Source organism: Paramormyrops kingsleyae, chromosome 1, assembly GCF_048594095.1.
Source record: "Paramormyrops kingsleyae isolate MSU_618 chromosome 1, PKINGS_0.4, whole genome shotgun sequence".
Classification (NCBI taxonomy): Eukaryota; Metazoa; Chordata; class Actinopteri; order Osteoglossiformes; family Mormyridae; genus Paramormyrops; species Paramormyrops kingsleyae.
The window spans coordinates 63,977,351-64,121,529 of record NC_132797.1 but is presented as its reverse complement, the minus strand read 5'-3'; the positions used below and the strand labels follow the sequence as shown (position 1 = coordinate 64,121,529).

Below are 144,179 nucleotides of genomic sequence, written 5' to 3'. Positions count from 1 at the left end.
GGTATGGGGGGCTGTGACCTCACCAAAAATCAAAACCTGCCAATACAACCCCCTGGACCCCCTTAGATGGGTACAGACCTCAACCCCTCTAACCCTAAATCACGTCCACTGCGATTAATATTTTCTTTCCATATCTCACAGTGTTTTTTTTTTATAGGCACTCACCCCATCCAACCAAAGTGAAGCCCCACAGATACTTGGTGTCAGATAGGAAGGCCATGAAGATCAGGCTGTGCAGGTAGAGACCCTCTACCAGGATCCAGTAGTAGTTGGTCGCCAGGAAGTAGATAAACAACAGGACTGTGATCTTGCAGCCAATCTGTAGGCCAGGAGAACATTTTTTTAATAAGTTCATGAGACCCTGCCAAGACCAGAGGTTCCCAAAGTGAGGGTGCTTATAAAAAGCTAAATGACCAAACAATTGTGATTAATGTACCATACTTAGGGGCTGTGTTTGAATAGCTTGGGAACAGAAGGTCTAGGCCAGTGTTGCCCAGTCCGGTCCTCTGGAACCCAGTTAGGGAGCTTAAGGGGAGCAAAAACATGGACCAGCTGTGGTCCATGTTTTGCTCCCCTTAAGCTCCCTAACTGACAGTCCACATTTTTGCTCTATTGGGAGCTGAGAGGGAGCAAAAACGTGGACTGTCTGTGCGTCTCCTACAACCAGATTGGGAAACACTAACCTAAATGTTCCCCGGGGAATTTTTGCAAACCAGCCATGTTATTCATTCCTCCTTTCCAGAAGAGGCGCTATTGCAGTGAAGCGTTTGACAATGGAGACTTGGTTGCTTTTGTTTAATGGTTGGCTCAATGAATCAGATTTTGGTCTGAATTACATGACGAGGACTTTTACCTCATGATGCACTCAGACTGATCTGAAGTGTCACTGTTCTAGGCTGTCATTGCCCTGGCCCTTGAGATGGAAAAACCCATTATTATCTGAAAGAACACCTCACGGTGTCAAGGGATGAGAAGACAGCTTCTCTCCAGAGGAGTCTGTCCGAGGCAATTATGGAGCACGTTACCAAGATTTGGTGCTTTCACAGGAGACTCTGAAGTCTGAGTTGTGGGAGGACAGCTCTGATTTGAGCTACCATGCCCTCCCAGGAAGGGCCCAGCTTCACTGAAAAAAGCAGACCAGCTCCTCAGAAAGATATTTCACAAAGAGCCCTGCCAAGCAAAGTGATATCTCTTACACAGTGCACTCAGGTCATGGGGTTAGTGTGCAAACATTGAAATGGAGACATAGAGAACAATACTGAAATGCAGTTGAATAAGGAGATCCTGTTTTGGTTCACGTTAAGATCTCAATGTGATCATATAGTAAACAAGATGTGCTCTTTTTTGGATTCATTCGAAGCACTTATATAATGACCAGAATAACAGGGAACCTCTGAAAGCTAACTGATAATTATATGGTTCTTGTGCCGACCCACCTACCTCGTTTTTATGTAAAAGGGCTGCCTACTAATGCTCTTGTAACCGTGGCGACGTGGTACACGGTCGTATCTCTGCAGAGCTAATTGGCAGCTGAATATTTTAATCATACAGTCAGCATGGTACTTTCGTGGTCAGATTTTCCCTCGGCCAACACCAGGCTGAAACTCTCTTCCCTGTCCTGGGCTTTGCCATGCAAATGGAGTCAACCCCTTTCAGTGGTGGAATGTAACAAAGTATTTGTACTTAGTTACTGTACTTAAGTACATCTTTACGTATCTGTACCTAAGTAAAAATAATAATGCATACTTTTTATTTTACTCCATTACATTTTGCGGCAATTATCTGTACTTTCTACTCCACTACATTTCTACAATTTATGCCGTTAGTCGTTACATTTTATGAACACAATTTCCTCAAAATCTTGCATGAAAAAATAGTTACCCTATTGCGTTCTGGCGTTGTTTGCCATTTCCTACCAATCAGGTGGCTTTATTACCTTTAATGATGGCAGATGTGTTGAATAGTTTTGCAAGTACATAAATGATTTAAAGATATATCATGTCTTGACTGGTTTATCTTAATGGTATATTAGTGGGTAATACCTAGTAGATAACTTGTCATCCACATAATTCTGAGTTAGGGTACACACAGTATTGCAGAATGCACGCACAATAAGCACACCAAACCTTCCAATACACATATACTGTATAGTTGTTTGTAATTATTACAAGCAATGACATCGGTAGAGGCGTAAGTCAGTATATCTACTATTCTTTTACAAAATGGCACACCCCAGACGTTGAGACAAACCGTTGTGTGAGTACTTTTACTTAAAAAATACTTTAAAGTAAATTTAAAAGTAAGTACTTAGTACTTTCACTTAAGTAAGATTGTTGATGTAGCACTTCTACTTTTACTTGAGTAAAAGTACAAATATCCTGCAAAATATGTACTCAAGTACTAAGCTTCAGTACTTCCTCCCCCACTGACCCCTTTGGGGAATCGGGCCTGGAGATGTGGTACAAAACTCGCTGGCTGAAACATTTATGCAGCAGACCCAGGGGCTGCCTCAAAGAAGGGGCACAGATTACCGCGTGAGCCTCCAGCAGGGGCCCTGTCCTCAAACTCGTCCGTCTCACAGTGCTGGACCCGAAACCTAGTGCTGTGTCTCCATGCCAACTTAGAGGAGATGCCTTTGATGTGTGTGAGACAGACTCAGGCTGATCAAGCACCACATAACCAGATTACTCTCTTAGTCCAGGACCAAAAAATTGCAACATTATGCTCCATGTGGATGAAAGGATTATAGGGAGAGCAAAAGAACAGCATATACATGCTGTGTTGGTGCGTTACCTTCCTGGGAACAAATTCTTTATAACACCCCAAACTGTGTGGCAAATTCTGCAAAGTAAATACATTTTGAAGATGTTACCATGGCTACAGGGAATCTGACTTTTCTTGCCTCTGTCTGCAAGACCGAACATTTCATTACTGATAAGATTACTGATTTCATACTCAACATCTGTAAAATGGGGCATGAAACATCTTACACAAGTTACCTCAGTGAGTGAGATCAAACACTAACTCTATAATGGACAGTATTTTGTGTAAAAATATTGTTTAAAGTGTCAATACTGCCAACTTTAATAGCAAGCCTTTGAAATAATGAAGGGAAACTTAATTACACCACAGCATAATAATTAAAAGCATGGATAATGGTATAAATGGAAGCAAATGGAAATCAAACAAACAAAAAACTTACAAAAATGAAATGACTTATGTGATTGAAGTAATTGTTTATTTTTATGTTTTTATCTTTTCTTAGTTGTTAAGATGTGATTACGACAGGAAATGGGTGGGTGTCATCTTATTTTTTTCTCACAAGTACAAACACAAATGACATCACAAAAGGTCACTGAAAATTGTCAATTAAATTAAACATGGAAGGTATACCTGAATTACACATTACAGAACATTCATCACCACTGGTAATATGGGCCTTGGGTTTGGCCACAAATCTATACCTACATCATGTTACCTTTGAACTTGACGTGTTTCTGGCCAAGCAAAGCTGTGCATGGGGGACACCTGCTTTATAGAACAACATGCACCAGCGGCTCCACATGCAAATTCAGGAGACTTTCTTGAACTCAGTTCTTGGTTAAGTCAACAATAGTTTGGGTGCCTGAAAACAGTTAAGGACATGAGCACAGACTCCCATTTGGTGGGGGAGCTAATAAACATGAGGACACACTCCCATTGGGTGGGAGAGTTGATAGACATGAGCACAGACTCCCATTGGGTGGGAAAACTGATCGACATGAAGATACACTCCCATTGGGTGTGGGAGCTGATAGGTATGAGGATACACTCCCATTGGGTGAAGGAGCTGATAGAGTCAGTCTTCTGAAGGAAATGAATTAATATCGCTTGAAATAATGTCTTCTTGGACGTTGTGAAATTTGCATTTAATTTATATATTTAAATTTCCCTGTGTTTTTACAGGATGGTGTCAAATTATTCTAAAAATATGATATTGTTGTCAGGTGAGTAAATGAAGCATAAGGCTTTCCCAAAATATATAATCCTTCAAGGTATTTAAATTTTCATTAGCAACATAAAGGGTATTAAACCTGAGAGTATTTGTTGTTCATTTTCCATAGCAAAATCACAGATAAAGGTTAAGCACCTTTCATGACACTTGACAGGCATTGCGGGCTCATCATGACAACAACATGCGGTCGTTAACTCCCACACAGAGACAGTAAGAGCCAATCACACATCTTGGCTAGAGAGCTTTTTGTGATGCATTCTGGGATACAGTCTGTTCCTCTCATTCTCCTGGGGGGTTTTCACTATCTCAATGTTAATTTCCCCCGTTTCCCCCAAGCATCTAGGTGCTTTAAATAATTAATTATCTTCTAATTATCGTGGTGTAGCACCATAACACAGTAACACACAGCAGCTTGTGGCAGCAAAATAAACACAAAATAAAACACCAGTTAGTTCTACATATCAAAATGGCAGCATTTTGATTAGAGTTAGACCTAGTCTCTATCCCACACTGTCAGAGATGGCAGCCTTCCCCAATTTATCTCCCACTGCAGGCCTGGAGTTCATCTGAGTTAAAATATAAGGGGGAATATGAAATTAGGCTGCGGGAATTTCAGCTTCTGGTTTCCACATCAAGGCCCATCATGTGAACATCCTGGTGAGTAAGTTCCTAGTGACTAGTTTATACTCAATCCCTCCACCATGTGCCAGCTCTACATATGGATAATTCTACGAGATAAATGCACTGAATGAACACAATAGGAGAGAAGTAGCACTTACATATTGAGACTTGTCCACGGGGGCCACCGAGATGGTCTTGAGGTCATCCATGAGCGCTGCATCCAGCTCCTGGGGGCCTGCATTGGCGTGGACCACCCTGTCCTTCACGAAGATGCTCACAGCCCTCAGCATGAATGACACAAATAGGTGCATGTGGATGTAGTTCCTGGTGCAGTGCAGACGCCTGGAGGGACAGGTGGGAAAGAAGTAGGGGGACAGGTGAGGGACAGGTGGGGGGACAGACAGGAGAGCAGGTGAGGACAGGTAGAGGAGCCAGAAAACAGGCGGGAGACAGGAGGGAGACAGGTAGGGGGGCTGGCATGGGACAGGTGGAGGAGATAGGCAGAGGGATAGGTGAAAGACACATGGAGGACAAGTAGAAGACAGGTGAAAGAGACAGGTGGAAAACAGGCAAGGGACAGGTGGGAGACAGGTGGAGGACAGGCAGGGGGGACAGGTGGGAGACAGGTGGAGGACAGGCAGGGGGGACAGGTGGGAGACAGGTGGAGGACAGGCAGGAGGGACAGGTGGGAGACAGGTGGGAGACAGGTGGAGGACAGGCAGGGGGGACAGGTGGGAGACAGGTGGAGGACAGGCAGGAGGGACAGGTGGGAGACAGGTGGGAGACAGGTGGAGGACAGGCAGGGGGGACAGGTGGGAGACAGGTGGAGGACAGGCAGGGGGGACAGGTGGGAGACAGGTGGGAGACAGGTGGAAAACAGGCAAGGGACAGGTGGGAGACAGGTGGAGGACAGGCAGGGGGGACAGGTGGGAGACAGGTGGAGGACAGGCAGGGGGGACAGGTGGGAGACAGGTGGAGGACAGGCAGGGGGGACAGGTGGGAGACAGGTGGAGGACAGGCAGGAGGGACAGGTGGGAGACAGGTGGGAGACAGGTGGAGGACAGGCAGGGGGGACAGGTGGGAGACAGGTGGAGGACAGGCAGGAGGGACAGGTGGGAGACAGGTGGGAGACAGGTGGAGGACAGGCAGGGGGGACAGGTGGGAGACAGGTGGAGGACAGGCAGGGGGGACAGGTGGGAGACAGGTGGGAGACAGGTGGAAAACAGGCAAGGGACAGGTGGGAGACAGGTGGAGGACAGGCAGGGGGGACAGGTGGGAGACAGGTGGAGGACAGGCAGGGGGGACAGGTGGGAGACAGGTGGAGGACAGGCAGGAGGGACAGGTGGGAGACAGGTGGGAGACAGGTGGAGGACAGGCAGGGGGGACAGGTGAGCTCAGAGAGCCAGAGAAGCTGGGACATGTGATATAGATACATCCTGGAGTCCAGCCCCTTCTGCTGCAGGATGGCTCTTAAAATCAAAGTGCTGAGAGTGAAGCCTGACTGCCCAAATACATTTCTCTGTTGGACAAAAGCACCTACATAAGTGAACAGAGAATGCCAAATCTAAGATGGGTTCATAATTAAGCCCTGAGAAACAGGCACTGCACACCCCCTACGAGAGGGGAACAAGCTGGTGCTGCTGCAGCTGGCCCGGAATCAGCCATTGGGTTTTACTGCATATGAGCATGTGCCAGTGCTCAAAGCTCCAGCAGTTTCACTTCCTGAAGACGGCTACATGCTCTACTCAAGGGGGACAAAAAAACCCCACTCAATCCATATCTGTGCTGGCAGAAAGCGTTCCAAAATGCCTCCTCACTTTCCAAGGTGTTTGCAAGGCCTATTTTGCACCCCCCCCCCCCCCCCCGTCTCTCTTTCCCTCCCTCCCTCCCGCTCTCTCACTTGCGCTCTCTTTCTTGAGTGCCAATTGGCACATTTGTTCCCAGAGACACAGAGGGGAGCCAGGCTTTCGGAATCCTGGATGGTTCTTATCTGACTCTTTGTGAAAAGTGCCAGACACCGGTGTGCTGCTTCTATATGCTGAGGGACATGTTTCCATCTCTGTTTGTTTGTCTGTCGGTTTTTTTTTTCTTTCATATTACAAGGAAATATGTCTGCCGCAGACCAAAAAACAGCCCAGAAAATATGATTATAATCTCAGCAAACAGACAGAAGAAAGACATACAAAAAAAATCAAACTGAAAACCGTTAACTACAAAATAACTCAGCAACCCTTTTATCGCCTAACTCAATATAAACTATTCTAACGTAAACTAATCCACTTTAAGAGTTCTGCCAAAATGCAGTTGTCTCACTGACAGATGTTGGTGTGCACTTCCAAACTAAAGGGATTAAAAGGTAGATTTGAAATTGCGCACACTTTCAAACCGCTGAAGGGATAAAGAGCAGTAGCTTTAGAATGACCTGGGTTTTATTTATTTTCTATCTGTTGCTACTCAGTAACACTTTACTTGACAGGGCACAAATAATACAGTATTTTGCTATTACTTATGTATTAATTAAGCACAAACCAAGTCTTGCTTACATACTGATTTCATGTTAAAACCTGTACAACATTATTGAATCCTCAAGCAATTGTTATATGTTACAATATCTAATTCAATAAACCCTTGCAATCTACTGAAGGAATAATTAATGACGACATAGTAACTGCATGGTTATTCATCATTAATGAATCATGATGCTTGTTTTATTTCAAGTTGTGTCGATGATTCGTACTTCAGTTATTAGTATGTTTTTGTGCCCCGTCAAGTAAAGTGTTACTATCACAACAAGAGAGCACCAGGGCAGGGTACTGATGGGAATATATTTAAAATGAACAATATAAACAAAAACTGGAAAATCCCTCTTGATGAAAGTGCTGGTTGAGACAGGAATTGTGGTAGAACAGTTCGGGTAGTTATGTAAATGGGGCCTTTGGTTCTACGAGAGGTTAACAGGTCAGTGGAGTAATAAAGAGCTTTAAAAAGTTGCTAATTTGCAATAGATTATGTTGATGCAGTAAGGGGGAATCGTCAAAAGAGCGTTCTAGAAGAATCTTTAATCTTGTGATTGTGTTTTTTTTCGTGCCTGGGTCACACCAGCTCCAAACCCCTTCTGGTTTCCATAGCAACGTGTCTATTGCCTCGCCTGGAACAATTAGTCACCTGGGCTAATGAAAATGATGGGACCTCTCCACATTAAACACCTACGGTGCTGGGATCGGCAGCCAAGCTCACGACAGAATTGTAAGCAGGGGCTTTGTAGAGGGAGCCCGGAATGGGTGAGGGGGGGCGGGGCATCTTTTACCTGAAGTACCCAATGATGAATATGGCGACCAGGAGAGAGCTGAAGGACAGGGCGTATCCGACGGTGTACATGGTGTAGAGCCGCTCAAAGAAGTCCTGCTGAGGGAGCGTGTGAGAAGAAAAATACTAGGACATCTGCAGAGCCCATTTTGGACAAAAGACCCCATCAGAATAGCCCAGGAGTTCTTACCTTACTTCTCTCATGTCCAGGATGCAGGAACCGCACGCAATCGGAATAATTCGCCCATGGCCTATTGAGGCTCTCCACAGTCACCCAGGAACCATTGGCATCACACTTCCTGTAGGCATGGCCTACATACAAACATACACATACCACAAAACAGGGGCTGCCACTTAAGATCACTGTGAAAACACTATGGGATCAAAGGCAAGATCAAAAGACTTTGGCATCAGCGTACCTTTGTGATCAAAGTCATAGATGTATGTGGGGCAGGGCACCTTGGTCACTGCCCCAGGAGAGCCCCGCGGCCAACAGATCAGGCCGTCCCAGCCTGGAGGGCAAAGCTCACCTGCACAAATAAGGTCCCAGAGGTAATGACTCCTGAAAGCACTGTCACCTTTGATTTTGTCACAGTTTCTCTCAAACAGGAGTCAAACAGCTCTAAGCAGCTCATGGTCTAACGTTGGAACCACTTCCTGGTAACACCAATTAGACAAAATTAAAATCACTAAGCTCTTACTTGCTTGCCACCCTTCCTTGTCTCCATATAAACCTTTTATAATCTGCTTCTTCAGGACAGTGGGGATCGTGTGCTGGACTGAACTTCCCCATAGAAACAAGTCATACCTCACAGAGTTAAGTAACGTAACTGTATCGATTAAAGATCAATATTTCACCCGCCCAATTGAAAATGCTCTGCTGCTGGACGGAAATGTCTCTGCTCGTTAGGATTCAGGATTGATTTTTTTTAGCAGCTTGACCTGTTCTCTAGGTTCTGAGTCATTTAGCTTCGTTAATGCCAGCAACCAGAAATGTGGCCTCTAGCAAAGGGACGTCTGGAGTGTTTATCTAATGAGATACAGTCGCATTAATGAGGGGAGCCTGTAGAGGGCGACCCTCTCAAGGCAAGAGGCACCAACTCATGGGGCGACTCACCGGTAGGGTTATCCAAGGACACATTCTGATGACACTGCATCTTGACATCATACAGGAGGTACATCTGCTCCTGGGCCGTGATGCCCCCGTCGGACGCCACCTGTGATGGACGGTGATTGGATGATGACAGTGCAAGACCCACCTAAACAGTCATGTCCTGGTCACATGCACCGGAACATCCAGGTCATTTGATTACCTGCGTATATAATAATTGGCTGAATGGTTGCTTACCTCATCACCAAAAAAGCCGATGTGTACTGAACTGGAGGCACGTGACCAGGGTGAGCTGAACCTCACAGCAAGTTTAATGCTTTAGCAACAACAGCAGTTCTAGACCATCTCAACTGGGGGGGTTTCTCTATACAGATGTCAAGTTCCCCCCATTTGCTTAATGTGTCTCACAAGGTGGCTTTCTGAAATGCCTCTGTATTATCTTGGGGGGGGGGGTCTCTTCTCCACACCTCAGTATTGAACTGTCTGAGGCCTTTCAACTAACAGACATCATCACATCCATTTTTCTTCCTGATAAAATTTCACCATGTCATGTCATTGGAATTCTTTCATTTTCACACCTCCCATCAAGCTGCCCTTTTAGGCCCCCACACAGATGAGAGTGAAGCCTGGGGTCTGAGCACAGGGTCAGCCATTTACGTATCTAGCAGCCCTGGGTTAAGGGCCTTGCTCAAGGGCCCAACAAAGACTCCCGAGCATGGGATTTGAACCAATAACCTTCTGATCACAGGCCTAATTCACTAAGACAAGGTGCATCTTCCTTTTTAAAACTGGCAAAATTGTACCAATAAAATAAGAAGCATCTTTGAAGTGTTTTCACCAAGCGAGGGTTCACTTTCAGTTGCAAAAGCATTTAATAAGCTAGTGCTTGTTAATCTGTCATCGGATATCATTTCTTACTACAGAGCCCAGCCGTGGTACTTCATGTGTGGATATGAATATGTGAATATGCGCCATTTACCTGTCAGAAGAGAATTTTTTTATCCCCAGCAATGCCTGTGATCTGAACTCGAGACAAACCCACATCAGAGATTTCAGCTCTACCCTTGGAGCGACGCACACCACGAATTCACAAGCCTGCAGGCTCTCAATACTCACACCAACCACCCAGAGGGCATCTTGACCCATACAGGGACGCAACCCTGCAGGTGTGGAGGAGAGGGGGAAATTGGCTGGGGGGGGGGGGGGGGTATAGATGACTGGGAGGTGGTAGAGATGGCTTAGAGGGGTGGAGATGGTCGGGGAGGGTGGGGGGTGGCCAAGAGGGGGTGGAGATGGCTGAAATGGGGAGGAGATGGCCAGGTGGAGATGGAGATGACTGAAATGGGGAAGAGATGGCCAGGTGGAGGTGGAGATGGCTGCAATGGGGAGAAGATGGCCAGGAGGGAGTGGAGATGTCCCAGGGGTGGGGTCTCTGGGGACCCATGGATCTGCTTCTTCAGATGCTCACTCTCAGTTTCTGCACAGCAGGATGGAGACCCAGCTAACCCCTACCTCAGACATCCCCAGGCTGCCAAACCCCGTCATTATCTTCTGGCCCTCCATTGCATTGATATTTGTTGGGCGCCTAAGCGATCCTCACCTGGGAGAGAATTTTCTCTGGCATAATTGGGGACAGAGGCAGCTTGGAACTTGCTGGTCGATATCTGGCCACCATTTGTTCAAACTCTCAGCTTGATCTGCAGAGTCTGAGTGCTTCCTAAGTCCCCAGGCTATGAAATCTCAAACTGCTATTCTGGGTGCTCAGTATGTGAAGCACCCCAACCTCACCCCTTCCCTCTCTTAGCCGCTCAATCTAAGCAGCTCCCAGCGGCTGTTAATTGCATGGTCTGAGTCATTCCCTGGCATGATTTTTGGTGCCTTGAGCCTGATCTGTTAATGTGCATGTTCACGTGAAAACAACAGTGATTCAGTGTTCTGGATTAACCTTTGTGTATTTTCCGTTAGCTCCTGGACATATGGAAGTTACGACAGCAGTTTAAATTCCCATAGGCTGCTGTTTGCTGTCCTACAGGCATGGATTTAGGAATGAATTGGGAAAAGGGCTAATTGTGAAAGGAAGTAGTGCATTCCTTAAGAACATTGGCTTGTTATCTCTTAGTGAGGGCTTGGTGCTATGCTGCATTCCATTTGACCTGGAGGTCGGAAGTCGGAGCTGGGAATGACGTCACACCTGAGTTAACCACATTCCAATATAATAAGCCAGAAGGCCATTTAGCAATGCCAGTTCTAGCCAGGTTCAATGTTAGCCACTGTTAGCAATACCAATTGATATTACCGCAATACGTGGTATTTTGCGCAAACAAACACTATAGCAACATGTCCACAGATAACAGTTGGACAGTACTGTGTGTAACTGATTTAATGAGACATAAATAAGTGTTAATAAACAGTATATAACTACAGCTTTCACTTCTGTTAATGAAAGGTGCAGCCATCTTGAATTCTGAGGTTGGGGTTGTAGAGGTTTCACTGACTTCAGAAGGCGTTCCAGTTGAAATTTCTGACTAAGAACTCAGAAATTCTGACTTCCGAGTTCAAACAGAGCGCACCATCAGACCCTGGAGTCATATGACTTAAAAATCATTAGCCCCTTTGGAGTACTAATTCACTGTAATGTACAAAGATTCACATTGTACTGTTATAAGAGAAGTAAATTACAGCACTGGTAATGGGACAAATTACTACATGAATAACCAGACATAATATAGATTCATAGTGATTGGACAGAAAGAATATATAATCATCTTTATATCTGCTGATAAGGTTGTGAGTCATACGTGCTGCACAAAAGCCTTGCGATTTTATAAACATGCTGCTTGTTCGAGGTGGACAGATTAACCGTTACCACAAAATGGCAAAGCATAAACTTCGTATATTACTAAAGCCATGTTTGCATGTGTTTAGCGGTGCTAATTATTCCAATCTGGATAATGATGGAGGAAAAGATATCTGTAAGGAGAAGAGGTCATGAAGAGGGAGTGAAGGTTAGTGTCGGAGAGGATACGCCCGCACACACACACACACACACACACACACTGATTGCCCATTTTCACGTGTCATTATGTGCAACCCACATTTCTCAGCCCTGACTCACCATTGCAGACTCGCATGGGGTAAACAGACATTATTATGCAAAGTAACAGGCCGATAAGCGGCTCCAAGCCTGCCGATGCTTGCAAACAATGTTGAGGTGTAACATTTGTTACATAGAAACAGTTCGGAGGCTTGTTCAGTCGCACCCGAACGATCTGCATGTTCGCATTCTTCACAATTCCCCCATAAGCATCAGAACCCCTTTCTGTAAGTTACGATTGGCAAACTTTTCAAATACCAAAGGTAACGTAATTTTGTTTACCAGAGAAGTAGAACAATGACAATAGCGATAAATGAAGCACAAAAAATAATAACTGATCGCCTCTTTCTTACCTGCGCTTCAGCTAAAGTCCAACACATGATGACTTTAGTAAAGTTACACAGCAAAGTCCTTTTCATAATTGTCGCTTTTGAATTCCCCCGCCCGCTGAAAGGTATTTACTATTAGAAATTGTGTGGGGATGATCAGAAACTACTCGTTATCGCGGCTGAATAATTTTTCACGGAGACATTTCGCAATTTCCAAAGCCCCATTTCCTTCTGTGTTGCTGACAACAGTTCCAAGTGAGATAATTTGGAATAATAATCCAAGAAAATGAAGCGTTTCTTCTTCAGGTATTTCGGGGACACACAAGAACGGGTTCAGTAGAATCGTAGTAACAAAGTTATCGATGCGACAGAAAGACACACCCAAAAAGAAAGACTACGTGTAAAAAATGTCACTCAGATTTGTGCAAACAGATCGATTGTTGAAATGAAGTTTAAAAAGCGAGCGATATGTCAGAAGTGTCGCCGCACACTGGGATCGGGAGCTTACAGTGGATACTTAAAATTGGATCGCTCAGAAGACGCGGCTGCGCTATGGCAGGACTGAGCTGTTCACCTTTCCACTTTCTCCCAAATAAAGCTTTAAGAGCAGCATCATGTGCAGCAAACGTCTACATTTGCGCAATGACCGCAAAGAATTACCGCATATAAAGGCTTGAAAATATTAGTGAAGAAGACACAAGTTGCACACAGTAATTCGGTTATAAACTGCTGACAGTTTTCCTTACTCCTGAGCGCTGTATTTGAGATGCAGCAAACAAAGGTGCGTTTTGCAAGTTGTTTCTCCTGAACTGTCCAAGGTGCTGAAATAGTCTCAAGCGGAGGAGCGTATGAAATGCGTCTAGCCCCTGACTACGCCAGCTGGACCATTACAGCTTCTTAAAAAGGAACTTAGCTGGAAAGGAGAACTTGAAGCATACCTTATAGTTACTGCAACTTTTGCGCATTTCAGAAAGACTTCGAATAATCTTCTGCAGAGATTCAAACCGTGGAGCTGTGTTAATTGCTCTGAACGAATGGGTATAATGGAAATTAAAGCCTAGTGATTTACCGCTCCATTTACTGTTTGCGTAGGAGTCCAATTCAACTACAAATTATGCTGCATGAGGCTATTGCAGTTATAATGCGTACCACATGCTTTCAAAAGGCATAATTTAAGTGCAGCCACTGGATTTTGTAAGCCTTAGTACCTATACTGTTTCTGAAACAAAGAGGACAAACAATAACTTTCATATGCCCACCAGGCACTCTTAGAAAAAGGGGTAAAAACCTGTACCTTTGCTTGTCACTGGGGCTGTACCATCAAGGGTCTGCCAGTTGTACCCTTAGCTATAGGTAATTGTACCTACATTTCTGTACCACTGATGGTACATTAACGCTGTTTGTACCTTTGTGATGTTTTTCAGAGTTCATTTCTGTACTTTAAAAAGTACAATTACAAGGGTACATCCCTAGCAACACGCAAAGGTATACAATTTTTTTTTACCTTGATTGGGGCTGTGTTTGTGATGACTGCGTGCGGGCGAGCGGGGAAGCAGGCGAGAGAGCCGTGAATACGACGAAAACTGGGTTTTATTTAGGTCTGACAGGTAGACAGGGGACCACACAGCAAAACCACGTCAATGACAGACCTGCGGAAAACGGACTCAGACGCGTACTAAATACACAGGACAAGCCGAAAATAACAGGCAACAGGTGATCACAATCAGGAAGTAACATGAGGTAATGAGGGGGGCGTAGCACACAGGAGGATCGGACGAGCATTTCATGACAGTGTTTTTGTGTGGGAACCCAATAATGAAAATGTAAAAATATACAGCAATTTTAAGTATTTCAAAAACCTTTCACAAATTTCCTTTGGGCCAAACACAGTAACCATACTACAATAACCATTCCCAACATGCAGGCAGATTCCCCATTATAAAGATTCACTATATGGTAGACTTGTAGTCAAGACCGCCTAAACCAAGACCAAGACACTACCAATACCAGAGGGTATCGAGACCAAGACAAGACCAAGACTAAGGCAGGCCGAGTCAAGACCAAGACAAAGTCGAGACGAGTCCAAGACTAAGACTGAGACCTAAAAAAAAGACTCCCTTAACTTTTGTGTGCTGTTGAGGACTGACATGACGGGTACTGACTGGTCCCAAAGTCATCTGACAAAACAGCTAACACCTCCAACAACTGTCTAAAGGATGGGAAATATGTAACTGATTTCAATTATACTTAATTTGTAGATGAAATTGTAACATCAAATTGAACATACACAATTATAAACTTGAAATTGCATCATGTCCCATTGTAGTAGTACTAGCCAAATGACACTGTATGATATCAACTTCCCTGAAATGGATTAGGCCTGTAAAGTCAACACAACGAGATATGCAGATGTTATTTAAAAGTCAATGGTCACATTTATTTAGTCAAACAACACCATTTTAAGTAAAATACTAATTAAACAATATAAAGACATGCGCAGACGTCACATGAATCAAATGCAAACTACAAATACTAGCCTATATACCAATACAAACTGCACATCAAATCGTGCATTAATAAGAATAAGTACAAGTGCTTAAAAGATTCTGACATCTTGATGTCTGCAGTGACATGTGATTACACATTTAACTAGGGCTGGACGATTTATCGATTTCAAACCCAAATCGCGATTTGAAACAACGCGATTAGCAAGTCGCAAAAATTGCGATTTAGGATATACATTATACAGCACGTCGGACCCAGGGTTTAAAACTGGTATGAGAATAGTTTCACAAATTCATGCCGTGCTCCCTGTGTGACAGTCATTCTCACTAATCACAAGCGCCGTGCTTCTCGCGTGCCAGTCATGCTCACCAATCAGAAGTGGCCCAAGAAGGCGTATAGGCCCACAAACAGCAAACACGTGAAACCTAAGGTAAATGTGACATTCGCGGTGCGGAAAAATACGGATTCTGCTACTGAGCTATAAGTGAATTGCCTTCCTATTTCATGGTCCGAGATTGTTTCAGAAAGGTCCTATCATCAATAGAACCGGCGAGCTCCTTTTAAATACCAGTTGCAATATTTTTCAGCGTATCATACCTTTGGTTTTTGTTAATAGGCAATAGCATTAGTATACCGCTAACCCATCAAAACAAGGAAACAGTCAGTAATTCTCACAGCAGCGGAGTCGGTGACCTCCAAAAAAGCCGTAAAACCCACAATACAGTCGTGTTTATGTCATATGTTTTTGTGCTTATTAAATTTAAGTGTTTCCAACACAACAGTAATAAAATAAAAGTCTTGCTTTAACATAAATACTAAAAGAATAGATCGCTTTAATCGCTATTTCAGTTTGGTATGGGCACGCGGTCTTATTTAGAAAACATACAAAAAAGAGACGCGTTTTGTATTTGTCCGAGTAACAAAGCAAAGGAATGATAAGCTGCTTCAGTCGAAAACTGCATTTTACTTCTCATTTCAAATAAAATGCAGGATTGGCAACTTTGGTCAGCTGCATGGAGTGAGATTTTCTGTTCTCTGTTCTGCACACACATTTACATGTATGTAAGTTTTATTACCTTGTAAATAGTCTGTATGGTTTGCAAACTGCCGTAACGTTTTTGATGCAGCTAATTTTAAGTTCAGAATGGAATATAGATTTGCCGTAAGATTTCTTGCGTGAGAGTCTGAAAGAGTTTCCAACCATGAACACGTACATTTTTTGTTTCACCTGAATTGACTTGTATATAAAATAACCGTATACAGTTGTCAAAAAGCGGAAACATCGACTAACATGAAATCACCAATAAACGACTTCTATTTATTCAACATTTTATAAAATGAATACTACTGTGAAGCCGTTTGTTAAAGTTCCTTGTATTGTATGTTGCATGTTTCCGTGAGGGACTGTCATATTGGTTGCACCCTCTGAAAAGGAGGGGCTGATGACGTAGACGCGGGAGTGGGTCGGAGAGTTGGTATCGGACAGTGAGGACGGTGGTTGTTCTCTTCCCCAGCTCTAGGCTCCCGCTCAATAAAAACTATTAGCCGTCGATATATTTCCAAGTCCATCATCTTTATTAACATCCACCCACGGGCAGCTACAACTCCCCGCCTTACATTTATTGGTGGCAGCGGTGGGATAACCGTCATCGTTTTTGGAAAAGTTGCTGGTAAGGTGACGAAGAGTGCACTATATGATTATCACTACCCTTTTTCATCGTATATGCTGGATCAGTTGTACTGGTGGATTAATTTAGATTGAAACGTACTTTGCTTTACGTACCATTTCGAATATATGGACTGTATTTCGACAGGCTATCTATAATTTTAGAGCAGGGTTTTTCTTTGTTTTCACCATCGTGTGAGTTTTGATTTCACGTTCGGTTATTTGGTTCTTTCATTTTATTTCGGAGAGGAAGATAAAAAGCACAGTAAAAGACGACGGTTGCAGCGCGGTTTTCTTTTTGAAGTTGGCTTTTTGCCGGGAGTAAACGGCGCTCATTTTTCTGATACGTGTGCGCGTTACCCCCTTTTTGTGGCGGGCTCCGACCACCATTTTGCAATAAAAAGATTCCGCTGGATTGAGCTGATACAGCACTTCAGTGACTTAATTCTTTTTAAACATGGCGGAAGACAACGGAACTAACCCGCACGTGCACTTCAGAGCTGTTTTACCCCCAGATTTCGCTGGAGACGGCAACGAAAGTTTTTCTCAATGGGCTCGTCGTTTTCAAGTATGCTGTGAGACCTCTGGTATGGACAAACCTCGGCTCGCCAAAGTTCTTCCTTCAAGATTGGCGGGTGCTGCATTTAGTTACTGGGACAGATTAGCAGATGACGTAAAAGTTAATTATGACACCACATGTAGCAAACTGGCTGCAGTTTTTGATCAACAACAGTTGCTAAGGACGTTTCAAACTTACTTGAATGCCAGACCACGTCAGAGTAATGAGCCATTGGAAGTATATGCTGCTGAATTGACCCGTCTAGTTCATCAAGCTTTCCCAGATTATGGAGAATCAGCCATAAAAGGAGAAATTCTGCGAAGATTTACAGCTGGACTTGAACCGGCATTGCAATCTAAGTTGTACGAGTTTGGTGTTACCACACTTGAAGAAGCCATTAAAGTAGCTGGTAGGTGCGAGAGAGCACGTTCCGCGGCCACTGAGACTTTTCCCCTGCCGGCACCTGCTGCTCCTCAGCCTGCGGCAGTGCACAGCCTAGCATCAGAGTCTACCAACATGCTTGCAGTGCAGCTCAGCGACCTTCATCTCAAAGTAGACAAGCTTCAGTCTGTTGTCACTATGCTGATGCAGTCCAAGTCTCACCACCCCAGTTCAGTCTCATCTCCTGAACGTCGCTTCGCCTATCGTCAGAGATCCCCTGTTCCTGACAGACCTAAGGATGGCTGTTGGTTATCACCTTCTCGCTATTATTCCACTGCATCTCGTGAGTCCTATTTCAGAGGAAGATCTCCTGTACGTTCCACTAGCCCCTATCACAGATCACAAGGGAGCCCTAGGCCGAGTTACCATCAGCAGGAAGACTATGACAAACCTCTGCACTATAATAGTCGAGATGTTCGCTTTAGCCCTCAAAGAAGATTTGCGGCGTACGATGACACAGCGACTCCTCAATCCAACTACAGCCGTTATTCAAAGGATGACAGCAGCCCAGGTGGAAGCCGAGATCGACGGAGGGATGCGCAGTATTACAGACATCGCTCTCCAAGTCCACAACGACCACAATCACGTCATGTACACTTCTCCGAACGTCAGCAGTCGGGAAACGGAAGGTAACTGGAGATGAGGGCCAATCTGCAGTTCCACGGTCAGCGGCCCACAATGACATCTTTGGACTCTACGAACTGGACACCATACGTCAAAGGCCTCATTGAGGATCAAGAAGTCAGTGTCTTCCTTGACACTGGTGCTGGTTTGTCACTCATTAGTGAATCTTTACGCCAACGCATCCCTGCATTACAACGTCGACCCTTACTGAAAAATTTCCAGGTGGTACACACCCTGACAGGACAACAATTGGACATTTTAGGCTCATTACCTGTCGCATTACGTCTTGGGTCACACACATTCAGTATGAATATGTACGTTGTAAGAGGCTCTAGACAGGATGTCCTCCTTGGATGGGACTTTTTCAAAGCACATGGTGCCTCAATAGACACGGCCTGTGGTACTTTTGTGGTTAATAATGAGAAAGTGTTCCTTCTCAGTTCCTCGAATGTATTGCCTTTCTGCTGTAATGTATTCTTGCTCTCACCAGTTTCAGTTCCTCCCTTCACAGAGATTGTTGTTCCTGCCTCAGTGGCATGTTCGTCGGACACAGGAAGTCAACTTCATGGTTTTCAAGGTATTCTCGAACCAAATGTGACAATTGACAAGGACTTAGCTGTTGCTCGTAGTTTTTCTAATGTGGAAAATGGACTCACTGTAGTTCATCTACTTAATCCTACACATCGGGATATTGAGCTGCCCAAACAGACTCAATTAGGTCAATTCTACACGGTGCGTAATGTGCCTTCGGATTTTTATAGGCCTGTGGATAGTCTGGTGGCTCAGGTAAGCCTGCCAAGTCCTTCATGCCCCGTACCTAATGTTTACATGGGTACTGACACTCTTGCTCCCAGTGAGGTAGAAGTGGTTAACTCCCTCCTACGAGAGAACTGTGATGTCTTTAGCACTACCTCTGCCGATCTAGGTAGAACTGATTTGATTAACTCTATGGAGGGCACCAGGGGCCCCTTGCATGGGGGGGCATTTCTTCCCTCTTTGGAATAATTACCTTATAACTTCAGATATAAAAGTCACAGACACATGCCTGATACCTAAAATCAAAGTTGACCCCTTTACAATTGATTGTAGGAAGTTCAATAACGAAATGAATAACCTGTGTATAATTTATGGACATGCGAATATAACAAAAACAGCTGGAAAAATACAAAAACCTGTCTTTGTGTCTTGGATTTTTGTAAATATTTCAAAAACTACATGATGGAATAGGTCCAATTTTAAAAATCTGGTTCCCAAACTTGTTTTCTACATGTGTGCCCAATTTCATATCATTTGATGCAGCCCAACAGGTTTTACGGAGGAAAGAGCAAATGGTGCAACTGGGAGCTTTTCCTATCCAAAACCTAACCTAAACTAATCTGAAACTTATCCAAAATGGCAATAGTGTAACTAGCAGTGTTTTTTGGGGTAGCAACTTTCTTTCTAAATGCATTACCACTTATAGGTCATAAGTAACAATTTGTCACACATCATCACCACACATTTGTAGGAAAATCTATATTTTATTCACACGACTTGTGCCAAACTTATCCAAAACCTATCCAAAATGGCCGCAGTGTAACTAGCAGTGTTTTGGGATAGCGTCTTTCTTTCTAAATGCATTACCACTTATGGGTCATAAGAAACATTTTGTTTCTAACCCTAACCCTGCATAACTGTGCCCAAACAAAGCCCGACAAGTGCCCCGCATAACTGTGCCCAAACAAAGCCCGACAAGTGCCCCGCATAACTTTGCCCAAACAAAGCCCGACAAGTGCCCCGCATAACTTTGCCCAAACAAAGCCGACAAGTGCCCCGCATAACTTTGCCCAAACAAAGCCGACAAGTACCGTACATAATGTTGCCCAAACAAAGCCGACAAGTACTGTACATAACTTTGCTCAAACAAGGCCGACAAGTGCCCCGCATAACTTTGCCCAAACAAAGCCCCGCGTAACTTTGCCCAAGTGAAAGCCAAAAGCGCTGCATTACTTTGCACACTTCAAAGCTTGACAAAGGCGATGCGGAACTTTTCCCAATGTACCACAATACAAGTGTTACCAAAGCAAATGTTAATTGTAATTTACTGAATCACGGAATTATAAAAATCTATAGAATAAAAGAGTAAACTGTAAATAAATGTACTTATGTCGAGCGTTGCATCCTCTCCGCGCAAAAAAGCGTCCTACTCCATCGAATCAATGGATAAAAGCGACACTTTCTTCCCCCGAACCACTCTTCAAAATCATCTTCTGTGCTTTCTCAACAGTGAAAGTCATCCGAGCCATTTTTCTTCAGTCAAAAAAGTTGTTGTCCGAAAATAACTGGGTAAACTCACGGAGACTACGTGCGCAATGCGTAATCGAGACACTCCCACAAATACTGCACCTGCAGATAATAAGTTGCGCATTCATGTCCCCAGCGCGAAAAACAATGCCCAATCAGCACATCCCATACCATTTTGCAAACCTTAGACACACCTCTATTGGATGAAGCAAATGACACTGTAATTTGATGTTCATGTAAAAAGTTTATTATGGTGAAACATAACCATGGGCAAAGGTTCAGTGCGTAAAAAATAATGTGCTAGCAGGGAAGCAGAGCATATATCTGAAAAAATACTTGACAATGAAGGATTACAGTGATTGATTTATGTACATAAGAGATCAAGCTTTCAAACGAGGGTAACTTTGTCATTTTATTCATTGGTTTTCTTCTAAAACTCCGAAGATAAAAAACATTGCACGAATGTACAGAATGCCGACTGACATTTTTCCGCGATGAGTGAGCAAGCTATTTGAGAGCATTACAGTCATATTTATGGAAAAATGCGTGTTTTGTCTTAATACTGTGACGGTTTATGAAGTATTGGCCGTGAAAGAAATAGTTTGAAGTGCTTAGTTTTCATTTTATTAACACTTATATTTTACTTCCCGACACTCGACCCGTTTAAAGATGGCTACCATGGTCATTTTATTTTTACTTGTTACAAAAAAACCATGGCACAAAAATTGCGCAACTTTCTACAGATATTATCTGAAAGGTTTTTTGTAGTGTAACAAGCCGTTTTTGGTTGATTTGATACATTTGTTTCTTTTATTGAACGTCATTTTTTTTTGTTATTGAAAATTTGGACGTATGCGTCCGAACCACTAGGCGGCGACAATGAAAGAGTTAAGCATAGCATACAGACATCTTCTACGTCCCCTGTGCGTCAGAGAGCATACCGTACATCCCCTGTTCTTTGCCAGGAAATTGATAACCAAGTACAGAAACTTCTTGATGCTGAGTTGATTGAGCCTAGTCATAGCCCATGGGCCTCCCCAGTGATACTTGTTCGTAAGAAGGATGGCTCTTACAGATTTTGTATCGATTACAGACATTTGAACTCAGTTACTATTAAGGATGCACACCCACTTCCACGAGTGGATGACAGTTTAGATGCCCTTTCTGGAGCCACCTTGTTTAGCACTCTAGATTTGTCCAGTGGTTACTGGCAGATTCAGATGGACGATGCTAGCAAGGAGAAAACTGCCTTTACTACAGGTGATTCTCTCTATCATTTTAAAGTTATGCCAATGGGCCTTACTAATGCCCCTCCGACATTTCAGAGATTGATGGAGCTTGTTCTCCGTGGTCTCCATTGGACCAAGACTTTAGTGTATCTGGATGACATAATAGTCTTTAGTAAGACCTTTAAGGACCACATTCAGGATCTGTCTGAAGTGTTTGGTAGATTACGGCAAGCTGGCCTCAAACTTCATCCTCAAAAGTGTCAGTTTTTCAAGCAGTCTGTACTTTTTCTAGGCCATGTTGTTTCAAGGGATGGTATCCAACCAGACCCCAAAGTGACTGAGAAAGTCCTGAACTGGCCTCGTCCAGCTACGTCTACAGAGGTTAGATCTTTCATAGGCCTTTGTTCGTACTATCGGCGTTTTATCAAGAACTTTGCAGAAAAGGCAGCCCCTTTACATGATTTGACAAAGAAACATGCCACATTCGCATGGAGTGAACAATGCGAGGACACTTTTCAGCATTTCCGGCATGTTTTATCTTCTCCACCTATCCTCACCTATCCTGATTTTAGTAAGTCTTTTGTTTTGTATACAGATGCGTCTCATCATGCCATTGGCTCCGTTCTTGCTCAACAACAACAGGGTGTTGACAAGGTAATAGCCTATGCCAGTCATGTGCTCAGTGCAACAGAGCGCAACTGGTCCACTTTTGATAGAGAATGGTGGGCTATTGTTTGGTCCGTTAGACATTTCTCACACTACTTGCAAGGGCGCCCCTTTGTAATTGTTACCGATCATCGTCCACTGTTAGGGTTAAAGAAAATGCCTATCAATCGGGATCCAACAGGACGTAGGACACGTTGGGCATTGGAGCTTGATGTGTATGATTGGGTCATACAATACAGGAAGGGTGCTAAGCACACAAATGCAGACTCCCTATCCCGACGCCCGGCTCAAAGTGACGCCACTCCTCAGCTTACTCCTGATCCCTCATTGGCAGGAGGGCCGAAAGTTTCTTTGCGCACAACCCCTCTTCCCGTTCATGCTGTGGTAGACCTTTCTCAGACTTTGTCGGTCGATATTGCACAGTGTCAGAAAGATGATGTCACGCTGAGGACGGTGAGTGAGTGGTTGAAGGATGGAAAGAGACCTTTAGCTTGGGCGCTAAAGAAAGGTTCGGCAGAGCTTAAGGTATACTGGCGACAGTTTGATAGACTGCATTTACAGGATAGCAAAATCTACCGTTTTGCCTGTAATACACCAAAAGAGCCGCCTACTCTGCATGTAGTCATTCCCAGCAAAGTTGTCCCCCAGTTGTTACAGTTTTTACATGGCCATTCCACTGTAGGTCACCTTGGCCACAAGAAAACACTTGCAAGAGCTAGGGCACATTTCTACTGGCCTTACATGGCTAGAGACATAGAGAACTACTGCCAGCAGTGTGTTCCATGTCAGTCAAGATCTATGCCAGTCCCCCATCGAGTAGCTCCTCTGCAGACTATTCATGCCAGTCGCCCGTTTGAAAAAGTGGCAGCTGACATTACTGAGCTTCCTGTGTCACCATCAGGTCATAAATATGTTCTTGTTATTCAAGACTATTTTACCAAGTATGTGAACTTGTACCCGATGAAAGACCAAAGAGCTGTAACGGTTGCGCAATGTATATTTGAGCAGTATGTCACGGAACATGGTGTCCCAGAATGTTTCCATACAGATCAAGGCCGTCAGTTTGAAGCAGACTTAATCCAGGAGTTATGCTCTAGGTTGGGTGTCACCAAAACCCGGACGTCTCCTTATCATCCTGAGGGAGATGGTTTAATTGAAAGATTTAATAGCACCCTAAAAGACCAGTTGAGCAAATGTCTGTATCAGCAAACAGAGCCATGGGATACCATGTTAAGTGCAGTTCAACTGTCTTATAACACTAGTGTACATAGTAGCACCGGATACACCCCTTTCTTCCTTGTTCATGGACGTGAGGCTAGACTGCCTGTGCATTTATTATTTTCCTGTCCTGCTGAAGCTTCCAGCGCTTCTGCCGGCACCCCAGCAGAGTATGCCACATCTGTTTACAGGAAGTTGCAGTTTGCTTTCCAGCTCCGTCAAGAGAACCAGGAACATGCTCATGAGCAGCAGAAAGCTCAGTATGACAAAAAGACCAAATATACCACCTACAACGTTGGAGACTTGGTTTGGTTGAATGATCCTGCTCAGTCCCGTTGTAAACTGGCTCCACGTTGGAAAGGACCTTATATTGTAACGGGACATGTCCAGTCAGATGGTGATCATTCTGTACTGTATGCCATTCAGCCGAAAGGAGTTCCTGCGAAGACAGCGCAAGTGGTTCACCATAACCGCCTTAAACCTTACCTGTCTTCCCCTTCTCAGCTTGGCCAAACAGCCCCGGATGCACCATTTCCCACAGCACAGCCTGTTGACAGGGAAGTACCCACGGGTACTTCTGGTCCTTCTACACTGGCTGTCAAGAACAACTTGCCTTCTGTTGTTTTTACTGGCAAGGTCCATAGTGGGAGTTCATCTAGGTCTTTGCTTTCGGGGCAATCCCCACTGACATTGACCTCAGACACTGGACAGGCTAATGTCACACAGCCTGGTGACATGGACACTGTACCCCTGACTGTGGACCCTAGACCCTTAGGTCGCAGGCCTGTTAAATTGCCTGCAAGGTTTAAAGATTATGTGGTGAAGTAGCAAAAGAACAACAGCTACTTGTTTTCTGTTATTTATTTTAGACCATGTATTGTTTGTTGTAAATTTAAGTTATATTGTGAAAAGAATAATCTGTGTATTGTTTTGTCCGGTTTAAGGATGTTATTGCTTTATATAAGCCAGAAACGTGGACGTTTCTTTTCCCACGGTGGCACTAATGTGAAGCCGTTTGTTAAAGTTCCTTGTATTGTATGTTGCATGTTTCCGTGAGGGACTGTTATAGTGGTTGCACCCTCTGAAAAGGAGGGGCTGATGACGTAGACGCGGGAGTGGGTCGGAGAGTTGGTATCGGACAGCGAGGACGGTGGTTGTTCTCTTCCCCAGCTCTAGGCTCCCGCTCAATAAAAACTATTAGCCGTCGATATATTTCCAAGTCCATCATCTTTATTAACATCCACCCACGGGCAGCTACAACTCCCCGCCTTACACTACGTTTAAAATTTTCCAATTTTACGGTTTCATGACAGAACAGCCACTCTGTTATGAACATTACGGGTTTTTGAGTGTTATTAACAGCAGCTAACAACACAATAGCGCAAACAAAAGGGCTGCATACACCGAAGTAATTCTTGCTTGTTCATTGGCGTGGGAAAAGGCGGTTCTAGTGTTATTAGGAGGGTAATAAGCGTTACCTGCAAGATCGCTATTTTTATTATAATAATAATTACAATATAATTATTATAATATATTGATATTATAATTATAATTGTTTTCATTATTACTTTATTGAACTTGACACATCACATCTTTAAATTCTCATCCTTGCATTAGAACGTAGACCAGTTAATACTGATCGATGGTATCTCATGCTGCGTCATGTTTTAAAATTACTACACACTGAATATTGAACTGAAGCTTGACATAAAAAAAATTAAATCGCAAATCAAATCGTAATCGCAATTTCTGTCAGAAAAATCGCGATTCAATATTTTCCCCAAATCGTGCAGCCCTACATTTAACTAACGTTTAACTAGCGCTACACTTACTTTGCGCGTATAACGCGTATTTTGAATGGATGAGCTCCAATGTCTGAATCACAACAAAATGCATGTATGTCATTTATTGGTTGCATTTGAAGGGCGCCAAAGGCGAAATAATAATAATGTTGCATTATCCAACGTTACGTTGTGTGTCATGGATGCTTTCGCTCCAAATCTCCCGACCACTATGTCTAACTGAGACAGCAAGACCAAGACAGCGAGACCAAGAAAAGACCGAGGGACCCGAGACCAAGACAAGACCAAGACAATAGACCATCGAGACTGTGACAAGACCAAGACAGCGTAAAAGTGACAAGACCGGTCTCGAGACATCCAACTCTACTATATGGACACAAGTATCGGGACACACCTCTTCATCATTGAATTTAGGTGTTTCATTTAGACCCAGTGTCACAGTTGTATAAAATCAAGCACCTAGCCATATAGTCAGGTTTACAAATATTGCTGCAAAATGGTTTAGGGACAACAGAGACTCAGACATGAAGTGGCAGACCATGTAAAGTATCACAGTGGGGTCGCCGAGTACTGAGGCGTATAGTCTGGAAAAAAAGTCACTAACGGTCTGTTGACTCAATAACTGCAGAGTTCCAAACTTCCTCTGGCATTAACCCCAGCAAAAAAACTGTGAGCCAGGAGCATCATGGAATGGGCTTCCATGGCCGAACAGCTGAATGCAAGCCTCACATCACCAAGTGCAATGTCAAGCGTTGGATGGAGTGGTGTAAAGCATGCCACCACTGGACTCTGGAGCATTGGAAATGTTTTCTGTGGAGTGATGAATCATGCTTCTCAGTCTGATGGACGAGTCTGGGTTTGGCAGATGCCAGGAGAAGAATACCTGCCTGACTGCATTGTGCCAACATGATGTTTGGTGGAGGAGGGATAATGGTATCGGATTGTGTTTCAGGGATCGGGCTAGGACCCTTTGTTATTGTGAAGGGAACTCTTAATGCTTCAGCATACCAAGACATTTTGAACAATTCTGTGCTTCTAACTTTGTGGGAACAGTTTGGGGACGACCTTTTTCTGTTCCAGCATGACTGTGCAACCAGTGCACAAAGCAAGGTCCATAAAAATATGATTGGGCAAGCTTGGTGTGGAAGAACTTGACTGGCCTGCACAGAACCTTTACCTTAATCCCATTGAACATTGACCATTCTTCCAGGAGAGCATTTGTACAGTCAGGTACTTATGTTGGACAAGAAGGCCTGGCTCACAGTCTCTGCTCTAATTCACCCCAAAGGTGTTCTGTCAGGTTGAGGTCAGGGTTCTGTGCAGGCTACTAAAGTTCCGCCACATCAGACTTGCTCATCCATGTCCTTATGAACCTTGCTTTGTGCACTGGTGCACAGTCATGTTGGAACAGGAAGGGGCCATCCCCAAACTGTTAACACAAAGTTGAGAGCATGAAATTGTCCAAAATGACTTTGACTGCTGCAGCATTAAGAGGAACTAAGGGGCCAAGCCCAAATCCTGAAAAACAACCCCATATAATCCCCCCTTCACAAAACTTTACACTTGGCACAATGCTGTCAGGCAAGTACGGTTCTCCTGGCAACCACCAAACCCAGACTCATCCATTGGATTGCCAGACAGAGAAGCACAATTCGTCACTCCAGAGAACACGTCTCCACTGCTGTAGAGGCCAGTGGTGGTGTACTTTACACCACTGCATCTGACACTTTGCATGGCACTTGGTGATATAAGGCTTGGATGTGGCTGCTTAGCCATGTAAACCAATTCCATAAAGTTCTCTATGCACTCATCTTGAGCTAATCTGAAGGCCACATGAAGTTTGAAGGTATGTAGCTATTGACTCTGCAGACAGTTGGTGACTTCTGCACACTGTGCGCCTCAGCATGTGTTGTCCCCGCTCTGTGATTTTACATGGCCTACCACTTTGTGGCTGAGTTGCTGTTGTTCCCAATTGCTTCCACTTTGTTATAATACCACTGACAGATCATGGAATATTTAGTAGTGAGGAAATTTCACTAATGGACTTATTGCACAGGTGGCATCCTATCAAGGTACCACACATGAATTCACTGAGCTCCTAAGAGCAACCCATGTTTGTAGAAGCAGTCTGCATGCCTAGGTGCTTGATTTTATACACCTGTGGCTATGGAAGTGATTGAAACACCTGAATTCAATGATTTGGTGGGGTGTTCCAATACTTTTTGGCAATATAGTGCATATCCCTTACTGCGTCCCATACATTAGTGGCACACTGAAATGTCACAGACACTCACACATCTTAATTTAGAGTTATGCTTTTCCTGTCCCCATTTAGCCAATACCCCTGATATCCTGAAAAGTGGCTCTTTTACAGGACAAATAAATATAATAAATAAATAAAAAATATAATTTGTGACATGTTTAAGCCTCAGTTTTCCCTTTATGTTCTCTCTCATTTTTTCAGCTTGGCTTGATGCTGCTTCACTGCAGAACAGCTTGTTGCTTTTTGTGAGACAGCGAGGGGCTTTGATCTACAAACCATCAATAGTGGTGACAATGGTGACGGCTCCTTGAAATATTCACGATCTGTACCAGGATCTGTGCCACACAACAGTTTCAAACCACTTTCATACATCTTCCCAGAAAACAAATGCAAAGCAAACAGGAAAGAGCTTTAGGTGAGGTCTCTACAAGGTGAAAACGAAATCCGGGCTGAAGATGCACATTTAATAAAAGGATGACCAAACTATATATTAAAGTGACTTTGGCTCACAGTGGTCACACCTCACACCCCCTGGTGATCCTGAATTCACCCTAATGGCCCCGAACACAAATCGATCTGCACTTAGCGAAGGATTCTTTAGCACCAGTTCATTGGTTCAAGACCCAATATCTTCAGCACAGTGCACTCTGCATCCCTCCAGCTCACGCGGCACTCTTGCTGACTGTAGCCATACTGTAGTATCTTTGTAACTAACATCCTAGTGCTTGCAGACTCAGATTTGTCCTCCTCTGCTGCTGAAGTCTCTTCCCATACCCAATTTGTTTGAAATATTAAAATGCATTTTTTTATTGTCAAGAAGCTTCAAGGTATTCATGAATTGTTGTAGTTTGACAGCAGAACAGAAAAAAGCATAATACAGAGAGACTGAAACTTCGTATGTGGTCATGTGTTTACACTTTGTAGGGTATGCAGTATGAATTACAAGATTTTAGCCAGAGCCAGACTGGCACTTAAACATCTTGTGGTTTTCATCTATTTTTACAGTTGGTTATTTTACTCAAGCGTTTCAGGTGAAGAATTTAGCTGAGACGTATCCAGCCGGTACCTTATGACCCCAGGTTTTTAACCACTGAGAAAGACAGGGAAAGATCTGAAGAGAAGGAGTCTATGCTGAGCTTCTGAGGAACTGGAACATGCAGCCATTGCAGATCATTCCCAGAGTGACACGTGCATCTACCAGTGGTGGCTGCAGAAAATTTTAATTGGGGTGGCCATCAGGAGCTAGTTATATTTACGGGGGTCCCATTGTCTGGCAGGGGTGTCCCCTTGGTATATTTTGCCGACTAGCAGGGGCAAGGTCCCCCATCAGACAGTATGTTTTGCTGATTGCGATTCACAATCGACTGGAAGACTGCTAATGATGAAGTGATGAACATTATCCATTAATCATCTCACCATCCAATTAGAGATGCGCCGTAATTGACTGATCGATGGGTCAGCCAGCTCTAGTTTACAAAATTAATTAATCTTAACCACAGCGATGCGAAAGCAATCCTCCGTATCCCTGGGGGCCTGTTAATGAAACGCAGCATGGAACAGCTCAGAACATTCCGAGTTTCAGTGTGAAATGTTCAGAAGTCTGTCCCTGCAGACAAAATGATGCAAAAACATACATAAAAACGCAGATCACTTTGTATATAAACACATTCATCTCCATTTTAATAGGCCATTTAAATCTTACACTTGGCCCTTCTCCCAGCATTCAGGAAGAAAGCGGTAAGGATTTTATCGCAGACACACTCTTTTCCACATAGTATGTTAAGATTATTATCACCAGTTGAGCATAATAAGCCATGAGAGAAGCCTCAGGTGCTTAAAATAACAAAAATGTCCTCAAGTGGACGGCAATCTTACAAATCACGACCACGCAAGTCATGACCACATAACTGGGATGCTGCTTCACCTGCAGGCATCAGGTTTCCCACCAGTCTCCACAAAATAGACAAGAATTAGTTTTCTCCCACCTGCACACTTAGATATGTCTGGCTGTATGATCGGCCAATTGTTTTACCTGTGTGGAGCATGTAATCATATTGGCTGACTCCCTCCCTTTTCTGAACTTATATTAAAGATGTCTTTCCAATCTGCAGGAGTCATCTTAGCGGTAGGTTGTGTGTAGACTGCCATAAAATTAAAATAGTATATTGTATATGAAGTTTTTTTCTACATACAAAATTTTGCTACGGTAATTTATCTGCTAGTTTATGGGAGCTGTGCAACTTTCATATTTTCCTCCCTTATGCTACAGCACACAAAATTTCCTTATTACAAGCTGCAGACACCAATCTGAATATTGCTACTTATGCCACATGATTGGACCGATTTCACATTTTCCAGTGTCATTCATGCTCATCTGGATAGCTGTTTGATTTAAGGGCCATACATCTGAGGTTCTGGCCGAGTCAGATCATGGCAGTGAGATGGTTGAGGGGGTCTGATTGGCTGTGGGGAGGCTGGTTGATCGGTGGGTTGGTGCCGGGTTCCGTTACGGCTAAGCATGAACTGGGACCCACTTTCCAAAGCTCCCGGTGGATAGCATCAGGCAGGCTTGGGTCTCAGAAGCCTGTAGGGTTCTAATGATGTCATTACTATGGAAGGAAAGCTCACCACTGCTAAGCCTTAGCCTGGGGCCACCCCCCCAACCAGTGCCATCGAATTTATGAAGCTGCATCGTGTCCCGATTCTCAGCAGACTAATTAATGCCTTTTTGCTTTTTCACATTCAAAAGATGTGCTTCTGTCTGGAAAGACGCCCGGGCAGCAAATTATTTACACCTGCAAAACCTAAGTAATGTGATTTTCTATCTAAATAAATGATAATTAATCAGCAAGAGCTCCGGGGAACAGAGTACAGCTGTGAATGGCGATGCTTTTCTCCCTGTATTACATATCGGGCTGTTCCAGGGTGTTAATGGGACTTGGGGAACATCTTGGATCTGGAGGGTGAACACGACGCTGGGACCTGGAGAAGAGGGAAAAGGGGGGTTTGCCAGGGACAGGGGTGACGTGTCGCAAAAAGAACGCATAGAAAAATTTAAAACTGGAATGTGAGACCGGGACAGAAAAAGAAGAGTCACTTTGGGAATACAGGTTGTGGCTAGTATCAGAACTTCTGTTAAGTTTGGGTGGTGTGTGGCTCAGAAAGTTAGGACATCATGCCTGTGATCAGGAGGGTGCTGGTTCAAATCCCAGTGTCATTAGAGTGACTTCACAGCAGGGCCCTTGAACAAGGCTCTTAAACCCCAATTGATCTGTCGACAGTCTGGTTCATCTTTCTAAAGAAAAACAAAGCATATTGTTTAGATACAAGCATATACTAAATAAATAAATAAAATGTAAATGAACACTGCAGCATAAATACCACTGTGAAGGAAGGTTTGGTGGAACAAATTATGCTGATTTCTGAAAAAGCTGGTTCCTCCAAACCTCCATGAAAGCAAACGTACCTTTATGTCTTTCTGTTGCTCCAAACAGAATATAGCGGCACACCTGGTAAGGACATGTAAGTCTGGGAACCCTTAGGAAGAGTGTTTCACCTGCTCCATCCTGCTCTGATCTCCGGCACCACTGTTCAACCCACACCGAAGAAGAAAATTACAGCTGCAGGTAAATATGACGAATGATGTCTGACTCCCCCGAGATGTCTATGGCACAAAGGATGTGGGACAATTGGCGAGAAGCCATGTGGCAGTTTATAAAGTTATAATGATAAGAAGAAAGTGGAATAATCTCTTTCATTCACCTTCCCACACTTCACACTGGGCCAAGATGATCCAAGAAATCATCTGTGCGCTTCAGTATGCTTCAATTTGTGTCTTGGTCACCCATCTGTGCAAAATTGTTCAATGGTTGTAAGAAGCAGAGGCAGGAAAAACACAGTTTACAGAGCCGATACGACGAGGCTCTGAGGTGCATGGTTTGAGCCGTAACGTTTAAGGTGGCATTTGCAGATCTTACCTAGTGGTATAGAAATTCATACAATGTTTGTTCTATAGCAGAAACAATAGAAATAAAAGCCTTACCCTGACATGTGGCCTGTTTGTAGCCAGGCACTGCCCACTCACTGGTGTTTCACTGCTCTACAGTGATGTCTACTACCACCACCTACAGGACTGTGGGTGGAACTGAGTGTGTTATCATGCTTGGTGAAGTGTGTAGAGTCTTAAGTATCAGGGTGTCACACATTTGAAGAGGTGTTTACTGGTCTTCACCCCTTCCGAGTCATCATTGATGCAGTGTTTCAAGGCTTTCTGAGGGATTAAAGAAATTGCCATCTTATAAAACTCACAATCGTGACAACCATTTAGCAGACCGTAACGAGATAACATTAATTCATAATGTCATAATGAAGATTTGAGGAAAGGGCTTAGTCTTCGAAAAAAGAACAAAAAGGAGATAATGAACACAAAAAAGTTTTAGTAAAAAGTTTTCTGGGAGCCTTTTTCCTGGGTTTTTAAATGACGCCTCCGAACTCAGTGTGCTGCCGTCCCTGTATTCTTTGTCACTATGTCATTTTATGTGCCTCTGTTAGTCGTCCTTGGTGGCTGGAAAAGGATGATTTGTACTCCTGACAGATTTCCTCTCTGGAGAAGAAGCTTAGACCTCTGTAATGTGACCAGAATCAGAACTTCTAGAACAGCAGTAGGAACAGAGTGTTAACCAGCATCCAGTATGGACTACAGTCTCCACGGAGGCTTGGTAAGATGCATTTATTTATGACTGTGGTATCCTTTTTCTCTCAGTCATGAGTTGTTTTCATTTGGCTACTTACCAGAATCTTGAAACTCTTCTGCTTTGTCCATTGAGAACTTTAACCCAATTCACAGTCACACCCTCTGCTCCACAAGTCCCCCCCCCCCCCCCCAACTCATGACAGTTACCCCACCCTCACTCTCCTTGCTGCTTGGTTCATGAGGTACATTTGGTGTTCACATTCCAGAATGTTCAGTTCCTTAGGCTCCACAGACACACCTCGACAAGTCAGAAACCTTCCCCTAACACACACACACACACACACACACACACAAACACAAAACACAAGCAAAATACATTCTTTAACAGAAACCTGCTGGTGAAAGAATAAAAAAGCTCCATAATTCCTTCTCAAGAGGCCAAGACCTGCACTTAATGTTCTCTCTGTACAACAGCTCAACATAATCAAAATAAACTTTCAATTGCTACGTCCTGTTTCAGGCCATCTGAACTTATTCATTGAAAAGTTTGCAGTTGCTGGTACATTAATCATAGTTATTGTCATGGGTAAAGCAAGTACATATAACCTGAGACCACAAAACCACAGTCTAAAGCCATAGGTAACCCAGTTAGGCAGTTCATATATGATATTACTATCAAAATAAATTTGTCTCTCCTTCTTCAGTTTTATGTTTGCATTTCTTACTCAACTGAAGCGGGAAGCACTGGAGTTTCACTCATTAACCTTGGCTGCCCTTTGAGATTGGTTTACATTCATTTTGCTTAATACCACACTATAGCTTTTAATTCCAACATGAAATGCATGTTCACTGTCAGAGACATTGCTTTCACAGTAATTGTGTTCTCTCTTCAGGTATCATCCTGTGAAACTGCTCATATCACAGCTGGGTTTGAGTGAAAGTAGGCTTTGTGAGGTTTGAAAGCTTCTACCACTGTTGATTTGTTGGTCTTTGAATGTTCCATGGGGTTTGAATAAAACTGATCTTAATTTGTAAGCATGCCTGCTCTGTTCATCTGCTCCAACTGATATCTGTATGGTTGAGTAACTGACGTGCAATGGACTGGCATCCTGTCCCAGGTATATCCCAGCCTTGCTCCCCTGCTCCAGACTTCCCTGTGATCCTGACCAGGATGGATGGATGTATGGATGCATAGATGGATGGATAAATCAATACAGATTCATCCTGATGCTGTCAAGCCAGTCTCCACTTTGTTTCCATCCATCCATCCATCCATCCATTCTCTGCCACTTATCTGGGGTCGGGTCACGGGGGCAGCAGTCTAAGCAGGGATGCCCAGGCCTCCCTCTCGCCAGTCACCTCCTCCAGCTCCTCCGGGGGAATACCAAGGCGTTCCCAGGCCAGCCGAGAAATATAATTTCTGGAGCATGTCCTGGGTCTGCCCCGGGGCCTCCTCCCGGTTGAATATGCCCAAGACACCGCTATCTATGAGGCATCCTAGATAGATGCCCAAACCACCTTAGCCGGGTCCTTTCAATGCAGGGGAGCAGTGGCTCTCCTTTGAGCCCCTCCCGAATGTCCGAGCTCCTCACCCCATCTCTAAGGCTGAGCCCAGACACCCTACGGAGGAAACTCATTTTTGCCACTTGCCTGCGATCTCATCCTTTCGGTCACTACCCAGAGCTCATGACCACAGATGAGGGTAGGAACATAGATTGACTGGTAAATCAAAAGCTTCGCCTTCCAGCTCATTAGTCTCTTCGCCATGATAGAACCTTTGTAAGTCGTCCAGAGCCTCCCGACTTGAGAACAGTGCCTCGGATGGACTCGGCATCAACTTAAGCTTCAGAGTTAAGAAATGTGAGCAGAAAAAGGAGGGAAAATAGCAGCCTCTCTCATTTTGCACAGTCCTGGTCTCAGCCCTCTCCTAAGGACCTAAGGAGCCCCTGTGTAGCCTTTCCCACGTATAAATCTTTATCCAGTCGGGCTTCAAAGCATGACTCTTCCAATTGGACGCAGACATGAGTAAAACCCCCCATAACGAACCCCCATCAACTTACGATATAAGCAGATGAAAACCGGCACCCATTGTCTTTCCCGTGAGCATAATCGGATGGATTATCTACGCTTTCTGTTTCCTGGGCATCCATCTTTGCAGATGCTTTTATCTGGCCTTAAAAGCCTGCCTGAAACACAGTAGTGGGTAGGCTGTGCTTTGCAGTAGATGTAAGCTCGGATTTCCAAGCCCCGTTATGTTATTGACCTGTGACCAGGTTTAGGACTAGATGGATGGAAACATGAATGGATGGATGGGTGGATGAAGGCTGTTACCGATTCACTGCTAGGGTTGATGGCACCATAACTGGAGCCTTACTGTGTGACTAAATTTAATTATGGACCAAGAAAATTGTGCAGATTTGTGAGTTGAGTCTTTGATATTAATCCTTACCTGGGACTGCAGTCACTCATCCAAAAACTCATATCTCAGATGACTGGGTGGTTTTCTGGCTACTATTTGGTTCTGGTGTCTTGCAGCATTGAGCAGAACCTTCCAGACATACGATACAGATGCTGGTGCCCTTAAATACAAACTCCTAAAAACTGATCATAGGGAAAATGAGATTTTAATACCCATGATCACTGCCTGATTTGAAACAACAGGAAGTGACAGAGTAACCGGCAGGAAGGTGGGTTAACCAGTAAAAGACCAACAGCGTTAAGTAAATCTGCCTTACCCGTAGGTTTCAACACACAATTTCTACGTTCATTAAAAACTTATTTTTGGTCTTCATGCCGCCTCTTATGGTATTTTTCTTATTTGTATGTTGACAAGCTCCCTGTTCAATAAATTGGAAGTAAATCATGCAAAAAAAAAGAGCAGTATGGGCTTTAGCTGAACTTGAGGGTTGCCATGGTGAGAGATCATCAGCCCCTGGTCTGTAGGCAATCCGTTAATGAGGCCTGACTAACCCTCATCAGTGTCAGTACCATTACGGTTACTTTGATGGTAGATAAGAGAGTGAGTATTGTTAGCATAGCTGGGCTAGGCTAGGATAACTCAATCACTGATTTTCTATCGACATAGGGCTCCTCTCCATTTTGCCTTTTATTTTTCTTCTTCTTCAATAGACCCTTTTATTCCATTCATCCCCATCATCTTGTGCCTTTGTACAAGCCTACAGCCATCTGCCACCACAATGACACAACAAAGAAGCTCCCTGCACCTGTGACAGGCGAACAGAGGGTCTTCCATGTGTAAAGTTGCCCACCCCCAGCTTCTATTCAAGCATGTCTATGTCAATTGAATCATAAGATGTAATAGGGCCTAATCCAGGTTCAGAAGAAATGTGGGTCTGTATCCTCGCATTGAAACCATTCGAGTGAGTTCAGCTGATGACAGCACACGGAGAGGAACGCTGTAAAAGGGGAGAACATAAGACTCTGAGTTACAGGTGCCCTAAAAATGTGGAAACATAATTGGGTTGGTGCTGGTTGGGGGCCCAATTTGATATGCTTTCACAGGGCCTAAAGCATCAGGCAGCACCTGTGCATACTACGTCCTACAACTATCATAGCATTCTCAACAGCAAGACTGAGCATTTAGCAAAACACTCTAACCTGATAAGTCTTACTGTCTAATAGCAATTGCTTCGCTCTAAAGTATTTGCCTGCGTCAGAAGAAAATCAATTAGACTGTGTGGTGGTAGCTGAGCGGACGCTGTTTAATGGAAGGGGATTTGGCCAGAAAAATCAGTATGAGAATGGACAAAATAATTTAATTTCAGGCTTGGAAGAAAAAAAAAAACAAGCAATAAATGTCCATACACCAAATTCAAATTAATCCATGGAATTACAAAGAAGAAAAAAAAATCCAAAATTTAGGAAATTCGAAAATCAGGAAAACTTACAAAATACCACAAAATTCTCAATCTGCTAGCCTCTAAAATGCAGAGGACAAGTCACAACACTTGCAGAGCCTCTGTGCTCACACGCAACATAACAATCAAGACTCTGACATAAGACTAGACAAGCAAACATATAGCAGGTGGTCAGCACCATTTACAAACCATGGTGAACACATAAAAATCAATTAACCCCTACACAACAAGAGAGACTAAGACAAAAGCACACGCTCTTACATATGCAAATAAGCAGATTTAATAAATAAGTACAAAAACAGCCCATCCTAGTAGCACAGGAAAAGACACAATACAGAGGTGGTTTGATCAAGGCCACCTCTGTCACCCCCCTGGCCATAACCAGCATGGACTAGGCCAATTAGGTCCGGAACCAAATAATAATTCTTCGCTTCCTGATGGCAGCCTTTTGCTGCCGGGCAGACGCTGCCAGACCGAAGACCAGAACAACACTCACTGCACAAACGGTAATCATTTTATGCACAAACATCTCTTTTGCGCTCAAGTTCACGTCCCTACCTAAGCACAATAAATGTCCACAGCATAACAAAATAATCTTGTGTTTTCTTTTCATGACATGTACATTACATTTATTAAAACACCAGTCCAATGTTTACTCAATAATGTTAGATGCAAATGCAAAAGTCCATGTACACGTGTATGTGTGTGCGCGCATTTATGTGTAAAACAGTCTCCATGAAAGCCTTCCCTGTGCGGTCACTCCATGACCATCACAGACTGACAACAACCAGGTGTGCATGCTTTGCTTATTTTTCTCAGAAATATGACTTTTTCCTTTGCTGAGAAATGAGGGCTTATTGGAATAAACTGAAAACACTTATTATCCTTCACAGTGAAATAAACAAAATTCCATCTGCTTTTTCCTTATAAGGAGTTGGTCGGGTGTTTAACTGGAGGTAATAGTAGTGATTCCAGAGAGCAGTTACTGAATGTATTTGAGTGACTCACATGTTCAGCACTCAAAAACAGGAAGCATTCAGGCATATAAACATCTGTTATTCAGGGCGATAAATGCTTTCATGACTATAATTATGGTACACAGGGTAAAAGAGTGGGGGAGGGGGGGTGGTGGTATATTAATGTTTGTTATGGAAACAAGCTTCCAAATTTCATGCTTGTCTAGATAATTTGAGGCATGTGAACATTGTGAAGTTGTGATGTTTGTGCTCTCCTAGCAACCCTGCCTTAGAATGTGAATGAGCAATATGATGGATGACAGTCCATCATACTGGATTCATATTGTCCATCATATTGCTCATTCACATTCTAAGGCAGGGTTTCTGGAGGGCCAGTCTGTAACACAGTTTGCAGATTTCCCTGTGCAAACACACCATAATCACCTAATTACCAGGTTTAGCATGTGTATTTGAGTAGGGAAATCTAAAAACTGTGTTGCAAACTGCCCCCCCCCCAGGGCTAGAATTGAGGAACCCAGTTGTAACACCTATTCAGAGAGACTAGTTCAAGTAATCCAGATGTGTACTACAGTAGTAAGTCAAAGAACCCGCCAGAAATCTCAATGGCACTTGCACTTTACCTATAATACTCAACAAAAGCTGCTAAAATTTCCATTGGGGCCCAACATACTTTTCATTATGCTGGTTATATTTCAATTTTGTGGACAGAATGCTCTATATTGTATATTGTTGCACTGTTTTGTGCTGTTTTTTGTCCTTTGCACATTGTATTGTATCTTGTTCTATGTTGTATGTTGCACTGCAGTCCAGGGAGGAACGTTGTCTCATCTCGCTATGTATGTGCACACAGCTGCTGATGACAACAAAGTACCTTGAAAAAAAGTCACATAAACATTAGGAGAACCTGCAATCTTGGCACACACAGAACTCCAGCAAACCTGGAGGTTTGCAGAGCCACTGACTGGGCCGTACACATTGGCCTCTACACATTTTTTGTAAGAAGTGCATCTGCATTTTTAAAAATGAACATCACTAAGTAATTCAGATTGACATGGTACTTATTTTTAAATGTGCTCTGGAGCTGTTTCTTTCAGGCACTTTGATGGGCATTATAATAGTAACACTGGATAGAAGTGAAAATTAAATCCGTGCACCCCCTAGCACTGTGACAGTGCTCTGCAATGAATCAATTTCATCCCAGGCAAGAAATTTGTCTTTTTTTCCCCAGACAGAATAATTAAACAATGTGATTATAGGATCTTACAGTGTCAGCAAATGTCTGGAGAGCAGACCATAGTGTTTGAGCTCTGTGATGGAATATTAGATGTACACTTTTTCCTGGACGCACCTTGTCTTGAAGGAATCATGCACCATTGACATCAAATGTCAAAGCTGTTCACAAACAGCTGTTTTCACGTCTGATGGCATTGAGGTAAATCTGCTCCAGGAGAGTATAGGGAAATTAACAGACTGTCCACCCTTTAAGGTCCCCCTGGCCCCAAATTGTGAGGAAAGTGCTGGAAACTTTGCTTACAGAAGGTTGTACTCCACTGGAAGGCAGAGCTGCAACAGTCACCTGACAACATTTTCATGATGCTCCAGTTGCTTCATACCAAAAGAAAAAAAAAATCAGGCTTAATGATGCAGCTGATGTCATTTACCAATTTCAGCCTTAGCAATAGGATTTCCCCAAATTCTGTAGCCCCCTCATGTTCCCAATGTCAGTCTCATTGGATGTTTATCTTTGTCTGTGGTAGAGGTACCTAAGTACCAGTCTCGGCTGGTATAGACACACACACACAATCAAGTGTTCAAAGGGCTTGTTCACTGGCGCCACCTAATGATCTGACTGGCGCTGGTCTCCCATTCCGGAGAGGTATCTGCCGGTGTCCTGACATGACTCGGGGTCTTAAAAGTGGGAATGGCAGCTTTTCATTTAATGCGCTTACCGTTCGTTTTTATCACCTTTTTCCTTGAAAGGTGTATGTTTTTTAATATTGTGAGCACCTTAACGCATTCGTAATTTTCGTACGCATAAATACTACTAGAGATGGGCACAAATACATCCAAAAGTATCTTGTTTCAAATTACAAATACTTGCTCATCTAATATAGCAAAATAATACATTTTCTCACATCATCATTTTGTATTTAATAAAAAATTGTAATATAAATAAAGTAAAATAGTAATGAAATAGGAAAATAGCACACACAAACTACGTCAATGACGGACCTGGGGAAACGGACTAAATACACAAGACAAGCAGAAAATAACAGGCGACAGGTGATCACAATCGGGGTAGCACGCGTAGGTAATGAGGGGGCGTGGCACACACGAGGATCGTAGGAGCAGGTCATGACACAAGGGACCTGGCAAAACAGTCCGTTATATCCAAAGTCCGTTATATCCAGAGTTGCTGTATGCCCAGAACACAACTACAGGGCACCATTTACTCATGCCACGCCCCAGCAGACATACTTGTGGTATAGATTATTATACTGTACATGTAGTAATCCAACTTCACCTGACCAGATGCGTGACTATTAATAATCCCGACTACGTATCTGCGCTGGATATCACCGGCACACCACGCGCCTTGTAGGCGGAGCTGCATGTCCGTTAAAGCCGAACAAAACTACAGCTAAAACAGGTGTTCCGGGCAATTCAGTTTCCCTATGTTTCTCCTGTCTATCAGGAAATAATGTTTCCCCTAATATTAAAGCAAAGAGGTATGTGAAATGTCTGAAAATCAATCAGGTACATTATTACATGTGAATACAGAATTGTTATTAGTACCAAGGCCCAGAGTTGCTGTATACCTGTTTTAACAGGGGGGAACCAAATATCCTGGATGTCAGGAAATAATGTTTCTTCTAATATTTAGGCAAAGATGTATGTGAGATGTCTGAAAATCACTCAGGTACATTATTACAGTATGAGTACAGTAATACGCATAATATAGTCTTATAAGCAATACTATACCGTTTTCATAAAGAAATATCTCTATCCAGCGAATTAAATATTTTCATTTATTATCAGTAAAAACATCGAAACATCGAAAAGGCATGTGATATTTTAAAATATATGGCTTGTTTACCTGAAGAGCTTTGTAAAAACACATGAAAACAACAGCGAAACCGTGTACAAATCAGCGCGCGACAGGGGAAACATAGGGAAACTGAATTGCCCGGAACACCGACCAGCGGACCTTGTCCGTTATAGACGATATTCCATTATAAGCGAGTCCGCTATAACGGGATTTTACTGTATTTGTGTTTCTTAGCGTTGTCTCGGGAGCTATGATCGCAAATACCTCTTCTGCATGTTCTTTTAAAATGAACATTTGCAAATTATATAGGTGGCTGAAAGAGTGGGCATTTCTGAGCTGCAAAAACCATAGCCGATGCTGCGACTCTTTTTCACGATTGCTCGTTTTTATTTTTGGTTAATTTATTTCAAAGTGAATGCCTGCAAGCTAAATAGAACTATCGACGAAGGACATATTCATGTAGGCCTATGTAAATGGAAGTTTAGATTAAAAAATGTTTTCAAATAACATAATAGCTATTCTTTTCATTTTTCTTATTTTACTTTGATACTTATTTGGACAATTTAGTGAAGTACGATACCGTGTATTGTGGGGCGTGTATTCACTTTGACAGCTAGAAATGCTCGATATAATGTGCAGACATTAGAAGTGTGTGAACAAGGCGAAAAGACAACACGACTTCAATGATGTATTGTTGCTTTTTCTGGGGTCACAAGATCTTACATTAGATGTCAGAAAAAGTCACCCTTTTGCCAGAGCTGACCTGTACACCTCAGTTATGATTTTTTTTTTTTACAGAATTATAATGTCTATTTATGATAAGTCACCTGAAGTCTTTTTGACTGAGTCCCTGTTTTTTCTGGATTTTTATGGGGTCACAACATCTGACTGCAGCTATCACATACTGTGACCCCTCTGACCTACAGAAATGTCTCAATATATTCTTGGTCAGTAAACCTTTTTGTTGCGGTCTTGGCTTGGTCTTAAACATAAGTCTTGAGAAAGCAGTAATACAGCAATCAGAAAGACTTAAGGACAAGAACACAAGTTATAATTTTGTAACGATGCGTCATGTGTGTGCAGCTAGCCTAACTCATTGTTAATGAAGCCTTCCATGTATGACAAATCACAAGATGCCACTGAGCATGCCTGTTGAAATTAACTATAATGTCACTAGCAGGCTAGTAAGTTAATTCACAAGTTCTGGAGCTCAGCACTGCTCTTTGTCGATTGCTCTTTTCTCTGTCCTATAAAGACATTTAGTGAGTGATATCTGCTAGTGTATTTTACTACATACTTCACCTTAAGGCAAAGTGCAGCGATACCAAAGCAGCTTCTTCCCTTAGATTACTGGTCATTAGGGAAATGAAGTTCACAACGAGCGAGCCGGGAGCCGGGAGCCGGATCCAAAAGGATGTAAGAATGTGTCAGTGTGCCTGGGGATGACAGTTCTTAAAGTCACAGAAAATAAATAAACAAATAAAATGACATATTTTATTAAGTATTTTAAATATTTTAAATACATAAAATACAATCTCAAATCTCGCAAAATACAAATTACAAAATACTCAAAAGTAATTAAATATATATATTTTAAATACATTTAATTGAAATACTGTCCGTCTCTGAATACTATAGCATTAACCTGTGATAAATTCAACATCGCGATTTAGTACAAAACGTTGAAATGGAGTCGATTGACTAACTCATTCAATAACAAAGAAAACGCGGAGTGCCAGTTTTATATTTAGATAACTGTCTCCCTCTAGTGGTAGCTTTACTTATAAATTAAATTCTACGTTACATTAATTCATCGAGGATAGCACGATTGCCTCACTTCCCAGGGGTTTGGTGTTTGAATGTTCTATTTTGTGCAAGTTTCCTCCTACAGTCCAGAATTAAGCTGTGTTGTCTGGTGTCTAAATTGACTGTAGTTTGTGTGTTTGTGTCCTGCAATGAACTTGCACCGTACTGGCAGTGTACCCTGCATTGTGCTCTATGCTACATGGAATAGACCCATGACCTTGTCTAGGGTAAATGATGGAAGATGGATGGATCATTTCATTCATACATTTACCAGCAGAGGATCACCAATATATTACTTCAAAAATCTTAATTTAGATTACAAGTTATTTGTCACATAGTAATACTCCTCACTGGAGTCTTATAAAGTATTTAATTAAAAGAAATGTAATTAATTAAACACAGTAGAAGCATTTTTGCTTAATGTCTCAGTGAATGAACACTTTTGGTTTGATTATTCATGTGTACTGTTGGGGATATTCACATTTTTTAAAATCTGGTGTTTAAATCTGTCCCGGTAATGACAGAATGAAAATGAAGTTGCAATAAAACATTCTATTTTAAAAGCATATGCATTTTCACGTCATGTAATAAAAACTATAAATGATACTGATAACAGAACTGAGGGCAGTAAGTTGCCATAAAATTCACTTATAAAATCACAGAAGGTGCATCATAGGCCTTTACTGCATATAACCTTTTGTAAATGGAGAGGTTTGGATTGAAGGGGTGGTGGATGAAGAACACAGAAAAGAAGAGAGGAAGAACAGAGAAAAGATCAGGTGGAGAGCAAGAAGATGAGAGAATACCAGGGCAGTCTTTTACTCAAACAGAAGCAAGAACACAGGCATGTGGAGAGGGTCCACACCTTCCGGTATCTCAGCATCCTTATCTCCACTGACATCTCCTGGACAGACAACATCACAGCAATTACCAAGAAGGCTCAGCAGTGGTTACACTTCCTGAGAGTCCTCAGGAAGCACAACCTGGACTCCAACCTGCTACTGACCTTCTACCGCTCGTCCATGAAAGCCTGCTGACGTACTGTATAACAGTATGGTATCACAGTATGATATCACAGTATCGTATCACAGTACGGTATCACAGTATGGTACGGCAGCTGCACCACAGCAGACAGGGAGAGGCTTCAGAGAGTAGTAAAGGCAGCACAGAAGATCATCGGCTGCCCTCTCCCCTCCCTGATGGATATTTACCTCCCGCTGCCTCAGCAGAGCAAAAAGCATCATCAAGGACAGCTCCCACCCTGGCTCTGATCTGATTGGCCTGCTGCCCTCAGGGAGGCGCTACAGGTGCATCACAGCAAGGACAAACAGACTCAAGAACAGTTTTTTCCCAAAAGCCATAACCACCCTAAATGTACACATGCACTGACTGAACAGTAGCAACTGTGCAATATCCAGTGGCTAAATGGTATCGAGAACTGTGCAATACTGTACACTGTGCAATATGTCCCAACATAATCTTCCACATGATCATTATTACAATGTAATGCACTATATATCACATTGGTATTCATATATTTAAAACTCTATTCAGTTATTTCTAATGTATATAGTGCTACAAACTTTGCACTATTTGTTTATTGTTTGTTTATCACTTGTTTATTGTGTATTGTTTGTCGTGTGTACATGTTTGCACTGATGGTGTTGCTCTTAATCTTACTATACATGTATAGTGAAAATAAAAGGCATTCATCATTCATACATAGGGAATATCTTTAACTTTATTATTAATGTCCTGAAAAAATGAACAATAGATACCAAACAATCCAAGGCTGGTGACTATAGAAGTAATGGAAACAGAGGCAGGCTGGAGATAAAAGAGGATGTGTTAAGCAGAAGGAAGGACACTGACAGGGTACAGGAGATCATGGTGTGCGAAGAGCTTACACCGGGAATGTAATCGATCATGAACATAGTGCTGGTCAAGGAGTTGCTCCAATATAAAGAAACTCTGCAATACAGATGCATCTATCTTCCAATTATTTGTTTATCCAGTACAGGGTTTGAAACTGGAGAATTTAAACAAAATATTTTATTTATTCATAAAAAAAAACATTCTCTTCCTTAAACAATTTGACAGTTTTACAAATGAAGCTTAAACCTAAAGCAAGACTTTCATATTCCAATACTGCCTTTATCTGATTTCAAATCACACAAGTACCGTAATGTGAAGATAAAACACCATAACAACATATTGCTTGTTAAAAATGTCTTTCAAGGGGTGATTTGTTACCCTAATTGTGTCCCACTATGCAGAATACAAGTCCAGACGATAGTAAAGGCAGCAGCTTTACAAAAAAAGCTTGAACACAAACAGACATTAACGATTTACAACTTACAAACAAACACACACACACTTTTTAAAATTACATCAACCATAGTGAATTATCTGTTTCGGGCATCACTGTTTGGTGTGAAAATTCTTATGTACACTGAGATTTTGGACTGCAGAATGGGGACAAAGATAGACGCTTGAGGGCTATTGTCAGGGTGTTGTTGCCAGTGTCTGTCAGTAGGTGGCAGCCAAGGCCAATTAGTGCTTTGTGTTGCGGACCATATGTCAGTGTTTTGCTTCCTGCCAGCGAACTTTTGTTTTCAAGATCAATAGCTTGATAACCGAATATATCATGGAAAGCATTCATATTATAAAACTAATAAGTACTGAACAACAGCAGTAATAACCACCGATATAGGCGCAAGAGAACTAAGCTCTGAAAGTATTTCGACACCGAATGGATCTTCACATCCTTTTGATGTGCTTCATCTTTTGTTTCGACTGATATGTGTAAACAGTTTCAATGTATATTGATATTATTCGGCGTTACTCATATTTATGTGTTAGTACCGTTGATTTTGAAACTACTTTACCTTGCGTTCCGTACTACAGCTCGACAACTTGACAACGACCCTCCCCTCCCCTGCGCTCCTCGCTTTTCGACAAGGGCGGACATTGCGAGACGCGCCCTAAGTGCGTGCGCGCGCGCCCCCTGTGTGCAGCGACGCTCCGGAGCGCCGAGCTCATTCAGCCCGTCACTCGCGAGCCGCAGCCTCGAGGCAGCGCGTAGTCTCCTTCTTTCGCTGTCTTCTGACGGGTTGACGCTCAGGAGAATAACAAAGGAGACACGATAACGGTAAGGGCTCCCCTGATCGCTGGGGGCCTATCTTTTTTCTCCCATTTTCTTCTCGTTTCGTAAAACGGGGTAAGGCGGAATGCCGTGAGTCCTTCGTCCGTGTTCGCCGGCGGCCGTGCGAACGACAGCTGGGGTAGGGAAGTGCGCCGATTCCAGCCGAGTCTCTTCGGAGGCTGACACATGTCCAGCTTTCCTGTTTTTATTCGTGGTGTTGCGCGGGGTCACGAGTATTGCGGGTCCCGTTAGCAAGTGCGCGGCGAGGTTCATTAAAAGGACAGACTTATTGCTGTTACACTAGCGGAGGGAGGTCCGGCTGACAGGGGGACCAGTTAGCTGCCTGCCGTGTGATCCCCGGCGGGACTTGTCATCCAGGACGGCTGCGGGGGCACAAACAGGCACAAGCATCTAATAAACACCAATAAACATTAATAAATAAATCGTGAGCCCCGGAGCTATAACAAAGACTGTAAGTTTCTAAATTGTAATTAGAATAAACGTCATGAATAAAGGTGCCTCCACCGCGGGTCCGGGGGCGGTGGTAATTAGGTAAGCGGAGTTAATTGCCGCTGATTGTGTTGTGGTTCGTGTGGCTGACTCCTGACTGCCGCCGGTCCGTGTTTACTGCACATTAACGCGTTATCGTCATGGCTGACTGCCCTTCGCTCCCCAGCTGTCTAGCGGGAGTCTTGAATTCACTTCAATTTACGGGACACTTCATTAATTGCCGCCCGGCCTTGTGATCTGTCACATTAAAATTCACCCGAGATGTGAATTTTCAGCATTAATAAAGAAGTGTAATATTAGTAAATGTTAAGTTAATTTTGGACCTTCTATACTGTTGAATATTGACAGTGTTGTTGAGTATAATTCAGTTTAGTTCATTTTAATCGAGCCTGCATTTGGTTGATGGTAGGTGCTTCTTAACCAGACTTTTAAACGTGCTTGTAGTCTTGCCTTTCTCAGGGACATTATCATTCGTGTAACAGGTTGCGGGTATGGCTAGGTGACGTTAGACTCTGGAACCTTGTTTTGCAGGTATTGTCTTTTGAAATCAAGAGTAAATATAAAAATTAGTAGGAACCCCACTGTGGTGGTGGACGCGGGCTTGGGATCTCGTTCCAGTTGTACTGCATCCTGCTTAACCTGCTTTCTGTGGTCCGATTCACCGTATGCTCTGTATGCGGCTGCCAGCCTCTACGCACGCGGCCTGGTTAGCTCTGCACCTACAGCGCTATCCAGCAGTCATCGAAGTGATCTTTTGCAAGATATAGACATTTGTCTGCTAAATCCAACATCCTCAAATGAGCTAGGTGTTGCTGAAAATATTTGTTCAGCTCAGCATTACAACTGAGTAGGGTGATAGCTTATCTGTTTGGGATGATGGTATAGTGTTATCATCCACACCCTGACCTAAACGAAATAATGAACTTGATATTTTTGTGTCTTTGATCTTTGGAGCTGTTACTCAAAACACTAATATCTTTTTATTAAGATTTTGTTTTTCTCCAGCAGGAATCCTTATCAGAGCTCAGGGTGATTATTTTTATTTGGTTTTACTTAGGGTTTATGCAGGAGCACAATAAATTGAGCAATGTAGGGCAAGAGAGCAGAACAGTTTAATTAAGTATGAGAGATCACACCCTACAGTGCCATTTTTTTCTGTATATGTTCATGTCTTTTTGGTAATCTAAATGGAATCAGTTGTAGATCTACCGTATGTTTCTCATTGCTGGGGGGAGAGATCAGTTGTTTACATCATTTTCTGTAGTTTTGTCCCTATTCAATTTATTTATATATATATGCCATTTTATATATAAAATATTATATATATATATATAATTTTTTTTTAGTATTTTTCATTTTTTTGGATGGCTTAAATTGGCCTCACACCTTATTAGAGGTTATTAAATTTAGCTACAGTAGTTGCTATATGCAGGTGGAGTAATTAAAGCCATGAACAGCAGATCTCAAGTGGATAAAGGACTCCATGTTGGGTTTCTTTGTGTAGTGCTTTCCAGTTGCTGGGAGTGCAAGTACATTCCGCATGTATGTAGGCAGAAGAGGTAGAGTCTTTATCATGTGTTTTTGTGTCTTCCAGTGTATTTATTCTTTTGTTCAACCTTCTTATATGTCGTAAGTAGTTTGTCATTAATCAAGACAACTGCTAACATTATGATTTGAAAGAAAATAATTTAGGCTGTTTAAATTTCTCTTTAAAAAGTATTTTATGCATTTTTGTTTTTGAGGTGACCACTTAAGGAAAGTTGGCACTGAAAAACGAGGGGGATGGGTATTATGACGAAGTAGACTAGGCACACTCACAGGTGCTGGTGTTTGCCACGCAATCTTTTTTTGTGTAGAATCAGAATGAAATGTGCAATATAAACAGGTTCCTTTGAAATGTGGTTCTGTCCTTCTTTTGGTTGTCTGAACAACAGTAGACAAAACGTGTGGTCGTCATGCAAATTTCTGCACTGATCAATGGGAGGGATGTAAGAGATCAATGGGAGGGATGTAGAGGCTGAGAGTAAATTTAGGCTGACTAAAAAATCTTCATATTGTGGTTAAAAGTCTTTCAGAATGAGAAAAAGGCCGGTGTTCTTTTGTTCATGGATTGCTGTACTAGTATTGGACCTTTTAAAAACACGAGTTTATTCAGGTCTTGCTGAAGGCTACACAGTCCTCCCATTTAGAGAGAGAAAAAGTGCAATATTCATTTTAATATCTTAGATACTTTATTGAAAGTGTTTTTGAGAAAGGAATTACAGCTCATTAATCTGGCCTGCCATCTTTTGCAGTTGTAAAATATGTTTGTTATAAAAAATGTAGTATTCTACAAAGCAGAATTTTACAGTTAGCTGGATAACTTAAGTCGAATGTGAAAACTGTCCAATAGAAAGAGAGAGAATTGACTTTCCAGTTGGACAATCCTTACAGTTCACTTAAGTTATCTGAAAAATGAAGAAATTCTGCTTTGTGGAGCACTGCTCTGGTTATCACTATGATCAGTCCAGTGTTTTAAGTAGGGATGGGCTGATCCACATTTTTCAGTTCCAATCCGATTCCGATACAAAGCTGCCGAGACTGATACATATTCTGATACAAGAGCTCTTTTTACTTTAATATTTTAATATAATAAATGTGTACAATATATATTTATACTTTATATATTATTAGTATTTTTTAGAGCTAGTAAATACAAATGGAATTTTTTTTTTTCTCATATTACTCATGTTGTCTCACACAATTGTGCATTGTTTAGTGGGATTTTCCTTCTCTCATAACTTTGTTTTTACAAAGATTGCAAATCGCTGTGCTAGTAGTTATTAAAAGCATAAAATACTTCCAGATTGTCACCGTCTTATCTGATGTTCTTGGGATCCTCGTTCTGTGAAGGGTATGCATGTGACGTCATGGCAGGGGGACGTCACTGTGCTCACACCCACTGAGTGGCAGAAAAACCAAGAGGCAGCATTAGCGTTCAACTTGATTGCCGCAAAGGACATATCAAAAATGGGAAAGAGCTGCCCTGTGACTGATTGTACAAATTGATTTAACAAGAAATAGTAGCTATCTTTTTATAGACAAATAAGTATTGGACGTGGATCGGTCACATATGGCTGATACCCGATCTGTTTAATAGGTCTGGATTGGTTCCGATACTGATTTGAATATGTGATCGGTGCATCTCTAGTTTTAAGCTGGACTGTTTATGTTAAAGAGCTAAATTAGCCTCGCTCATAATCGAGCAAGTGTTCCGGTTATTTAGGCTGTAGTGACTGAGTTGCCGTTTGGACTGAATGGCTCCCCAGTAAAGCAAGGCCTCGTAGACCCCAGTTCTGGAGGTGCATAGATGGTCTTTCTTCTCGAATGAAGAGCTTGTTTCTGGTCCAGGTGCCTGAGCTGCCATCCTGGGGGGATTAGGAATGTAGTGCAAAGTGTGTGCTTTTCCTCAGCCTGGACGATGGTGGAGTTCATCAGCAAGCCTGTCAGGAGACAACGGAGGGCTTGTGGTGGGCTTGTTTGGCACATGGCTTCCGACCTGAGTTGCAGCTGACGTTTCTCAGCGTTTTGAAACAGGGCTTCAGCAGACATGTCCTGGGCAGAGCTTGGTGGGATAGCGAGTCTTTTACCGTACTTTGGCTTGCTTCCACCCACTTCTATTAATGTGCTGTTATAGCTTGAAAATTACATTGACCTTACCTTTGGTGCCTGACTCACAGATAAGCTACCATCACATAAGCAACGTAGCCACGTCAGGTGTCAGGAGTGAGTGAGATGTGATTGAAATTTAATTCCCTCATACATTTGCTGAATCCTGCTGTCATATTCTTGCTTCTTCCTTCCTTCCTTCCTCATCCTTGGAAATGTTGGAAATGTCATTTTTGCAATGTTCGTAGCAACAGCTGAATTAGACTGGTCCAAGGTCAGGAAGCGGTTCAGGTTGGTAGTGGCTAAGCGCTTTCTGCCCTGGGCTAAGGATGTATGTTAACTTATACAGTTGCTGTTGCAGAACGTTTTAGAAGGTTAAACAAATATTGTCTTTTAATGTCATCAAGGGAGTTTGCCCTTGATGCTGGGAGAGATGCATCCAAAAAAGTATGCATCCAAAAAACAAAACTGTCCAGCACAGTGACATCTTCGCTTGTTTCAAAAGTGGCCACAAGCCTTTTAGTACGGATCAATATGCAGTTCTATGTTGCAATGTACTTCGAATTTTAAATCTTCAAGACACGGAAAAGAATGACATATGTTTTTTTTCTTTATTCTAATAAATTGTCGACTATGTGATTCGTATGGCTTCTACGCAAGGAAATTTGGGGCGCTCTGTAAAGTCCTGGGATTTTCCCTAAAAGTGTTCACTCTGCTGCATGTTTGATACCTTGCCACTTCTGTCGCTGTGCCTGAGGGTCTCATCAAGAACGAGATGTGTGACTGGACTGCAGCCAGTGTGCACCGCAGTTGTGGATGATACTGCAGTCTCAGGAATTACCCTGAGAGAGGTTTTTATGTTTCCCGAATGGATCCTGTGAAATAATCATCTGTGTAAATGAGGATGAATTCTTTATTGAATTATAAACAAACAATAATAATCATCTAGACAGTGAAATATTTTATGTATCATATTAATAATAGCCAGTCTCGCTTCTCTTTTAATCCTAAATCACTTTATATAATTTCATTAATTCAACCACTCCACTGTGTTAGGCATGCGCCATAAGTAGGGCTGGGTGATGTGATATATCGATATTAAATCGCGCATGCGCAATTATCACCAGGGCTTCAGATGACAGGAGATGCATTTGGCCGGATGCCAGCTTTTCGGTGTTATACGGACGTTTATTTATGCCCATAATTTGGTAAGGAGATTAGTAGTATAGCTTAAATATTAATGAGATGCGTTTTGTGATACCCAAAAGTTAGTAATCTGTATAAACTTTGTTTATTAAATTGACTTTTGGGCATCAGACAATACCTCATTAATATTTTAGCTGTACTACTAATCTGCTTAACAAATGTGGGTGTAAATTAACGTCCGTATAGCACCGAAAAGCTGGCGCCTGGCCAAATGTTTTGCCTGTTATCTGAAGCCCTGGTGATTATTGCACATGCGCGATGCAGTACGATATGATGGGTACCCAGAAGTATTAATTCTTGAATGGTTAATTTGCCATAACCTGTGTTCATAAGACAATAGAAGTTGCCAGAAATAACAAACATTGAGTCATGTTTCTTAAATTATCTAAATATCCGATTCAGTTGTTCCTTTGGGCATTCATTTCCAATACTTAATTTTGATGGCACACCCTCCCCTGCCTGAGATCAGCTGTGTGCTTTGTCTATGTGTGTTCACATTTCCCTGATCTGACGTGCACAGTCTATGGGAAACCAAGATGGGCACAAGGGACACAGCAGAAAGCTGGGCAGAAAAGGCAGGGCTCTGACCCCCAGATAGATTCCTGTGAAGACCTGCTCAGACTGTGTGATGTTTAAGTAGTGTTTGGGTTCTTGGAAAAGGCAGGCCAGATTATCCCAAGATAACTTAAAATAACTTGGCTCGTGTCAATAATGCTTTCAGCTTCCATTAAACAGTAATCTGCAGGGACTGCAGTAAAACCTTTCAGAATATTGTAATCTTACATCTAAGCAGTGATATGGAAATGTTATTGGAAGGTAATCCAATATACTCAGGATGGGGACTCCTTACAGGTTCTTCTGTTAGTCGGACTTTGGCTTGATATGCAGAATTACTTTATGGCATTTATACACCTAGAGTGGTAAAGTCTGTAGTGTGGTTTAAATCTTACAGTTTAAACAGTTATAAAGCTTGCAGGACTGGCTCATGGGATAGGCAGGTAGTGGGCAAATCTGGCAAGCCCGTGCTGATTCTGATCAGGTGACATTTTGGGAAAGGTGTCCATTGTGGGCTGTGACTCAAGTAGCCCAGCTAGTCAGGTCTTCAGAAGGCCCTGTGGCCCTGTTTGTTAGAAGCTTGGGGAGGATGCAGAGAGCTGTAATGATGGTATGTTCTTTGTGATAAATGGACTGGCATAGAAATTAAAGACTCTTAATATGAAGGTCGCCAGTTCAAGTCCCAGGATTTGCTCTGCTTTGGTACCCCTTAGCACAGTACTCTGGTAAAATATCCAGCTATTTTAGTAAGTTAAAAAACATTTAATTTGCTAGCTAAATCTGTAAATGCAAATGTGGGGATATGCATTGATGTTGCCTTTTCATTTTGCTGGTTGTTGAGACCTTTTGTATTTCATCGTTTTTGCGGGCTAAATTCAAAACTCGTGTTCCATTCAACTTATGCCATTTAACCCCTGTTATTCAAACAGGCTGCTGATGTGTGGGCTGGCTATATGAGTATGGCCTGGTCTGGGTCAGTCCAAGTTTTCTAAACTTGTGTTTCAGCCACTTGTGGAGGTTGGTATCGTGAGATGCATAATAAAGGCAAACACCTCTTATATATGGAATTAAGAACTTAGATTTTTTTCGGATAACACATACAAATCTAGTATTTACATGAAATAATGATACTTTTCCACGAAGAGTCTATGTTTGTCACCTAGTATTAGGGATAGGATTAGGTCCATGTGGCCCGCATGACGTTTCTGGTTGCAGCCATCTAGTTTCCCCAGAGCTTGTCTAACTGGAAATTTGTGCAAATATTGAGAATAGATAAATATGAAACCTGGTGTGGTTGGTAACCCTCCCCTTTGTCTTTCTACATCTTTTTTTTTTTAAATATTCTTCCTTTTTTGCATTTACTTTTAATGGGCTAAAGACATCCATATGAACAAATATTTTACTTGCACACTTCAGGTTCGATATTTTGTTCAAGACTCCCGCATTTGGAACTTGAACCAGCGACTTTATAGTCCAGAATCCATGACACTTCACTGCCCGCTACAGAAAGCAGGCAGCAGGCAGCAGGTTTGTCTGGTGGGCCTGTAGCATTGGACAGCAATGTGGGCATTCATTTATTCATTTTTGGAAGCTGGAGCACCTTCTTCCTGCTCGTCCACTCAGTCACTCAGGCTGTATTTCTTGTTGACTTATCCGGCATTCGATTATCTCTCTCTGAGTCGGAACGTCATGAAAAAACGTCATGAAAAATGTCACTTCCTGTTGGAAACACGCCCCCTTTCTGACGTTGATGTCGGACAGAATTTTGTTGTCCGAGATTCCCCTGTGACATCATTTCAACTTGGCGGCTTACACAGTTAACAGTAATTCTATTTTATAAATATTTAATTGTTTAATTTGTTAAATGTATTAATAATTATAAATGTAATTGCACATGGTGGATTTAGAGAATACTATATCATGACCGTAAATGGTATCCTAGCATGCAATATCAGATTATTGTTAGTGTCTGTTGTTTGTTTGCCTCTTCAGAAAAGAATATCGCTATGGATCTACTAAAATATTATAAAGCTTTTAATGTGGTTTGTCTAGTTTGTGTTTCTTGTTTGTTTCTCTCTTGGAAAAAACAATCTCACTCCAAATCTGCTAAAATATAAAGCAACAACACACAACAGCATGTTCATGGAGGCAACCATGTTTGTTCTGAGATGTGTAGCTCGAACGGGAGATTGATCAGATGTGATGTCACGCACCTCCGAATTTACGGCTTCGGAGAGATGATCGAATGCACCATTAGGACAGACCTTTTTGAATGGGCCCAGCAAGAGGTTATAATAATCTAATAACACGTTTGTTATAATATCAAGCTAAATGTGTTTTTTTTTAAATAGTGACTAATAAAAACACACATATTTTATTGATGTAAACACTTGCCACCACAGTAAGGGTGAACAGGCAAAAAAGCAAAAAAAACTGTAATATACTGTGAAACTGCCACAATTTTAATTACCGTGATACAAAATTTTGGTTATACCGCCAAGCACTAGGACAGACCGTTTTGAAAGGGCCCAGCAAGAGGTCGATCCCTTTCTCTCAAAGGAAATAGCTGCTGAAATACAACACACTCAGAATGAGGCTCGTTTGGCAGACTGACCCAGGACAAGGACAGAAAAGCTTATGTCAGACTGTGTGTCAGGCCTACATCCTTGACTCTCAATCTTATTGCTCCAGCTGCCCTCTGGCCTCTGTTTGGCTTTCCTGAGCTCCCAGGGCCTTATCAGCTCTGTAAATACCAGAAGCTCAAAAGTTGTAGTTTTCTGGGCACCACTCCGCACCTGCCAGATGAATCGTGCTCTGTGCTCCTCTGCATGTAAATTCTCTAAAGTTGTTCTGCATGCATTTGGTAGATAAATGACGTTGAGGTGTAATATGTCTTTGTGCTGGGTCATAGTGCACTTTGGTTAACTTGTTTTCGAAACCTGACTCCATCCAGAACATGGAGGCTTTGTGTGCTTGGAATATCGATAAAGAAAACTTATTTTTACCTCCTCCCCTCTCTAGATGGTTGAAATGTGAGGACAGAGTTCTGCTGTGCTTAGCCTATTCGGTTCTAAACCTGTCCAGTCTTGCGTAGTGGGCCTCCCCCATTCCTGACTTGTCTAACATGATACTAGAACTTTAATTCCCCTTGTTCCACTGCCTTTTTTCAGGTGAAGTACCTCAAATTGTCTGGCCAAAAATAGTTCTGCAATCATGCATTCCAGTCCACTAGAGTATAGGGCTGAGTAATATGGTGTATATTAATATTTAAGATATTTGGCCTGATTCGCTAGTGGATTGTTCTTTTTTGTTATCCTGAGCCTCACAGTCAGTGGATTTCTGAGTTTCTGCTTGTACCTGTCCTGCCCTACATCAATGGTCTTGGTTGAACCTGTAGCCCCCGGTCATACACTGAAGAACAAAAAGGCACTGAAAGATTCAGTCGCTGTGGGCTGATAAGCATGGGTCTCAACATTTAATTATCTCACATTAACCTCATAAAAATTCCAGGCCTTGCTTGCGTTGGTGGTGGCTGGTGTTAGGGGTTCAGACCGGATTCAATGTTGTGAAGCTTTGATCTGCATGTACTGAATTGGAACATGGCATTTTGTGCTGTAAGCAGACTGTATGCAGGTGGAAAAAGACGGAAAACCGCATTTGATCTGCAGGTTGATTGCAGACGGAACTTGTAACATACTTGCAGGTCGGTATGAAACTGAGAAACATACTGACAAGTGTACAGATACATGTACTTCTAGCAAGCATCCTCCTTTTTTCTTGGTGTGTGAATGTTTGGTTAAATTTTTAAATGAAACACCTGCAAGCAGTTTTTATAATATTACATTATGCATTACAACTGCCCAGACCAGGGTTCACCTATTTAAGTATTAGAAAGGTGTCAGTCAGTTGATCTGATTAGTTAATATTTGTTCTAAATTATTTTATGTTAGCTATAGGAGTCCCCATTCGGTAAGTGCCGTTTCAACTATAGCAGTCCCCGTTCAGTATACAGACAGCCTGAAGGGTAGAAGCTTGTTTTCAGTCTCTTGGTTTTAGAATCCAGGCTGCAGTAGCGCCTATCTGACTGCAGCAGTGAAAAGAGGCTATTGTTGGAGTGTGTCAGATCATTTTTTGCATGTTGTCCTTGCACTGCTTCCTGTGGGTGGCTTGCAGGTAAGGGAGAGCACTACACCCGATTCAGCATTCAAGCTAATGCACCACCCTGCACAGGGCTGTACTGTCCTGCTTGGTGCGGCTCCCAAACCAGGGGGCGATGCTCCCAATCAGGATGCTTGTGGTGGTGAATGTGTATAATATTACAGGAAAGGCTTCAATATGCGCAACTTGAAGCTTTAAAATCCACCAATCTCTGTCAGTAAAGGTTTGCTGGGGGAAATGATCACTGCTTGGGGGCCATCATCAAATCCCCATCAGTGGGCTGGGCGTGTGATCTTGAAAAACCACCAACCAGAGTGTCCGGCCATTCCATAACTCAGTGAGGTTCAGGTGTCCATAAGCTTTAGATATTGGCTACCTCTTCCCTCCCTCAATGTGTAGTAACCTCCCTGGCTGAGCCATATAGGAGCTAAAACTCGCAGGTCGCAGATTTATGCACAACAATGAATTGTGGGTTTGTACTGCCATGCTCCTTTTGTCATGGGTCCAAAACTTCGGCCATGAACATGCCAGAGGGTGACTTTATTAAGGTGACCTGGTTACCACATTTGGTCATCTCACTGTGACATTTTTTGCATGGTTTCAACACCTAGAGGCTCAGTGTTATGGTTATACCTGTACTGTTGTTGTCCTTTTTTGCAGTTGAATGTTGGCAGCTCTGTTTGAGTCTCCATGATGGAAATCAGTGTTCTGTAATCTTGCTCTAGAGAAGGGGCACTAAATTGAAAGAAAAAGACAATCTAAATCTGCAACCTATCATGGCTGGCTTTATGCTGGAGGAAGAACAGGTCCTATAAAAGGCAGCTCTGACCCATTTTCGAAGGTGATGGTGTCACAGGAAGTGGAGGGCTATATGCCCCATTCCCCCTGCATGTTCGCTATTTTTCTCTTGACTGAGTGCTGGTTAGCCTAGTTAGGTCCAGTAACCCATGCATGATAAGCCATAAGAAACCTGTTATTTTTAATCGTGGACATAGCAGTGCTAATTTTTTCTGGAACCTCCTTTTTCTGCCTGCTGGGATTCAATTACCTGACGACCTAATTTTTCTAATTCTATATTCATCCAAATCATGATTCAGGTGTATCAGCTGTTTTATCCAGCATCTGTCAATCTTCTTGACCAGTTTCTCATTGCCATCTGTTGTGCAGCGCTGTCTGTCAGAGCAGTCTGCAGCGCCAGGGAAGTGGCTGCACGTTTCAGCTGGTTGGACACCGAGCCTGATTCCCTCGACATTGTGTGCAGGCGCATGTGTGTATGCGCGTGTGTGTGCAGGCATTTTTGTGATTATTACATTGTGGGGACCAAATTTCCAAACAATGTGATTTAAAAACCTGTAACTTCTTAACTTGTAGGGACATTTTTTGGTCCCCATGAGGAAACATCAGTCGCCTGTACTACGAAGCGGGGTTACTGGCTTATTGGGGTAACTTGTCCGATTTAAGGTGGTTTGGCCGAAATGTAAGTGAACGAATATGAAGTCCATTTAAACTGTGGTACCCTAAATCCAACAAGTTACCCTGATAAGCCAGTAACCCCGCTACGTAGTACAGGGCACAGTTTTATAAAAATCTGTGACTGTAATCAAAAACTAAAAATGCCAAAAGCCTTGCATTTTGTTTGGTTACTTATGGTTAAGGTTAGAGCTGGGTACAGGTTAAAGTTGTGATAGTTGCGATTAGGTTATGCCCATAGAAATAAATGGAGTGTCTCCATAAAGATATGAATACGTGTATGTGTTTCCATGCACTACACTTGCCTCCTAACAAACCTCTGTAAAAGGTCCCATTTTAGGCCACACTGTTTGTAACTCTTTCTGACTCTTTAGCTTGTTTGTCCCCTGCATTCTCAGGAGGGCTCTTTGGAAGTTTCACACTGGTTGTATGTGTCATTCTTTAAATCAACACAGCACTGCTAAGGTTTTTTTTCTTCTGTTTTTCTAAGATATAAACAGGCAGGTGTTTTTGAAATTTTGTCATGCCCTGGCAGGCCTTATAAGATGTTTATCAGGGTGGAACAGTTGCTTTTGGGTAAGGATGTCGCTATGGTTTTTCTAGAGAAGTCCTGCGGTCGCGGTGTTCCTCGTGCCAGCTGGCTGTCTATGGTCCCATGCCACACAGCCAGTCACCAGGGAGCTCCTCTGCCTGTCACAGTACAGCCACTATAGCCAGCAGCACCCACATGGTTTCTATCTACCTCATTTCAGAATTTCTCTTTCTGCATCGATGGTGTTTTCATTTACGCAGATTTTCTGTGCCTCCGCTCGCCCCCCTCCCCACTTGCTTGGTACATTCGACCTTCGTCATCACGTGAGAGTGCCATCCTATCAGTGGGTTTCTTTGAGGAAGCTACATCTTTTTGCGAAAGCCACAAGCAAGACAGGAGTATCGCACATTTTAGTTCCCTCCTGCCAGCAGAAGACTGGGTGATGGTTCAGGTCTATGGTGTATAGAAGAACTTTTATATTGCTGTGTAGGTTGGGTGTCTGACCCTGTCTGAACAGTCTAGACTGAATTTGCATTGTTTATTTAGCAGATACTTTTATCCAAAGCAATGTACCATTGAAAAAGAAGGGTCAGCTAGTCCCTGGGGTAACTGCAGTTTAGGGGTCTTGCCCAATGGTGAAATCATTTGCTGACTCTGGGATTTGAACCGGCAATCTTGCAATCATAGGCCCACTGTCCTAACCCACTGAGCCACGCACTGACTTTTAATCAAGGCTTTTGTGCAGCTGTATGTAGTTTTTTTCTCCCTCGGGAAAAGTAGGCAGAGGGTTTGTAGTTAATTCCAGTTGGTGTTGCAGGACTTGATTGTCTTGCTAGGGCCACGACTTCCCTTTAGGTGATACACTGATTGGCCTGCCTCGCTTCTACTGTGCTAACATGCATTAGTAGTGTGACTTTAAAACAGCCATTTTTCACTTCATGTCACGCAGAGAGTGTCTCCCTGCCACCCCCATTGAAGTCATGCTTCTGAATAATGGTGTCCATTAAACAGGGCTCTACGCTAACTTTTTCTTTTTCAAGGAGCACTTGTGCTCCTAAGTTAAAAAACTTAGGAGCACAGACAAAAATTTGGGTGCACAGTCAGTTCTGTTTTTTAAGCACTAAAACCAGTGCACCTAAACTTTTTTACATGTTCGCACACCGACTTTTTACTCGCATATATGCACTGTAGAGCCCTACTAATTGTATACATGTGTATACTAATAATATTGTGTCATTCTTAAAGTTCATCAGTCCACTGGGAATAATTTTACTAACAGTATCAGTGTTTCCCATAGGTTTACTGCTTGGGGGGGCAGATGGACACCGACAGGATTCATGGTGTTCATGTGTTTTCTTTTAATGACGGCAGTCAAAAAAATGCAGATATTTCTGTCTGCTTTACAGGTGGTTGATGCGACATATTTTCCGATGCGCGCTCCGCTGGTGGGAGTGTGCTCACCTGTGTGTGTGTGCGCGCACGTGTCTGTGGGTGCGCATCGGGGCGGAACTCTGGCATGCGCGATACAGAGAGCAGAGGAGAATTGTAAATGCGCGACCGTGCAGAGACAAAAATAACAAGCTGTTGTGTAAATAACATAAATAACATAAAGCTATTTAGTTTGTTTAATAAAAGGACAATGTATAGACCTGTTCTATAGGAAAGAAAACCTTAAATGACTTCTGTTGTGATCTGGCGCTATATAGAAAATTAAATAAAATTACATTGATTGACCTTCAAGGTGGGACAGGAGGTGCTGTTGGAGGGGGAGGGGTGCCCCCTAATATAATGGTAGGAGAAACACTGAGTATACACACACGCACACAGGTCATAAAACAAGGACACATACACACTCGGTATTTCTGAGATAGTTTTAAATGTAAGCTGTGTTAAGTGTTAGCCAATACAGTGGAACCTCGGATTACGAGTAACGCGGTTTACGAGTGTTCCGCAAGACGAGCAAAGATTTTTAATTAATTTTGACTTTGAAACCGAGCAAGTCCTGGTTTACGAGCGCCAAGTATCATCAAAAATCATATGGCACACATGCGCTCCTTGTTTTTCTTGTTTTTACGTGCGTGCGCTTCTTGTTTTGATGCCGAGCGCACGTCATCACAACTGAACCAATGGTTATTCACTTTCTCACGCTGCAGAATTGTGGGTAATCGTCTCCCATGCTCGGTCTCAGTCGGCATGCCTCACTCGCATAGTGAAAATTTAGTAGAAAAGCACCACCTGAATAAGGGCGTAGCAGTGCGAGCGATGAATCTGTTTACATTTTTGCAAAATCGAAAAGGAGGCAAAAGAGGCTGTCATCGGATGGGTTCCATGTTAATGTCGCACAAACAGAAAAAGATTCCAGTGAGCCAACAGATAGCAGTGATTCCGTTAATTATAGTGAAAGTCGTCCTACAAAATAACCCTCTTCTTCTCCTCTCTCGTCTCCCTCACACCATCCACAATCCTTTTCAAAGGTAAAGCGCAGGTTAATTTGTTTTATGTATTTTTACTTTATATTTTGTATTAATAATTTTTATATGAATATTTTTGAGTTGTGGAATGGATCATATGAGTTTCCATTATTTCTAATAGGAAAATTCGCTTTGATATACGAGTGCTTTGGATTACAAGCATGTTTCCGGAACGAATTATGCTTGTAAACCAAGGTACCACTGTACCACCATTGTGTGCTGTGGATGCACTAGACAGGAAAATGGATTTTTATTTTTTGTCATTGTGGATGGAGAGCAAAGTGAGTAGCAGTTATGAATCAGCATCCCGCTTTCTTCATCTGAGTGTGGAATACGCATCAATGTCTACATGTCTGGGTTTGTTGTTCCTCTTTCTGAATGTGTGTGGGGGGTGTTATTCTCATAGCATAGTCCTAAGTGCCAATGGGTGGAGGATCTATACAAACAAGGAAGTAGGTCAGTAGCATGTTAATCTGTAGTAGATAGTTACCCTTGAGTTCATTAAGTGGGTTAAAACATTAAGCCTGTAAGTCACTTTGGGGGGATGTTCACATCACAGTCGGCTTAAACAAACAAGCAGATGCAATCTTTCAGCACAGTTCGTTTCTGTGTATTTTAGCATTTAATAGCCGTTGGGCGGCTCTGTCCCTGCAGTTTCCTGTCTGTTGCTTCCTCAGGAGCTCTATGGCAGTGCTCTTGAACCTTCCCCCACTTGCTGATAAGTGTGGAAAAGGAGGCTAGTTTGGGTGTTGAGTGGTACAGGCAGGCTTATCTGCCCCTCCCGCCTCTACAGCTGCTGCATCCCTGTAACCTTGCCCCTGTGACCTCGACCCTCCGAAGGCAGCACAAATGACTCAGACTTGTGGAAACAAGAGCCGTGTCCAACGTCCTGTGGCCTTACCTCCTGCCACCAGAGGTCGTTCAGACTTTGTAGGCCTCTGGTCAGGTGACAATGTGACTGTTACACAGAGATTTGGGGGGGAGGGTGATTAGCAGTCCCCACCCCCTCCCTCTCCTGTAGGTACACTACAGGCCAGAAGTTTGGGCCCAACCTTGGATTTAAAAAAAAAAATAAATGATACACTGCATTGTCAAACATTTACTACAAGGAAATATTAGAAATACTTAAAACGGGTTTCAGTATTTTATAGCTTGTAGTAACACATTAAGTATTTCTAATATTTTCTTGCAGTGCAAGTTTGAAAAAGCAGTGTATTGTTTATTAAAAAAAATAAAAAATCGAAGGGTAGCCCAAACTTCTGGCCTGTAGTGTATTTCCTGTTTTTCCTCCTTCCGGCATGTGTGATTTTCAATGTCCATGTTTTTCCTGGATCGTGTTACAAAACGTGCTGTCTGGCGTCTGCAGCCAGACAAAAGCCTGCCTGAGCCACGTCCCGTGAGTCCCCTTGAGGATCGGTGTGGCTGTAATCAGTCCATGCCCCCAACTAGTTAAGGCCATTGCAGCACTCAGAACAGGTTTTCAGCGTGTTTGGTCAAAGGTACATTGCCATAACTAGGCCTCCCTTAAAGTGCCTTTTGGTAACGATCCTGAGCTGGGCGGCCATCGCACACTGCCACTCATATGCATCGTGATAGACTTCCTGTTTGCAAGAGATTTGTCAGAACTTTCGTGTCTTTTGCTTTGCTTTCATGTCGTCATCTCGTGTCCTCCCATCAGTCTGTCATCGCTGCGATGCCTCAGGTGATTTTCCGTGTTTGTTTCTACCCAGTTTGATCTCATTTCGATTTCTGTGCTTTGAGTGGGGTGGGAGTGATGCTATATGAAAACTGAATTGACTGTCTCTTCTTTGTTGGAATGAGTCCAGGCAGCAATCGAAGGCTTATGGTGATTCTTCCCCCCTCCAATGCATACTTACTGCTTCGGGCTCCAGTGGGGCACAATGAAGTACGGCAGTGTGACTGTCTTTTGGAGGCTCTCCAGTGGCCTCAGGAATTCCATAATCGCTCATAACTAGGGTGTTTTTTTTTTCTTTTGATCACCTTTTCAAAGTTACATTATTTTGTATAGTGGAATAATAGTGCACTTGTTTGAACTTGCCTAATTTGAAAGTCTTTGTAGCAGCTGAGGAGAAATCTTCTGGTTTGTGATGCAGGCACTGATACAATATAGATTTCATAACCGCGCAAGATGCAAACACAGGAGCTGGTTGAAACCTCTCAGGATCAGCATGTCAGGCCTGCATCGTTCTGATCCGTGCCTCTATTCCCCATAGGCAACCTCGCCACCATGCCCCGGCCCAGATGAGAGCCCCGTGATGGGCTCGTGAGAGAGACGGCAGAACGTACCCGGATAAGCGTGACAGACAGCTCGGCGCCATGGCCCGGCTTACTGCCTGAGCACAATCCTCCTTGCTCTCTCTGTCTCCCTCTCTCTGTCTTTCTCTCTCATTTACTCCCCTTCCTCCTCCCACCTGGCCACCATGGGCTCCGTTTACCTGTGGAAGCTGTCCTCCCAGAAGCTGGGCTTCTTCCTGGTCAGCTTCGGCTTCATCTGGGGCATGATGCTGTTGCACTTCACCATCCAGCAGCGCTCGCAGCACGAGAACAGTGCTGCCCTGCGCCAGCAGATCCTGGAGCTCAGCAAGCGCTACGTCAAGGCACTGGCTGAGGAGAACCGTGACGTGATGGATGGGCCCTACGTGGGCACCATGACTGCCTACGGTAAGGCTGGGAACACCAGGGGGCTCGAGCCGTTCTAGTAGCAGGAGCAGCTCTAGAATTAGCAGTTGCAGCTCTATTAACTGGAACTGAAATATGTGCTTTATACTGGAGCTGTACTGTATGTGCTGTACTGGAGAGTCATCAGACGGCAAATGTCAGTGGATGTTTTTTAAAGAAAAGATTGATTCAGTTCAGCTTCCTTTCATTAAGTGTACTTCCTGATTTATAGTGAAAACATATATGGTGAAAACATGGCGAGTCAGATAAAGTAAGAACAGCATCAGGAGACGAGGGTTAAATTTTTATGAGTAAACAGGAATGGTCAGGAGCTTTAAAAACTGCATTTGATTCGTTGTTTAAAGGTCACATTCAGTGAATGTTGATGTTTTGTTTTGTTGTTTGTGTTTCTGCTAAGGTTCAATAGAAATGTTCATGTCTGACCTGAAGACATTTGCATCAGAAACTTATCTTTTCAAAGAGAATTCACTCCTTCCCCTTCCTAGCATTAAGCCTGACTTAGTTTCTCTGGTTAACCATCCCCTGTAGAAGAGTAGGCGTAACTCTGAATTTGTTATCCCTGATCTGGATAAGTGGTGTGATGGGCCCTGTGTAATTATTTCAACCATTTAGTCACAGTGAGGATTCCTTTCAGAAAAGTGTGGACATAGTCTGTGCGTCCAGAAGGTGGGGAAAAAGCCCCTGTTTTGTCTGACTGAGGAGGATCAGAGAGGGAGGATTGAAAAACTCTATAAAAATTTTATGATCATTTAGTGTACATTCAATTGCGAACAGGGAAGCAGGCGAATCACCTTTAAGGCACAGGACAGGTGGTCTGAAATGCTGAAGGTCTAGCTGCCCTGTCCTGCTCTTGTACAGAAACATACTCTTTTACTCCTTAAAGGCCAGGTCATATTTACTGTGGATGGTGGTAGGAACATAATTTTTGTCACTGAGGATGGGCGCGAATCACTTGGAAACTGAATCAATGCTATTCAGGGATGCAAACACCCATCAATCTTTCATTGGCCTGGGGAATGGTTGCAAAATAGTCAGAAAAGACATTTCAGCATGCGCACTGTGGCATGCCCGCCTTTGCAGTAAGTAGGAACCAGGCTTTAGTGTTCAGAGATGTTGAGGTTAACTTGCCCCAGTCACGTGTGCTTAGCAGGGTTTTCGTTCTTCCTTTCTCTTGAGCAGATGTGATCTCCGCGGACAAGTTCAAACTGGCCATGAAATGAAATCCATTTTATTATGTGGAGGCACAGGGTCTGTGAGGCAGTCTAGTTGCGTGGAGACTGCAACAGAATTGACAATGTTAAAAATATATTTAGAATTACAGCCTGTTTACTGTGCCTGCATCATGCTTTTTTGGTGTGACTATCTTCGTTGTGAGGCTGAGGATAGTAGATTTTACAGCCATGCAATAAGCTGATGGTACGGTTCCTTTTTCTATTTTTTTGTCAGCTCAGTAAGTTTGGCAGGAACAGGCTGTAAATAAACACTTCCTCGCAGTGTGACGTCTACTGCTTGTATTCGCCGTGTGTGGGTTGGTACGACCGGGCATGCAGCTGTCCATGTTAAAAACGTATTAAAAACATTACAGCCGGTCAGAGTGGAACTCATTTGTTTGTAATTAGATCATTAGAAAAGAATGATTTTGGCTCACTTTTTTAATGATCTGGTCCTATGGCACGTTTGAGGGTGTGCTTGCGTAATAGGCTCTTTTTATCTTAATAATATATTATATTGCCATCATATTACACAACAGCAATATGTTATTGGTGATGGTCCCCCCCCCCCCCCCCCGAAACCCTATATGTACTGTGTTTTTCCTATGCATGCATACCTATGATCAAGTTTAATTTATAAATTAGGCACAGTAAGAATTTAACAGCAGTTATAATTAAAATGAATAAGTATAACAAATTCATAAAAAAGGTGGGGGGTGACTTGAACAGAAGCACTGCGATTGGACGACAGTAGATTTGATAACCGAGACTGCTACTGAGTGACTAATGGGCAGGGAGCATATACAGCATGGACATGCTAGACGAAGGGGTGGTTCAAGTCCCGGGCAGAACGGCCGTGTGAAGTCTTTCAGGACAGTACACAATTTAAAACTTAGCAGTTGTTTCTGGAATTTTCCATTTAATATTTTCGGACCGCAGAAAACGAAACTGAGGTTAAGGGGGGACCACTATGCAGTACCCTGATAGAGGTGGCTGTCCCCGCTGTGTGACAGCTGGAAGCTGGCATGACAGCCTGCAGATATCTGATGAGGAGGAAGTGTGGGAAGGGGTGTGTATCTTGCAACACAGGGTTTGACAAGCTCCCCACCTACCTGCACGTGCCTGGTTTGGGTGGCGCCGGTCGTGCTCTTGTTAGGTGAGCTGTGAGTGGGAGGTGATTCGGGCTCTTCTCCTTATGTATCTGTCACAGCTGCCTGTGGGGAGCCCCTGGGGATGTCCTCCTGCTGCTTGGCTCCCAGCACTAGGCTCAGTCTCTGCACGGCAGTGCCCCCTATCCAAAGTCTTTTTTATGGCAGCGTGACCTTTCCCAGATTGGCAGCCCCAGCCTGTTTTGCGTTTGGGGCAGCATGGACAGGAGACGTGAGAACGACATGGATCAAACCTCCAAAAATGGGACAAGTCTGGAGACATTAACTTGTTTACACACAGGCCCCAGAGGGGGTGTGAATGTCTGCTTGTCTGTTGGTTACTCTCCCATGCACGCACACACATGTGGTTACCCATAATCCACCAGTGCTACTTTCTCTCACCATAAGTTCAGAGTTTCCAAGTATGCTCTCCGTCTGCAAAACCTGTTGCGTGCCTTACATTCTCTCATGTACACCCACAAATGGGGCACTAATTGCCCATAATTCACCAGTGCCACCTTTCCTCACAACCCAGTCTCAGTTCAAGTGTTTCAAAGTTTGCTCTGATCTCTCTCTCTCTCATGCACACACACACACACACACACACACGCACGCACGCACGCACGAGAGACACTAATTGCCCATAATTCACCAGTGCTCCTTCCCTCCTGACAGCCTCAGTGTTTCAAAGCTTGCTCTCTTGTCTTCAAAACATGTTGCCCGAGTGATCACCTGTCTCCTGCCTAATCCTTTTAGGAGAATGCAGTGTGGTGTGGTGCATTAATAAAGCACACTGCACCGAGCACAGATGAGGTGGCATTAAAGGACGGATTTGGCAAAATCGGTAATTCAGAGGATCCCCATCTGCTGCACTTATTCTGTAGCTGACAGTAGTCAGGATTTGGCAGGACGTTAAGTCAAGATACAAACAGAACAAGCAATCTGGTCCTGTTTTGCAGCTCGATGGTGATGTAATGATGTAAAAAAAGTATTTTGCCATCTTTCATCAAGCAGTCATTAAAGACCATGAATGTGCAGCACGTGACAGAGGAAAATGGATCCCACTGCTGTTCTTGCTAACGGGACTTTGGTCCCGAGGAGACGGAGTGAGCTGTTGTTGTCACTGGACACAGTGTTTGCTTTGTACACTGTTCTTTTGGAAGTCTTTAAGCAGGACAGGATACAAACAAACAAGGAGGGTCTTTGGATGAACAATGGCTTGGCAGGAGGGATCTCCCATGCTCCCCCGTGGTTCATTTTGGGTCTTGGGAATGATAATGTGATATTCGAGCTGTTCCCGCGTTCTCCGCAGCGGGGGGAACGCTGGCAGTGGGATGAAAATGGAGAGCATTACTTCATGCAGCTGGAAGCGTGGCTGAACGTGACCACATGCTCAACCTTGTGACATGCTGAAGGGTCACTTGCAGCCACATGGGGCTCTGATCGTTGGGCATTCATCATCACATAGGCATGGAAACGCAAATGTCTGAGCCAGTCCACAAAAACCCATGTAAAGTACCAAGAATCGGAAGGCCCATAAGTCGCGTAAAACATCCGGAAACAGTTTCCCTGTTGCTCCCTGAAAAACAGTGCCCACTGACAGAGCCTTTAAGTGTCTATAAGACCCGGCTGCTCTTGTTCTGCAAAATAAGGATCACTGCCTGAGTAGCATCGCCAGGATACAGGTCATTTTAGGCCAGTGTCCATATTCGTTAAAGTGCTAGGAAACCAAGGTCAGTAGGGGGTCAGTGCAGCATAGGATAAGTGTGAGGATCATTCAGCCAAATCCTGGGTAATCAGTCAAACATCTGCCCTGCAAAGGCCTTTACGACCGTGCAAAATCTGCTCTATTATTTGAGCAGCTGAATGAGTCCATTGCAAAATTAACATCACAAACTACTGCTTTCCATTGCATAAGACTATATTCGTTTATCATTTCAAAAGCTAAGGTGCGGTTCTCATAATAAAATGCCCTTTAGCTGAGTCATTCTGAAGCTTATCAGAATAACTGGGTATTAGACCTCATGTAGAGTAATCAATCATTTATGACCAGCTTAATGGTTCAGAGAGTGAGAACTTGACTGTCTTTTCCACAGTGTGCAAATGCTTTCAAAAGGTTGTTAAACAGTTCTGGTGCTGTCAGAATACCTCGGCACTATAGTAGTTCAGGTTATCACTATGGAAACATGACAGCCCACAAATAACTTTCTCAGCTCGGTGGGATTCATTCCATGGTTTGTTCTCGAAACAGCTTCGTTAGGGCAGAAAGGTTAATTAATTAGGAGCTGTGTTGAAAAGAACACCAGTGTGCTCAGGTCCCGTGTGGAGCGGAGTTTAACACCCCTGATCTGCTGTGATAAGCCCTTACCCATAGGGACATGTGTGGGTGTACACACGCTCACACACACACACACACACACACACAGCTACGCCTGGGTAAAATCTGGGTGTGACCTTTTTATGACTTTGCACCAAAATGCCCCAGCATTGATTCAGGACTGCGGATGGAGCTCCATCCGTCCTCTGGATGTAGAGTTGGCTGTGTGTCCCAGACGTGCCTCTGAGCCATGAGGGTCGTTGTCAGGGTTGTAACCCTCCTCTGCGGATGGAGGTGTCACCCTGGCACGCTTCTCTGGTGAGCTTTTCCAAATGATCCCGGTCTGCCCCTGGGGGGGGGCTTTCCTTTGGCTGTCACACGGGGGAAGCGTCAACCCAACCTCTCTGCTCGCAAGCTTTTTATGATTGGAACACAACCCAGGGGTGCCTCACTCCCCCCCCCCCCCCCCAAACTGTGAGCTCGCAGTGTGAAAATGTGCCCAGCGCCTGTTTCCTGACAGGCTGGCTTCCGCTTGTCTTGTTGTGGCAGACAGATTCACACCTGCAGCTCGCAGGTTTTTATTACGATGATGTGAACTGTCCAGAGTAGTGTATTGGCGTGCAAACCTAGACATGAGTGTGCACGGCTCCATCCAGCGGTTCTTAAGACTCTTTCCGGAATATTCCCGTAATGTGTGGTGTCAGTTGTTGGGCGAGGCTCTGTTTACTTCTCACCAGAAGGTCGAACTAAGCTTCTTATAAGACCATAATTTGACCATTTGATCAGGAAGCTAACATGATCCTCGTCTGTTATCCCCCTGTATATGTGTATCTCAGACCTAAAGAAGACGCTGGCCGTGCTTCTGGACAACATCCTGTTGAGGCTGGGGAAGCTGGAGTCCAAGGTGGATGTGGTCATCTTCAACGCAACGGGCAACCTCACCAATGGGACGGCAACCGGGGCCACAGCCTCCAGCACAGGCAATGCTGACAAGGTCAACGTGGCAGGTGGGTGGCACTGGGGAGGCACTTGGGACCCCTTGGGATCCCGCATGGACTGTTTTGGTGGAACCTCAGGGCACGTCCTAGAAACGGTCACCTAGAAATGAGCGACAATCTCACGGGATTGGAGCGGCTCGGCTGCTTGGTCTCATAGCACTTCAAGCCAAACGATTCCAGCAGATAATGGCCCAAATAACCCACATCTCCACTGTCTTCAATCCCATCCCATCCCATCCCAGCCCCCTCCCTCCCCGCCCACTGCTTTTGTGCAGCAGAAGGCAGCTGCACGTCCTCTCCCTGCAATTGCAAATAAATATCCCAGAAATCAATGCTGCCAAAAACGAGGCTAACGAGGCCTGCTAGCGCTTCCCTGCTGGCCTGCAGAAACTCTGCCTTGGTAAAATATGAAGCCCTTTGCGGTGCACCGGCAGCAGCGTGACCCTTACCGGCTGCGGCGGCATTTTGTCGTCCAGATTAAGAGGTACCTAATGTGCGGCGGCAGCGTTCTGCCTGGAGATTAACGAGCACGGTGTGAAGACCGATCAATGGCAGCACCCTGAGGACAGGGCAGGGACCACAGGAAGTCCCGGCAGGGGAAGACCTGTGGTTTTGGTTCTGACCGGCATAGTCTCCGGGGTCTGCTATTTCATGTTTTTCTTTGTTTTTTTTTATTCTGGGTCTCAGGGTAGAGCCTTTCTGAAGGTGGAGTTCATTGGCGTGATATAGACCATGATATAGACCGCCCTTAACCACAATCAGCACAAGGCTCTTTATTTTTCTCTGCTTTCTATGGGGGAAAAACAGCCAGAGCAAATTGCTGGGACCTGCTCACCCCCCTCTACCCACAGCCCCCCCCACCCCCCACAGGGCGCCCACACCATGACCCGCAGTCTTGCTCTTCATTACTCCCTATTGATTTTTTCCAACTGTGTTTTTTTCCTGCTAATTCCCCCTCCCTCCCCAAGATGATAAAATAAGAAAGTTAGCATATCAAGTTCAAATGAACTTCCGTTGCCGGCGTCACGTCTGGAGTTATCTTGTTGGTCCTTGGTGTGGAAATGCAATTACTTTGGAATAAAGCCACTGTTCACTCGCATATCTGGGAGGCTGTGGGAGCTTTCTGGAGCTTTCTGAACAACACACGTCTGGATGATCTGTTCGCCGGTTTTCTGGAGTTGGTCTGTTCTGTTCCTTGTGTTTGAAACCTTGGGTAGGGGCTGTGACCTGAATCTTAATGGACATGATGGATGGGTCCATTACTTTTTTGTGGGGGCATGTCCTCTTTCTCTGTGACACACCTGCCGGACTGTGACTGGAACCATGGAGTTCCAGCTCAGAGGTGTGGTGTTGACCCCTCCCAAGGTGTACAGGGTGAAACCAGCCAGCTGTTTCAGACTGTGCTGAACTACATTGAGGCTTTCCCAGGAGTATAAATTCACACACACAAGGTGTGTGGGTCATGTTTTCCAATGCAGGGAGGCACGCATTCCCTCGCTGACCCTCCTAGTAACCGGCCAGCTAGGGTATCAGAAGGTGTTTGCTTCTGTTACCTTTATTTACCAGATACTTTTATCCAAAGCAACACACACTTGAAAAGGCAGGGTCAGCTAGTCCTGGGGACTACTGGAAATTTGAGGACCTTGCTCAGGCACCCAACAGTGACATCACACTGCTGACCCTGGGATTTGAACAGGTGACCACCTGATCACAGGAACGGTGTCCGGAACCACACAACGCAGGTTTCCGGAATGAGTTTGTGGAATCTGAGTCGCTGGTGCCTTTCCGCAGCCCTAACTTGTAGTTTTATCAGGGTCAGCTTGACACGTTGACGGCCGAATTTCTCCTTGAAGGGGCCCAAAGCAGTGACCGCACCATTTGAGTCAGGGCTAGCGTTGGCAATTTGGAATAGATCATGTGAGAATATTGATTTAGTGTTCCTGAAGGGCAGTTTGAAAATGCAGCTCAACATTAATGATGGTTTTTAAAAAGGTTGTCGCTGCAGAACAGCAGGGCCGCAAATCATTTTGCCGTGTCACCTACACAAACTTTGCCTTAAGAGATTTTGCGGTTTTCCAATTCCCAGTGCTTTGATGCTTTGTTTGTGCACTGTTATAACCTGTACCGACTTTGCAATTACCCTGTAATTTTAGTGCTTTATGAGTAAAGGAACTAGGAACAGACTGCAGAATGCTTATTTCCAGGGAGTTATTCTTTCAGTTTTCCAGACACCAGAGCCTATCTTCGTTTAAATGCTCGAATAAACAGTGGTTTTGTTCACTAAGGACAAACACACTAGTGGTGTGAGCGTTGTTCCCACAATCCCCTGGCACTTTTAAATGGCCACAGACAAAACTTTCAGTGAGTATATGTTTGTTTCAGTAACTGATTTAGAGCAGCTGTGTTTCTTAATATCTGAGGATTGTGGAGAATTTTTGATCCACACCTTGTTATGCTGGATGTTTTGAAGCAGTGTAGTAGTGTATACAGTTTTCTTATCAGCAGTTGTACTATCAACTGGAACTTGATGGGGGCACAGTGCCGATAACCCCATTAGGAAAGGCTGGTTATCATGGCCTGCCCCAACGGGCAGCTGGTATCAGAGTGTGGGTCTGCGAGAGGCTCCTTATGCAGCCACTTGGTCTGAATTTCTTTTGCTACCCTGACGTTCCCTGCCTTGATGTTGCGTGTTTTTCTGAGACTGGTGAACCGGAAATCCTGCTTTCCTTGTGTGACCCGTAGCTGCTCAGAATAGCAGGTTGTCCTCAGTGCAAATCCCAGTTACCCTGTTCCCATTGTGTTTTGGCTGGCATACATTAGGTGGCGCAGTGGTTAAAGAGCTCATCGTACCCAAATGTCATGACCCCAAGTAAACAAGACTTATGATTTTATAAATTGAATACAGGAGGATGTTTTTTTCTGCAACGGTGCTGCATCCTTTTTTATTTTTAAAACATTTTCAATGGTTTAATTTGTTTTTGATCTCCAGTAATGAAATTAAATGACTAATGAAAGCTGTTCTTTCATAACGGCCTGTGTGGTTTGGGGTGGGGGTGGGTCAGCTGGGCAGACTTCTCCTACACCAACAGTCAGCGATGTGACTCTTCAATTCCAGTTTCGATCACATGGGTTGTGACAACATGATTGATGACAGTGACAATCAGCGTCCTATGAAACCTGTATGCCTTAAGGTCTGTCTGCTGGTACTCGAGTGGTTTCGTCTGCATGCACTGAAACTGTCACCTCTGTGTTTGTCTGCGCTGTCCTACGGGAGGGTGTAGACTTATCCCCGTCTGCCTGCTCAGCACATACGCTGCCCTGTTCACCTTCCTGTTCGCGTAGCTTCTGTATCTCGCTGGAACGCTGGTGTCCGATCAAAACACGCTGCCTGCAGAGCGCTTGCACCCTCACACAGTGGTATGAGCTGCTCGGGGTACATGGGAGTGTCATGGGTGGTGAGTCACAGCGCCGATTGTGTGTTATATGGCTGCAACGGGAACTGAGCCAGTGCCTTCCGGCCAGGCGGCCCGTGAGCATTGCATCCTGTGGCTTGCCATTACATCTCTTTCTGGTCAGAACCAGTTTATGCGTCACAGGACGAAAACGGGCCTGTTAGTTACCCGCCCGAGCCAGCCCTCTTCCTGATGAATGCGGCGCCGTTCCAGTGTGGTGAGGTGCCGACGCCGGGCCTGCGCTCCCTGGTGGCCTGTTCCTCATTAGCAATTTTCTGCCGATTCAGGGGGCCAGTAACCAGGCATTGATGTGGTCTCCCATGGATACCCATAGCTGCAAAGTGGAGGCGTGGGTGAATGACAGTCCCGCCAGACTGTAGTGTGGTCCGGTGTCCCTGCTTGGTGTAAACTGAGGTTAAATGAGACGATTAGCATGTTAATTAAACTCTATAAGTGCCCATGTGGCCTCACACCTCCCTCACAGCCTCCGTCATGTATTGTGAGTGGCCTGCTGTTTCCTCACATCGTCGGTCACGTGTCCTTCCCCTCCGCCCCCCCCGATCCCCAGTGCCTCTGAACATCTGTGTAACCTCAGTGACTGGAGGCTGGTGGGCTATTCCTCGCTTCCTTGCCTCTGCGGCGTTCGCCTCAGGCCCAGAGAAGGAGTCGTGTTCCGAGGGACCATGTTCATCAGCCTCAGCTGTACACCAGCCCTTAGGTCTAAAACTTTTTTTGCACGTACCCATTATCACAGGAATTGCAGCTTCTGTAGGCCGCCTCCCGCAGGAAAAAGTGTCTATCAAGTCTAGAACAGTCAGTAAATTTTAGGTATTCTTTGAACACCCCATTTTTTTTGGTTTGGCTGGTGTGTCGGTGTACACTGCAGGGTGTGTTCAGGCAGGTCTGCATGGCACTGGCCGATCCAGGGTGATCATGCAAGAACAGGTCAGAACAAGGGCCCCAAAAGGAAACCCTCCTCAACCGTGATGCTGACACCAAAGCGAATGTTCATTTGCTTTGTGAGATTGTTAAGGCTTGTTGGGGCTGCGCACATGTACTCACTCCCATGCAGCAGTCCACCCTCGCTCAGCTGGTTGAGACAGATCCAGGGAGGTGTCGCAACACATGCATGCATACCTGCGAGAGCTTCTCGCTCGGATTCCTCAGTGATAATGAGTGGCCGCAGTACCATCATCATCCTCCTCCTACTCGTTCTTCTTGACAGTGACAAATCGCTCCATTCTGATTAATTCAGTTAAATGGCGGGAAGTCAATCATGCCTGAGAAAAACGACACCTTTGCAGACCTCTCCCAGATATGTGAGTGCCCCCCAGCAACTGTACCTCTGTTGGGAAGTGTCGCTGCAGCTCCCTGCATCAACGGTCCATCAAGCTAGGCCGGCAGCATTTGGCAAGTTCTTCCTGGTCCTGTGGTTTTGGTAAAGTGCCTCTGTGGACACTCAGCCAAGAACTGGTTGGGACGGCCTGATGTGAGAGGAACCAACCAACTGAGGCAAGGTGATGGCTCCGAGTCCTGTATGTGTTACTGGAGAGGCGTGACATCACCTCTCACAGGCCCCATTCAGGAAAGGGGGACCTGTTGCATTTGGCCCTGGGAGCAAGGGGCTTATATTTTTGAGAGCATCTGACAGAGATCAGACAATGAAAGTGAACCCGCCCTCAGCTCTGCGTCATTTTGGCATGGGTATTTGCAGAATTGGATGAGGATTGCAGTGTTTTGCCATTCCTGAGCTATTGAATGCATCTTTAGAGCAGTACCTGGGCTTCAGGTTCTTCCTGTTTGGGGCCCGTGAGAATTGTGGGCATGCCCATAGGCTCGCCCATCACGGCTTTGACACTCCTTGGCCAGCGGGGTGTCACTGCGGCTCTACCTGGGCCCGACAGCATCAGGAGGAATCTTGCCTTTGATTGCAACCTCGTCATCACCTTGAGGCTGGTAGCTGATTCCAGTCGCGCTTCGCCTTGCATTTCGTTCCGGTTAGCGCTGAGCAGTGGATCGTTATGAAGCATGCGCGTCTTGCTTTTTCACCCACTTTCACCTGTCCCTTGCCGCAGTGGCATGTTGCGGCGGTGGGGGAGAGATTCCTATCCGTCAGCCAGTAGGCCCTGAGGCTTGATTGAATTTGTGAGTCGATTCCTTCTCGTCTAAGTCAGGATCCCCCTGGAGAGAGGGGCGAAGCCATTAAAGCTTTTTCAGACGGATTAGTTTGTCAGGGAAGCTTATCTCAAGGTTGACTTTAACTTCTGCAAGCTGGAATTACAATTAATTTTCCCACAGACAAGCCACCCTGCAATTATGATTATTATTGTTGTTGGTTTTTGTTCGTAATCTGTTATTTCATTTTTCGATTTTAAAGCTAAAGGGTTTAACAGCCCTGATGATAAACTGTAAACAAAGACAACGGAAGTCAAAGACCGAAAAAGACTAAATGAAAACAATCCTGTAACCATAGCTACAGCGGAAACCCAGCGGGATGCCATGCGTCAGGGAGGTGGCGCTAGCAGGCGTGTTTACTGGTGAGGAACCCTGCTGTGAGAATGGCTCAACAGCCCAGTTCTGTTGAAAGCCACAAGTCTAAATTGCTAAGGTGCAGGAAGATGACTCTCTAAGCCAACCCAACCATTGTAGAGATCCCCATAAAGCTCAGTCCTATCCTTCATGAACGAGAAGCTCTGAAGATGCCTGCGCCTGGTTCCTAAATCATCTGCAGGGGCGTTTATTGTGATGGTCCAGCAGACTGGATCAGCTTGGGAAAAATGAAATCTTGGCACCAAGTTGCGACAGCTGACCAGCTGTTCATGTGAGAACGTGCAGTCTATCGCTTCAGCTATCGCTATTATCAGTGCATCACATTATCATGGTGTCTGTTATAGGTGAAAGGGCGCTCCCTCTGTCCCAGGGGCAGGTATTTGCTCACGCTGCAGCCCAAAGAGTATTTCACCTTGTCCTCCTCCTCAGAGGACTGTAAGCAGTTGCTATGGGTGGGACGACATCAGCACCTTGGCTGGGGTGAAATGTCACGCCGATCGCTGAAGGCTGTCCATGTGTGTCTCTCTTCTGCTGTTGTACACTCCCCCTCCCATACACCAACTGTACACGGCTCTGAACATGCCCCCTTCTTCCCCCATAGACCTTTTGAATGGGGCCCAGGAGAAGTGTGAACTGCCTCCCCTGGATGGCTTCCCCCATTGCGAGGGCAAGCTGAAGGTAAGTGCAGGGCCCCAATTCTGAGCCTCTGTCCTACCCCGGGGGGGCACTCTTCACAGGCATGGGGTCTCATCGCCTGGCCCTCGGCTTCTAGAAAAATAAGCTCTTTGACGTATGTGTGACCCTGTAGAGCTCAGTGCCCGGCGAGCGCTTAGCTAGTCATTATTTACACATTTCTGCTTTCCAAGATTCTGGCCCAATCAAACAGGGACGCTTTCAAATCAAATCTGCTTAGAGGAAAAGATCACAGTGTAAGTCTTGGCTTAACATCCGGCTGGCTCGTAATTAGTGTTCCAGTAATTAATCTGTCAGTCTTAAAAAAAAATATATATATTAACATGAAAAAAATGTTATTGCAGATCCTCTTCTTTGTATCAGCATGCTGCAGTCTTTAACTTATGGATTTTTATTGTTTTTATAAAAAAAAAATTGATGGTTACAGTCTTCAAGGGAATGGCTGTTCCTAAAACTCATTAGAAGTTTGAGAAAGCAGATGGAAAGCATGAATATGTGGAAAGTTTCAAAGTAGTTCTGCAGCAAGATCCTTATATTTGATGTTTTTATTCCTTCCACGTGTGTTCCTTCGGAGAGGATTGAAATCAAAATGCTCTGTCCTGCTTCTGCTGCAGAACGTGAATTTCAGTAGACGAAGCTTATGCGGCTGCCCAGAATATCTATAATAATAGCAGCTCAGCGATGAACGGCTGATTACAGCTTAGATAAAAGGGCACCATGCAGTCACTTACAGTACGTCTTTATAAACAGACTCTCTGCACATGTCAGAGCCAAGCTGAGTCTTGGTCTATTTAAAGCGTGTCTGTTTGTGATTCCTGCCATGTAAGCCCAATCCCCCTCTTCCTCAGTGGATGAAGGACATGTGGCGCTCTGACCCTTGCTACAGCAACTATGGTGTGGATGGCTCAACGTGTTCCTTCTTCATCTACCTCAGCGAGGTGAGTCTGCCCTGCGACAGGGGCGTTTGGGTGCGACCATGAAGTGCTTTCTGAGAAGGCCAGCTCCATGTGAACAGAACAGACGGCCGTGGTCACAACTTGCTACTAGCAAAGCAGTGAGGCTTATTCATCACTTCCCTTTTTTGTAAGCATGCTTTAAAATTATGGTTTAACACGACCGTGGAAGCGTAAAGAGGCGATAAAATAAGAGGAAATAAAAGATGATGGACCTCACCTGTCTAAGTAGCTGGTGCTTATATGTCACATATTTGTGTGTTTTCTGTTAAAGCCCATTATATTCTCTGCTTCCTCCAAAACATCAAACACACTCAAGATCTCATAAAACTCATAAATTGTCTTAGGTGAAGGGAAATTACTGATAAACATCGCATAATATTAATATAAACTTTTGTTTTATTGTTGCAGGTAATAAAACTTTTGGAAATGATACGATCGTTGTTTCTGTGGTAAAGACAAATTGCGATGGCAAAATTTATGATTGCAACAGTGGAATGTGAGGCGGTATTTCAAAGAAGCCCTTTAAAGGGAGACTGTGGGGAGCTCATGCGATTTCATAGAAGCTAAACTAGACCTTATGCCATGCAGTATGAAGGAGACCTCCTCAGACCTGGCCATGTTGTGTGGCCCGTGTGGTTTCCATGGTGATATACCTGCTTTTTCAGTCTGCAGTCTGTTCTCCTCCCCTCCAGCCTGTCTCATGACCCAGGGGAGAATTTGAATTTGCCAAACGTGCCTTTAACCATGGGGACCAAATCTGCAGCTCAGAAACCCAAAGGCAAGCCTGTCGCCGCATTAAAGTCTGCGGCCTTTGAGGTCCTCAAACCAGGAAGAATGTCTGAATCTACCTGCCTGTTGGCTTTAGGTAGTGAGAGGAAGGCTGGACTGATTCACGGCCAGACAGGCAGGTGTAGACTGTAGCTCCAGACAGAGATTGGACATGGGTGGGGCTGCCTGGCCATCAGCGTGGCTGGTCAGCAGTGTGGCGATCTCCTGCTCCCCTCACCTGTGCTCTTTCAGCTTCAGGTGTTTCAGAGTTAACCCACTTTACAGTCGGTGATGATCTCCTTCCTGTCTGTGGCCCTCAGGTGGAAAACTGGTGTCCACGATTGTCCTGGAGGTTGAAGCGTTTCAATGAGGAAGATAGCAAAAGCTTGGTGAGTACACCCCCCCCTCCCCCCCCCCCAAGATTTGGGCAGAAGGTGGCATCACTTGACTCTCTCACTCCAAACCATCTACACCCTGACCACCTCGAACTCCATCGGCAGGATTAAGCACATGCTGAGCTGCTTTCCAAAATGCCCTCCTTTTAAGGTGTCCCTACTTAACATGGCCCCGTTTTGAATCTTCCAGGCACCTTTTGTTTTTTCAGGGCTGGCTCGTGGGTCTTGGGGTGTCTTATTGACCCGGTTCACTGTCCCGGTTCTGTTCTACCTTTGAGGGAATGCTGGCGCTGTAGGCGAGCGACGCCCGCACTGACGCCAAGAGTCTCCCAGTCACCCCATTTGGACACGCATGGCTCTGCCATTTCCTTTGTGGCTGTGATTAGCACAAAGGAAATTGCAGGTTCGGCAGAAAGATGTCACCATTGAGCCCTTGAGCAAGGCTCTTAACCCCCAGTTGCCCCAGGGACACACTCACCCTGCTTTCTCAAAGGTACACAGCTTTTAATGGAAAAGTATCTGATAAATAAATAAATGTACATTTTACGGAAAGCCATAGATCCTTTTCTCACTCCTGATCCATGTATAGATGCATTTCTCAGTGAATTCCATCACCATACTAAAGAAGAGGGTTTCAATCTGACATTATGGCTGTGTGTAATACTCCTCCACCCTGGCCCCAACCGCCCCACCGAGCTGAGCTCCTTATGTGTGTAACGTGGCATATTTAGCTCCATCGTGCAGCTCAGTGACGTGATGTGACTGTAGGCTGGCTGGCCGGCGCACTCCTGTTTCTCGTCAGCTGTTTATTTACGCTTAATCATTTTAACAGTCGTTTCCCGTGAATGTGTTGAGGTGGAAATTAAATGAGAGCAGGTGGTAGGGAGCAAAGGGAGGCTGAGGGTCCACACTCTGGTCCTCTGCACACAGATCGAGATCCGGACCAGTTTCGACGATCTGTACCGGATGATGTCGCACCGGGAGGAGTTCCGCTGGATGATGATACGGATCCGCCGCATGGCCGAGGCATGGGTCGACGCCATCAGATCACTGGCTGAGAAGCAGGACCTGACTAAACGCCGGCGCAAGAAGGTATTCATGTTTCCTACTTGCTTGTCAGTGGATGACCTAGGTTTATTCCTCAAGGATCATCCATATGTCTGACAGGGTACCCTCATGTCCATATCCGTCCATATGTCAGACAGGGTCATGGAAAACCAGGAAAAGTTTTGGAATTTTTAAATAATTTTTCCAGGCCCTGGATAAGTTTTGGAATTCTTGGATAGAGAGGAAAAGTTATGGAAAAGTTTTGGAAACTAGCCTTGTTCATTTTTTTCCCCCGCTTCGTTCCGCATCGCGCTAACAGAAATTTATGAGTGTAAGTCAATAGTTAATTACCTTGGTAAACATACGTTTCCGCGCAGATTTTGCGTATTTGAGATCGCTGCTTTTTTGCTTGTTATTCCAGTTTTTATGGTTTTATTTATTTTTTTGCATGTATTTGAATTTCCCGTTTTTGACTCCGTTTGCCTCTACCAATCATAAGGTACAAATAATTTTAATATTGGGATAAATTTCCTTAATAATTGAACGCTATTTGCACATTGGCGAAAGTTGTCCACCGTCTGTGTTTATTTGTTAAGCAGATTGGCTATTATCGTACCGAAAATTGTAGTATTACTGTCGTTCGGGACACGGAGTGGCAGTCAGGAAATCGGGGAACACAGGATTTAATAAAAAGGGCAGGCGAGGAAACACTCAGTGACATTACAGTGACCGGACTGGGGAAATAAACTGAAACGCGGACTAAATACAGAGGACTAATGACAACAGCCAGAAACAGTTGATCACACGGGGATTCCACACGAGGTTAACGAGGGAGCATGGCACACGGAAGGAGTGGACGATTGGGGCAGGACAATAACTATCTGAAACTGCATGATCATCAAATCAAAGCAAACTTGTGGGTTTTGGAAAATTTTCTTGTGGTACTGGAAAAGTTTTGGAAAAGTCATGGAAATTTATTCTGCCAGAACTGGGGGAACCCTAGTCTGATAATTGAGCCGGGTTTGATGAGTGAAATAATTCCTCCTTCCACATGATCTGTAGGTAGGTCTGTAGACTTCTGCAAGACCATTGTGGGTTTTCATTAAGCTATAACAAGTCACCTCAACTTAAATGTGGCTGTACTTGGGTATCCGTGTTGCTAACAGAAGGTCCCCCCTTCCACACACAGATCCTGGTTCACCTGGGTCTACTCACCAAAGAGTCGGGCTTCAAGATCGCAGAGAACGCCTTTAGCGGTGGCCCCCTGGGTGAGCTGGTGCAGTGGAGTGATGTCATCACCACCCTGTATCTGCTGGGCCACGACCTGCGCATTTCCGCATCTCTGGCCGAGCTCAAAGAGTGAGTGAACACTGACAGGTTCTTTTGACAACCCTATCACGCGATGTTCAAGTGCCGTTTGACTGTCAACGTGAAGAGTGATGTTCTGTAATGGCAAGTGGCTGCAGTCTGTTTCGCATTCACATGCAACCCATGTTTAAGCTCCTTATTACTGCTATTTCGTGGTGAAATTCATCCGTTAAGAAATAATCAGGTCTGTAGCCACACTGCAGCTTTCAAAACTCTTGATAAAGATTTCAGTTTAGAGAAGACAGTGTCCTAACACAGAAATAGTATTTTCAGCGAGCGGGGAAAGAGAACTATCCGAGCCTATTGTATCGTTTTTTCATGTTGAAGATTATCTGGATGATTGTGTTGATAGATGCTACTCCTGATAGGTAGATGTTCACCACCTGGATTTGCTGTATCTCTCTGTGAAGATGCATAGCCACGGTGGAGTTTATATTGGGCCTGGTTTTATGAAACTATTATGATGCACCAGATACTGGTTTTCCTTCTCTCATACCACCCTGCTCTGTGACACGTTGACGTTCTGCTAGCTTTTTTGGGGTCTGCTTCATGAAGCTGTCAGCCTGTTCGTACCTGCATCTTTCAGTGAGCAGGAGTCTGTCAGCTAACACAGCAGCACCCAGGGAACATTCTGATCAGCTTTTCTGGTGCATGTTTCCATCTTGCTCCTAAGATGCGAGGAGATAGTAATCCGTTTTGCTGTCTTAAGACCCTTTTTTCACATATAGAATATTTCATGAGTGCTTCCCTCCTGGCAGGATCATGAAGAAGGTGATGGGGAACAAGTCCAGCTGCCCCACACAGGGAGACAAAGTGGTGGAGCTCATCTACATCGATATTGTGGGCCTCACCCAGTTCAAGAAGACTCTGGGACCATCCTGGGTACACTACCAGTGAGTCTCACCAGCCTCTAATTTTGGTCTAGATTGCCTCCTTACAGTCAGCATCCAGGCACAGGTGAAGATGTATTTGTGAGGTCCATCACTACTTTGGCTGTAGTGGTTTTCCCAGTGGTGACTATTGAGCCTTTCGGAGAAATTCTAGGAAAAAATGTGCTGGGCAGCAGGATGTATACTTCTGTTCTGTAGTTACCTGGCCCGTGATTTTTGTGTGTTGCAGTTTCCTCGTAGCATTTAGTTACATCCATCACAGAAGCCTCCATGCTCAGTGGTGTATGTGCCTGTAGAATGGAGGCACATGGTAGTTTGCATTGCAGATGACGTTCTGGTCTGTGTTTCCTACTTGCATCTGTCTCTAGGTTTCAGTCCTTGGATTCCAAGGTCATGCTTGGAAAAGCAACCCATGGTTTTCAGTCAGGATCTCCAGAGCATAAACCATGTGTCAGTTTTTTTGACATCGTCCAGTTGCGGTTGTCAGAGCCCTCGGACTAGCATACCCTTTCAAGTTGGCAGTGCCATGCTGGGGAATTGGCGGAAAATCAACCGCTGAGCTGCTTTTGCTAGTCAGTTGGTTGTAAATGTCGATCTCTGTTGACATGGCTGTCACCAGTTGTGTGTCTGCTTCTGCTCTATGTCTTCTGTGAGATGTGACTTTTGGTCATGTCACCCCGCCCAAGCTGCTCCGAGGCCTGGTCAAAATGCCACCCTTTGGATTGTGATGAGGATTATGCGTGGGAGCTGCCTTTGGAAGGACCAGCGGTCAGCTCTTAATCAGAAAGGCAACTCCTGTGTTTTACTTGTCCCTGACAACGGCACGTATTACATTGCTGCTGCGTTAACATTAACAGCCTTCCTTTTGTGAGACTGTCCTTTTCCTACCCAAACTTAATTTGCTGGTGAGGAAATGTCTTACTCTGACAATGCAGGCTTTCGTCTTGATTATCTACCCCGTCTGATTGTGGCACCTCAGTGCTAATTCAGGCAAACTCTGCAGTGGAATATTCTCCCTCGGAGTAGAAGGGACAAGGTCGGCCCCTTTCATGGTGATTAATGCATCTGCCGTCATCCCAACCTTCTCTGTGTTGCCTCAGTTTTATGCTCTGCTCTGGGAGTCTGAGGAGAAACTAATTTGAGACTACATGGCTATTATCAGGATGGCAAATCCCATATAAATAAGGCACTGCAGGAACTGAGATCCAAAGCAGTTTGCCGAGCACACGCGCATCCTAAAGAAGGTCTTTTCCCAGGATGCTGCCAGTGATTGTGATGGGCACAGCCGTTTCATATTCATCGCCCCGGGTCACATGCTGGTTAGCCCACCCATAGGTAATGACATATGGGTATATCGATGCTAAAGCAGTGGCCAAAATTGAGTGCAATCCTAACGATACCTGAAAACTATCTTTGATGTTCAGAAGCTTGAAAGCTGAAGCTTGCATCTGTCTCCTGTGAGTTTAACCTTGAAAGGTGCTATTGACTTTCATATCTGTTCTTATCGAAGATGGGCGGTTGTTCTGTGGAGGTTATGTTTTCCTCATCAATTATTCGGCCTTCCGGTTCCTATTGTTGTTGTGCTTCAAACACCTCCCGCCCACACCATGAATTCATTTCTGACGTTTGTTTGGCCACCATTTAATCAAAGGTAATCTGCAGGACATCACTTAGGTCATGAGGAGACCCCCCCCTCTCACATGGAATCCACCTGGATTCCCTGTAATCATCTCACTGATCAGAGTAACGTCTAGTGTTATGTTTCTTCCAGCATTAGATGTACCAACATGTACATGAGGTCTAAAAAGTATATAAATATGGTAGTGGTAGTCTCTCTCCCTCAGGCCTTTCAAGCTGGCTACTCTTGAAGATGCATGGTACCTCTTGAAGCGTCTCTGCTGGGCCGTCTCCTGGGGCACCATGGAATCATTCGCTCCGTTATTTCCTATCCCTCCTATTTCAGGTGCATGCTGCGAGTGCTGGATTCCTTCGGCACCGAACCCGAGTTCAACCACGCCCACTACGCACAATCAAAGGGCCACAAGACCCCATGGGGCAAATGGAACCTTAACCCCCAGCAGTTCAATACCATGTTCCGTAAGTCAATCGGCCCTTGTGTCATTGTGTAAATGGTGAAAGGGGCAAAGTCAGCGCTCTCCATCTGTGGCTTCTTCTGATCAGACTTTATCTGTCTGCCATGGTTGTCTCAGCATTCTGCCCTGGGACTATTAAAATGAGTGAAAGAATTAAAATACGCTGAGCTACCTGAATATTTTTGTTTTAGTATTCCTAACCCTTAGTTAGTATTCCTAGCCCTAACCTTTATCTAGCTGATGGTTGTCATTTGCTGACAAGTCGCACCTTTTGAGGGTTGTTCTTTCACCTATACCATCATTAGCATGCTCTTGTCAGCCCACCCACATGCATGGATTTTGTTGTGCCTGTCAGTATGAGCTCTGGCTGGGACAACCCCAGATGAGGGGACTGGGGAGGTGGCTTCTCCACCGCTCTACTGATGGCTGCTTAATGACTCCCTCCCCCCCATGCCCCCCCACGCAAGCAGCTGATCAAAGGTCTCACATCTGAGTGAGGGTTGGTGTTCCTCTGTGGTTGTGGAATGGTTTGAAATGGCTATTCCAGCAAATGTGCAGGCAGTCCAACGCAATGACGTGGGGTCACCACAGCCCTGTGGCGGTCATTCTCTGTCTTTCTCATAAGCATCCTGAGGAGCCAAATTCACACTGGAAACGTAGATGTTTTCCACATCTCCTGCATGCTCTCTGGGGCCCTTGGGGCAGGATCCTGTTTCACCAACCCGCCGTGACATCAGTGAGAAACCATGGTCTCCTCCATCTCAACGAAAAAGCATCGATTGGTGGGGTAAAACATGAGAGAGCAGCACAGCCATCATGCTTATCAGGGATTGCGTGCTTGCATTTGGCTTCATACTGTCTGTCTATATCTGGATTAAACCAAGCTTAGACCGGCAGTGTGTGAAACTTATTTTCCCTACTTTTTACCCCCTTCGCGTGTTAGTTTAGCTACAGCTGGCATGCGTCCTCCAGCACCGGCGTGTGAACGAGAAGCACATGTAGTTTAATAACAGGTACCAGATGATAGCCACTGTCCCTCCTCAGTCTGGTTGGGGGTGCATCTGGGCCCTATCTCACTCCCATGGCCCATCCCAGCGGACTGGAGAAATATCATCATTACTCAGTAGGCTGAGTGATTTTATCTACTGAAGGTTGGTTTCCACCCCCCCCCCCCCCATGTCTTCTGGTTGCTTATTGAAGCTTAATGCATCGTTCACTCCTCTGTTGGGAGCCAAATTCCTTCTAAAACAATGTTTATGGAGCCATAATTGAAACCAAACTGGTTTGTATGTGTGGCTTTTAGCTGATTCAGTCTCATTTGACGGCTTAATTAAAAATAAACGGCTGAATGAGTAAGGGCTCATTCAGGAATGAAGAGCAGGCAGCAGCGTCCGCAGAGCAGCTCGGAAAATTCAGCCACACTCATGCAAAAACTAAAACGGGAAGAGGAATTTAAAAAGGATTTCTAAGGATATTGGCAGATGGATGTACTTTATTGTATCATCATCTTTGTGTTAGTTGCCCCACATAGACTGAAAACCTGCTTAAAGGTGGGGAGAGGCTGGCCTGAGAGTCTTGTTGGAAATGGGCTTCCGCTGCCTGTAGCCGTGTCATAATGACGTAATGGTGTCGACATCGACTCCAGTTGGTGGATTGTAATGCAAACGTGCATTTTCATAAAACATGGCTGTGGAACATAAGTCTGTACCCAGGAGTGGCTTTGTCAGGTCATTCTGTGCATCACACTGCTGTGACTTCAACAACTTGTTAGAAAGAAAATGCCTGTTTTGTACTTGTGGTACACAGTGGAATTTTTCTGTTACTGGCTAAGAGCTCAGGTAGAAAGTTTCAGCTGCCCCACCTGTATCATGTCGCGCTTCTAGGTGGGTGCTGGCTCATGGGTGCACATGAAAGGCCACATTGTGAACAGCTGGGAGGAGCAGGAATGCCGTGCGGAATGAGAACCCCGTAAGGCACACGGAACTTCAGGGCACACATCTGACACTAGTGTCCTCTGCTACTTCCCCCGTAACAATAGGTGCAGTTAAACTCGCAGGTAAACGTTATTGACACGCGAGTTACTTCTTGTGACACGTAGTGTCCTACCTGTCCTGTGACAATGACAGGCATTACATGAATGATGGGCAGGGAAGCCAGATGGTGTAGGTGTGAGGTGAGTTTTCACGTTCAGGCTAGTTTGTGTCCGAGAGAATCCATGTAGAGGAAATCAGCCCCATGAGGGTACGAGGGCTGAGCCTGTCTTTCGGAGTGGGGATCAAGGCTGCCTCTGATGCCCTCTGATAACAGCACAGCTGGCTCTGTTTGGACCTCACAGTAACACACACTTGCTTGTGTCATGCTCATACATCTTCCCATTGAAAGACGCACACCTTCAGGTTTTCATGTATGCTCTGATCTATATGGCCCCGGAGATCGCTGCCCTGCCTTCAAATCTGTACATATCATGTCTTTACATGGTTACCGCACAACACTGCAGTATGCACAGAGCTTATTTATTGAAAATATTTCTCAGGGAATTCTCACAGATATACAATACCAGTCAAGTCTCGACACACCAGCTTTTAATGCATTTTTGTCTCTGTTTTATGTTATTCAACTTATAGTAAAAGGCCTCTAGGCAATGACCAAGTGAAGTGTACAACATCTCAAAATGTTCTCAGATTATAGACTTTTCAAAATAGCCCCCTTTGCTTTGATGGCAGAATTGCAGACTCTTGGCCTTCTTTCGATTAGCATCCATATGTAGCCACCTGGAATGCTTCTCCAACAGTCCTGAAGGAGTTTCCACAAGTTTTGGGCACAAGTTGGCTACCTTGCTCTTACTCTTCAATCCATCTCATCCCAAAGCAGCTCTACAGGGTTTAGGTCAGAGGATTGTGGGGGCCAGGTCATCTGCACTCCATCTCTTACTAAATAACCTCAAGCTGTGCTTAGGGTCGCTATGTTTTTAAAAAACAATGTTCAGTAGGTGTGTCCAGACTTCTGACTGGTACTGTATATTACTATGACCTGTGTTGTTGTCGTATTGCTTATGTATGTTGTGTCCTTACGAAGGCAGCTACTAAAATTTGCTGTATTGGTGTAAGACACTTGCACAATGACAAATAAAAATTAAATCCTTAACTGAGTTTTCACACTGCCTTCTCAACAACATGCAGCTATATTGACAAGGGCCAATGAAGGAGGTGTGTCCAGAAAGACCCGGAAGAGTCCAGTTGTTTTCCATTTGAAGTGGCCACAGCAGCTCTGCCTGCTGATTCTCCACTCTTTGCCGATGCTGAAGCACATCAATTCAGCGTTTTATCTGGAGCTGGGGTTGCATGAACTTGGATGGAATAAATGTGCACCTTTATTTTTACGTTCCCTATCATTTTATGAATGTAGGCAACAGCCCACAGTAGTATTAGCAGTACCTGTTAATCCTTCAACCATAGAAATCGGAGGTTTTCATACTGACGCATATTGGCTGCTCTGGCAGTTCAGCACTTTGATTTGGGCTTGGAGTGAGTTTCCCGAAGCCTCCTTAACGCTAAGCTAACGTTCGTTAGTTCTATCTTTTAACACAGAACTTAAGAACGACGTAGCGTTAAGAACGCTTCGGGAAACTCACCCTTGGTCTCTAATGGATTTGTGTAAGATTGTAGATGATTCACTAGGAGATAGTGATTTTATCATGTTGTTATGGCTGAAAGTTAAACCCGAGGTCAAGATATTCAGCAGATTCCATTTGAACAAGGCAGTGCCCTTTTTGGTTTGGCTGTGTCAGCTCTGTTGCCTGCCGGAATCGCGCCTTTCCTTGTAGTTTGTCCCACTTCCTGGTTTTGTTCCCTCTTGCCGACCGGTGCTCCACTCACTGAGTTCAGGAAGTCTGCTGCTTTCAGTGCTGCCCCCCCCATCTAATTACCTAAGCTGCTGTTTTTCTCTTAACAATCCGGGCTACTCATGACAGCAAGGATGAAATGTCTTTCTTGGAATCGAGCTACAGCCTTTTACCAGCTGGGGTCTTTGTCTTTGGCTGATCCCTGTATATATTCCACCCCCCTCCAGCTCACACCCCCGACAACACCTTCCTGGGTTTTGTGGTGGAGCAGCACCTGAACGCCAGCGATATACGACACATCGATGACATCAAGAGGCAGAACCAGTCCCTGGTCTATGGGAAAGTGGACAACTTCTGGAAGGTATGCTGGGGGGACAAGGGCAAACTGTATCACAGATTTAGGCAGCTTGCTCTGAATCCTCAGATCCTCAGATCAGATTTCTGTAACAAGCAGAGACTGAAAGGCTGGAACCACACGGTTCACGCACAGTTGACCTGGCAAGGAACCCAAGCATTCTGTGTGTCTCTGCTTGGGATTCGCTGTCTCTTCCCAAGAGAATGACGACCTTGTAAACAGACTGAGAAACCATCTCATGGTGAGCGAGTTACGCTGGTCCGTACGGCGCCGGCGCCCTCTGCAGGCTTTTCCGAGGTACTGTGCTAAGCGCATGCACAGGAAAAGCAGCTGGGCTGGGGATTGAGTGTGGATGTTGTTAGAAATATTGCAACACACTAACACGTGTGAATGTGTTGTCCTTGTCAGAGGTGACTTTTTCTCACGTGGGGGTAAGGAGATGGACTCTTGGGTTGTAAATTTTTCATGGACAGGGTTTATGAACAGCTGCGTGGGCTTCTGCTCCTTTTCCCAGGCCCACGTCATGTGTTTTCGAGACTCGAGACCCGGTAACTACATTCCAAGGTCAGCAGACCCCTCCCCACCTCTATTAGCAGTGAGTTATGTCATCAGCGGACACCATTTCAGGTTTCTCTGTCTGTTCGATGACCTTTTATAGCCTGTGGGGTCTTCCCCGTGCTCACGTAGAAACGTAACGCTGGCAGATCTGCGTTGGCTTGCCATGCGGTGATGTCCTCTCTCATGGAAATCTGGCATGGTGGTGAGCTCAGGGAGCTGTGCCCGAGGCTCTGTTCTGAACTTGACCCGGTTTAATTTAATCCTCCCGGTGCCGGTTCCAGGGGGGGGGGGGGGTGCCTAGGGTTTATCACTCAGTCATCCTATAGGGCAGGTTTGGGCTCCATTAACTGGCACACTACAGTGAAGACGATTAATCAGGTCCCCTCCAGTGCTTTTAACAGCCGTCCTTTTTCACGCTTTTTAATTAAAACCAGTGTGGGGAGATCGGACTGCTTCGGAGAGCGCCTCGGAGAATCCAGGACTGCTTTATGAACTGGGCTTGCTTGTGGATCAGCGGGGTGTGGTGATGTGCCCGTAATCAGAAGGTCGTGGGTTCACTACGGTCAGTACAGTGATGTCACCGTTGGGCCCTTGGTTCCCTTTGCCTTCAGAAATGTCTGGCCCAGCTTTTGCAAAATATGTATGATAAAAGCATGTGCCAAATAAATAAAAATGTAACCTCAGACACCAGTCAGCCATTAGGTGTAACTTTCAAGCTAGTGAAACGTGCAGGAGCCTTAAACATGTCTGTCAGTGCGTGTTAACTGAGGCGAGTGTATCTGCCCATGTGCCTTTTAATCTCTCAGAATTATTTACCAGTGCTATAGACATGCCCCTGATGAGCCACTGTCTACCGTCTGATTTACACTGGAGCGTACAGTAATTGCTCCCCCCCCCCAAACACTGCGAAGGGAGCAGGGGCTTTATGGTCAGCATTATGTGTGATGATGAAGCGTGCATGCTGTGAGGGAGCCATCTGCCTGCTGTCTGCCGTGCCCACTTAGTCACCAGCACAGGCCTGCAGTCGTTTGTGTCGCTAATGAGGAGCGCAGTGCCCCGTCTACTATGCGGGCTTTGATTGGGCCTCCTGCCGCCAGGCCAGCGAAGCACGCTAGGCTCCGTAGACAGACTGTCCTCCATACCTGGTAATGAGGCTTTGTCTATCAATCCGATTAGATGTTATTTATGACACTTTTCACATGGGACGTCGTAAAAAAGCGCGGCAAGGCTGATACCTTGGGAGGAAGATGCGTCCCCTGGCACTCGCCTCACATCGAGCGCCGCGCCGCACCCAGCCGGCGCCGCCAGGTCGCCTTTCAAGGCAGGGTCGCCATGACGACGACCGCTACGACCCAGCACAAGCAAAGGAGTTCGAGCGAGACAGTGAGGGCATCTCTGAAGGTTCCGTGCTGCGGGTTTACATCAGACGATTGCGCGCTGCGTGTCTGAAATGATAATGGCGTCTAGCAGCCATTTTTTCTTGTCAGAATCGATCCTCCCTGCTATGGTATTGACTGGCCCCCTCATTAACCATTCTTGTTAAGGCATTGTCATTTCTGTTATGACACTGAGTGATCATATCGTGGTATCGATCCTTCTCTTTGTGACAGTGACCAATTGCCCCATCTGGTCATGCTGGTAACTTATAAAGTTCTTCTTAATTCCTAGACACCCTTAAAGACACACACAGGCCCCCCCGTCTTTCCGAATTCCACACAGCCGTGTTGTGATCGCTCCACCTTTTGGCCCCTCATTGCTTTGCTGGGCCAGATCAGACTCCCAGCCCATACGGAGACTTACTCGGCCTTTTCCCCATGGTTCATCGCTGCCAGCGTGGCCTTGGCTTTGGTTTGGAGCTCTCTTGTGCGTGAAACGCGCTGATAGGCAAAGCTGTAAAACCATCCGCATCCTTTAGGCCGGGTGTAGCCCACCCTTTTATCACGCTCGTACACCGCATGTTTGAAAGTGCCTGAAACGGGCGGTGATGGTAGGCGCGTGGCGAGTGGCAGCCTGGTGCCGCACTTAGGCCTGCCCAGAGGTGGTTCCGCAGGAGCCAGAATCTCACTGCGGGGCCGGGAGCTCAGATTGGCCGTTGCTGCTGATGTGGGGTCTGTGTGCCTGTTCGTGCTCTGGGTTCCATGCGGTTTGCCTGATATCTGGTAAGACGAATAAAAAAAAACTCCTAAATGGGCGGAGATGTGGCTCCTGTGTGCATTTGTCCTACTGCAGTAGTAGGCCTTCCTAAGTCTGTGGCCTCTCCTCCTCCCCTTGGCACCCCTGATGTGCTATCCTGTCCCTGCAGCGGCTGCCCTCATGGCCTCACTATCCCTGCATCAGCTCAAGTCTGAGCATCTGATAACATCCTAGTCCAGGACAGCAATTTGCCACGGCGTGTAATACAAGCTCCGTCTGCACGCACAGCCCTTCATCGAAAAGACACCCAGTCAGGGAGCTCTGCATGCCCCCCCCCATCAATCCCAGCATGATGGACAGAAGACAGGATACTCGTTTCGGGTGGGAGCCCTATCTGTAATCCTAAGCTCTGTTGATCAGAGGCTGTGACTCCTCTTTACACAAAAACGGGATGTGATCTGGCTTATCTGACGTTGGCAGTGGACTTTATCTCACCTGATGCAATTTAGTCTACAAAAAACCTGACAGAGGGAAACACCTGTAAGATGGAGATGCAGATAAGATGAGGATTAGTGAATCCTGGATCTGTCCGTGCCTCTGTTCTGTTGCATCCTGTTATAGAGACTGGATGGACACAGGTGACTTATCATCACCTCACATGCTGCGGGTAAGAGTCAGCTGGGGGTCTCTGAGAGATGACAGACTGCCTCTGGTCTGCAAATCTGCGCGGCGGCCTTCAGGACACGGCCGTAACCCCTGAGTCATCTGGTCTGCATGCACTCCACATTTGCTCATTTTAAAAGAAATATGTTTACATTAGAGAAATGGTCTTTAGGGAGTTACTGTTTGCGAATGAAATGTACAGATAAGGAACAAGGAAAGGTGAAAATGGCAGCCGGAGCCTGGCTGGGCACAGTACGGCGGGTTCTGGCCCGGTGTTATGTCACTTGACCTGGCTCGAGTTTCCCGTGGTAGCAGTGCAATGCACTCAAGGTTATCGGGAAGCCGTGTGAGAGTCGAGCCCCAGGGGGCATCGTTCGGAAAAGGGGATCTCTCCATGGAGGGCTGAAGAATCCGACTAATGGAATGTCACCTGAGAAGGTCGGATCCCAGGAGGGGGACCTGGAGGGGGGGGTACAGGCAGTTAAGTGCCCAATGGCACCAGAAGTAGGGAGCTGCCAGTGAAATGAGTCTGCCTGAGCGTTTAAATTGGTCAGATAGCTTCACTGAAGCGGCATAAACCTCAAGCCAAAATCACACCTTAGCAGTGAACAGAGTCCTCTAAGTGAATAATGTGTTTAGTCGAACAGTGATTTGTTATTATCCTGTTTATCGATTGTGCTTCATTAAAACACAGGATGTTATTACTGGAAACGCATGGTAATGGTTCTTTATAACAGACAAGAGGCTCCGATTTCCCAATCACAAGGCATTAAAGACAGGGTAGCATGTGCTAATGACGTAAAATACTGTCTGTTATATTTCATAGTTGTAGTGCACATAAAATGTGTAAAATGTCACATTTTTACACTGCATGTCAAGCTAAAGTCCTGGAGGCTGTTTGTAGTAAATCCATAATCACATTCTTGAACTTCATTCAGTGGGCCGATGGAAGTCAGTTCTGCCCAATAAGGTGTTGAGTGTTTTTTTTTCTTTTATCATTTTATGCTCTGCAGCCTCATTCAACATAAAGACCTTAATGACATAATGTGGCCCGTTAATAAAGCAGCGCTGAGCACTGAGAGCCATATCCCCTGGGGGTGCTTTCACTAAATGGTACTGGTGTGTTTTTTATGAGCATCCTTGGAGGTACCTGGAAGTGTTACAGATCAGCTCATACCGCCCATCCTCTAAGCTTCACCTCCACTTGTTTTTCCGGTTGAAATTTGGTGTTTAATTATAGGCCGGCTGCTGCAGAAAATGTCTTCTCCTCGGGACCGCGATTTGACAGTGACGGGATCAGGATCGATCGGATGCCCTTCAGGCGGCAGGTAGAAACTGCCCTCCCCGAGGACAGGAGTCACACTGGTACAGCTTAGCAAGACAGCTGCATGTTGGGGATGGTTTCACCCCTGTGTCAGGTGTGGGAAACATTGGCAGCAGTTTCTCAGAGAACTTATGTTCTGTACAAGGCAGCTTTCTCCACGTCGCACATCACACGTCATTCCAAAATTTGTGCCAATTTATTTTTTTTTATTGTCCATTTGTCATGTAGTTAAAATATTAAATTGTGCTCCTTTAAAGACAGCTGGCAGCCGTTTTTGTATTCGGGAAGTCGTGGTTATTCTGGTATGCAGAACTTCTGCAAAAAGAGTTTACTCAGCAGCTAAACTGTCCGATGGTAAAGGTTCGGGCCGGGGGGGGGGTCTCTGTGCAGCACCGAGCTTCAGAACTCACAGTGTTGGCGGAGGTGTGGATGGGGCTGCAATCAGATGCTGAAGGTGGAGCAGGCCTGTGTTGTTTGGAGTGGGGTGGAGTGGCCCCCAGCAACTGGCTCACGCTGTTCTTTGAGCAAGGGCTCCCAAACCCAAACTGGGGTTTCTCTGAACTTATTCTGGTACCTCGAGCATTCATACAGGCTCGACACCCCCCACCCCCACCACACACGCACAGACACACACACACACGAGAATAGCGGGGGGACCTCTGACCACGCCCCTTACCGTGTGCTATGCCCTGTTTCAGGACAAGAAGGCATACTTGGACATCATCCACAGCTACATGGAGGTTCACGGCACGGTCCACGGCACCAGCACCGTCCACCTGCCCACCTACGTGAAGAACCACGGCATCCTGAGCGGCCGTGACCTGCAGTTCCTGCTCAGGGAGACCAAGGTGACTGACCCTTACTGATGTATTGATGGCTTTAGTTTGGGGCCCGTGTGTCTCTGAAGACTTAGTTCTGGTTCTGATCACGAGTCCTTTCCGACTTGGAAACGGTGAAAATACTTGGAGAGTAAGGGGGGGGAGAATGAAACCCCAACAGAAATGGGTCTCAGAGTTTGATGCCACCGGTCGAGCCAGGGAAAGAAGAGCAGACATTCCGTCCGCCTTCGAGGGACGGTGGATAACGAATTATCTCAGATGAAACGGCAGCAACTTCCACACCCGCCCTTTAGGAACAGCAGAAACAGGCAGCCCGTGAAGTCTGTCCGTCCTTGAAGCAAACAGTCACAGATTGCCGAGGCTAATTGTCCTCTTGAGGTTTGGGAGCCCAGTACAGCAGACGCGTTTGGTTAATAAAGGACATTATGAATTGCTTTCACGGCTCTTCAGAGCCCCTCTTAATGCCTTTTATAAGACAGTGCGGTCTTTCAGATGTAAGTTTTGAAAGGTATTTTATTAAAAGTCGGCATGATAATGAGCTTTTGGTGCTCAGCGGTTTCTAACTTCTCCATGTGGGAACTTTCTGCTTGCTAGACTGTGAATCTCCAGCCCTTCAGTGTTGGAGGTCGGGGTCCTGAGACTGGGGGGGTGTTAATGTTCCATGGAGTCTGTTTGCATATGCAAGAGGCTTGGCCCAGAGGAGGCCTCGCCCAGTCCAAACCACAGGGCCCTCATTTCCGTCTACCTCTCCGGCGTAACATAGCCCATCACCCCCAGCCGTCGTGTGCAACACTCCAGGCCCCTTGCAGGTCTGCCTACAAGTCCAATGGCTGTCTGCTCTCTTTAGGCCATGATGTGCCACCATGCTGCTTTGTTTGCATTTTCATCATGTGCTATGATGCTATGATCCCCTCCCCCAAGGGTGTGTCAGCATTGTGTTGTTATGAGTGTTTTTTTATCCATCAGCCCTCTGGCCTGCCAGCAGCCCCATCCCTGCGGACTCCCTGCCCCAGGTTGTTTTCCCCATGTGATCTGAAGGTCATTGTAAAGCAGCCCCTCCCCCCACTGTGTGCCCACAGAGCTCTATAAATAGCACCCTCTTCCCAAGGACTGTGTGCCCCAGGCACCAGAGGACCCTGCTCTGTCTGCGCTGGGTGAGCGTGCAGACATGCCTCTGCTGCCACCTGCTGGCAGGAGACTGCCACTCCCACTTCGGGCAGATATGAGGGGTGGTGTCTGGTGTCAGAGGCGGTGATGAAGCCCTCTGTTGTTAGGGGGGGTTGGGGGCAACTGCTTACAGCAGGGTCCATTGTGAGAGGAGCCCCCTCGGGGCCGTCAGATCCACTCAGCAGCGGCCTGGACAAGCGTGTTACTGTAACATGCTGTGCAGTGCTCTGCTGCGTCACTGACTGCCTCTATCCCGGTCCGGGCCTCTGGTGTGGGTCCTGGCCGTAGGGATCTGCACCTTTAGACCAGCGACCATTTATAGAAACTCTGTATAACGGACCAGGTTGAGCCTGGCCAAGTTAGGAACCCTCCAGTAACCCAGATGGGTGTTCCTGGCACGTTTGGTTACAGACAGATCTGCTCGCGACGCTTGAAGTCATTCCTCTTTATTCGTAAATGAAGTGTAAACCTTAAAACCTCATAAAAGCACTGTGATTTCCGGGCCGCCTGTGCCAGCATTGCCGTCGCTGATTCTATGCCAGCCTCTTAATGCTGCCCGATTCTCTGCAGCTCTTCGTGGGCCTGTCCTTCCCCTACGAGGGTCCCGCACCCCTGGAGGCCATCGCCAATGGCTGCGCCTTCCTCAACCCCAAGTTCAACACCCCCAAGAGCAGCAAGAACACGGAATTCTTCAAGGGCAAGCCCACATTCCGCGAGGTGAGACCCCGCCTCTGCTGGGCTGTCCCTGGTTCCTCTGGCCCTGGGCGTCCCGCGGGGCGTCTTCGATGGGCTCAGTCTGGTACGACGCCCACGTGTAATCACGCGACTCTTGAGCGGGCCGTCGGAGGACGAGGAAAGCTTGCTTCTGGGGCGGCGCCAGAGGACAGGCCGTCCGTAAAGGTGGAAGCTCTCCGGCGGAGCTTAGCCCCTCCGATGCGAAGCGTGTCCCTGCTGGAGGACACGCAGCATCCATATGGCCGAGTCACACCAGGAATGACTCACCGCATGGTTTTTACTCTCTAATGAAAGTTACTAAGTACAGAAGCGTCTTACAGGGCTGAGTAGAGGTAGCATTTCCCTGGGGACGATCAGGGATTGATCAGTCTCTCAGCTTTGCTCTTACTGTTGCCACAGGAACATGACGCTTATCTGTCTGCTTCTCCCCCCGCCACAGCTGACCTCCCAGCACCCCTATGCGGAGGTCTACATCAGTCGGCCTCATGTGTGGACGGTCGACATCGAGAACCCAGCCGAGGTGGAGAGCGCCATCCGGTCCATCCTCAGCCAGAAGGTGTGTGGCTCGAGCCTCTAGATAGGAGTGTTGACTTGGTCCATACTGTGAATAGTAATTTTAAAAAGGTGCGACAGAGGTGCAACATCCTTAGCTGAAAGGCATTTGAAAGAAAAGTTTATAGTAATGATGTTGTAAAAAGAATGAACAGGACGGGGTCTGCAATCTCTGTGTTGCTGAAGGGAGGGGGGGCAGAGCCCACCTCTTCCTGACCCAGCTCACATTCGTTTCCACAGATCGAGCCATACCTGCCCTATGAGTTCACCTGTGAGGGGATGCTGCAGAGGGTCAATGCTTTCATCGAGAACCAGGTAGCCACCCCCCCCAGTCCCCACGAAGTTGAACTGTTGTTTGAAGCCTGATATACTGAGGAACCAGTGTCTGTATGTGTGTCAGAACCTTAACCACTGCTAAGTTTGCTTGGGTGGGGCAATATAATGACACTGCCTGACTGACTAGATGGGGCAGGTCCAGGAAGTGACACGTGGGATATAGCACCTCCGGTAGGAGGGTGTCACACCCCCAAAAACACAGATCTCTGTCAAGACAATAGTGAGTAGGTAAAGAGAAGAGGAGACATAACTATACCCCCACCCCACCCCAGGACTTCTGCCATGGACAGGTGATGTGGCCCCCACTGAGCGCGCTCCAGGTGAAGCTGGCCGGGCCGGGCAAGTCCTGCAAGCAGGTGTGTCAGGAGGCGGAGCTGATCTGCGAGCCGTCCTTCTTCCAGCACCTGAACAAGAACACAGAGCTGGCCAGGTGAGACCCCCCCGTTCACACGGGGCGGGGCAGGATGCAGCGCCATTGCCCCTTCGAATGTACAGCAGTACCCAGGAGGAAAGTTTTGTAGAACAGATTCCACTAGATGGCACAGATGAGCCACTGCAAAAACAGTGAGAGTTTATTTCCCTGGCATTAGGTATTACCCTTGTTGTTTTATTGGCTGCATATTGCCTTGTCCAGGCCAACCCAGCCTAATTTAATGGGCTGATTTATTGCCAGCGAAGTTCTGTCTGATCTTTGTCACCTGCACCCCCTCCCTTATAGGTTTGGGGTGGACTGTCAGACAGTGGAGTCGCTGGACGACATAGTGGTGCCAGCCTACAACAAAGAGCAACGCCATTGCGTCTTCCAGTCGGACCTTCTGCTGTTCAGCTGCGCGGGTGCCCATCCGTCGCTCACGCGCATCTGCCCCTGCCGGGACTACATGAAGGGCCAGGTGGCGCTCTGCCAGGGCTGCCTATAGTTGCATGCTGGCTGCAGCCTAGCTTGGGGGAGCTCCCTTGAATCCTGCGCATATTTTCAGCAGCTTGCTGACCTTTATCATTTCTCCGTCTCACCATCTCGATGGCAGAAGAATACGGCAATGAGCCAAAGTGGGTGGCTAGCCGGAAGGAGTGCCGCTGGAGCTCAGAAGAGAAGCTCAGGTGAAGCAAACTCCACTCAGCCTGACATACTTGAATATACGCCTGCTTCTGTGCAAGAGAAAGAATGAGAGTGGCCCTCTATACTGCCCTCTGGCGTTCGATGGTAGTACTACAGGGATTTTTCTCCATCTGTTCCAAGACCATGGGACCAGCTGCCGGAGCAGAACCATAACTATGCCGAACACAGCTGCTTGCACAGGTTTGTTGGGATGGACCTGTGTTTCTCAGAAGGCATGGCTACTCCAATTACTACACTGTAAACGGTGCCTGTCTCTGGCCCTCAAGATCCGAATTGGGCGACTTGGCCGGAGCGATTGGTGCCAGCGCTGTAATGCATTTGTGCTTTTACTGACTTGGAGAAAAATGGATCCCCGCTGAAAGGCACAAGAGCTTCTATAGGGGAGTGGGACACTCTGTGCGATTTGCTCTGCCTGATAGAACTGCCGCTGGTTTCCTGTTTGCACAGGAAATCCAGCCAATCATAGTTTAAAAAGCAGTTAACATACCGAATATGACCAATGTCATACAAGATTTTACCAGAGGCGATTTTAAAGTCATACTGATTACCGTATTAATCAGTAACAATAGATGCACATACATGACAACTTGTGTATGAATGTATAATTATTCAGAGTAATTTTAGATCACATTGATTGCCCCCTTTTTTATTTTGGATCGTTTTATCATTGTTTTATTTCTGCTTGCCAGTTTTAGGTAAAATACCTTTAAAGAGAAACAAATGTTTTTAGGTGCACTATATTATTGAAATGAAAATATGAGTATGATAATGTATATTATTCATAATGGGTTTTAAATTCTTTTTTATTTATTTTGTATACAAATCTTTATTGCTGTTTGCAGAAAAAAAAATCTTTAATTTATAAATAAGGGATTCCTTTTCTTTTTTATGATAATATTTAACGGACGGAGCGTGGTCAGATACACACGTAGGGTGGTCTCTGGTGTTCAGTGATTCTAAGGGGCCCTACAGTTTGAGGGAGACCTTTCTGTTTGGGATTGCTCTCCAGTGTACAGCATGCGGGTACGCACAGTACTCCAGTGAAGGGGTGGCTCTCTGGGGGCGGTGCCCCAGCCCCCAGTTGGCCATCTGTAAATTCCACGCCCCCGTGATCTTACCAAGGAGCCGACACCCCCGGCCACCTTGTGCCTTTCAGGTCCCAGTAAGCTTGCTTGTTGTTTCGCCTGCTGAAAGGGGTTCAGGAGTCCAGTTGTGTCAAGGTGGTGTTCGAAAAACTATAATATATAAAAGATACATCCTCTGGAGTGATTTTAGATACAATCTAATTGTGAAAGGAACTGTTTTTAAAGTGATGTGTGTCAGACAATATGGCCCACAGATATGAGAGGAGTTTTTTGAAAAATATCAGTGATTTAGGGAAGAAAACAAGCGTCTCAGAGCTGTGAACTGAAAGACTAGCTGACAGCTCATGTGTGAATGTCATCCTCGAACCCTCACCTTCAGATTATCACGTGGCACTTATGCCTTATTTATTTATTTATTGGTAACTATACAGTATGACCACAGTGCAAATGTATAGCCTTTAGTCTAATGTGTACCTCGACAGAAGGGAGAAGGGCCTCTGAAAAGCGTCCCTCCTCTCTGCGTTAGATGTTACCTTTTGAAATTAAGACTTTATGAATGGTTCTGTGCAACTGAGTTTCTGTTCAAACTATTGTTACAAGAAATTTACACGCAGGTGCTTAAAGTGCGTTTAAATACAGCTAACAGTCTGTTCAAGCAAACAGGATCAGGTTCATACTACTTTCTCTCTCTCGCGCTCCTCCCTTGGTTTTAGTGTTGCCTTCTTTATTTCAGCAGGCTGGATCTTGGCGTTTGCTTGGTTGAATAAACCTTCGGATGACGAACAGAAGCGTATGAGTTTATTTCATCCAGCTTGCGTAGGGACTGACAGGGAGTTGCGCATTATTATAACGTGCTGTTAGCTGCGACATTCAGGTGCCATCGCAGGCCCTCTGCCAACTGTCACGCATTTTCTTCATTACAACATTTGCATTTTATGTAGTTTGTTAGCTGGTTCAGGAATCTGCAGAAATGGATGATTATTCCAGAGATGGTGTATGATGAGATGCAAATACAGAAAAGACAACTTGTTTTCACTGTTTTTGATGAATAAGCAGGATAAAACTTTATTTTTAATAAACCTTTTTCTGTGACAGTCTCTGTGTTGCATGAGTGATCAATATAAATAAATGAATATATATGAATATATATATATATATATATATATATATATATATATATATATATATATAAAATATAGAGTGAACACATCACCCACGGTACGGTAATCACATCCATACTGAGACATCATGTACGGCACCGGAAACTGCTGCTGTTTTCAGAATCTGTACCAACACGTGTGTGAGCACATGTCCATATACGCGTCACTCTGGAAACTAGATCTGCTTTGAACAAACTGCTTTCCCTTTATCAGCTTTAAGGATTTCATCTGGATGGCTTTAGGAATCAGTCACTGTATTGAAGTCCTCATAGACAGAAATGCACGTGTGTGCGTGGGCATGTATATATTACATTGTGGGTACCAAACACAATGTGATAAGAATGTTACTTTGCCCTTGTGGGGATATATTTTTTTGGTCCCCACAAGGGGGGAAACTATACATAACTGAGAAATCAATCAAAAACTAAATATGCCAAAAATCTTGTATTTTGTTTGGTTACTTATGGTTAAAAAGATGTGACAGAAGTGAAATGAACAAAGTGTCCCCACAAAGATTTAGATACCTAATCTGTGTGTGTGTGTGTGTGTGTGTGTGTGTGTGTGTGTGTGTGTGTGTGTGTGTAAGGTAGCGTCAAAGCAGGATACTGGCACACTGGGAGGCATATTTGCATCCAGGAGGTTTTGGGTCATGCAGAAGGTCTCCCGCTGGAGTGAGCTCTAAAACCACATAATATCTACTTTCAACAGTCAGTCCATCTGGCCACTTCTTGCAGAGTAGGTGTGTGTGCTTGTGAGTGAGTGAGACGGAGAAGATGTACAAATTGAAACCCCTCCCCTTTTCTGGTTCCGGACCATTAGCACGGATTTCCTGAGTGGGGGCTTTCAGTATGTCATGTGACATTGGCCGCGTGAGAATGTCACTGGAAGCTTCTTCCTACATGTGTGTGTGCAAACATTCAAGTATTTTACATACAACCATTTCTCAACAAAATCTCCACTCATACAGAAGAAAAGTTCTGAAATGTTTCCAAAATGTTCTGTACATACATCGATAGTACTGTCAAATTATTTAAATATACTGGGTAACAATAAATACTCTATGCTTAGTCGTGTTACTACCTGCACAGTGTACCAGCACGTTACAGTGTGTACAAATGTCCTAAACGCCTATCGTCTTACACTCACGATACAAATGGCCACTTAACCAATATTAGAATGTTAATGAGGTGGATCCCATGAAACTGGTTTCAGGGTTTCACATTTATGATTGTTATCAGTACAGCTTAAGGCCTGTTTGTTCTGAGCCCCCTCCCTGGATGTGAGGGCTGTGCTATTCTCCCCCTACTCCACATTCTTGTGCTTCTTCGGGGGGGTGCAAACGGCAAGGTGATCAGGATGTAAACGTGCTACAAAAGTTAATACTTGTGCTGTCGGTGTCCTGTTCGAGGAACCGGTGTGCTATCAGCCGGTTTGAAAAGCAAGCTGTCAACTTAAAATGAGCGGTTTGCTGACGGTAAATCAAACTCTGATTCCACTGGGCGAAATCCTACATGGGGGGGGGATCCACAACTAAACGCACAGCTAGAAATCTACGGCTAATGCCAGCGATGCCTCACCGGAGGAGGTCCTACAGTCTTCGTCTGGAGCGGAGGGGGGGGGGGGTACTCTTTTTCTTTTTTACAAACATCTGCCAGGACAGACGAGTCCCATGAATGCACATTCTGTCTTTTTTGGATAATATATAATAAACTATATACAAAAGGTGCTGGTATTTCACTTAGAAACAGCACAACACAAAACCAGTGCATCCCATGGCTTAAAAATTTTTTAAAAATTGTCCCTCTGTTTAGGGTTCCTGTGCTAGGAGTTCGAGGCAGACTGCTAACCTGATTACATGGGCTCCTATCATCTTGAGGGGATACAAACCCTCAGGCATTTGTAAAATCTAGAAATACAAGGATTCACAAGAAGGGAGGTTTTTACTTTGAAATCCTTGTTTGTTTCATTGTTAAACATTCTGTGTCTTTAAGTCAGTATAGAACAAATGTTAAATCGATTTCCGTCTTTAGATTTGTATGCCTTTGTGCCCTGTCAGAAAATGTAAACAGGTTGCTATTATTATTTTTAAGCAAGATCTTTCCTGAAAGTCTGATGATTGATCCTGTGAGCCAAAACCAAATTTGCCCTTCAGACAAGTCAGATACCGAGTGGACATCTGGTAGGGGGGTGGGGGGGAGGATTATGCTTCTTTGTAAGATAACATCTGCGTTACAGGTAAGAGAGAGAGAGAGACTCTACAGGGGCAGCTGTCAAGTGGCCCTGTGGTCTGTTTTTCCTCCCCACACCTCGGCTTTCCCAGGTGACATGCTGCCCCTCCAGCAGCCAAGAAATACCACGGATTTAGCCTTGGATTTTCCTGTGCTGCTGTTTTGGCGATGATCATGCTCCACTGCGGTTCTCTGCTAGCTCATGGCTGTCAGGGTATCATCAGGACCAGCAGGGCGGCGATGCTGCCTTCATCGTCAGGTTGTAAGGCCAGTGCCACCTTGACCTCCCACTTATCTTTGGGGCCTGCCAAGAGAACGTGGCACTGGGCCCCTGGTTCTCCAGTGCCGGACAGGAGGACGCTAAGGTGGCCCAACTACTCATCCCACTCCAAGTCTCACAGGGGGGTCAACCTTTTAAGTACAAGATGTGGGAGACTTTTTGGGGGTGGCAGTAGATGATCCACCCTTTAAAGAGGCTGCTTGAAACTTTGAAATATATTATATTGTTTTGAAACCTAAGCAGATATTGTGGGGATTTGTGTCAACATTACATCTAGTTTTAAATTTAAGGAGATGTAGTGTAGTTTAAGGAAATGTAGTGTAGTTTTTTTCTTGATATGTTTGATGAACAGTAGCGCCACCCTGCTGGGCATGATCAGAAGAGCAGGTTTTGGCACTTGACCAGGCAGCCTCCACTTAGTTCAATGGTGACAGCAAAGGCATAATTTCTCCCTCCTTGCAGCTCCTTGGAGCTCTTGGGCTATTATGGGATATACTGGGTTTGGACTTAAAAGAATCCAAGAAGGGGATGAGGGCACGTTTCAGCAATGGATGGCTTGCTTTTAACTGAAATACCACGGGCACCTAAAGGTCTGCTTTCAATGGGTCCTCTGAGTCTTTCTGGGGAGTGACATAAAGAAGGCAATTCATCCGTCACTCAAAGCGCTCGTAGTTCCTGGTCTGTCTCACCCTTGGGACCATATCGATCAGCAACCTGCAGCGCAGAGAGAAGGAGGAGGCGGTGAAGGCCATGTGTGACTGTATTTACCGTGCTGCCAATCTTCACCACTAGAGGGTGCTGTTTCCAGCCTGAGAGTAGTGTGCCGGAGCTGCACTCAAGAAACTGACACAAGGGACTCAACCCAGTTTCAAAGCTCGAAGGCACAGTGAAGAAACATCAGGAGTCAAACTGTTTTCAAATGTTCCACAAGGGGGCAGTAATGCTTTAAGAGAGACTGTTTAGTACCAGCCTGCCAAATAGGACAATGTTTCTGTGCAATTAAACCTTGTGTATCCAATATCCCTAAAGGTGAATATATGCAGTTTGGTTATATACCCTTCCTAACAACAAGACTTTAATGGGTGTTTTTAGTGACCAACTGCTTAATTAACCTAGTACATTTGCACAACCTGTCCGGCAGAAGGATCAGTCCGCCGAATTAAAGACCAAAGTCCACAACTCAGGGTCTTGCATATGAAATATCTATCTGCTGCCGGGAGTCTGTGTGTTGCTGCTCTATGGCCCACTGCTGTGCTAAGATCTATGAAATCGATCTGCTGGGGAGCAGAGCCTGTGCTTACTTCACGCCATAAGCCAGGATGATGAGGCCAATGAGGACCCCTGTTGTCCCGTCGAGGTACCACACGGTGGGGTGATGCTTGAAGACCTCTGCGCTGATGAGGATGGAGAACCCCATGATGCCGCCGACCAGCGAGTTAAAACCTGCCAGAGACATACAGTCAGGAGGTGGCGCTCTCAAGCCCTGAGCACATGGGAATGAGGCTTAGATATTCTCTCTTTCATCACTCCCATGTCCATCCTTCCATTCATTTTCTGAAGCTGCTTGTCCTATTCAGGGTCGTCGGGGGTCCGGAGTCTATCCTGGAAGCTACAGGCTGCCAACCCATCACAGGGCACACTTACTGTCATTCACACATATGGCAGTGAATGTTTATTATAAAAGAAGGAAATTATTCCTGAAGAAAAGAGAAACTTCCGGAAGCCACAGTGAAATTTGGAAGGTCGGAAAAAGAGCAGGAAATCTGAGTCCATTTTTATGGTTTTTGGAACCACAGGCAAGAAAACGGGGAATCTGCTGGGAGTGTTTTTCTCAATAGTTTGGAGCCAGAGCACCTTGACGGATGGTGACAGGTGTGACGTCCCCGTTGCTAAGCAGCCCGTTCTCTCTGAATGAACGGGAGCCGGATGGCATCCTCTCCCATGCCACAGAAAACATCATGAATAAAACAAAGCACAATAAAAAAGCACACATCTATTTTGTGAGGAGAGGTAAATGCATTTTAAAGAGAATCTGCGGCTGGTGAGTGAAACTTCCGGAAGGAGCTGGTGTTGCTTCACATGGCTGCAAGGATTCTTCCGGTTGTTATTTTCAGGTCTTTCCGCACGGCCTCAGGCCTGTCACTGGGGATGTTATCCCCCACGCCCCCCCTCCCCAGCCGAGATGTGCCCGAAGGCCCCCCCGGCACCTGTCCAGACCTTGTTTCTCACCAATTATTCCCCCGTCTGGCGGAGCGGAGGGACAGCAGGCTGTCTGACCTGAGCCTGCTTGGACTTGGCCCCCATCTTGCCGGTGCTCTGGTCGGCTCCAGATCCCCCCCCCCCCCACCACACAGGTCTGCCTGCCTATCAGCCAGCTTTTAAACCTTCAGTCTGACATTCAAACCTGTTAACTGAGGTCCATTCACACGGCGTGCTGATAATGAGACGAGGGGAATAGGGTCCATTTTCACGCTCTGAAACCCGCTACTGTAGATGGACACGGATCTGTGATGAACCCAGCAGAAAAGATGAGGAATCTAATTTGCTCAGTCTGTTTTTCCTCCCTTTCTGCTCAGTTTAGGTGGATACTCTAACTATAAACATCATACGATGCACAAAATCATTTGCAATCACACACACACACACACAGTCTTTGCTCCGAATTAACAAAGCATGTCGACACTATTGGCAGCAGATCCCCCGCCCCACCCCCAGCACTAGGGGGGGTTAGCTGGCTCAACTCAGCCTCCTGAGGTACAGGTCGAATTAGTGTGGGGGTTTGAAAAAACAAAAGAGCTGCCTGTATTTCTCTGTGAATGACAACATGATTGGCTAACAGACTGTTAACAAGACAGAAGTGGCTGGGGCTCAGACCCCCCCCGGGGGCTTGCACAGTGGAGTGTGCGCTAGACTCCTTATCCTCACTAATGAGCATGCCTTCTTTTTCATAATGATCTTGGTTAAAATAAATTCCCAAAATTCCCTAATGCCAAGCTTTCAACCTCAGGTGGGAGTGGCTTGGCATGGTTGCCATGGCAAAGGGGGAGGGGCTTAGCACTGATGGGCGGCTCCAAGTTACCCACCGTCTGTGATGAGGGCCCTGCTGGTGAGCACCTTCCCCAGCATGAACTTGACCACGGCAAGGGCCGTGCACACCATCCCGCTCATGATGGACACGCTGAAGAGTAAGCTGCCCTGAAAAAGAGGGGAGGACAGGGTGAGGGAAGGAGAGGGGGAGAGGCATCAGGCTTAGCTGTGGCATTAATATTTCATGGGCATCACATGGCATAAGAGTCACCTCCCAAGGAAACGCCGTGGAATGTGGGAAAGGGGCCTGCGGTATTCTGTCTGTTGCCATGACGCTGGTGAGGTTCTCACAGGAAAGTGTCGGGTTTTCTTTAAAGGTGAGGCTCGGCGCGTTGCAGAGTGATGCGGGAGGGCGGGGGCGTGCGATCAGAACGTAGCCGGCCCCCCACTTGCCCGCTTTCCGTGCTGCTGCGGCCTGGGGCTGTTCTTTCTGCCTGAAAGCGAGCTTCTCACAGCTAGTTAGTTTTCACTCCAGCATGGGGCTTCCTTAGGGTGTACCTGATATCTCGACAGTCTTTTTCTTGTATTTTTATTTATTTATTTATTTATTTATTTATTTATTTTTGCTTTCGCTCTCTCAATTTGGATGCCCTTGGCCTGCTGTAGGGCGACTTAAACAGAAGACCAGTAGGGGGCACCGGTGCACAGCAGCAGTCTCAGGATTGGGAGCTTCGCATCTGTGCCCCGTGTTAGGAAGTGCCTCTGAACCTGGCCACACCCTTCTGCTAGGATAGATTCTATGTGACACAAGCTGCCAGACCTGATTCCTGGGCAATTTCATTCAAGGTTTCTAGAAGAAATGTGCTTCAGCTGAAGGTGGAATTAACTGCCAGCAACTTCAATAGTTGGTGTCCATTTCCAGGTGGCACTGAAGGAGCCGCAAAAGTGAGGTGAACCTTCAGCAGAAACTTCCATACAAAGGAAACCTTTCAAATCCACAAAAGATCTTTTACGGTCAAACTGAGCTTCTACAAAAGTCCAGAAATGAAGGTTTCTGCTCAGTGTAGTTACTGCTCCTGTATCTGGGACAGCGAAGCCTGAGATGTAGTTAAAGAATACAGGGCTAACAAAGTTGTCAGGAGAATCTCTGGAGGGGTGCGGCGTGATGTTTGCGGAGAGCAAGAGGATGCAGAAGAGCCAGCAGAGTGGAAAAAGAAGCTGACTCCTCAAGGGCGTTTCACGATGGCGGCTGTCTAAAGGCAGATAGTGGGGGCCAGCCACAAAACGGCAAGAAAAGTCACAGGCAGATGGTCAGGACGGCACTCCCAGGGGAAGTGGAGGAAATAATTATGTTTGTACCCGACGGACGCCAGTCAATATGAAAAGTCTTGGGGAGATTTAAATGTTTCCATTATTCTGGATCCAAGCACCAGATTTACCGCCATGCAACGCCCTCTGAGGGGGACAACATCTTATTTTAAATAACAGAAGCTCAATTTATTCTTCCTCAATTTATTCTTCACATCAGATATGTTCTTTTTTTTGGGGGAGGGGGGTCGTGTAAACTCAATATACTTTCCCATGTGAATGTGTTGATTAATGAAATCTGCCAGGGCTACAATCGCAGCCTGAGGCCCTTGGAGCTTTTTATTTGCTGGCGAGGTCTAATCACACACACTCACACTGTGACACATACGCACAATGTCACACACACTCACACTGTGACACATACGCACAATGTCACACACACTCACACTGTGACACATACGCACAATGTCACACACACTCACACTGTGACACATACGCACAATGTCACACACACTCACACTGTGACACATACGCACAATGTCACACACACTCACACTGTGACACGCACAATGTCACACACACTCACACTGTGACACGTACAATGTCACACACACTCACACTGTGACACATACGCACAATGTCACACACACTCACACTGTGACACATACGCACAATGTCACACACACTCACACTGTGACACATACGCACAATGTCACACACACTCACACTGTGACACATACGCACAATGTCACACACACTCACACTGTGACACGCACAATGTCACACACACTCACACTGTGACACGTACAATGTCACACACACTCACACTGTGACACATACGCACAATGTCACACACACTCACACTGTGACACATACGCACAATGTCACACACACTCACACTGTGACACATACGCACAATGTCACACACACTCACACTGTGACACGCACAATGTCACGCACACTCACACTGTGACACGTACAATGTCACACACACTCACACTGTGACACATACGCACAATGTCACGCACACTCACACTGTGACACGTACAATGTCACACACACTCACACTGTGACACATACATACAATGTCACGCACACTCACACTGTGACACGCACAATGTCACACACACTCACACTGTGACACATACGCACAATGTCACACACACTCACACTGTGACACATACGCACAATGTCACACACACTCACACTGTGACACGTACAATGTCACACACACTCACACTGTGACACATACGCACAATGTCACACACACTCACACTGTGACACATACGCACAATGTCACACACACTCACACTGTGACACATACGCACAATGTCACACACACTCACACTGTGACACATACGCACAATGTCACGCACACTCACTGTGACACGTACAATGTCACACACTCACACTGTGACACATACATACAATGTCACACACACTCACACTGTGACATGCGCAATGTCACGCACACTCACACTGTGACACATACATACAATGTCACACACACTCACACTGTGACATGTACATACAATGTCACGCACACTCACACTGTGACACGTACAATGTCACGCACACTCACACTGTGACACATACAATGTCACACACACTCACACTGACACACACGCACAATGTCGCACACAGGCACACTCACACACACTCACACTGTCACACTCATGCACACTACACACAAGCACACTGTCACACACACACTCACTGTCACACACACGCTCACTGTCACGCACACTCACACTGTGACACACACGCTGTCACACACACACTCACATACACTATCTCAAAGACACACACTCACACATGCACAGACTCTTACACATCTCACACACACTCTCACAGAGACACACACACACTCACTATCACACATACATACGGACACACTCTCAGACACACACAGCAGATAAAGGCATACAAATACAGTGAAGAAAGAAACATTCTCTCTCTCTCTCTCTCTCTCTCACACACACACACACACACACACACAGAAAAAAGCAATTTCCCACTTCCCATGTTTTTAATCAATCCACAGGAACACCTCTTCGTTTTTTCAGCTCTGCCCCGGAAGGAGCAGCAGAGACGTGAACAGAATGACTCCCGAACTGCTCTGCACCCCCCTCCCCCTTCCTGGAGGTCTCCTCTCTCACACATACAGCCAGTGAAGCCTCTCTTTACTGCTATCTGGCCTGATAAAGGCACGGCGTCAAAACTGAAAATGATCAAGTCGTTTTAAAAGCTGGCTGCCCCTGCAGATTGAGGGCAAGATGGAAAATGAATGATTTTAACTCAGTCTCCCTGGCCCCCTCCCCAATACTGCGAGGGGCTTGGTGGTATAGGAGTAGGACACAGGGTTTGGTACCTGTGTCATCCGTCTGCTTCAGGACTCTCTGTTGGTCAGTCTGACGGGCTGGGATGTTAACCTGAAGCTCAAGACGTGGGTGTTTCTGAGATGCTTCCGGCATCTTGATATTGTTCCGGTTCTCATTCCACCCCCCCGACAGGTTTCCTCCTGTTCTGGTCCAACTCGCTCCATGTATTTTTCCATAGACGTCGTCAGAACAGGAGGGATCCGTCCCACCCGCTGACCACAGAGGCTTTAATCTGCTCTTCAAAGAACGAGGAAAAAAAATGTTTTCTAGGCTTTGCCGGTGAGTAACGGTCGGATTGGTCCCATGCAGGTTTGGACCTCCAGCCCGGGTGCTGTGAGAGGTAGCAGCAGAGAGCACAGACCATCCGGACGATTCTGACTTAAAGGGTAATCCGCAGGGTCTTACGCATCCTGCGGGTATGAATCCTCATCCATGCCACCCACACCAGCGATCCATCATGATCTGGAGACAATGGACCGACATTGCCGGGCATCTGCTGCCCTGTCTTGTGATCGATGTAACCTGGATGAAAGGGGCGTGTACAGGGGTGGGGGTCATAGGGGCACTGGCCTCAGCTGAAAGCTGATTGGCCTCCGGAGTGCCTCCTCCCCTGTCACTCACCAGTTCAAAACATATCATTGGCTAATGATACGGTTGGACTTTCTGTATGAATTACGGCCCCTTTCATGCGCCACGCCTTAAAAAATCCCAGCATTGCCCATGCTGGACGATCTGCTCCAGGCTAGTAAACATCAAGCTTCTACCCTTCATCCACATTGCAGCAGTTCAAACATCAAGGCGCCACCCCCGGCTTCGGTCTTGGGCGTGGTTGGCCAGATTGGTGCAGCCCCGAGGAGCTTAGCCCCGCCTGCTTGGATGCAGCCGCCATCAGAGTGACATGGAGACAGGGACATGATTAACATTTCATGGAGAGGGGAAAAAAAGGTGGAGGGTGTCTGACATCTGCACTGGATGGGGGGGAGGATTCTGAAGCGCTCGCAGCTATTTTTAGAGCACGCTCGCATGCGCCAGAATAAGTCTCACAGGGATTTCAGTGGACTGAGAATTTGATTAAAACAAAGCAAGCCGCCTTTTCAAGAAGCCTCAGCTCCTCCTCCCCCTGCCCCTCCCTTACTTTCTCCCTCCCTCCCTCCCTCCCTCCTTCTCTCCCTTCCTCTCTTCCCCTGTTATGTTTGCTTGCCAGGTGCTTTCTTGCAACACTGCAGATTTTTTGTCTACTTCAGGACTGATGGTACAGCATATAGGTATCCCTCTCTCTCCCTCTCCCCCCGTCTCTCGGCAGCTTGTTAGCTCCTGGTTGCGGTTTTGCTGCAGAAGGACACTTGAAGGTCAGCCTGGACCTGCCTGTGGGTGGGCGGGGCTTATCCGGCAGACTGGCTTGCGCGTTTCACTTGCATAAGTGTCCCCCCCCCCCCAGCTCATGGATCAGCAGGGGGACCCAGACATGTTTCACACAACCGCATGTAGAGGAAGCACCCAGCATGGACCTGGATCCACCCTCACCTGATCACCTGATCGTAAACACCAGCCTACCAGTTTGTTTCAGGAATGGTGGAAAACTGGGCACCAGTACAGGGAGAAGGGAGGACTTGGAGTCTTGGGAGATACCATGCTTTAGAGATTGGTGGAATCTCTGTGTGATGGGTTCTGGTTCTGCTGGGTCACTGTATTGACCCTGGTAGTGGGTGGCATTTTGGGTCCTGAAGTCCCATCTCTCCTAAAACACACTGAACCACACGTGATTAGCTCAGTCTGTTCAACACAAATCGGATGAAGCGCATCATAGAGGCTGATGCATCAGCCCGACCTCAAGGTGAATGCCATCCCCAATCTTGATAGTTTTTTCACCTAAACGCCTCGTGTTGGGGGTACCAAACTCCACACGAATGGGGCCGGGGGCGCCGTAAAAGGTGGGGGGGGGGGGGGGGGGGGGGGAGTCAGATGGATTCGAAAGGCCCCTTAGTGACAGAGAACATAATTTGGAGCATAATTGGACTGGTCTGGGTTGGGGGCCCAATATGAAATGCTTTCATGGGGCTCAAAATCTGTAGCGGTGCCTGACTGGGTCCTCATTTAGATCAGGCACTTACAGAGACAACTGAGGACTGCTCACTTTTGTCGGCCTATGTCTGCCAGGTTGAGCAGATCAGACTTTACTCGGGCTGGATACCCAGGTTTTCCTACGTCAGACGTGTCCCACTGTCATCGTTTGAGTCACGCCACATACCCTGGACGTGGTGTAGAAGGTCAGAGAACACGCCATTGACGCAGGCGTGTGTATCTCTGCCAAATCTCTTTATAATTACCCCAAGAGGAGCGATCTGCCTGAGTGGATCCTTACGCATCCCGGAGCTCTGATCTGATCCGTCTGTCGGAGCGTCACTGAGCCAAAAGGCTCCAGTTTCAAACAGTTTTTTTTTCCCTTTTCAATATTACTGTTTCCCCAAGTTTGCCTGGAAACAGCGCCGGTGAACTATTCCGGGAGTTGGGTTAAAGCTACGGGTCTCCTGTTCACAGCCGGCGTGTGGTGTTGGTGTAACGGCAAAAATGAGAGGGTCAGAGAGAGAGAGAGAAAAAGCGAGAGAGAGAGAGAGAGGGAGAGGGAGAACGTATACTGGTGGCGCAATGAGAGTGCAGTGACGTACTTCCCACCTGTGATTCGCAGCCAGTGTGCTTGGTCGTCTCTCCCCCCCCCCCCCCCCGAGGTGTTGTGCTGTCACACCATAACGCCTCAGATTCCAGCGAGTTGGAATTTACTCTCAGAGACAAAGCCGCAGGGAAATTAAATAATTCATTTAGGATTTAGGATCCTGTGTCTTATGAAAGCCCTCCACCCCCCCTCTTCAAACACCCCCCGACATTTGCCTCAGCCTCAGTCAGGAGTCCAAATTGCTGTGTGGTGCCTCAAAACCCCACAAATGAGGCCGTGGAAACTGCAGCCTGCTCGCCTTGCCATTCCTGTATTTTTTCTGCCTTAAGTGCATCGTTGGCCAGGCCTCATGGCACTAAAGGTAATGTGTGCGAGATGGACAGCATCACCTGTTTCCATCATGTGACGCCATCTCCACAGCCCCTGTGTCCAGCCAGAGTGAGTCACTCACTCAGCCATTTGTCCAATTCAAGCGGATAAATGGATATTTACTGGGGTTAATCGATCCACGGAATCCCCCTCCCTCACCCAGACTTAGATTAAGAATTCGGGTCTGTTCTGGATTGCACTCTTACCACTTCTGGAAGCAGCTTGGTGGACAGGTCATGAATGGCTTTTCCCATAATGCATATGGAGGACAGGATGAAGACGACGCCCAGGATTGCACAGGCCCTACAAAAAAACGGTAATGCAGAGAAAACTCAGGGAAACATCAACATAAGAATGCTGCTACATCTGTCTTGTGTGGGGCAGCAAGGTGACTCGGTGGGTGACATCAACGCATCACGATTGAGATCTGGCCCAGCGGGAGGCAGCAGAGAGCCTGTGGTGACATTCAAGTGAGTCAGTTTTCTGAGCGTGACTGTGTGTGCGTGACTGATGCCCCTTCCCCAGAGCACTCCAGTTCACTACAGGCCCCATTGCGCCAGCGGGTGGACACTGCCCATGTTTGGGTGTGCTGATTTGGGCAGAGCAAAAGCTGATGCTGAGCCCCGCCCTCCCAGTAGCAGTGCTGGGGTGTGATAGGCCAACCGCCTTCTGGTGCTCACAGAGCAGCCCATCAGAAGGTGAGTTGATGCTGAACCCCGCCCTCCCAGCGGTGGTGCTGCTGTGTAATAGGCTGACTGCCCTCTGGTGCTCACAGAGCAGCCCATCAGAAGGTGAGTTGATGCTGAACCCCGCCCTCCCAGCGGCGCTGCTGCTGTGTGATAAGCCGACCACCTTCAGTTGCTCACAGATAACAACCTGACACAGGGTCTGGCAAGTGGATGCCTGTTTTTCTTAATGAAATCCATAGGCCAGCTCCCTGCTTAGCTTACCTACCCCTCTCCACCACAGACATAAAAACAAACAAACAAGCTTGTTTGAAGCACTGGGGTGCAGAAAGAGCTTTCATCATCTCAGATTACACATTCCAGGTCCAAAACTTAGATTTTAATTAGACTCTGGGCTCTACAGGCTTGAGATATTCCATTAGGGTGTTAATATGCTGTGTGTGTGTGTGTGTGTGTGTGTGTGTGTGTGTTTGTATACAGATACCACCTTTCAGAGCACTGTGAATTTTGACCTTTGATCCTGTAGCTCATGCATGCCTACTTATCAGCACGATGTTGGGGCACCCAACATTTTTCAGCAATGTGCCGTTTGAAAACTACTAGCTAAAGAAGAAAGAAGAGGAAGCATGGAAGGTGAAGTCAGCCTCGTCTCAGCTGAGCTCTCGGTGGATATGCGTTCTGACATGAGCCCAAGAGTTTTATGATAAATTTGCTCATGCCTGGCTGCAGATCCTGATCTCAGAGGACCTGATGTGTCAGTAAGGGGTGTCTGCAAGCAGGGAGGGTCTCCTTACCTGGCTCAGTACATTTTAGCGAAGCAACTTATTTTTTTACAACTTTTTACATCAAGCAAACTCTGAGTTTTGAGTTTTGCCCTCTGGGGCCATGCTAAAGCTGCATTTGATGTTCGGTCTCAGTGGAAACACTCACATTCCGGCTGCAGACAGCACCACACATAGAGGGCGACATGCCACAAGGGAACAGCTCATCACACGCGTGACACACCTACTGGGGGATTGTTGTTTCTGGGGCTCCATTCATGAAGTCTCTTAGGGGCCCCCCAACTCCCAAATGAAGTGACTCTTTGTAGCTAACAGGGGGCCTCGCGCAGATTTGTGGTTTGAGTGACAGTGAACAGCGCACTGCACAGGTAGTGTCAACACTAAACATTACATACATGTTACACTCAGAGCACACATAGAGTATCAAATACTCTATGTTAACCAGATAACTGGTTAACGGATAGGAAGCAGCGAGTGGTTATAAGAGGCTCAATGTCACAGTGGGCCTGCGTTCATAGTGGGGTACCGCAGGGTTCAATTTTAGGACCACTATTGTTCCTAATTTACATAAATGATATAGACACCAATATATACAGTAAACTGGTGAAATTTGCAGATGACACCAAGGTGGGTGGTGTAGCAGATACTGAACTAGCAGCTCAGCAGCTACAGCGGGATCTTAATTTAATTAGTGACTGGGCTGACACCTGGCAGATGAAATTTAACATAGACAAATGTAAGGTACTCCATGTAGGGAGCAGAAATATAAAGTACAGGTATTTTATGGGACCTACTGAAATAAAGGTAGTTGATTATGAGAAAGACCTTGGTGTGTATGTTGATGCTTCCATGTCTCATTCTCGCCAGTGCGGGGAAGCAATAAAAAAGGCCTATAGGATGTTGGGGTATATCTCCAGGTGTGTGGAGTTTAAGTCAAGGGAGGTAATGCTAAGATTATACAATTCCTTGGTGAGACCTCACCTAGAATATTGTGTGCAGGTTTGGTCACCATACAGTATCTTAAAAAGGACATAGCGGCCTTAGAAAAGGTGCAGCGTAGGGCCACAAGAATGATTCCTGGTCTTAGAGGAATGTCATACGAGGAAAGGTTATTTGAGCTAAATCTGTTCAGCCTCAAGCAAAGGAGACTGAGGGGGGACATGATCCAGGTCTATAAGATTCTAACAGGTTTGGATGCTGTTCAACCGAATAGTTACTTCAGCATTAGTTCAAATACAAGAACTTGTGGACATAGGTGGAAATTAGCGGGAGAACATTTCAAACTGGATTTAAGGAAGCACTTCTTTACACAGCGTGTAGTCAGAGTATGGAATAGTCTTCCTGATAACGTAGTGCAAGCTGAATCCTTGGGTTCCTTTAAATCAGAGCTAGATAAGATTTTAACAACTCTGAGCTATTATTTAAGTTCTCCCCGAGCGAGTTCGATGGGCCGAATGGCCTCCTCTCGTTTGTATAGTTCTTATGTTCTTAAATGCACAGTACACAGTACCACACACACACACACACACACACACATCTCAGGTAAACATATCCTTATGGGGACCGCTCATTCATTTCTATGGGAAAAATGCTAACGCTAACTATGACAACCTTAACCCCTACGCAGCAGGCACGTGCGGGGGGGGGGGGGGGGGGGTTTGGGCGGAGGGTGCTTGAGCACCCGCCCCTTTCCTCCAGGATGCCTCAAGTGCCCTTTTCTTGGGGTTTTTTTTTGTTGTTGTTGTTTTTTTTTTTTTTAATGTGTATGTGCGTATGGAGCCCTGTCTTTGCCCCTCAACAATAAAATGTAACTATTAATCTCAATTTTGCTAAATAAAAGGATCTGGCTTGCATCAGTCACATGACTGCCATTAACCAATGCTCGCCCTTGAGGGCAGAGCGCGCTCGTTACGAGCCGGGTACGAGCTCGCAAAGTGCACGCGCATTTTCTGCAGGCTGGGTGGTGCGGAGCTGGAGGAGAAGCAGGCAAATTAATTGGAAGGTGCAGACTGCAACAAAACAGTAAATAGGGTATACAGCGCACACTATAGTCTATAACAACAAATGAATTGAAATAAATGAGCGTGCTGTTTGTGCAACAGCGCGACAAACATTACCTGTCCTTTTATGAACTGCACAAGTAGTGGTGGTCATTAACTGCTAGCTAACTGGGTAAGGGTGTTACAAGGGGGTCTGTAGCTCTGTCCACCGTTTTAGGGAACATGTTTTGTTTTAAAGTACAGTAAGTTACAGGACTTTTCCCTTCTTTTCTGGAGGGCTTTTATTTCACTAAAAACGATCTAATATGGATATCCACATAATTCCATATTAGATTCGTCATGAATGTCAGTTGTTGTTATTCAGCCTGTTCTATCTTTTTTAACTTTGAGCACCCGCCCCTTTAAACGTCTCTGCACGGCCCTGCTACCCAGCCCTAACCATAACCATAAGTAACCAAACAAAATACAAGACTTTTGGCATTTTTAGTTTTTTCATTGCAGTCATGGATTTTTAGAAAATAGAGTTTTAGGATATTTATATATTTATCACGTTGTGGGGACATTGTGTCCCCATAAGGTAAGGTATACCCACTCGCACATACACACACACACCTATTTTAAGTGAAATCTGAGAGGTTCTTTTATTGCTGCGTAAAATGCAATGGTTGCATTTGACTGCAGGCAGTTGGCTGCCAGTGTGCCCATGTCAAGTGGCCGGCTGCGCTTGTCGCTGCACCCCGGGGAGTGCTGAGAAGCGGGGGTCGCTAGGCAACATGGGCATGGGGCCACCAACTATAAGGGGGGGCTGCTGATACGAGGGAGGTTAGGAGGCAGATGTACGAACCTGTCCCCCCCTACCAACCCCCCTGAAATGGAGCATGTCTCCCCGGTTAATTAGCAAGGCTGACGATCGCTGGCCCTGAGCCAATCTGGGCCCAGCTGGGGGGAGGGTGAGTATTAAACACAGATACACTCATTCAGTTACCTGCCCTGGGGGTTAGGACAGGGACCCCCTTTTTTCCCTGCACCCCCCACCTCACACACCTGCAGGGTAAGGCCAAGCTCCTGCCACAACACCTCCACCCCGGGGGGTTCTGACCTCACATCCTGTCCTACCCGGCTGTGCCTTGCCACCATGATGGTGGACCAGCTGGCCGGCGCTTGCTGACGAAGGCCTACCCCCCTGCCGGCCGGATTTCACGCCAGCAGCTCCATAGCTGAACCTAACGCCGTCAAGCTCTCCTGGCACATTTGTCATCCAGTAATGGGATTACTGCTGGCCTGCTTTTCCCCACTCCGGCCTGGGAGAAAGAACTCCAGCACGGGACGGGATCTGGTGGGAATATCATATATCAACCGTGTCACCCGGAGCCAAGTGGGACATGGAACAGGGCCGGAATGGATGGCCTCTCTCTCAGACTGATCATGGATAATTAGGAATCGTGACCAAGAGGGAGAATCGCAGTGCAAAATGAGCACTTTCTCTCACTTGCATTCATTGCACGTGTCATCAGGTCATGCAATATAAACAATGCAGCCCAGCAGAAACCAGACCACCTACTCTAGGTGATAGCCATTTATATTTTATTTAGCAGAAGCATTTATCCAAAGCAACATGCATTTTTTGAGAATGCAGGGTCAGACGGTCCCTGGAGTAAGTGGGGGTTAAGGGCCGTTCTCTGGGACGCAACAGTACAATCACTCTGCTGATGGCGGGATTTGAACCAGCAACCATTAGATCACAGATGCTGCATCCTATCCCACTGAACTACACACCATAGCTGTGTTCTGTTAAGGTCATTTATACTGAGCACCGCAAGGAGGACTGACATTACAAAGCTGTATAAAATTTCATGACTTCCATGTGACAGTCCTCCAGTATCCCTCAATGGCCGCTCCCCGTACTAGGTGTGTAACTGCATGTAAAACCTAAACCCGCCAACAACCCCAGGGGCAAAACCTAAACCTGAAAACAACCCCAGGGGCAAAACCTAAACCTGAAAACAACCACAGGGGCATGGGCGTCAATAGGTCTGATCACTCAGGGCTATTTCCCCGAGTATTTTAAGCCTAACCCTTGGTATTTTAGTCCCTGATCTTTTCAATAGCTAGAAATGCCCCTGCCCCGGGGCAAAACCTAGTCCTGCCAACAACCCCAGAGGGCAAAATGCAGGTAATTGTGCCAGGCAGACAGTGAGTGATCCCACCAGGAGCGGGACGCTGTGCGGATGGGTCCCGCTCACTCCTCAGTGCTCCCATAGCTTGTCTCCCGCAGAGCATCGCAAATGAGGGACAGTGCTGGGAGTCCAATTTTACCAGAGTAACATGGGCGTTTTCCCACACTATTACCTTTTGCACCCCGCATCACTCGCCCCGGGTGACAATCTCATGACACGTCAGGTGATGCCTTTGTAGGCATTGCCTTGTACCTAAGATACTGCATTATAAATGCTGATGCTGAACAAGTCACATTAAAACATCACATAAGGTAAAGAAGATAAACATGAGCACCAGAGCACAGTAACAGAGAGGTTACTGCAGACACTGTGCATATATACTTTGACAGCTGTGCAGTACATGAAAAACACAACAGTATCTCCATTCCTCGCTGCTCCTGTACACCTGTATCTCATTGGCCAGTATCTGACAGGTGATTGATTGGAGCATTTCGTTCCGCTGTCAGCATCTCAATAGGTCCAAATAAATCTGCACCGGCATGATGTTCCTACACACCGGCTGCTGCTCTCACTGAGACTACAGATGCAGGTAATCTTAGATATCACGTGGAGGGGGAAACAGAGCAGGCCAGTTGTGGTGTTTATCGGGGATCCGTCAGGCTGGAACAAGCGACGCAGACGAGGTGCGGGTGAAACGCTCACCTCCAGAGCAAAGCACAGGCGAGGATGGGATTTTCTGTCACCATGGTGATCGCTATCACAGCAGTGCATCCTGACAAGCCACGCCTCGCTGGCAGAAGGAGGCATTCAGAAAATCAGAGGCCACTGGGGATGCACCCCCTCCACCCCCCCACGACATAGGAAGGGGGTAGTCCCCCCCCAGCCCCCCAACCAGCTGGTAATTACATGTTGCTGGGTGTTTCTAGGGCAATCTTCCCTCCTCCATGAAGCTCAGAGTCGACCAAAAACCAGCTCACTGCTCCAGGTGCCTGGTCAGCCCAAACATTATTAATGTGGGTGAGCAATCACAAGGGCGGTGTCTGAGCCCACAACTGGGCAGAGGATATGGAGGGTGGGGCCTGTGCTCCCAATTGGGCAGATCAATTATAGGGCGTGGCATGTGATCACATTTGTATGGATCATATAAGGCAGGGGTGTCAAACTCCAGTCCTGGGGAGCCTGAGCCCTGTGTAGCTTAGCTCTTTCCCTGTTCCACCACAAACGATTTAGCTTATGAGCTCTGTGGTAATTAGCACAAGGAATTGAATCAGGTGTGTTATATGAAGTCCTGGAGGGCTCTGGCCCTCCAGCACTGGAGTCTGTGCTGACAATTGGGCATACAGTGGGCGGAGTCTGTTGATATGGGGTATGTACTCACATGTACTCCCTCTGGGCAGAGTGTATGGCAGCGGCATTGCTATAGCGCCAGAGCACGATGATGGAAGACAGCACATCCAGTGTGGCGTCGAACTGGAACGAAAATAAAACCACAAATCACACAAAGACAACACAGAAGATGTGGCCAAATTGTTAAATACAGCAGAGTATGTAAATGATACACTTTGAGGAATGTTCAGTTACAGTCGATTGGGTTAGAGAGTCCTTAAGCAATTTAAACAATTCTGTTATGAATTAGGCTTCCTGAAACATAAATTAAGTAATTAAACACAGCTGTACTCACAGCGAATCCAAACGCGGAGGCGCTGTACCTCATGAAAGAAACAGCTGGGAATGGAGAGAGAAGCAGGGAAAGTGATCACACCAGCATCTCCTGTGATTACCGTGGTGACACACACCCCTCTCACATGCCGCAAATATCACATCTCACACTCTCAGCTTCACAGGTTTTTTTTAATCCTGCCCAGTGCTTTCACTTACTTCCTCGCCATAAGAGGGAACTTATTGATTCTGGGCCAAATTTAATTTCTCTGGGAAAATGTGCTGGATCTCTGTGGGCGGAGTCCTGCTGTCAGTGGGTCATATGACCCCACAGGCCTGCCTGGCCTCTCGCTGCTTATCGATCTGAGATGCTGACCCAGCAGTGCCAGGCAGGCTGCCCGGGCAGATTAGCGAGCACACGATGTAGCTCTGCCAGCCCCGCTGTCGCAGTCCCCCGGCGGCTCAAGCTTCTGATCCACGGCCTCTTCTCGGCCTCGGCCCCCCCTTACAAGTGGTTAGCTTGGAGCCAAGGTTGGGCCTGCCATTGCCTGTTAAGACCACCATGGCGGCAGTTGTTTCCAGGTCCCACCACTGCAAAGAGGGCAGGAAGCACCAGATGCCTCGCGGAGACACGGGGGGAGATGGGAGCTAATGAAGCCTTTAGCTGCCTGTTGGGTCACTGATAAACAGGTGTGAGACCCTCCACAGTGAGGCAAAGAGGGGATGACAGACCCCGTCTGTCAGCAGCAGGTAAGGTGAAGGAAGAAGGAGGAGGGGTGGGGCAAGTGGCAGGGTGGAGGAATAGGTAGAAAGTGGCGGAGTAAGAGTGGAGTGAAGGGGTGGGCAAAGGACAGGGTGAAGGGTGGAGCAGTGTGTGGAAAAGGTTGGGGCAAAGGTGTCCAAAGGGTGGAGGAAGTGGCAGGACAGGGGATCGGATAGAGGGTGGAGGAATTGGAGAGAATGGGCTGCCCCAACAAGCCCACTTTCAGGATGGTGAATGATTGTATGTGCTGTTCGATTGATTGATATATCCCAGCAAACCCCAGTAACATGCTGACCAGATTGAGCTTCATGGGTATATTTGAATCCTGCAAAGGCTGTGTCTCAGTGCGGACGTTCTATCCTGTCAGGAGGGGGTGCATCGTACTGGAGACAGCTGGTAGCCTGTCAGGCCATAGCCTGCATCTCGATGCTCCGGGCAACCTGATAGGGAGGCTGGCAGATAAGCGGCCAACCACCGCTGGGTTACTCTGACATGGCTGCAGCTTCGAGAACACTGAGGACCTGGGGGCAGTATGACCCTGAGGACAGGCAAGGGGGGGCAATATGACACTGAGGACAGGTGAGGGGGGGCAGTTTGACACTAAGGACAGGTGAGGGGGGGCAGTTTGACACTGAGGACAGGTGAGGGGGGGCAGTTTGACACTGAGGACAGGTTGGGGGGGCAGTTTGACACTGAGGACAGGTTGGGGGGGCAGTTTGACACTAAGGACAGGTGAGGGGGGGCAGTTTGACACTGAGGACAGGTGAGAGGGGGCAGTTTGACACTGAGGACAGGTTGGGGGGGCAGTTTGACTCTGAGGACAGGTGAGGGGGGGCAGTTTGACACTGAGGACAGGTGAGAGGGGGCAGTTTGACACTGAGGCCTGGTGGGGGGGTGTCATGACACTGTTAGCCACAACATCAAGCTACCCCCGTAATGCAAGTGACTAATGAAGGACGTTATTGCAGCAAAGAAAGGCAGCAGCGTCCTGTCAGTTCAGTGCTGCATCACTAACAGCCATACAAACACTCTCCAACCCCCAAGCCGCTCAGCGCTAGCAGCATCACAGATGGACATTAAACCAACTTATTTTTGGACCCTAGTAACAGGAAGTCTGTATGGCACACTGCACACTGCACACTGCACACTGGCATGTAAACTTCCCTTGTGCCTCTCCTGTCCATTTGCTGGTTTTCCATGCTGAATGTTACTGGTAGGATGTTGAGTCTCTGCCCTAATCCCCTCTACCGTCAAAAAGAGGAAAAAAACCTTGGGTTTACTGGCAGAATGCGGCGGAGGTGCTGTCCTCCATCTCTGCCTGCAAAGCCGCAGCCCCCTAGATCTCTCAGGCGGAGGTGCTGTCCTCCATCTCTGCCTGCAAAGCCGCAGCCCCCTAGATCTCTCAGGCGGAGGTCCTGTCCTCCATCTCTGCCTGCAAAGCCGCAGCCCCCTAGATCTCGCCGGCGGAGGTGCTGTCCTCCATCTCTGCCTGCAAAGCCGCAGCCCCCTAGATCTCTCAGGCGGAGGTCCTGTCCTCCATCTCTGCCTGCAAAGCCGCAGCCCCCTAGATCTCTCCGCAGCCTCTGCCTGCCTCTGACAAGCTGAGTAAGTGTTCAGTTAAAATTAGGCCCGGCACATTTTTAACCCGGACACCTTTCGGTTGCGTAGGTCTGCGTGACAATAAAAATAGGTCCTCGTCACTACTTCCCCGGCCCCCGGGTTTGAGCAGCGGGGACAGAACCCAATGGCTGTCAGCCAACTCGTCACCATCAGCTCTGTTCTCACTCCCTCTCTCCCTCCATCATATTTTGGGCGTGTTTCAGCCGTTTTTTAAAAGCCACAGGGCACATTTACTGCACATGATACGACGAGATGAGATAGATCTTTTTTCTTCATCCAGTATCACAGAAGGGATGAATACAGAAAAGGATAACTAAATTTAAAACAAAATAAACTGTGCAAACAATGTTGCCATGGTAAATTATGTATCACCATGGTAAACAATATATCGCCATGGTAAATGATGTACCTTCATGGTAAATTATTCTTGCTGCGAAGACCAGGGCCCATCTGTGTGCAGAGAGTAATCCCAGAGTATGATATAGAGGTTTGCTACATACGGGGCCAGGGGGCCGACTCGGGGGTCGGGGGGGGGGGTAGAGCAGGCCGGAGGGGGAGGGGATTGCACAGTTCTCATTAGTCAGCGAATCTCTAACGGGGTCTTGGCTAATGAGTTTCTGTTTGCGAAGGCAAGCTTTTATCTCGGTCTCGCTTGTAGGCTCAGCCTGACAACAGCTTAATGACGCCGTCCAGAGGCACCCTGGGAACCGCGGCCACTTTTAATCTTGGGAGCGTCGATCTGGCTACCCGCTAATGGGGAGGCACCGGCCACTGGCGTTGACACAACAGAAGGGCATAATTAGCAGCTTGTCTGACAGGAAAGTGGCCAACACAGGTGCCAATCCTGTGAAAACATCGGGTTCAGCTCTCTGTGGATGCAGCTCCTTGCTGATTACCTCTGTTTGTCATTTTGACACCCCCTGGTGTTAAACATGGTGGTACGACCCATAAATCTGCCCAATCAGATAGCTTAATTCACGTGGAGTTACCTGGGAGGCAGGTGGGTCACAGCTACTGTCTATCCCACTGCAGCTCCATTACCCACAGATGCAGCATGGGAACCTTAGCCGCGGCTGGGATGTGGCAGGAACTGTCTCAGAGAGAGTAGCTTTTATCTGGCCTCTTCCTGTGACACGGAGCTCCTGGGTCCTGGGTCCTGCTTCCACTCATGGGTTTTCGTAGCAAGATTCACAGGAGCGGGATTCATACTAGAAGGCTCCTCTCTAACGCTGCACACGGAGCTGATTGCCATGTTCCTGCCTTAGTTACGTTCAGGAGACCCAGTAAACTGCTTTAGGGTGGTAACGATGACACCACACCACTCGCTTCATCATTTCACCTCCCCTGATATGCCTCTCTCATGCCGTCATGCTGCAGTACGTTAATATTTAATAATAATATTTTATGATAGGCCAGATGTACACACCGTTTGGGTTGTGGGCCAATCTGCAGGGTCTGGGGTGTTTAGCTGGACAGAGCATTTCCAAAATAACAAGCCCACCAGACAGCGGGGAAGGTGCCGGGGCATAGGGAAGTGTGAGGAGGATCTGCAGTTTGGCATACACGACAGGGGGTGGGGGGGTATTTCTGTCATTTTATTAGTCATTTGACTTATTTACATATGGTTTCTGTTTTTAACTACAGCGTATTTTGTCAAATGACGTCGAGATTCTTCAAAGGGCCAACAGCATGTCCCTGAGAGCTTTTACGACGCATCCGTCACCTGGGAGCAGGAATGGCCACGCGCCGCCTTTGCCAGTGAGATTAGCTTGCTTTCTGATATACGTCAGTTGGCAGGGGCTGCTCTGGCTTCTCCATAGCAAGATGTTGGATGTGCATAAGTTTGATGCTCGGAAAGCTGCAAACGGAGTGTGTCGGATTCCCCCCTGCCCAAGGCGGGCTGTTGGCAGTTACCAGTTCATGGTGGCATCTCGGCACTCGCCCATTAAGCCTCCCGTAGCAGAATAAAAGCCTGAGTCTGCGTCCGGGAGCCTAAATTCACTTATTATTCACCTTCATTGTCTTAGCTGTATATTGATTTTGTTTATTTTTATAAGAGAGACGGTCTCATAGTGCAACACTACCTTGGTGTTTATGCTGTTCATATGAGTTTTTGATTGGTTGGCTTTATTACTTTATCAGCTTGGCATGTTGGGGCCAATCAGGAGCTGCTTGTAGTAAAAATAAACACCAGGCATACTCAGACACACCAGAAATCAGTTATCTTTCTTTGTTTTTCATCCTGACTGGTTTACAACATTTTAAAAAATTGAAGGGGGAAAAAAACTGTTCTCTTCTTAATAGAGTCGCCTATATTACAGTATCGTCCCATATTGAAAATTAAAATACCATGTCTCTAACTGAACCAATGCAGCACACAGTTTGTCCTATATTATAGAAATGTGAAATTGATTCTGCAAATGTTATTATCTGGACCCGCCCCCCCCCCCCCCTTGCTGCAAGGACGGGGTGTGTCTGCTTAGAGACCATGGGACCCCAATTACAGTATGCGTTAATTATGTTTTCAATCTCAGATAAACAGTTAGTATAGCCAATAAAAACTAGAACTCTTGTGATTATGTACTAACGTTTGAGATTAAAGGTTTGTCATGCATAAATAATCCAATTTTACTTTAAATCATTAGCAGGGATGATTATAATAATAAATAAGTATAATTAACTCTTGACTCTTGGTCTCAACACCTCCCCCAAAGCCTCAATCGTGGTCTTGACTGTAAAGGTTTTGGTCTTCAGTCAGACTCAGTATAGGTGGTCTCGTCCCCATCACTCATTCAGAGGGGGGGTCAGGAAGGAGGAACAGGCAGATTGAATCACACCCTGCATTGGGGCCATGGAGAGTCTATTTTGCCCCCTCCCCCCAAGCCCCCGGAAGGGGCAGCACTGGCCTTCGCGCTCCAGTGTCCTTGGAAGGCATAAAGACCCCCATGTGCCCCAAATGTCTGAATGGAGGTTCCAGCCTGTCCGCCGGGGTTGCTGGCTGTCTGGTGGTTTGGCCCCTGTGTGCCCCACGTGCCCCCACCTGCCCCAAGCCATATGGCGAGCTGGGCCCCGTCCGTCATGCCATTTATAGCTCCCAGCAGCCCCTTGGCGCCATGGTTACCAGGCATCATCGCAGCAAGGGATGCGTTTAAAGACCCAGCAAGGGCTGTTGTGCTCCAGGGAGAAATTCACTCAACAGTCTAATATCCTGTTACTCAAAAGATTATTGTTATTTAATTGTAAGATGTATAAATCACTTACAATCTATGATACTTGTGTTACTGCATCTATGTAGGCAAGCCCACTGTCTTTGGGGGGGGGGGGGCGCGACTGGGGAAGTTGTCCCAAGCCTGGACCCAGGAGGGAGGGGTTGTGCGTCATGGGGGCCTGGGTGAGGTAATTTTGTCCCAAGCCGGGAATTATTGGCGGCGAGCCTGTATTTAAGACAGATCTGTGCAAAGGGCTGCTTTATCAAAACATTTATTTATGTTTTCCCCCTGATCGCATAAAAGGGGCCAAACCGCACACCTCACATTACAGCGGGATGGCCACACCGGCCTGTCAGAGACCGCAGGGTGGCACATCTGCATCCTGGCTTTGATTAAAGGGCTTTGTACTGACAGCTAAGCATGGCCATGGAGCCGCTGAGCTTCTTGGAGAGCCGTAGCAAATGCGTTAATCTTGATTCACACTGACACGTTCAAACTGTTAGCCACTCGGCCGCATGTGCAAACTTGCTGATCGCTGCTCTGGGAAGCATTAATCAGGACCCGAGTCGACTTTCTGAATATCCTTCCGTCGTCTAGGTGACGCCCATCACACAGCCTGGCACACAACGCCGGCATCGATTGCCCCTTTTCAGCCTTAAAGTTGGACTGCAAAGTGGTTTGGAAAAAACTGAGTATATATCATGGAGCTGTTTGTGAAGCTTCCTTTCCCATGCTGCCATGGCTACTCATTAACCAATCGGAAACATCTTCCCACTAGCTTAGCCAATAGAAGGCTACGAGGTAAACATACAAATACACACATTAATATTACGCTGAGCTGGAGAGCAAAGACAGCAGTGTTATGAGGATTCCAATAGCTCAGACAGGCCTGCATGTGATCAGAGGCTGTGAGCATGCGATCCCCCCCCCCCCCTTCGTAAGTGGTCTTACTCCAAAGCTCTCTGATCTTGGCAGCTCACGGCTGTGAGGGTGGGTCCATTAACTGCCAGGTGTGTGTTATCCCCTGGAAAGCGAGGCACGCGTGCGGGCGTGTGGGCGGGGAGGAGGGCCCGATCCATTAGTCCACCAGGTTGGGTCTCCGATTTCTCTGCGATCTGCAGCCATCTGCAGCTGGCCTCCTCTCCAGATCATTCATGCGCAGCTATTCCTGCAGTCTTGCATCACAGGTGATTAATTATTGAAAGCAGTGGCAGTGGTGCACAGACACCTCCCTCCAGCTCCCCCCGCCCCCCTGCAGCCGGTGTTGGCTCCGCCCTCCATGGCACACAGACACGCAGAGATGGGGAGAACGTGCCAGGGTCTCTGTTTCTAGGATACAGAACAGACGGAGGGCACACGTGTGTAAAATCAGTCCCCCCCCCAAAAATGCACATTACTTGTTAGTGATATTTACCGCCGGCTGCTTTTTCTGCAGCCTTGCTCCTTCACCTCTGTCTTTCTAGATTATTCTGTCTGTCCTGCGATGTTGTAAATATTAACATTTTTTATTAGACTACAGCTGTTTAGAGGAGCTGCGACATCTTTGGCATAAATAGTTCCCCTTTGCTTGGCTTCCATGCTCAGTTAGCCGCCATTCAACCCCCCCCCCCCCCCCTCCTTGTGGCCTTGGCAGTCAGACGTAATGAAAGCAGGCCGTCCCGCCGACGCTCTCGGTCACGTCGCAGGGAATTAAATGCGACGCCAGCTTTGCGAGCTGCCTGCCACGCCGTTGCGGCTGCTTCACGATTCACGGCTCACCCAGCTCCTTGTGTGTAAATTAGATTTCCTGACACGTGTGCTGCTGGTCCTCACCCGGGGGGAGCTGTGATGGTGAAGGCCAGCGCTGTCCGTCACCGTCAGCAGCCGTGACCGATGCCGTGCTCCTTTTGTGTGTTCGAGGTCTCGATCTGGGAGTCAAAGCGACCCAGCTCCCCAGGGATCAGACCCAGAGGACACACAAGCCCAGCCAAGGCCGAGGGTTTGTTCACATCAATTTCGGTATTATTCAGGTGTTATTCCAACTTCATACATCTCCCCCAAAATGAATTGACATGAACAAGACACCAGCCCCTAAACACATATTTATTTATCTCAACAGTTTTTTAGAAAGTGGGTCAGACAGTCCCTAGAGCAATTGGGGGTTAAGGGCCTTGCTCAGGGGCACAACGGTGACATCACAATGCAGAACCTGGGATTTGAACCGACAAACTTCTGACCACAGGCACAGTGTCATAACGCGCCCCCCAAAGCAGTAACCACAACTACAAACAAAGCATCGAAAAGGAGGGGTGTGTTAAAAAGGAGCTGGATAGTCCAACAAAAGGCAGACATTTCAGGGTCAAAAAAATGAAAAGAAGGAAGAACAGATGCTGAGTCTTGGGAAGACCTACACCTGCCCCCCCCACCCTCTCATTTACACAGTGCTTTAGTACTATAGTGATGTAGGTGCCATCACACCTGTAAATTAGAATTGCTAATAAATTTGGCCGAAGCTGCGCATTTTAATGCCTCGTCCCCCGCCCCCCCGCCTATATACGCCGGCTCATTATGCAAAGTCTGGACTACGATGGAAGACAAACCGAGCGCTGATGAAGTCACACGGCCACAGGGGACTGATACGGCTACAGGTCGGGCTGCGGAAGTGGGGGTGTGGCAGCTTCTGCTACGCGGCATCGACGACCTTGTGTGTTTCCACCAAACAGTGCCGGCTCGCTCGCCTCCCCGGTGCTTGTTTCCCTCAGCAACAGCAGTGAGAGGAATTCTGCTATAGGCTTGATGGCTGTTGGGCATTCTGGGAAATTCTGTTCTGTCTCACATACACACACATATACGCACACGCCCACGTTGTAACTCGCACCCAGACTCACACACCCCTGTGCTCTGTGACTCACACTCCAGTATTGCAACTGGCTGTTTTTTTTTTTTTTAAATCAAAATGTCACTTTCCAATATGCTCTATCCAAGGCTTTTTGTCTGAGACAGAATGTGCCGTGCAGTCGTGAGCGTATTAAGCGGCCTGTGATATGTCTAGCCACCTCGCATCAGAAAGAAACAACAGGAACAAACAGAGCAAGAGCGAAAGAGAGAGAGAACTTCATCAGCATTCATGAATCATTTTGGTCACCTGGTCATTGAACATAACAGATAACAGGCCCTCAAATTTAAAACTCCAGGTGACATTTCCAGAGACCTGTCACATTCCGAGTTACCTAACGACTCATTAACGAGAAAGAAAACACAATGCCGTTAAGCATAAAGACATCCAGACCGCAGAGAGTGGCAGTGCTGCCCAAGCAGGGTGGTCTGTGCAATTCCCCAGCTTGTGAGAAATGCGTCCTTAGTGGGTGACTTACAGAGCCACAAAAGGGCCATCAATGAGCGTGCCCGTCTCAGCAGGGCCACGGAGATCAGCCAGTCCATTTACTACACCTCTGTGAAAGCACCTTCACCCAATCACATCGCCATGATCATGATTTCACGCTACTGTTTCTGACAGTACGGCCGGTGCTGAATGGAGTACTTTTATCTGGAAGAATCTAAACCCCTGACCGACAAGTAAACGAAGACGTACCATCCGTCAGCTGAGTGAAAGGATTCGATCCGATCTGGCGGAACTTACCGGACACATGCCTCATCGCTTTTCAAGTGTGTCGCCGCTAATCAACCTCACAGATGCTGGGCAGTGAATTCACAGCCAATAAAGATGCCTGCTTTCCCAGCAGTCGATCAAACTGCCCATCTATCTTCTAAGATGGTTTGTAGCTTGGGTCGATCCTGCACCCAGTTTAGCTTCATTCTCATTTACAAAGCTGGGTATTTGGGTATAGTTGAGTAAGTACCTGAGTGAAAGGTAGAACAGCATTGCCATCAGGTTATAAGCCCAAGTCCTTAGGCATCTGTCTCTTCTATGTCTAGGCTTTTAGCTCTGTGAGTGGTGGCAGGGGAACATGCTAGTGATCACCCACAGGATTAGAACTGACAGGGGTGCTCTAGAAGGGATGGTCGTCATTTGCACTCATATTCATATTCAGATGCATATTCATATTCATATCCAGAGTGTTTTTCCCAGTTCTCACTATCCGTTTCTGGCTTTCACACGCTGAATTTCCAAGCGTCTGTGTCTCAGTCTGGGGCCCCGCAGAGCATGTGTACGCATCGACACCTCCCAGGATGGAGACCTGCTTAGCTGAAGCCGTAGGCGGTTGCCATGGAGCTGCAGCGAGTCCCATCCACCCTGGGACCGCTGTTTGTGAGGCCCCCAGCCACGACCCAGGGTCCCTGGCTGCTGTTGCCAACCACGTTATGTCACCAAGACCACATGGCAGATGCAGTCAGTGTCTCGTTTCTGCATGGCACAATATTAGGCTCATAGCAGTTTAGGGGGAGGAGAGGAATAGAGGTTAAAGCTATAGTTAACATTAGGGTTGGGATTAAGGTTAGATTCAGAGTTACTGTTGTGGTTAAAGCTAAGATTGGGTTTGGCATTAGGGTTAGAGTTTGGATTGGCATTAGGGTTAAGTCTATATTTAGGGGTGACCTTGTTTTTCGATGAGGGTATTAGGGTTGAGTATAGGTGTAGAGTTAGTGGTCAGCCAAAGAAGTCAACTTCTGTCCTCCTGCAGCTCAGAGCGTTATGCTGGTGCTGAAGGTGTTGTGCTTTCCTACTGCGCCACCCGCGGTTTTCCTGAACAGGCTGCTTAAAAAGTGAGATGCCAGTGGTCTCCTGTACCTGAGTGCCAGTGTCACACTGCAGAGTGCCTTACATCAGCGCCCTACTTCCAGGCGCTCTTTTGCATGTGAGGCCACATGTGTACCATCAGCCGACTTCAGGAGGCGATTAAGCCAAGTCCGTCTGCAGAGCACAGACCCGCTGCAAGCACATGGTAGGCTGGCGTTTCTGTTCACTGCTCTGTCTGCTGCTCTCACTGAATTTTAAACAAGCTCTTATTTTACTATAGTGCCGCTGCAGCAAAATGAACAATGCATCATGTAGCAAAGCGCCTCAGCGCAGAGGCGGGTCCTCTACCCTTCCTAACTTTGATTGTCAAGATACTTGGCAACTTGGAATTATAAGTATGGCATGGTTATATCCCGGTGTTTGACAAAACACCATAGTGTCATGTTGACAAACCAATATGGGAGAAGCCTTGTCTTTGTGCCGTTTGGCAGGCCAACGTGTGTCTCCGACTCACAAGCCAACAGACGAGAAAATATACAGTCTCAGGCTCTCTGTCTCTGTTACGGCATGCACATGCTCACATAAACCTTAAATTCAAAATAGGACTTGAATGGGATAATGATGTGTCTTTTCTGTCCCTCTGCTACTGCGGCGGATGGCAAAATTGCTGTCAAATACCAAAGATTTATGTTCTAAGGCTACACACATTCCAGGGGGCAAATTGAAGGGCTACTGAATATTTCAGAGGGTGACGTCTTTACTGTACTAAAAATGGACCATCTCCTCACTGTCCCTTCTCTTACATGCTGTCTGGCTCTTTAGCTTTGGATGCACAATTCAGATCATGTTGGGTAAAGTCAACGGCAGACACTAACGCACAGTACCTATCTGCCAAACCCAAACCAAACCCACGGTGTCTTCACAGTTACCCCAAAGTCCGGACATGATAAACACAATGTCTCGCAATGAACAAGCTGGTTTTCCACTCAGTGGCTCACCTTCAGAAAGAAGCAGGGTTGGAGTTAACTGAAGATTTTTGAGCTGTCACGAGTATCACGAGACGTTGATGCAGGCTTCAGGACAAGGAATATTTACAAGTCAGCCTGAAGGAAAAAATCAAGCTTTGCAGGCCTTCTTTATTTACCTTCCAGGATGTCCTTGGTCTGCTAATTGGATTTGGCTCTTTGACCAACAACAACTGACTGGTGAGGTGACCCAGTCCAGAGATCTAATTGATCAAATGGCTCAGAATTTTGGAAGTAATTCATATGCCGACCTTCCACTAACTGCTAGAAGTTTCACATTGGTTGTTTGGAGTGTGAGCCTGTGTGTATGTGTACCTATTGTAACTCTGCGGCTTGCAGCTCACCCTCATTTACCAGACAAAATCATCATCGCTCTGAATCATTTGGAGGGAAGAATCCATGTCATAACATAATTAGCAACTAGGCAGCTAACCAGTATTTACACACCAAGCTAATTCAAAACATAGAAGCACTGCTTCCAGTTAACACAATATACAGTTTGTGAGGATACAGCTAGAACTGCCCTATTTTAAAAATATTTTTGCATGCCTAAAATAGCATTTGGGTTCGATGAGCCTCTGCAGGTTCCATGCGGATATGGGAAGTCATCCTCGACTTTCCATGTAACCTTCCCTGGCACGGCTCAATCCGGCACCCATTTCGCTATGCTGACTAAGCGGGATCGATAGATCAGTGGATGAAACAGCTTGACAAGTTTGTGCAAAAATGTTCCAACTTCAGGACAAGGTGGGGGGTTGGGGGCATTTACGCCCTTGGGTGGTGCGAGATTAAGTTTCAGGCCCATTCCTGTCTGGAGGCTTACAGCTTGTACATTTGTACTGTTGGGCAGTAATAATTACAGCTTGGGTGAGACCGACAAAATACCAAAGAATGGCTGTAAGAACAACAACAACAACAACAATAACCACTCGGGCCGCATAGCGGAGCCGGCGAATTGAAACGCGGGGCTGAGTCGCGGTGTCCGAGTCACGGGGCCCGAGGCCCTTGGAGTGATGTATACGGTCTCTGGGCGGCAAGACGGGCTCCAGCCTGCCGCTTTATAATCAAAGCTCCTGCCGGCCCCCAGACTGCCGCAGGCTATGAGGCTTCCACAGTAACCAGTCAGATCCTGGGTAACCATTTCCCACTCTCCTGCCTTTCAGCTGCCTCTGGACCGATCAGTGGTGACTCGGCGCTGTCATGGGCAGTAACGCTCCCCGGTCTGCAGTTAGGGCAATTATTGTGGGGGGCTCGCATGCACACCGATGGGATGCAAATGCAGTTATCCTGCCCCTCGAACTGATAATGAGTCTTCGGCTTACACCAATTTTAATAAGGGACACTTAACACCCCCCCTCCCCCCTCGGCTGTAATTAGAGATTGGTTATGTTGATGCACCCAGAAGTTCTGACTGCTCCAACATGAACGTGTTTGTGAAGAGAGTAGGCGGCACGCTGTTTTGGCTCAGTGTCTACTGGATGGAAGCAGCCCTGGGTGTCAGACTGATCTGGGTGCTGTTGTTGATCTCCATTTAGAGCCTCTTAGACTGGCTCGTAAAGGAGGAGGTGGAATGTTCTGAACAGCAGGACGCAAGACTGACGTGACATTTTTATGGTCTCTGGCCAAGTTTGATTAGTCGTGTGGAGAAATATGAACTTCTGTCCTAAAACCTTGCTTGGATTCTACTTTTAGCTCCATGATATGTACTGTTTTGTACAGAAAGAAAAACAGGAATGCATGTGGGCCAGTAATTAATATTCTAACGTATTCTAAGTCTGTTTGCTGCCGGCACTTAATTTTTATGCAGGGATGTTTCTTACTTCAGTGATTCCAGCTGCCATTCTATGTTGTTTTGTCAGGCTTTCATCACAAAGGGTGTCCCATGTGACATAAAATACCCAAGAGGCTGTTAATGGACACATGGAGTAGAACCTCATCTCTATGGGACTCCAGAGGTGCTGGATAAAAAAGTGGGATCAGGTGTGGAAAGGTACTGGGAAATCTGTCTCTATTTCAGTTATTTATCTTGGCGCTTTCATTTGGGAAAAGCGAGCAGCTCTCTTTCCAGAAAAAAATATGTAGATCCAATTTCCAATGTAGATTTAGTTACTGGGGCTCAAAACTGGGTCAGTTTTCATGCCGATGCCATCTTGTACAATACTGCATGTACTAGAAGCTGAACCTCAGCTGTTTGACAGGGTTTGCAGGGCTAAGGCTGCAGACGATCGGTATCTTTTTGACGGCTTGTTGTCCTGGCCTCCCCCTCTCCCTCTCTCCCCCTCCCTCATTGGCTGGCAAACCCCAAAAGCTCTCTTAAACCTTGTCAGTAATTTGGATCCAGCTGGGTGCCATTTGGCCTCTGAGATGCAGCAAATGCTACGATTCCTGTCCCCCCCCCCTGTTGGGACTGAAGACAGACGTCAGCACCAGATCCCAAAAAACCTGCAAGCCCATATCAGCATATCAGTCAAGGAGCATCTTTGAATAGGTCAACCATATTTCCTATTATATGCAGCATTCCTAATACACCCAAACCTCCATAATACCTAGGATTTGGCTTTCTACGAAGAATCTATTATTCTGTGTATTAAACCTTGTTGGCTAAGAACAGCAGATGAACTTATAAAGAAACATAGATCTTTAATACACATTTTATATGAAGTGCATAAATCATATCTGTGGTGGCTCAATTTTTCTTGAACAAATGATGTTAGTCTTGCATATTTTAAAAATGGAATGGATACATACTTTGGAAATGATCTTATTTTCCTCTGTATTATCTGACAGCTGAATCTGTGTTCTTTCCAGTGTGTCATGTGACTCCACCCCCCTCCAAACAGCTCGGAGTCTCAGTTGCCTTAGTGAAAGGCTTTGAGGTGATTACTCCCCAGGGTGTGACCTCATCCCACAGCACCCCGCAGCCTCACCCCCCCCCCCCCCCCCATTCACCACTGATACATCATCCGCCCTGCTTACCGCACTGCCTCCTGGGAACTCTGTGACACCAATGGCGTTGGCACCAGTAGATGAATACAACATACCATTTAAAGTCATGGTAATATGCAAGATGGTGAATTATTTAAAAACACAAAAGATGTGGGTATCATGACCTATTGAATCTTACTGTCTTTTCAAGCATAAGAAAGCTGCAAGGTGACATATAATCTTCTGTAAAATAAGTGGAACCTGCTAATCTCTGTCACAGGTCCTTCCGGAGTTCTTCCTTGCTCCGCTAAACACAGGAAGGATAAAGATCTCTTGTGCCTCGTTTCCACTAATGTGATGCCGGACTTTTTCCAAATCCAGAACGGGTGCTCCGTGTTTCCACCGCAAAAAAACTGGCCCTGGGCCAGAAAATCGGTTCCAGCACAGCATCACAAAAATGCTGGTCTCAGAATTTGCAACCCTAATGTCAGCGAAAGTAAAGTGGTCAAAAAGCAAGAGAGAATAAACTCACTTACACACACAGACAGTGGAGTCTTTACCACACTCGGAAAACAGCAGCTTAGAAAAATTTACAATCTGAAACAGATCAAAACAAATCTAAAAAACGGAATACATATGAACCTGTACTTTACTCTCACTTCCGCCTGTGTAAAATTTCTATTCCATTCTTTTTTGAAACCAGTGGAAACGCAGGCAGGTTCTCAAAATGCACTAAGCGAGCCCAGCACCAGCACCAGCTCCGTGTTGGTGGAAACAAGGCATTAAACCTCACTGCAGTCATTTTGTCTGATGGAGGACCAACAGGGAGCTGCTTTCTTGTTCAGATTTACTATCAACTCTGCACACTGAAATTATTTATATGAGGAATTTGATTTCTCTCCTATTTTCACATAATCTGATGCATGAGAAGAGAATTCCGCAGCGTGGTGAATTCTTTCTGACTGCATATAAACACTGTCTAGAGAGGAACTTTTAGTGAAACTATATACCACTATAAATACTTTTCTTTTCCACTAATAAGTTCAAGAACCTTTTACATCAATTTCTACAACTTTCAAGTTGACTTTCAGAAAGGATACAGTGCAAAATCATGCAATTTTGAATTTTCGGCGCTCATGCAAGGAGCAAACATGATTCCTTGACATTACTCTCGCCGGCTTTAATGCAGTGAATGGCAAGACCGGCACCTCTGTGACTCCAGCAGTGCGTGAGGGGGAGTCGGAAACAAGGACAACGGTGAAGAACCATACATCGGGGATACGGCCTTGGTTTATGTTTTTGATCAGTCCTCTCTTTCATTTTTATGCACATTACCTTTATGCAGGTTTATATATACATTTTACATCTAATATTCTCATACATCTCATCGTACATAATTAGTCTAAAACCTGCAATGCTTTAATTATAGGAAATATGTCATATTTATTTGTGATGGATGGGACATTTTCCTCCAAGTTATGGTGTTGATTAGTTTCAGCTCCCAGTACTGGTCTCCAGGTGGAGATTAAAAGATATTAATTAAAAGACTGGATAACGAGTTAACAGCATTTGTTGTGCTTTATATGTGTATATATACACAGTCTGTCCTGGGACTTTTTAATCACACTAAGCTTATTTTTAACGTGTTGCATCTTAAGGTGCTGATATCTGTCTGAGATCTGACAGCTGGCATGCAGAAAATTCCTTTTTCTCTCTTTCTCCTTCTCTCTCCAGCTAAAAAACAAAGATAAGTGAGTCATCCAGACAACAGGGACCATGCTCCCTGCCATCTAAACCAATCAGAGACTGGAACGACTTGGAAGGTGAGAGAGACAGCTTGGGAGGAAATATCTTAAAGATAAAAACAGGTCGCAGTTGAGAAAATGACTTTATGTTGTTTGTTTTTTCTTTTTTTTTTCTGGCAAATGATCTGTCTTAGCTGTGGAATTATAATTGCTCTGCTTATTTAACTCTAGAACTGTTCTATGTCTTTTAGTCTAGAACCCTAAACACAACAAACTTACAGTCTGTGTCCTTTCCTGTTTTTAGAGATAGTGCTTTGTTTTGGGCTGCAGAAGCCACTCATGGCTACAGCTCTTCAAAAAAATACACATTGTGTGTTTAAGGGGCGTGTCTGCAAAATAAAACAGGCTTCATCTTATCGTGGAGCAGCCAGTCCCACTGTCAGCCTTATCAGCAGCACTGAAGTGTGCGAGCAAGGCCATGTGCTACTCACTGAAGCTAGATATAGCCAGGATGATGGTCACCACGATGGAGATCCAGGACACCCAGAGCGCCTTCTTCCGGTAGCTCTGGGCTTCATGGGGCTTCAGCCGCATGCTGCTCTCCAGTAGACCTGCGGAAAGTGATCGCAGAGCGAGCGATCAATGCCCTGTATTGATGGCTAGAGGTCTGCTAGGAGTAAAGTGTAGTCTGGGGTTACAGTCAATGCAGACCAGTGCAGGTGATACTGTGCTGCATCCTACAGTACAGTAGGAGGTGGGTAAAAGTATGATGCCTAGTTTCAATATCAATTACCAATCAAATAAAATATAAATTAAAATAGAATGATGAAAATACATATATTTAGCAATAGTTAACGATGTTAATGCTTAGTAATTGTGTTTTAAATCATAAAAGACAGAAGTGGGTGTCTATCCTGTGAATTTGTCCACCTTCACTTCCACCAAACTCAGATGCTACCACAGGAATGTCTCCTCCTTCTCCTCAGTAAGAGATATCTGAAGGACCCATGGAGGGCCAATTTCCATGCTTCTTTTCACCGTCGTGCACAATGTTCCCATTGGATCGTTGGTGTGTCATAATGAAAGACTGAATATGGGTGCGGGTGCTGGGCTTCATAGAGATCTGTCCCATCTTTGGTCCCCTGCTGAAGAGCTACCAACGTCTCTCAAAAGAAGGTGGCCCCAGGCTGGGTGTCTGTCCGAAACCACCCCCCCAACCCCGGCTCCCCCCACGGGGAAACGATTTCCCAAGGTCCTTTGCAAAGCCTTGAAGAATGTCAGGTATTGACAGCCAATTAAAAATACTCATTCATTATTCACTGGTGGGAATCGATTGTGCAGCACAATTCCGAGTGCTGCGCAGCCTCGTTATTGGAATTCTGCTGCAGCGCTCAATGCAAATAGGCATGCGGGAAAAAGCCGGCATGGAGAGCCTCTCACCGGGATGCCACGACATCAGGCGGCCTCTACCATGCTGGGGCTTTGAATGGGGGAGGGGGGGGACATCATTAGCCTCTATGTCTGGGTCAAATTTTTATTGATGTCTAACGAGATGTGTCATTAGAGGAAGGATCCAGGCTCACGCTGATGGTTGCATGTGTTGTGACACCTTCTGCACTGATGCTGCCATGTCGTTCAATCCAATCAGAGGCAAGACATGGAATGAGCGGCACTGCAAGCCATCATATAATCAAGGTCATATCTCCCCTCCTAGGGTCAGAATTTTGATAGGGCGAGGTATACCCTCGAGTTCTGAGTGCTGAATGTCGTAAAGTTTCTAAAATCCCGGCTGCATTTTTATTTCTGCATGGGGGGACGACACTACATGACATTACTATAATAATACGTTACACCTGTAATAAACTTTCGTTATGATGATTTGCCGTGGTGTTTCAGGTATCGATTGCTGTTACCGACACTTCAGTATGTTTCTGTGTTCTGCTAGTTCAGTTACGTCACACCCTACCGGGTCTGGAACTTCAAGTGGTTCACGAGCTTTCACGCTTTAACCTTACTCAAGTGGGATATTTTGAGACACAGTCGTAGATAAAGGTATAAATACGTGGCTCCGCCTCGGTGTCGCACCTGGAGCATTTCCGCGACCAAGCCACGCCCTAAAACACCGTTACACAGCGCTCCAGCTTGTTATCATCACAGTTTTCATTTCTTGCTTCCGAAATTATTTCGGCTAAATTTAAATATTAGATAAAACAAGTGCCACAGACTACTGGAAAATATTTGTGTGAAGTCTCCCTTCTTGCTTTATCTTAAGTAATCCTGTTTGTTTCCATGCCCAGTTTTGTAAACCCAAATTTATGAGATAAATAGGAGGAGATGGGGGGTAGTTAGACATATAAAATGTAGCCTATGTTGCTAGAATAAGGGTAATACATAATGTCACTCATTTCACTGACTATATTTTCGAAAAACAATTAATCACATTTCGTTTTCCAGATCACAACCTCTGCAACAAAATCACGCATGCATGAAGCGTCATGCTTTGTTTCGTCTGTATTCTGTTGCTGCTGCTCGGATCCATTTAAGTATTTTATTAAAAATCAATCTGAACCTTACTCGTAAAAGGTCTAAGTCATAACACGTTACTTCGCGACTTACCTGGGGAATTTCAGAAGGAGGTAGCTCACGAAAACCTCTATGCATTTTTGAATTTCATTTTGTTTTGTCTAGTTGTTAAACTGTTAATAAACTGCCCTCTACTTTCTGTGCACGTGCAGATGTTCTAAACCTGCACACACACTTCGCAGGCAATACAGATATTTGAATTCACCACGCAGGAAAAAAAATCGTTGTAGAACGTTATGCTTAAACAGTGAAGTCAATCACTGTTAATATAATTAAATTGTTACCTTCTCCCTCTACGCCGTCGCTGATTTTCATCTGATGGTCCTGGTCCGAATTGAACGGGTCGCCCTGACTTGCTCTTTTGGGTGGGTGCTGATCTGGAGGGGGGCATCGTCCGTTCGGAGCCGAGGGATCCAAAATTGTCGGGTCTGGGACCGGACAGGTCTCTGGTGCCGAGTCCATAGCGACCGTTCACTATCTTTAGTACAAATGAAGCACTGAAATTTATTTCGCACCCAGGCGAGAAGTGCAAATCATCCGCCGTACAGATGCCGAGAGATAAGAGATCAGCGATATCTCCCCCTACATCAGCATCCCCGACCGGCTTAAACGGGAAGGCAGATACACTTAAACAGATACACTGTGATAAAATGGCAAAAAATAATAGGAATAAAAATAAAAATCCACCTTGGTCAGGAGAGAGTTTTCTCTGGGAGCCTGAGACAGCCGTACATGTGGCACTTAGAGCCCGCTGTTTGTCCGCCAGCCGTGATGCGCCTCGCGATCCTCCCAGGTGACACGGCGTCAGGACGCTCGCCTATGATAAACGTTAAAGTGCCGCACTGTCTTAAAAAAGCCATTGCGTTGCACAGATATTAAAACGTGCTCTGATTACACCGGTACATGGTCGCATCAGTAACTGAGGAACTTGATTGTATTTCCCTAACAGTTGAGATTTCTAATTGCTGTTTGCTTCCTTGTTGGAAATTCAAAGTTATTTTTAAATGTATTATTAGGCACTACGCATTTGAAACTGGAATAGTTTTCCCATATCAGTTACTTGTGCCCACAAATTCAATGTTCAGGTATTTGACAGTTTAGATAAACGTACAACGAAAAAGAAAACAAAATATGGGAAAATATTCTTGCACTTCTTCCATCTAAGATTTTAGGAATATTATTTTGAAAATACCCCGCACTCAGTAAGTACTTTGTCATTATTTATTCATTCATTGTAAACCATACTTCTAAACATCAAGCTATGAGTAAATAACCGTTTAATCAAAGACGGGAGGTCTTAAGAAGCCTTATGAGAAATTAGACCTTCCAAACCACAGTGGGTGGGATTAACCTGTGCTGTCATCAAGCGGTTTTAACTCAATGCGAACCAGTCAATCAATAATTAGGAGAAAGTGGATAGATCTAGCTGTTAACTGACCGAGAAAGGCACTTATACTCACAATGGGCTTTAAAGCCTCGTTTATCCCAAGTAATGATCTGATTACCAATATTTAAGATTAGGTCAAGAAGGATTACATAGATGTAAAACACTGAAACGTAACGGAGAAAGGTCTTGTTGCTGTTCAGGTGATACCATGCCATCGACAGCAATTTAAACAGAACTGATCCAACCTTTGTTTTGCGTGAGTATTTTTCTCACATTTAAAGTAGCTTCAGGTGATGCTTTTTCCCAAACTAACTTGAAGTTACTTTATAGGTTTTATTAGTAGTAGCATTCATCTTGAAATGTACAACCGTTAGATCCAAATCTTAGCTTCCGCCCTGCGATAATGTAAGAGCAACATACACTTGTTTGGTGTATGTTTCATTTCTGCAACATCACGACGAAAGACAACCTGTTCAGTTACATAATGTACTGTTTTCCTTCCCCAAAGATCCTGTATTTAAGCACCGAGTTCAGTGTAATAATAACTAGATTGTTTACCAAAGCAAATTAATTAGGGAAGAGAATTTGCTGCATGTCCTGTGTTATCCTGCCTAATGAGACTGAAAAGACAAAAGACTAAGTGAAAAGACAATCTTTTCAGCGGGGCTGTGACAAGCATCCGAATACAAAAAGTTCAATGAAGACATAACCGTACTGCAACTAGGCGGAGAGATGTTCACTGAGTCACTGAATGTCAGGATCGGTCTTCTGTCGTACCCGTCGTCCCGCATTTTGCCAGCAGACGTCGCTGGCCATCGCTTTCTTTTCCCTGTGCTTCCCTAGGTCTCATTCTTCTGACAGTTCCAATTGTTTTTCCGTGCTCCCTGAACCGCCGTATGGCCGAATGTAAGCAACGTACATCCTTAATCATCGTGTGTTAGATTTCAGCCAGCCTCAACTATATACTGTATGCTGGATGATTTTGTTATTAGTTGCCCCAAAGTTGTTATGGTCAAGCTTCTATGTATGTGTATTGGTTCTTGTTTTGTGCTTTTGTTCTTAAGGTGGCCATATACTTAAAACGAAGTTCGGACAAAACGAAATGGAAACGTCGGCGAAATCATGTATGCCTGATTCGTCTGATAGCAGAACCTACTTCAAATGACGCCGCCACCTTGTTCTATGTCACGCCACAACCCTTGAAGGCACACAGTGTTTTCCATGCAGCAGACCCCCATGCAGGGGGCAAATAAACGTATTGTGGCAAGTGCGTGAATAATTATATCAAATGAGATAGCAGCTCTTTTAAAGGCTGATCTCTTTATTAACAGTCACTATTGGTATAATACTATAATAGCAGCGACACAGACAGAGAAGCCAACCATGTAAACATCACTAACGGTTACACGCTAACTCATGATGTCATGAGTCACCCAGATACTTACCTCTACGGTCACCACTACTTACCACTTCATATATAACGCACCTTATAGAGGTATGGGCATGTGCATGTATATGGGTATGTATATGGTTATGTATCTACAGTATACGTATATGTAGATGTATATGTATGTATATCTGTATGTAATGTATGGATGTATGTGCATTGTACGGGTGTGTATATGTACATGCCAATACCCACTACCTGGATAGTAAATTGTAGCTGTAGTAGTAACATAGTTGATATTTATTATTACTTGCACTTTTTCCCACAACCCACTATCCATATTACATATTGTTTATGGGTGTACATAGGCACTACTGTTGTATTTAGTGTTTTATTTTATTTTATTTTATTTTTTTGTATTCTTCTTCTTGTATTTTTATATATTTGTACTCTTTTCAGGCTATCTGTCTAGAGCTGTGGTAACGCACAAATTTCCCCACTGTGGGATCAATAAAGTCCTATCTTATCTTATCTTATCTTATCTTATCTTAAACCCACACATTCCACAGCAAACATTACAAGGTTTTGACATTTATTATTAATAGAAATACACATTAATTTACATTATTTAACTGCGGTGGGTGCAAAGCATGCAAGTAACAGGGTAATTGTAATTTTCCTGACCAACCCCGCTTCCTCAAATTTATGGCAGCCAATCGTGTATAGCGGGTGGGATCAGCACGCACGGAAAAAGTTCGCCTCGGGGACCCTCCACAGGCGGTGCGGCGAAACGGTGATCACCATGGTGATTAAGTCTGGTACGACGTAAATCCCGTCTAAACTATACCGTTAGTGTTAGCTATTCCTGTTTGCATCTAGCTTTGTAGTTGTCTTGTTTCACCTTTGTTCCCAGAATCTCCTAGTGTTTGGGTACCAAGTGTTTAGTTGATTGCTAATGACCCTTACCTGTTCCTATAGCTCCTAATTTCCTGTGTATAATTGCTAATGGCCCACCACACCTGTCCTCTGTTTAAACCTTGTCCTTTGAGTATGTACCTGCCCTGGTCCTTGTACTCTATGTGCTTGTAGGTGTTTCATATCTTAGATTCCCTGTTTCTGGCTTCTATAAGTTAAATTGTAACAAAGTTCCCTGTGTCCTGAAAGCCGCTTGTGCATCGTCCATCATGCCCTGTCGTGACACTGGAAATTATTTTATTGGCGCTCTTTCTTGACTGTGCATGCAAATCTTGAAGCTTCTGTGGTATAGTAATTTAATTTTCTAATACTACAATTTGATTAGGTTTGTGGTTAATTGCATCTAACCACTGGACTTCCCGATACCTAGGTTTGTGGCATGTACCTTAAGGTAGGCGACGTGCTCCCTCTAGCGTGGGGAAAATTCTTGGAAAGTTAAATGATGTGATTGAGTTAAACCGCTTTTCCGCTTACATAAATCATATTTGTATGTACACATACCTTATCTGACACCAGAACCTAAAAAGAACAACCATTAATGTGAGATTGTATCTAACTACAATAGAAGAAACCATAATTTAAGATTCAGTATTCAATTAAATTATATACTAAATACAACTGGGAAATTAATGTAACACAGCTTTTAAGAAGGCAGTGATAATATTAAGAAATAAGAATTGTTTACCAAGGTTTATATCTATTGATATAAATTACTGCAGGAAGTCAGAAATGTTGATCTTAAAGCGACAACTAATACATGCTGTACATGATAGTGTAATATTCATTTGCTATGATGGATCTTATTACCAAACACGGATCATCCTCTGAGTCTGTTTACATGGCTAACCAGACTGCTGTTACTTGAGAGACACTGGCCAAAAGTAGCTCCACAGTGCCACCTACTGAGTTCAAGAGGGCAGTGCATGAAAGTATTCTCTGGAAACTTGAACTAGACTGATAGTTGGGAAGATATTATGAAGTTATCAGCTTGTATCACTCATTTTATTTGAAGGGGTAGTTCCTTCTCCCAATATGACCAAAAAGAAAAAGATGAACTTTTTTTTTTTTAAGTAACATAAGAACATAAGAAATTTACAAACGAGAGGGGGCCATTCGGCCCATCAAGCTCGTTTGGGGAGAACTTAACTAATAGCTCAGAGTTGTTAAAATCTTATCTAGCTCCGATTTAAAGGAACCCAGGGTTTTAGCTTCCGCTACACTAGCAGGAAGACTATTCCATACTCTAACTACTTGCTGTGTAAAGAAGTGCTTCGACAAATTTGTTTTAAAATGTTCTCCCACTAATTTCCACTTATGGCCACACGTTCTAGTGTTTAAACTAATATTGAAATAGCCATTTGGCTGAACAGCATCCAGACCCGTTAGAATCTTATAGACCTGGATCATGTCCCCCCTTAGTCTCCTTTGCTCAAGGCTAAACAGATTCAGCTCAGCTAACCTCTCCTCATAAGACATTCCTCTAAGACCAGGAATCATTCTCGTAGCCCTCCGTTACACATTTTCTAAGGCAGCAATGTCCTCCTTAAGGTATGGTGACCAAACCTGCACACGATATTCTAGGTGGGACATGGAAGCATAAACATACAAACCGAGATCTTTCTCATAATCAGCTACCTTTATTTCAGTGGAACCCATAAAATAGCTGTACTTTATATTTCTGCTCCCTGCATGGATTTCCTTACATTTATCTGTGTTAAATTTCATCTGCCAAGTATCAGCCCAGTCGCTAATTAAATCCAGATCCCGTTGTAGCCTCTCTGCTGCTAGATCAGTATCTGCTACACCACCCACCTTGGTGTTGTCTGCAAATTTAACCAGTTTACTGTATGTATTGGTGTCAATATCATTAATGTAAATTAGAAAAATAGTGGTCCTAAAATTGAACCCTGCGGTACCCCACTATGAACGCAGGCCCACTGTGACATTGTGCCTCTAATAACTACTTGCTGCTTCCTGTCAGTTAACCAGTTTTCGATCCAAGCTGGCACAGTTCCTAAAATCCCTGCAGCTTTGAGCTTTAGCAAGAGCTGTTTGTGGGGGACAACATCAAAGACCTTTTGGAAATCTAAGTAAATCACATCGTAGGCCTTTATGTGATCAATTTCACTTATAGCTTCCTCAAAGAACTGAAGTAGATTCGTTAAACAGGATCTACCTCTCCTAAATCCATGTTGGCTATCCTTCAGAATGTTGTTTGCATCCAGGTAATCTACCATTTTCACTTGGATTATAGCTTCCATTATTTTTCCAGTAATGCTAGTTAAACTGATTGGCCTATAGTTTGCTGGATTACTTCTATTCCCTTTTTTGAATATGGGTGTTATATTAGCATGCTTCCAATCTGAACTTACCACACCCGCAGATAAGACATCATTATGTCAATGGATTTTGGCTATATGCTTGATTTTTAAAAATTATCCTAAAGAGCAAAAAATTATGTTAAGCTAAATACTCGTCTTAGTAAATCACATTAGAACATTTGCGTTTCTGTGGTATAGTAAAAAAAATAGCAAACAGTGAGTTTTTTTACTTTCAGGATTTATTTGTGATTTGGTGAAATTTACTACTTTGTAATATAAAAGTAGTAATATAATGGTTTGTAATATAATGGAGTAATAAGAAGAAGAATTTTATTTTTTACGCCAAGAATTCACTGTACAATGAACAACGCAGGCAAAGCGTGGGAAAAGGCTGCTTGTAGTTAACACTACATTTCCCATAAAACCCTATTTCGTATCCGGTCCTTGTGACGCTACCTTCTTCGTTCCGTTGTTACGCGAGTCTGCGCTCGGCTGCGCTGTGCAGTGCTGGAGCGCAATGGCGGCGTGCCGGGGGTCCTCTTCGAGGTGGTTCTTCACCCGGGAGCAACTGGAAACCACGCCGTCCCGCCGCTGCGGCGTTGAGCCGGACAGGGAGCTGTCCTACCGACAGCAAGCGGCAAACCTTATCCAAGACATGGGCCAGAGACTGAACGTGTATCCTTTACAGAGCCGGATCGAGGAATGAGTGCGGCAGGATGCTGCGGCCGTTTTAGGCCGCTCTCGGTGTGGCTTTTTGTCGTGTTATTACCAGTGAAGCCCCACTTATCTTTGGCACGTTTTGAGTGAACAGGGGGCTTTTTCCGTACCGTATGCGCTTTAACATCTGATTTGTGGCTCATGGCGGCGCTTCGTGGGATTAGCCGTGCGGACGGCGCCCTGTTAGCCGGCCACCGTTAGCTGCCGGCTCGCCGTTATATTTCCGACCCTTATCTCGGCCGACGGGCTGCGGGCAGCGCCGTAATGGAGCTGTTAAACTGGACCGTAAACATGCTTTTCAGGAACCAGGGATTTTGGTCTTCCATGGCTCGGAGTTAACTAGTAGTCCGCTAACTAATAGTGCCTGTTAGGAAGCCTAAGAGCTTCTGTTGGGGATGGGTCAGATGTAACCAACCCCCTCCCCCCGATCGAGGGAGATCGTTGTGGAGAAATCCACGATAATTGTATGGAAACGCTTCGCCATTTACCTAATAACTGGCATTTTATGAGTGGAACCGCTCTACTCATTTGGTTGGTTCGCCGGGTTAAGCTAGGTGAGGAAAGCTAACTGGCTAGGGAGCTGGCCGGCACGACCGCTAGCTTCAGTTACCGGAGGTTAAAAATGATACTAGGGTTTGGGCATCACGTCTGGAGGGTGTCCCCGCCGGGTACCGAGGAGGTCCCGATCGACGTGATGTCAGAGAATTCCATTAAGGCGCTTTGCCCCTACCCCTGTTGAACAAAAGGCTAGGTGTTAGCTTTCGCAGGATGAGTGGTGCGCGGGGTGGTGGTAAATAAACCTGAAGCCACTTTTGTTCAGGATGTGTATAACTGCGACTTCCGCTCCTAGGACCGGTTATGGATGTGAATATGGTTGTTTTGATATGTGATAGTAGCCTGTTAACAACAGAGATGCCTCAGTCATGGTTTGAAGACTAACTCCTTTTTGAGATTCCGTGTCGCATGATTCTTGTTTGCCCATGTTTTGCCATGAAACTTTCCCATGGTAGTTTTCC

General features: G+C 45.6%; 4 protein-coding genes and 2 long non-coding RNA genes across 11 annotated transcripts in view; 3 read left to right on the top strand and 3 right to left on the bottom strand.

Moving 5' to 3' along the window:
- Positions 1–12,579, bottom strand: part of LOC111849488 (parathyroid hormone 2 receptor-like) — a 20,952-nt gene extending 8,373 nt beyond the window's left edge. The window contains exons 1-7 of the mRNA XM_023822399.2: positions 12,480–12,579; positions 9,039–9,138; positions 8,341–8,451; positions 8,112–8,233; positions 7,923–8,020; positions 4,774–4,957; positions 166–319 (exon numbers count right to left, since the gene is read on the bottom strand). Of these exons, the coding sequence (XP_023678167.1) occupies positions 166–319; positions 4,774–4,957; positions 7,923–8,020; positions 8,112–8,233; positions 8,341–8,451; positions 9,039–9,138; positions 12,480–12,545 (835 nt within the window). The 5' untranslated portion in view covers positions 12,546–12,579. The remainder of the gene's footprint in view (positions 1–165; positions 320–4,773; positions 4,958–7,922; positions 8,021–8,111; positions 8,234–8,340; positions 8,452–9,038; positions 9,139–12,479) is intronic.
- Positions 12,580–20,218: 7,639 nt separating this feature from the next.
- LOC140593329 (uncharacterized) lies at positions 20,219–24,856 on the top strand. Its single transcript, XR_011993619.1, has 2 exons — positions 20,219–22,143; positions 22,358–24,856. It is a non-coding gene; the product is annotated as an uncharacterized lncRNA (long non-coding RNA).
- A 6,424-nt stretch (positions 24,857–31,280) lies between these two features.
- LOC111849469 (uncharacterized) lies at positions 31,281–38,656 on the bottom strand. The gene is made up of 3 exons (XR_002839535.2): positions 38,608–38,656; positions 31,474–31,559; positions 31,281–31,298 (listed from the first exon to the last, which is right to left on the bottom strand). It is a non-coding gene; the product is annotated as an uncharacterized lncRNA (long non-coding RNA).
- Positions 38,657–45,117: 6,461 nt separating this feature from the next.
- On the top strand, positions 45,118–98,194 carry LOC111849468 (alpha-1,6-mannosylglycoprotein 6-beta-N-acetylglucosaminyltransferase A-like). The gene is made up of 17 exons (XM_023822342.2): positions 45,118–45,265; positions 62,044–62,491; positions 68,022–68,192; positions 74,787–74,863; positions 75,727–75,816; positions 76,923–76,991; positions 77,928–78,089; positions 79,234–79,403; positions 80,171–80,305; positions 82,266–82,399; positions 86,464–86,597; positions 91,968–92,117; positions 93,846–93,992; positions 94,450–94,566; positions 94,803–94,877; positions 95,171–95,328; positions 95,617–98,194. The coding sequence occupies exons 2-17, from the start codon at positions 62,251–62,253 to the stop codon at positions 95,813–95,815; spliced, it is 2,229 nt and encodes a 742-aa protein (XP_023678110.1). The 5' UTR covers positions 45,118–45,265; positions 62,044–62,250; the 3' UTR covers positions 95,816–98,194.
- Positions 98,195–99,235: 1,041 nt separating this feature from the next.
- Positions 99,236–137,657, bottom strand: LOC111849486 (transmembrane protein 163a). 4 transcript variants are annotated; one of them, XM_023822396.2, is made up of 9 exons: positions 137,064–137,657; positions 136,661–136,854; positions 134,285–134,404; positions 117,851–117,894; positions 117,548–117,639; positions 110,731–110,827; positions 103,852–103,963; positions 102,070–102,211; positions 99,236–101,482 (listed from the first exon to the last, which is right to left on the bottom strand). In XM_023822396.2, the coding sequence occupies exons 2-9, from the start codon at positions 136,836–136,838 to the stop codon at positions 101,422–101,424; spliced, it is 846 nt and encodes a 281-aa protein (XP_023678164.1). In that variant the 5' UTR covers positions 136,839–136,854; positions 137,064–137,657; the 3' UTR covers positions 99,236–101,421. The 4 variants fall into 4 exon arrangements, with proteins under 4 accessions (XP_023678164.1, XP_023678163.1, XP_023678165.1 ...); XM_023822395.2 differs by having other exon boundaries at positions 136,661–137,657; XM_023822397.2 differs by lacking the exons at positions 136,661–136,854; positions 137,064–137,657 and adding an exon at positions 136,410–136,533.
- A 5,263-nt stretch (positions 137,658–142,920) lies between these two features.
- The window catches only part of ccnt2a (cyclin T2a), a 7,192-nt gene continuing 5,933 nt past the window's right edge, over positions 142,921–144,179 (top strand). For all 3 annotated transcript variants that reach the window (XR_002839539.2, XM_023822361.2, XM_023822360.2), the window contains exon 1: positions 142,921–143,121. Coding sequence is in view for 2 of the 3 variants with exons in the window: in XM_023822361.2 (XP_023678129.1) it covers positions 142,964–143,121 (158 nt within the window). In the remaining variant the exon portion in view is untranslated. The remainder of the gene's footprint in view (positions 143,122–144,179) is intronic.

Bases quoted from the DNA above. Each gene is read 5' to 3' on its own strand.
- LOC111849486 (XM_023822395.2), bottom strand. From the start codon at position 136,838: ATGGACTCGGCACCAGAGACCTGTCCGGTCCCAGACCCGACAATTTTG. The intron at 117,640-117,850 runs GTGAGTACAGCT...TTTTCGTTCCAG, and splicing joins CCTCCGCGTTTGGATTCGCT to TTCGACGCCACACTGGATGT. The intron at 103,964-110,730 runs GTAAGAGTGCAA...CCTCTTTTTCAG, and splicing joins CCAAGCTGCTTCCAGAAGTG to GGCAGCTTACTCTTCAGCGT.
- LOC111849468 (XM_023822342.2), top strand. From the start codon at position 62,251: ATGGGCTCCGTTTACCTGTGGAAGCTGTCCTCCCAGAAGCTGGGCTTC. The intron at 82,400-86,463 runs GTAAGTCAATCG...ACCCCCCTCCAG, and splicing joins GCAGTTCAATACCATGTTCC to CTCACACCCCCGACAACACC. The intron at 94,878-95,170 runs GTAGCCACCCCC...ACCCCACCCCAG, and splicing joins ATGCTTTCATCGAGAACCAG to GACTTCTGCCATGGACAGGT.